Genomic DNA, 113,848 nt, shown 5'->3' on the forward strand with positions numbered 1-113,848 from the left:
TAATCTCTCGCTTTTACCCTATTGTTAGCTACTCCTATATAAGAAGGAAACCAGCAATGCTAGTGTAAGAAACTTCACTACTCTACAGGAAGCTCAACTAAACACAATGCAAGCAAATGTGAAGAAAGATAATACATGCATTCGGTTTGAAGCAACTAAGCTTATAACCAAAGTCAGCGCAGGACTTGAAGTACAATAGGTACGGTTGAAGAAAACAGTGGTTGACTTAACTACAAACTATTGAAGGAACAGCATGAGCTTATTAGCTTAGTTAATGGTCTACTGGCAGGCCCAAGTCACCTTCCTCTGGTTGGCTTGGTAAGCCTAGGCGCCGCAATTTGTCAGTCACAAGCTAAGCCACTCCATCACTGTTCACACCTCGGTTAATTCTCTACGACATTGACTCCTTACGACATTGACTCCTTGAGTGGAAGAAGCCATGGGTTAGTTGTTCTCTTGTGAATGCGTATTCATTTTGTAAAATGCAAAATCCAACGGCGACTAGAGCAGCATCAGATTCGGGACTCATATATGCACAAACAGCTTTTAACTAATCTTTTCTTCTGAGCGCTCGCCCCTCGCCCGCGAGTACCGCCGACCACCTTGTGAACTGTGATCTGTATCTGTTCTCGGGTTTCGAACACCTGCGGGTTTCGGGGGTGGATGCACATTGTCACCCGAAATGAGGTTCGAGTTCAGGTCAGGTTTTATTCTCAGGTTTTGGAAGCGGATCCGCGGAAGCTCCACCCAACCCCAACCCATTCCGTTGCCATCCCTACGTGAGGATGGCCGAAGCCGCTGCCGCGGCAAGGTCGATGGAGGCATGAAAACGAAGAAGAAGGCCAGGATGCCGGATGCCCTGGAGACGCAGAACTAGATTCCTCACTGAAAGCGAGCAGAAGGAGGTGACAAAGACGCCAGGAAGAGGTGAGGAAACAGCGAGGGAATCGTCAGGGTTTCCCATCCAGAAGTTCAGGAAATCAGAAACAATGCTGCAGTTTGGCGGGATGGGGTCTGCAGAGATCCAGATGGAGGGGGGAGGAGGGGATGGAGAAGAGGGGCAGGGGAGGGAAGGGGCAACGGAGGAGAAGAAGTTGGCAAGAACGAAGTCAGTGGCTTGGAACAATTTATCAGTCCGATCATTAGTTTTGAGAAATTGTATCGACCCAAGTCGAACTATTCACTGAAAAGCTAGGATCCAGGAGCCCAGATGTGAAACAGGATAACTTGACGTCTGCATTTCCATGCATGTGCCTCTGCGCGCTCATTTCTCATGGGTACGGATATAAAAACACAGAGCTTGAGTTCGTCTGGACTCGAGGCAGGCATTCAGGCATGTACAAAACTTGCTATGGTAATCTTATCTCAAACATGCCAAAAGCTGCATCTCACTCAAACCTGTTTCGTTTGGGTACCAGATTCATCCTCCGGTAGCCGGCGCCGTGCAATCATTGTGCGTGGATCGTCCAAGCTCTACATTGCTTAGACAGCGGGCTTGCATGCACTGGGAACCCTTGCTGTCTTGACACTGAACTTGTGTGATCTCAAGTCAAATTTCACTAGTGCAGTGAAGTCAATCACAAAAGCCTCAGCTCCACTCGACCCAAAGTTCTACTTCGTGAATGAATTAAAGCAAGGAAGAAAACGGGTCTCTTGTATTTTAAAACGTTTTCGGCAAATGGCCAAGCTCGTGTCAGTAAAGAAATACTGAAGTAGTATGACTGAAGTGACTCAACTGCCAACAAGCAGCCTTCAGTCCAACTGAAAGTCTGAACCAACCATGCCTATTTGATCATCTCTTCTTCTGCGTGCGGATCGGAGGACATTTCTTCATGCATGTCAACAGAAAAAGAAGAAAAAGAATTGAAATGGTAAGAGTAGTGAATGCGATCCCCAACCGACTGATCTTGTTTGGAGCTTGTCGAATTGCGGTGGCGGCAGAGGCGCGGAGCTCCGGATAGGGGTCCATTCCATGTGCGCCGCTCCGTGGTCACTCGGTCAGGGTCACGCCTATCTCTCTCGCTCGTCTCCTCTCGGATTGGCCATGTGCTTTGGCCATTCCATGCTGCTGCTGCACGTACGAGTAGTCTCTAGTGCTTCGTGGCAGATGCAGAGCGGTGGCTGCGAACCCCAGCCTGAAGACGATCAGGATCACGATCACGCCAGAGCACAGAGCAGTAAAGGGCCTGGCATGGTCGCTGCAGCGGAAGCGATGGCTTTTCCGAGGGGCTAGCTGCGAAAACACCTCACGGACGGATCCCCTGTTCTCCGGCGAGCAGAACATGGGAGGGGCCGCCGGAGGCGGCGTCCATCGCCCCCTTATCGTCACCCTTGGCCTCTTGGGTCCTGGGTCTTGGCATGACATGAGAGTACGATACGACGACGACGCAGGGGCACGTGCCGTCGCTTCCTCCACACACGCTGTCGTGCTCTGCCGAGCTTCGCCGCTGCGCAAGTCACGGTGCGGCACCTCACGCAGCAGCAGCAGCTCATGTCACATGCACGTGCCGCCCATGTCGCATGAGCGCCTCGTGCCACCATATATACGCGGCGGCCAGCCTTCAATTGGCAGAGCCGCATGCTCATCAGCAGCTGCAATTGCACCGGCCATCACCGTAGCTTAGCTTCCATCATCGCCGGCCGAAGGCGCCTCCGTGCACTGCCGGCGTACAGCACAGAGTAGCACGGGAAAACGATGGCCCGCGGCTTCAAGCACCACCTCGCGGCCACGGCCGTGCTGGTCATCGCCTGCGCGCTCGCCGCCGCCCCGACGGCCGGAGCGTTCGCGCCGTCCGGCTGGAGCAAGGGCAGCGCCACCTTCTACGGCGGCAGCGACGCCTCCGGCACCATGGGTACGTTCTTGTCGTGAGTTGTGTCCATCTCTTCCTCCTCCGAATCGCGAACTGAACGCCGACGCCACCGTGCGCTCCTCGATCGTGCAGGCGGCGCGTGCGGGTACGGCAACCTGTACACGCAGGGCTACGGGACGCGGACGGCGGCGCTGAGCACGGCGCTCTTCAACGACGGCGCCTCCTGTGGCCGCTGCTACAAGCTCACCTGCGACGCCCGGTCCGACCCCCGCTGGTGCCGCCGGGGCGCCTCCGTCACCGTCACCGCCACCAACTTCTGCCCGCCCAACTACGCGCTGCCCTCCGACGACGGCGGCTGGTGCAACCCGCCGCGGCAGCACTTCGACATGGCGCAGCCGGCGTGGGAGAAGATCGGCGTCTACCGCGGCGGGATCGTCCCCGTCCTCTTCCAGCGCGTCCCCTGCAGGCGCCACGGCGGGGTGCGCTTCACCGTCGCGGGGAGGGACTACTTCGAGCTGGTCCTGCTCACCAACGTCGCCGCCGCCGGCGCCGTGCGCGCCATGGAGGTGAGGGGAACGCGCACGGCCGGGTGGATGACCATGTCGAGGAACTGGGGCGCCAACTGGCAGTCGCTGGCGTACCTCAACGGGCAGGGGCTCTCGTTCCGGGTCACCACCGACGATGGACAGACCATCGAGTTCGCCGACGTCGTGCCGCCGTCGTGGAACTTCGGGCAGACGTACGCCAGCAGGCTGCAGTTCAAGTAGTAAATTTACATTGCAAGCTGCCCGGGCCGAGCTTCTTTACTGGTCGGCAGTGGCGTGCTTTGCTGGTCTTCTTCTTCGTCGTTCAGTAGTTTAGCTGCCCGCCCACGCGTGCTCGGCCCAGCCACCAGCATCTCGCTGCTGCTGCTTGTAATGTCAGCGTTGCCGGCCTTTTCTCTTCTTCAACATGCCGCTTTCGCCTTCTTTCTTGTGTGTACTGATGCGTATCGTTGGTAATGAACTCGAGAGTATATATTTATTCATATACGCACGAGAGAAGTTCTGAAGAAAAATGTTATCCCCAAGCAAAGAGGTCCTTGATGAATCATGGGATGGAGGAGCAACAGAGGTACGACAAACGCTAAATAATTAAGTTAATAACTATTATTATCAAAGGGGATGTAGCTCAGATGGTAGAGCGCTCGCTTAGCATGCGAGAGGTACGGGGATCGATACCCCGCATCTCCAATATGGACTTTTTTTTTCTTTTCTTCTTCTTGGCTCCCTGTTCTTTTTTTTTTTTCTTTTACTTCTTCTTGGCTCCCTGTTCTTTTGGGCAAACTGCAGTATCACACCACTATCTTCAGTTTGGAGATCATGGAGCTAGTAGCATCACACTTGAAATTTCAAAAAACTGTTCAACTGCAATTGAGATTTGTCATTTTCTTTTTAGAATTCGAGCGACTTTTGCCGCGCATTGCAGCACCTGAACTCCCAAAAAACAGGACTCACTGATTCCTCCATGAAACAGAGCTACTGGAGGTCTTTCACATCAGAAAACACATGCAAGGGCTTTCTGAAAAACAACATATCGTGTGTGTATTAGAGCCCCAGAGGGTGACTTTTGCCTTTCCCAGCGCTTGTTCATGTTCCCTTTCAGGGCTTGTTGGATAGAAGAGTATTGGAGTGGAACGAAGGGGATTGAGTTTAAAATGAACTAATTTTCCTTCCAATCCCTCCTATTCCACTTTAATTCACTACTATCCAAGGTCTTATGTTCCGGGCAAATTGTATGTCTCTACTATCAAATGCTTTGCTATGCCGTCAGAACAGTGCCAAAAAGCAAAACAAGGACAGTTTCTAATCCAAATGCTTTGCTGTGCCATCAGAGCAAGTTCAGAAACCAAACACAAGGAAAAAAAAAATACACTACACATGTATATGATCGTGGTAGCTGCTTCTTGTAGCTCAGTCCTCTCTATATACACACCTGCCGAAAAAACTTGTGCATTGCTGTACATACAAAAGAATCTCTCGCTCTGATGAATTATATTATTCACATCTCTACTCTACAAATCATATGAACAATGAATCGATAGTTAATAGATCAATCAGCGACCAAATGGGGTCTCTCAACGGCAGGTTAGTTCTGGGACGGCGTCGCCTCCAGCGGCGGCAAGCCTCCGGTCATCTGGTGCGCCACCATCCTCCTGCTCCGGTTGATGGTGATGAGGCAGAGGCAGACGTGCTCCTCCAGCTCCTCCAGCTGCGCCCTCAGGTCCTCCTCGCACTCCGCCTCCTCCCTCGCCACCTCCTGCATCAGCGGCCGCTCGCCGCGCCCGCGCACCGCGATGCGCGCCACGTCGCGCCCGTGCTCCAGCTCGTCGTGCGCGCGCCGCACCATGCGGCTCACCGTGTCCAGGTCCCTCCCCACGATGTACGCGCCGCGCGCCGCCGCGTCCACCGCCGCCCCCGCCCGCGCGTACCGCCGCTCGCTCACCCGCTCCGCCGCCCACCGCACGGCCGTGGCGGGGCTCGCGCCGCCGACGGCCGCCGCCGCCGCGCCGATGCCCACCACGGCGTGCGCCGCGAACACCACCGCGGCAACGATGGCGCCCGCGCACGCCGCCACGAGCGCCGCCGCCGCCGTGCCCCGCGCCACGCGCATCGCCCGGGCGAGCCGCCGGAGCCGACGCTGCGCCGCGGCCAGGCGCGTCGCCAGTGGGCCGCACCGCCCGTGCACCTCGTGGAACCCGGAGAGGCGGCCCGCCGAGAGCGGGTTGTCGAGGCGGACGTGCTCCGCGACCGCGTCCCTCGCGGCGGCGCCGTCTCTGCCGCCGCCACCGTCTTCCAGCCGCGCGAGCAGCCGCCGGAGCGTGAGGTGGTGGCGCCGCGCCGCGCCGATGGCGGTGAGCAGCGCGGAGCAGGCCTCGCAGGCCTCCTGCGTCACGTCGAAGTACTCGATCAGCAGGGTCTCCACTCCGCGCCGCCGCCGCCGACGCCGGCGACCGCTCCGCCCCCGCGCGAGCACCTCGGGGCTCGGCTCCAGCACGAAGTCGTCAAGGACGGTGTACGAGCAGGATTGCTCCAGGGCTGCCGCCGTGTCGACATCCTCCTCGTCACCATGGCGCGAGTAGTCCTTGGCGCCGGACTTGGACGATGACTGCTTGAAGGAGGAGGAGAAGGTGTGGCTGAGGTGGCGGTGCGCGTGCGACCAGAGGTCGAGGAAGGACTTGGACTTGAAGGCGCTGTCATACTCCTCGTCGACGTCGAGCGTGCTGCGCGGCGGCAGCCTTGCCGGAGTGCTGGAAGAAGGGGTGGAGTTGCTCCTCTCCATGGCGTCACCTGCATCGATCGAGTCCGAGTTGGGAGAGGTGAGGCATGGCACGTCACAGGGAACGCAAAAAGGCAAAGCAAAGCAACGTGTTATATATGGACGGCAAGAGAAGGCGTCAAGAAATGGTTTTGAGATCTTTTTTCTGAGTAAAGAATGGCGTTGCTTTTACATGCAAGCAGGAGTAAGCAAGACAAGTGTGCAGCATTATTACATTGACATCAACTTAATTTGCAGATGGGAACTCAACAAGGAAAACATGCTTCAACTCTTTAACAAATTATACAAAATACCCATTGGTTCAACAGCATTTGATTCGATTTTTTTATATTCTTGCATGATGCTATAGCTAGCTTGACTATACGTGGACCCTGCATTTTCGTAAATCGATTGAACACACCGAGTGTTTTAACTTGAAGCATAAATAGTTGATTGCTTGATGCAAACATCATAAGACCTAGCTTATCAATAATAAGATATACTATGCATCAAGAAAAACATCCCCCAAAAGGACAAAAAGCCAGCGTTTAGCTAGACACAAACAAAACAGGGGCGAAATTTAAACACCAGCTACAGGTGTAGCCAATGTGCACATTTGCTATAATTTTGCAAACGAAAAACCAACATTGTTGAGAGAACAATCAACTTTCTAGAAGAAAAATAAAGTTAGCTAGCTAATGTATATATAAGAACATTGCAAGACATATATGATACTCATCTAGAAACTTACCAGCTTCGATCCTAAAAATGGATGTGGACGACGATGAAGGTGATGGTGGTGACGATCTCATTTTGATGTACTCTCCCTCTCTCTCAAACAGGACAAACTCCTATCAGTTTAACCTGATCTCAATCCAACATAGCTCACAGCCAGTATGGTTACCAAATCACCTAGAATAATCCCGGTGACTTTGAATATGGAACTTGAAATTTTCATATGGCATTGTGGCCTGCCTCTTATATAGATAGGGGTGGATCCATGAATGTAGTGAGAGAGATAGAGAGAGGAGCTCTTGCAAGGCAAGAAACAAAGCCCACAAGCGACCAATAGGGAGGTGGCTTCTTTCTGGCACAGACTCAAGAAAACGATAGAGCAACACGGCAAAAAGGGACACGGAAGCACACAGCATTCAACCACGTGTGGCTAATATGGCACAATGCTGATATTGTGTTATTGCTTAGCTAACTTTAGCTAGATCCATATCTCTCGAAGAATTTTAATTTGTGTATGAGTAAACTAACAAAAAAGAACACACAGTGCCCGGATGTGGATGGATAAATGAAGAGTAAGTAATATTTTTCTTTTTCCACCATTACCTCTCGTTCAAGAAAAGAAATTGGTGTATATACGTACGTACAAACTAGCGACATAGGTTGAGTAGACGCAAGCCAAGAGTCTATAATGTTGTAGCCCGTGACCTCAAAAGGGAAGAAAAAGTTACGTGGCGATGCTCATGTTTATCAAATATGTGATGACAACTTATCGATATACATTGTGCACGCATACGCAACTGTGACTAGGGAATGATTAGCTCTTGGCTATACAGAGGACATGAAGCTATATATGCAAAGTTTAGAGTGAAAACATATCAAGTAGGTGGGTACAAGCCCCCTTACCGGTAGCAATGTATTCGGACTTGCAATACTAATAAATTCTTAGTCAGCTGCACTAAGGCTGCTCCCAATAGGAGTAGCGCGAGTATGGAACCTGCTGAGTATATCTTAATTGCTGTACATAAAAATTGTTTGTCGCACCCCACTTACTAAGAACTCAAATCACTTCACACTTAGGAACGTAAGAGCACATAACATCTAGAGCAGCTAGAGCTGCGCATTAAGGTCTTGGATTGCATTGTTGGGGAACCTATGTTGAGTGGACCTACGAATAAGGCATGGGACACGTGAGATCGATGAGCTAGCCGGCGTTGCTGTCAGGTGGAGCCAGGATCCGGTCTCCCGGATCCGCCGCCTCGTAGCAGTTTCCGTTGCGGCATTGGTGGCGGGGGTCGAGATCGAGTTGCCGCGTTAGCCGCTTAATTGATGACAAGATCTTGGCCGGCCGTGTCGTCGATCTCGTCCCCGATGATCGGCAAGGCAAACTGGTGGTTCCGGCAGCATGCAGCGCCGCCATCGGACCGGAGGAACTCAAGGGAAGGCAAGCACCGCACGCCCACGCAACGCAACGCAACCGTGGCTGCCTGCGGCCTTCCTTCCTTCCTGCTAATTAAAACTTGTTTAGCTCGTTAACCCGTGGCTGGTACCACCATTACATTGAAGCAATTAATTACCACGTTGTACTACACGGTTTGCTCGTGCAAGACCATGGCTAAAGTTTTGGCGTGAGCTCACAGCTCCGCGTTGATGTTGATGTAATTAATACAATGATGCGCAGCATATTCGAGAAAGAAATGGAAAATATGATTAATTAATCCCATCAATATATGGGTTGTCGCAGAGACTATTTATTTTTCTAAAAGAAAAATTAATATTTGGGTTGATTAGGTTACGAAAAAGTTCACATTACTTAAACTATGCTATTTGATTCAATCTACGTCATAATACAATTTGATCTTTTTGTTTCTTCATACACAAGTTGAATTTTAATTTGAGATTTTGCAAAGTGGTAAAACATTTTATGGATTTTTCATCATTATCTTTTACATAATTTTGTATCTCAAGGATAAATTTTATTAAATATCCTACCCTATCAAAATAATGATAAAAAATTCATCATATATTTTTTTCTAACATGTCTTATGATGTTTGTTATCATCTCGCAAAATTTGAACTTAAGACTCCACTTGTGCTTGGAGAAATAAAAAAGACAAATTATGTTAAAGGAGTAAATTGAATTAAATGGTATAGTTTAATTAGGGGAGGTGTAAATTGAAGGGAGTAATTTGTACTTTTTTCCATTAGGTTATATATGCACCTGCAAGCTCGATTATATTGGTTGGAGTCATCCATGTGTATTATTATATATATTTTGGTACCGGAAGAACAAGATCATCGTTCAACGGACTACGTACTGTACCTCGATTAGAACACATTACGCATAGTAGTGTTCTTCTTCTTTCGATGGGTTTTTAGAATTAGCATTATTGCTGTGTCCACTTACGAGCAAGAGTCCATTAGTTCATGTACATACGTGCACTCCGTTCGTCGTCGATCCCGTATATCCTGCAGGCACATGACGCCATGCATGCAACCGAATCCTGATCAACCATCACGGAACAGGTACCTTGCCGTGCGGCCGACCCCTGCTCAGCTCAATACTGATCGAACGAATATGCGCGCCTGTGGAAGTGTGGGTAGACAGGGGCGGAACCAGGATGAACACCTAGGAGGTTTAAATAATAGAGATTAAGGGTTCGAGCTAGAGATTAACAGTGATTTGAGACTTTATCTACAATATTTTACAGGTAAAATCAGGCTCTCGGGCTGCTGCAGCCCCCTAGCCTCCCTGGATCCGCCCCTGGGTATACATGCTGCATAAACAAAATCAGCCCTGCTTCATGCTTCATCACACTGTAGTATGCATGTGAATATCCGTCCACGTCACCTGCTAATTCGAATCTAGAGAAAAAAAAACTTATCGATTTATCATTTGAACAGTGAATGGCGTTTTATTTATTCAAAATGTACTGTTTGTCGAGGATAACGGCAAGGTGTATTCTACTCACTCCTTGCGTATGCGTGTAGAGGTTAAAGAGACGCGAGGAAAAGAACGGTAGGTGATTGGGCTTCGGTCAGCCTAGGCCCACCCGAAGCGGAGCAGGCCCAGGCCGGCTCCGGCAGCTGTTCATGTTGATTCCAAGTGTCACGCAGGCAGTGAGCGCTGCTGACCTTCAGCGTCGCTTTCGGCGACCTCGACGCACGCCATCGTCGCCTCGCTGAACCAGTCAGTCAGCTTGTCCAAGCGCATCGAATCATCCGCCGGCGCCAGTGTCGTCGACCACCAACAAGACAAAAGGCAGCATACGCGGTGATGATGAGCATCAGATCGATCGAGCCCCGGCCCATTACCTTCCCAACTCGCTCGACCGCCGGCGGCATGGTGTCGCTGGCGCGTGCCTTCGCCGCCCTGCTGCTTCTGGGGCCGTGGCAGCGCGCCGGCGCAGCCGAGTTCGTCGTCGGCGACGTCGCCTTCGGCTGGGACTCCGGCGTCAACTACGCCGCCTGGGCGCGGGGCCGCGCCTTCGCCGTCGGAGATGTCCTAGGTCAGCAACCGCTCTGCTCACATATATGGACTGCATTGCATATGAACACTTGCTGCATCTGGTCTCTCATAAATGTTGATCGAATTCTTTTTATTAAGATCCAAGCCACATATAAAGGCATGCACCTGATGAATCGCGACCTGAATTGCGATGCAGTTTTCGAGTACGTGAGCTCCCAGCACAACGTGTACGAGGTGAGCGAGAGCACCTACCACTCCTGCGACACCGGCGGCGGCGGCAGCGGCGTGCGCGTCAGGTACACCAGCGGCTACGACAGGGTGGTCCTCGCGGATGCCAGGAGCTACTGGTTCATCTGCGATTTCCCCGGCCACTGCCTCGGAGGCATGAAGCTCGCCGTCAACGTCTCGGGCGCCGGTAGCCTGTCGCCGAACGGTAGTAATGCAGCGTCGCCGGCCGGTAGTAATGCAGCGTCGCCGGCCGGAGGAGGGCGCCGGAGTTGGTTGGCGTGGGGTCTGGCTCTCGGTGTTGTCGTGTCGATGTAAAGTTGTAAACCCAGCACTTGTACTCAATCCTTTCTTCTACTACTTAGCAGAGTGTACATGTTTTCAAAAACAAACCTAGTAAATAAGAATTTTATATTCATGAAAAAGTCTTCCCCCGTCCTGAAATACAAGGTAGGAGTACTTTGGTTCCCTCCGCCGCCGCCTCACTCCGATTCAAGTTCATCTCCGAGTCCGACTCCAATCTCTGAAGGCGGTGAAGCATCAATCGAACGATAAATTGCTTGGGTGATTTATCGGTGTGCAGCTCTCTCCTCTGTATCAGAAAAATTCTTACCGGCCGGAGCTCAGGAGGAGTGAGAGACGATGTCATCGTCTGGCTACGACGATGACTATGACCGGAGCCTGGTGGCGGACGCCTCCCTGCATCCGCCAATCCACTGTCCTGCTCGACTTCACGGCCTACATCGACGGGCGCCCCAACGCCACCACCGCCTGGTCCAAGACGAGTGGCGGCGACCGCATCATCGTCACGTTCTGGCCGGCCCAACCGCCACGCGTCTCCTACTTCTCCGTCTCCTGCCCCGACCTGAAGCCCGGCGACTTCGCCGAGGAGCCCGTCATCATGGCCTCGGAGGACGACGTCGTGCTCCTCTGCGTCGTCCTGGGTACTCGGGCCGCCATCGCCAAGCGTGACAGCTTCGACTACTTCGTCTACCAGGCCGCCGGCGGCTGTGGTATGCCGTCGTCGTCGCTGAAGCCGCTCAAGCACCCGGGCCCCTCCCGCATCTTCCACGACTGCAATGTCGGCCTCCTGCGCTGCCGCGGCTCCAAGCTTGACGACGGCCTGCCCACCCTGCGCTCCCACGGCTCCAAAGGCGATGGCTTCTATGTCATCGCCGCGCTCCGCTATGCGTCCATGGTGCCCGGGCGCTATGACCTCTACACCTACGATTCCAGGACCGAGGAGTGGGCCACCAAGGTGGCCTTGCTGCGCCAGGAGCAGGAGCTCGGTCACCACTCCTCCCATAAGCACACCAAGGTCATCACGGTCGGGGGGAAGGCTGGCACCATGGGCTGGGTTGATCTCTGGCGGGGCATCCTCTTCTGCGACGTCCTCCGTGAGGACCACACCGTGCCGCTCTGCTACGTCGCGTTGCCGGCTCCGCTCAATCCCGACAGGAAGCTGCAAGGCGGCCCCAGGGTAGCCCGGGACATTGCTGTCGTCAATGGTTGCATCAAGTATGTTGAGCTCCAGACACATGTCAGTAGCTGATTTCGACTTCATCGCCGATGATTGGACGGCTGCCACATGGAGCAGGAAGGCTCTGGAGAAGGGTTCCTGGCAACCCGGCTGCAAGGTCCATGCTTCCCAGATCTCTGCCAGAAAGAAGAAACCGGTGCAATTCGAGTTGCTGCCTAAGCTGGTTGACGATCAAGGCACTCCTCAGCCAACCTTGGAGAGACTCCACACTGCGCATCCCACGCTCAGCTTGCACGAAGATAATGTTGTCTACTTCGGATGGCTCGCTCTCACGCTCGCTCCTGCTCTCCGCTTCCCGGTCCTCACGACCACCCCTCGCAGGCCGCCACTCCGCACCGGCGACCACCGCCTGCAACCCACGCAGCCCACGTTGCAAGGCCGGCTCTAGGTGAGGGGCAGGCCGTGCGACCGCCCGGGGTCCATGAAGCTGGGGATCAAGACCATATAGGTAACTAGTATATATAGTTTGGTTGGTGGACATTGTTTCGGCTTTCTAAATGTCTCGCGTAACAACTGCGGCCTGCCTCCCGTCCATACCAAATTAGGCCTGCCAAATTGCTCCGTGCCTGTACCAGGCCTGCCAAATTGCTTCGCGCCTGTGCCATCCCTAACTTTGTATAAGTATACGCTCCTGACTCCGTGGCCGTGCTGCCGCCAATCCGATCAGGCGATCAGAAGCCATCGTCGTGCGGGTGCAGAAGGCAAGCGTCGAGCACCGCGTCTGGAGCGCGTTAGGGATTCAGGGGCGCGTCAGAGGACAGAGGCGAGCCGCGAGTGCTGTCAGGTCAGAGGTGAGCGCTTATTTGAAGTTCAATCTTCATTTTCTTTTTTATCAATTTCGTCAAGAAGCAATCATCTGATTAATATTATTTCTTCATGTAGTATTTCCATCCTTTGTCAATTGCGTAGAAGGAGCAGTGCCTTACGGCCTTGAGGGAGAATCTTGGCAATTCCATCCTTCATCAATTGCATATCGGATTCTCTTAACTATTCTAGTGACAGTAATATTAGCCGAAAGAAGTTTCTCCAAATTGAAACTATTGAAAAACTATTTGAGATCAACTATATCACAAGAAAGATTGAATGGCTTGGCTATATGCAGCATTGAGAAGGATGTTTTGGTTGACGTTAATCTTGATACTGTTTTTGAAAATTTTGCATCAAGAAATACCCGAAGACGGTTTTTTATAAAGCACTGAAGCATTATATTTTTATTTAAGGTAATCATAATAGTTATTATTTTTAAATTTTTTTTGACACTATTGTTATGTTTTATGAGCTATATGTATTGCAAAGTTTATATTTTAGTTTTGATATTAAAAATTAGTTCAACAAACCCTTATCTACCCTTATAGAGCCGGCCCTGCCGCGTTCCCCCCTGGCGCGCTCGCCCCCGATGCCGCACCTTTCCCTGCAGGTGCTTCGGGTGGGAGGGGCAAGCAGGTCAGGTGGTTGGACGCCGACGACTCAGACATCGACGCTGTGTCCGACTGCGCTTCACCACCGCGTCCGTCCGCGTCCGTCGTACCGAGAGGTCCTCCTCAGGAGACCCGCCTCGCCGGCGCCAGCTGCGTCTCCTACGACGATGACTATGACCGGAGCCTGGTGGCGGACGCCTCCCTGCATCCGCCAATCCACGGCGAAGGCCCGGACGCGACGCCGGCCTCGGTCCTGCTCGACTTCACGGCTTACTAAATGTCAGCTGTTTTGTTATGCGCAGCTACACGTGGTCACCTGAAACGACCAGGCCTGTGATAGTGAACAGAAGCACCAGGAATCTGAGGCCCAAGGAACCAGTGCAGAAGGAACTAGTTTCAGAGCTCTAGATCAGGACAACATGGACTTAGCTAAGTAGAAGATGGGCAGATTTGTAAAAGTCTTGTTTATTAAGGTTATGGGCCGGTCTTATGTGAGACTATTTAGACAAAGTTATAGTAATTCGGTAACGCTGTTTAACCTCTTTTGCAGTGCATTGTTTATCAGTTGTAAGTCAATCATTCAAGATATTATCATACATTTCATCCACCTGTGTGGTTTGTCAGAAAATGTTGATTTTGTTCACGGACACGGTGGACCTGTAGCATCTTCAGTTTGACAGTCGGACTTTGAAGGATGTTGATGCTGCTTTTTGAGATGTATCTGAATGGCTGGTGCATTGAAATGGTGCACAGCGTCTGTGCGGCAGGGCATCTACACCTGGCTGGGCTCCAGGTACAAAGGGTAAACCTGAAACGATCAGGGATGCCGGAAAATACAATTTGTTCAGTAGCACACAGCTTCATTTGCAGCTCAAGAAATTAAAGAAAAAAACCTTCATCTTTGCAGAGGTCTATCGTCAAGGGTACAGATCATTGCATATCCAATTATCCATCTTTCTCCCCTTCCCTAAGGCACACAACACACACTGACATGTACACACAAGCCCAATCATTCCTTCTCTTAGTTTTGTACTACCAAATAAAATGTGTTCAAGTTTTTTTATCCCTTCAGAATTGCGTCGATGAGGTTCTTCGGAGCGAACTCTTGGTAGGGAGGACCAGTGCAGCCACTTCAAGTTTCAGCTGCAAAAGAAGCACATTGATCAGGCATCGTACATGCATGGTTCAGGCGTTCAGTATGTTCTGTTACCTCTTTGCACTGCTTCTTGAGCTTCAAGTTCTCATCCACCAGCCGGCGAACCTCTTTCTCCAGATTTTCAACGTATGCCTGCACACAAACAAACTGAATCACTTAGTAAAATCTGAGCTATTAACTTGTAGAATCAGAATGCGCAGGCCTTTGATTTTTCAGGTGTCCTGATTGTGCATTGTTTTCCCCTGAAAAAGTGTGCTGATTTCGCTAAAAGGTGCACTTCAGTCGTGGTCAGATGATATACATGAATTGAGATGCTGCTTTTCATTGACTCCAGTTTTAATCAAATGATAGGTATTTTTAATAATTATTTTATTTATACTCCCTTTATAAGTCATTCCAACTTTCTTGAAGAGTCAAAGCATCTCAAGTTTGACTAAATTTATACAATAAAGTACTAACATTCATGATATCAAATAAATACTATTAGTTTCTTCATTAAATATATTTTCATAATATATCTATTTGGTGCCATAAACTTTTGTGATCATCTCTATAATTTTGATCAAACATAAAATGGTTTGACTCCAAAAAAGTTGGAATGACTTATAATTTGGAACGGAGGGAGTACTACATAAGCATTACAGTGAGAGACTGGATTCTATCTATATAATCTTATACATTCCGTAAGCCCTACGAGGAAGACGTAAAAATTGTAGCAGTGGTTAAGTTGATGTAATGTTGAAGCTTCTAACTATATTCTATACTCATGGTAAATTAACCATAGCTAGTTGGGCACTTTTAGTGTATTTTTGGTTTCAACCAATCAGACACTTCTGTATATCATATCCCAAAACGAAATACAAAGACTAATCGCAAGCTTCCAATTCGAATAGACAGGGTATGCAGATGCCATGATCAATCTTATAGAATATTTGCAGAAGTGCACTCGTGTCGTTCTCTGTGAGTCCTTGGTGCTTACATTTTCAATCTCTCTCTCTCTCTCTCTCTCTCTCTGAAGCAATATCGCTTAGACTTGGAGCAGGTATAACTGAACACTGTTAGCCTTTTTGGGGGGAGGAATTTTCTACTGAGATGATAGAGTTGCAACCGTGCAACTTGGTCTCTGAACAATATCGTTTATATTAAGTAAAATCGATTTGGCGGCACTCAAAGAGAAGAGATATACATGTTTAGTTCCATGTTGACTAAGAAATTGTTGGGAGGAGCTCAATAATGCTTGATGCAAGAGCCACCACATCCGGTTACTTAATCCTGTAAACGTTTTTAACTCACTAGTCACGGCCACCCCGAAGTTTCACTGTCGCATGCTACTTGTACACGTATTGAGAGATCGTATAAACTTGTATATCTTCGGATGAGCACGAAGCAAAGCTGTAATGCTGTATCACATTACATTACTTTATTTGTTGATGATAGGGACCGAATGCTTTAAGCTTGAAAAAGTGTTCTCCAAAACACAGAGGGTTTGCAATCGCAGTGACAGATTTTCAAGCAGGACTTATGTGGCTTATTAATTTCGTTTGGTAATATAAATTTCATCAATTCCATTTTCTAAGAAAATATAAATTTCCTCATTATATGCGCTTTATTCAGAAAACTTGATAGATTTGAACTTTTCGAAAGTATATGATGTTGTAGTGCTGAGAAACACAGAAGTGTACTATTACTATGAGAAAAAGCAACTGTGCTAAATACTTTGTATATACGCAGCGATAAGAGATATGTACATGATATATACGTAGGGATGGTTGTGTACTGACCCTCTTCCTGGCTCTGGATCGGAGCGCGGACTCCCGGTTCCTCATCATCCTGATGGTCCTCCGGTCGTCGCCGCTGCCGCCGCTGACCTGCTGCACCTCCATGTCGACCTCGTCGCCGGCGAACCCGGCGAGCGAGACGGGCGTGGAGGGCAGCGCGTGGCCGGCGATGACGACGGCGCCGTCGTCGTCGTCCTGCAGCGTGGAGATGGAGAAGAGGGAGCTGCAGCCGCTCACGAAGCTCAGCTGCGGGCTGTCCGGCTCCCTCCACGCCGCCGCCGCCGCCGCCACGGCCATCTGATAGTGGTGGTAGTTGGCCGCCATGATCGATCGAATTGGAGGAGGAGACAACACAGCACCAACAAAGCACCGACACTGCACTACGACACCAAGCTGCGTATTTGCTAGTGCTCTCTACTTTTTAGCTGCCGCTGATCTTGCTTGGATACTCTCGGGTGCAGCTCAGCTAGCTTTAGCAGCACTAGTACTGAGCTGATAACTTTGCAGCCGGTGAGATACTTCATGGCCCTGTAGGACTTATACACACACACATGCAGTCTGCAGCATGTGGTGAATGGTGATGCTGATGCAGGCTGTGTCGTATGCCTGCATGCTTAGCTGCTGGCCTGCTGCTCCCCTCCCATTGGCTACCTGATTTATTCCATCTAATCATCTTTTGGAGGCAGTTGACTAAACCCACAGCTTCGATCGGCAGATAGATATTTACATTGCCTGGTTTTTAAATTTTAATTGCATTCGACTATATGACTGATTGACCTAGCTAAATGCTCCTGAATGTACAGGGCAACCACACAATTGCAGTGGACTCCAATCTGACGGGATACACGTGTTCATCAGGTTCATTAGCTATCTACACTACCATACAATTGCTCTTTTTGTTCAGTATATGTACCCGCTCTGATGGCTGGATCCTTGCATATTGGAGAAAGAAAGCAAGAATATTGTCTGCGTCAGGTACATCGATGTTACGAGTGAACTGTAATCTAGTTAGGGAGTCCTTTTCCTTTCCTTTCTTTCCCTAAGATCCATCATATCACCTTTGCAGCACTCTGTCTTCTAGTTCGTAGTACGAGCAGTACTTGCTGTACCCCTCATATTCGTGGTTGTAAAACTAAGGGGGTGTTGACACCCCCGCTAAACTTTAGCACCTGTCACATCGGATGTTTGGATACTAATTAGAAGTATTAAATATAGTCTAATTATAAAACTAATTGCACAGATGGAGTTTAATTTGCGAGACGAATCTATTAAGCCTAATTAGTCCATGATTTGACAATATGGTGCTACAGTAACCATTTGCTAATGATGGATTAATTAGCTTTAATAGATTCGTCTCGCGAATTAGACTCCGTATGTGCAATTAGTTTTGTAATTAGCTCATGTTTAGTCCTCCTAATTAGCATCCGAACATTCAATATGATCCTACTAAAGTTTAGCACCTCGTATCCAAACACCCCCTAAGTCACTACAACTCATTTTCTGTTCTCTGAGATATGATATATAGATGAGTTAACACTATCTGCATCCAAACTTTAAGCTTGAGTTGCTGTCTGATAACCGCCCAGATGCCGACTGCAAGCAAACCATGAAGGATTTTGAAACTAGTTCACTCTGTCGACAGATCATCGCACGACAACAATAGCAATGCACTCTTAATTCGATTCCCATCTCATCATCAGCAACACATTGACCCATCCAACCAAACCGATCACAATGGCTATCTTAATCTACCCAATCCGCGGAGATATTTCTCAGAAAGTAAAGTTCTTTACAGCATGCAGCGTCGCTCTCTTCAGTGTCCAGACTTCAGAGCATGGCGTAACTGCAATGCGATGCAAATAATTGGGATACAATACACAGGACATGGTGAGTCAAAGCGTAGCTGGCACTTGAGGATTTGCGCAGGACCGGGTACGGTGTAGTGGTTGCCTTTGAGATAGAACCTGCATATTCTTATATCTCATTTCTTTAGCCCTGTGTGATGTCTGAAACTTTGGCATCATCCCTGTGCTCGGCTTGCACTAGATATTTTCACCTATCCCAGAACCTAAATTCACCTTTGTCCTGTTCCCTTCTTTCACTCATCTATCTGTTTCTGAAACAAAAACTAATGCTTGTCCTGATCCCCAATCATCTGCCAATCCAAGCCAGGCCAAACCGAGGCGAGCATTCCAGATGCGAATTGATTAACATCGTTTTCAGGAAAGTTGGATGCAAATGTCGTCACCCACCTTGAGCTTTTGACCCTGCCATGCGTTCCTTTTTAATTTGGGCTACAAGGCTACAAGAGGCCAGCATGGATTCTAAATTTCTAGTGAATAGAGGGCACGGGCAAGATATGTTTGTATTTGCCGACCTTTGGATGCCTACTTGTAAAGAAGAAGCACCAGCCACATCACTACTCTCAGTCCCTATGGAAAGTGACAAACATGCACATCATCAACTGCACAGCTGCACAACGTATTCATGATAAAAATACTGCAACTGCAGAGAAAAGTGATCCAGCGCTGCCTGTGTTTATCATTCTGAAAACATCTAGAGGGAGTAGGATCGAATGAACTGAACCTGCAGTCGTTGTCAACTGGGCCAGACCTTTCAGCAAAGCTAGCTACTTGATAATCTTCAGAGTTCAGACTTCAACAAGCTATACCAACAATTCCCAAGGTTTTTTTCCCAACAACGGAACCTGCACATGTTTCATTAAGGAATGCAATTTTCTAAGCTAATCATCATGCCTACAATACAATATAATTGCGCATCGCCTAACTAACCCCTGCTCTAAATAAATTGAGTAGCTTGCAAGCCTCACAAAATAATTGCTGTATATATATATAAACATAAGTGAAGTTGGTAGCATTGCTACCCCAGATGTATGTTGTGATGCCGTGGATGGTCATTTCTTTCTCTTTCTGATTGGACAGTGTTCATCTTTGTCATGTGCTACCGACTATACCAATTACCAGTTTTTTCTAACCATGATAGCTACCGACTAGTTTAATATATGCTGTCACTTGCTCAATCAAGAAACCAACTCCCTCTCCCCAACTGTGCAAGTTGCCTCTTTCGGCAAGCCCTCGGTGAAAGTAGGTTCTATGTACTTGGACAGGCTTTGGCTGACTGAACTCGATTCCATCCCTCATCAGCTTTGTATAGAGCTCAGAGCTTGTTTTGACTTGCAACTGCCGAGAAATTTCTAGCAAAGTTGTGTTGCCGACACTGACATTTGAATTTGAGTAGGAATTAATCCTGGTGCAACAGTGCAAGTCAATGCCAGTTGCCAAACCAAAAATGAAGAAATGAACTCCTCTCTCTCTCTCACCCAGACCAATAGTTTCATTTCTGGATTTTCTTATCGAATCTGACATAGTTGCATATGTAAGCCCACTGGCCATCCAGTTGCTGCAAATTGTGGCTGCAGTTTTCTGCGTTGCGGTTGCAGAGCAGGTGACAGAAGCATGGCAATGCGTTGTGGTTGCAGGTGCAGCTTACGTGTTGGGTGAGCAAGTGAAAACTGAAGCTTGCAGTGCTGAATTGATGATGATGATGATGATGATGATGATGGGTTGAGGGACGGAGAGCAGCAATGTGAAACCAATCCATGGATTGGTAATTTCTACTGGGGGTAATTTTACTGTAAGGCAGTCCTTTATCCAATCAATTCATCAGCTAGAAAACTGTAATTTTCAGTTGGTTAAGCTTTCTCATGCTAATCAGAAATGAGAGACAGGATCAATCAATCCTTGACCCAATCAATTCCAACCCATCATTTTCATTTCTCACTCATGAGACACAATGATTCCCACATGCACACTGGCTGGGTGCTAAAATTTTCAATTCACACCCTGCAGGCAAGTTTCTCACAAGGACAAGGCCCTTACCAGCAAATGCATCCACACCCGGGGTCCATTCCGCAAAAACGCGCCACCTCCTACCGGTCGCCGCTGGCCTCTCGCCCGTCGTCTCCTTCCTCCTCCTCCCCTTCCCCACGAGACCACCTCGCTGACCTCGCCTCCGACGCCTCCACTCCCCGATCCGTAGCCTCCTCTCGCCGGCGATGCATCCCTCCGGCGCGGGGGATTACGCCCCCTACTACCCCCCTTACCCCTCCCCCGCAGCGCCGCCTCCCGCCACCTACCCGTCGGTGTCGGCCCCGGCCTCCGCGCCCCCGTACTCGCCGTACCCCACCGACTTCGCCCCAGCGCCGTCGTACCCCGCGTACCCGCCGGCCCAGCCCGTCGACCTCCCCCACTACGCGCCCCCGGCCGCGGCGCCGCCGCCCCCGCCCCCGCAGCCGTACTACCCCTACGAGCCGCCGCCGCTCCCGCCGTCCCCGCACAACCCGGTGCCCTCGCCGTACCCGTCGCTGGATCGGGCGGGGAGTTACGGCTACGGATCCGGCTCCGGGTACGGCCAGGAGCTGTACCCGCCCAAGCCGGCAGGCGGGGGCGGGTGGTCCGACGACGGGGTGTACGCGTACGACGGCGGCGAAGCGCCGGAGCCGTACGGCGCCAGGGGGACCGCGCCGAGGTCGGGATCGGGATCCGCGCTGTTTGATGACTACGGGAGGTCGATTGGCTCGGCGACGGATAGGGGTGGGCGCGGGGGTAGTGCGGCGAGCCCCAAGGTGGTGAGGGCCGTGCCCAAGGCGGAGACGACGGAGGACGTCAGGGGTGGGGTGCAGAAGTTCCGGGTGAAGCTGCTGCCGGAGGGGGCTGGGAGCCCAATGGATGTGCTCTGCCAGGTAGTCTACTTGTTCCAATGCTGTGGAATTAGAGGACTTTTGTGAGCATTATCATGGATGAGCTTCTGAGTTCGATCATCTCTGAATGCAGAACCTTAGCTCATTCTAGTGGCTGCTAACTATACAATTGATCCTTAGAATGTGATCGCATTTCATTGTAGTGCGTGGATAAGCATCAGGTGTTGAAAGGTGGCTTCTATTTAGTTGGAAATTTTACAGTACACAGAAGGGGTGACAACTGACAAGTAGATGAATTTGGTCAAGTAACCAGTAGTGGGTGCTTTTAGGGGGGGAATTGGATATTCACCAAATTGGTACCAGGAACAGTTTCTGGACCTGATGTTGACAACATTTAGCAGAGGCTAAATATTTTTAGATTGAGGATAAAACATCCGGCCTTAACCATTCACAAGTGAATGTTTACAGCCTAAATATGAAATAAATATCCTATTGCGAAATTCTGGCTGACCGCCCAAGTGAAGCTTTTTGGTTTACTTATAGTCAGCTGCAAGATATGATGGGAAAGTTCCTGACATCGTCTTCTTGCAAAGTTTATATGTAGCTACTGCAGTATAAAAAGCAAATGCTGTTTTTTCCCTGGAATTTCATCAGCATTAATGTTGTGCCAAGATACGAATGTTGACGTTTTAAATCTGTAGTAATGTTGTCAATGAACTGGTAGATGGCTCCTGTGTATTCGAGAAAAAAGAAATATCAATTGGTTTCTGAATGCAGTTCTAAAAATTTTATAAATTATATTGATCTTGTAGCTTTGCAGTCTATCAACCTAAAAAATGAAGAAAAACGAAGAGCTCTATTATTGAAGTCTGCTGTTAAAATAGTTCAAATGAAATGATTAAAATAGGAAGTACTTTATCTTTTCATCACAAAGAGAATTATTGTAGAAGCTGACCTAAAATGCACCTGTTTAACAGTTGGTTGTGAATTTGCATGGAACTGAAAATGAACTGGCCAGAAGCCTAGAACAAGACTGTTCTTGCCAAAATATTCACATTTAAATTTACTAAATAATGGTTTCCAAAACCTGTAAACTTCTGTATTTAGCTGTCGTATGAAGGGATATTTATAATTGGCACGTCGTAATGTGGTAGGATCCAGAAGGCATTAATCAATTCTTCTCTGCTTGTGCCTTATGCAGGTTGGTTTGGATGGAATCCGGATGCTTGATCCCAACACTAGTAGGACGTTAAGAATATATCCCCTTGAAACTGTAACTAGATGGGATGTAAGTAACTTCTGTTCTTGTGGCACCTTTATAAGAAAGCAGTTTCATTGTTTTAATATTTCTTTTGTTGATCTTGTGTGACATTTGTATCAGGTATTAGATTCTTCTATCTTTGCCTTTTGGTCCAAGAGTTCAGTGGATGTTGAAGCAAAAAGAATAAGGCTGAAATCAAATAGCTATACATCCAACACCATTCTAGACACCGTAACAGCTGCGACTGTGCAGGTTTGGCATTTACCTTATTGTTATAATTTGGTTCATCTGACAGCTCTTTATAATTTGTTTTGTTGCACTATACATAGCTTTCCCAAAATGATTGATGGTCGTTGGTTTCTTTGGACCGCAGTTCAAGGAGATGGGTGAAAGCAGCATTTCAAGAAGTAGGGCAATTGCTGATGCAGCCAAGCCTGCTGAGCAGCAAAATGAGAGGAAGAAAATTTTCCCTGATTGGAGGAATTTAATGAAGCCTATGAATGAGGAGAAAGATCACTGGGTAATTAATCTATCTATCTGTGTTTCGCTGTCATTTCAAACTCATAATTCCTGCATAGTCTGCGAAGCTAGATTCAAATTTAGCTCTGTTCCTAATTTGCTAGTAGTTTGATTTATGGCTTGTTCTGCAGCTCTGCATTTTGAGTTGTTGGTTTTATGTTATTTCTGTTCAATAATATCATAGTGGAGCCTGTCTTGCATACTGCTGTCTGCATTCTACTTATGGTTTCTTACTTGTTATGTCACATGTGATATGTGTTTGCTCATTTCTTTGTATAGTTCCTTTTTCTTAATTCTTATTTTATTAATTGACTCAGTATTCTCCGCACTTTCTTTTAGGTCCCAGATGAAGCTGTCAGCAAGTGCACGGCGTGTGCAGCAGATTTCAGTGCTTTCAACCGCAGGGTAAGAACAGTTAAATATTCATCTGCTAATGATGTCACCTGAATATCTTTTAATGTGGCAAACCTATTATATTTTCAGCATCACTGTCGAAACTGTGGCGATATTTTCTGTGACAAGTGCACCCAGGGAAGGACTCCTCTAACTACAGATGCTGATGCTCAACCAGTCCGAGTTTGTGACAGATGCATGGTAGTTGTTTTTTCCAATCCTTTTTCCATTGCAGTAGCTGCTCTTATTTATGTTATGCTAGCTGTTTAACTCCTTGGTTTGGTGTTTTCTTGTGCTTAGAGGGCTCAGGGCATAAACAGTAAAATAAACAAACCTTGCCACTTTAATAATATAACATGTACTATGTAATTTATAGTTTAGGCCCAAGATATTGTATACTAGATGTTTGATTTGAGGCTTTATTGTTCATTCCTTTCTTTTCTCAACAAGAAGCTACTGTGTTATTTGTACTGCTCTGTTTTTTTTTTTTTTTTTGTGTGTGTGTGTGTGGGGGGGGGGGGGGGGGGGGAGTTAGTTTACACAAATAATGTTATTTTTCTTGTCTAAAAGATGGATTTCGTTTTAGCCAATACAAACTCTAGTTTTGTCAACAGTGTCTAATGTTTAACAGGCCTATTTGGAGTGGCCCTGTGGGCTACCTGAACTTACAGTTCCTAATGATCCATACTAATTTCATGTCATGCCTTCCTGTTTTTATAGGCTGAAGTAACACAAAGACTTGCCAATGCAAGGGAAGCAGCAAATCGACCAATTGTTCACAGCCATGAGGATCTTGCCAAAAAACTTCAGGTATGTTTGTTAGCTCCTCCATTTCTTTTGAGCCTTGCTATCTTGTACAGTTCTACTGAACCAATAGAGCTTTCTAGTTCACTTTCAATGGATAATATTTTACTTTGGTTGTGACATGCATGAGACCAGATTTACCCTGGGGTGCTAATGTATAAAAATGAAAATGCTCCACCAGCTGTGTGGAAAATTCTTTTAGCCTATTGTACCATTGTAAGTGACAAGTGGAGGCAGACATCACCCACTTGTTTGTCAAATGGTGAACAACAGTAGATACATATCTAACTTTCAAATTTGAAACAAATACGCTGACTGAGGATAATCTGTGGTTTCAACAGGAAGCCATGGATATAAATAAAAGGTCGTCTTCAGGTGAGTGGATTCATCTCTGTAAAGCATACCAGATTTGCCCTCCGTTGTGGTGATTACAGTGTATGATGTTGTATCCCTTGACAGGAACAAGGTCTTCGGATGCTTCTGGCAAGCGAATGCGGGAGGTCGCATGCCCTATCTGTACTGTCCACCTTCAGGTCTATTGTTGTGACAATTCTTTTAAGATTTGCCTAGTGCCCGTTTGAGATTCGACATCTGAACATGGCACGACAAATTTCCTTGCTTCAGGTCCAAGTTCCAACTTCTGGTTCAGAGACGATCGAGTGCGGCGTGTGTCAGCATCCTTTCCTCGTCAGCGCCCGTTGAGTTCAGCCGTCATGCGGGGGCGTCTCTCAGATTCACGAACGTAAAGTCTTGTTCAATCGCGCTTGCTGTCCAACTCAGCGATCCGCCGTGTCTACTCTTCATGGAGTCCATTGCAGAGTTCTGTATATGAATGGATTGAATCCTTTGCAAATTTAGTACAGTTATGTCGTGAAGTGAGCAAGGGATGAATAAGAGTGTTTATATCGTCGACCTCAACTTTGCTGCTGTTACTTGAGAAATCTGTGTAGTGTCAACTGGTATGCGGTCTGATAGAATGTGATTTAATTTGGTAGTACTGCTTTACGTGCAGTTTGCCGTTTACAATCCGTACGGTTGTCTTATCGGCGTTCTCGTCATTTGCAGTTTCTATACGTCAGAGTGAATTCGAATTTCATCTCGAATCTCAAGTAATTTGAATCCGTCTCAGTTTCTTCCCCTGCTGCTGCTCTCGCACTCGCATAGGCGCATCGGAAGCGAACACGGGTATTAAAGCGGATCCGACGGCTGAGAGTCCTCCGGCGGGAGGGGATTTCGAATTCCATCCAGATTCCAGGGGATTCCAGATTCCAGAGCCATCTCCGTTCTCCCCGGCTGCCGCTGCCTTTCCTCCGCCTCGAAGCATCCATCTCTTCTCTCTCTCTGCAGTGTTGCCGCGGAGCCAAGGGAAGCGTGGGATCACCCAGGGGGAAGGGGGAGAGAGGATGGAGGCGGCGTGGGCGTGCGCGGTGGATCGGGCCGCCGGCATGGCCGACTCCGCCAAGCGCTTCTTCCTCTCCTTCCGCCGCCCTCAGCAGCAGCCGCAGCAGCAGCAGCCCCCGCCGCCGCATCCGAACCCCAACCCCGTAAGCGAACGCGCCCCCTTCTCCTTACGCAGTTCAAATCGACGTCGTAGCGGTAGGGCACTGCCCCGTCTTTGCGTTGCCGGGGATGAGGATGCCGGCGGGTTTAATCACGAGTGCATCTGCAAAGGATAAGCCCAAACTTCCCCTTTTAAACTGATGTAGGGTTTTGTGGAAGCTTAGTGAGAAATTTGTGTGCTTCATGAGTCCTGTTGTTACGTTTTGGGGGCTTCTTTTGCCAGAGAAATTAGGAGCGCAATCATGGTCCATGAACTGCGCCAGCTCGGCTGTTGTGTTGTAGGCTTGCTATCTGAAAGGGATCCATACGTTGTAGGCGTAGTTTAATCGAGTTCTGGATTATAATTGCACTCCCCTTAACAATGAGGCTGCACCACTGCCCTAGGTGACCTGTGATACAAATTGTTTTTGTTGTCAACTCATGTTTTCTTCAATCTGAAGTTCTCTCAAATTTCCTCTTCATAGTCGATTTGCTCCAGTAGTTCCACAAGGACACACAATACGAGTGTTTGCTGGAATAAACAATTGTGGCATTCTAATTCCTCGAATATATTTGCAACATGAAGTGCCTCAGTTACAGTACTGTTTCGGTAAAAAGAAGGCAAGAAGCGTCCCCACTTCTCTTCCCATGCTGTCGTAGTACATGTTCTAATTCTGTCATTCATTTGCCAGCTTTAGGGTCATGGGTGAACATCGGTGTTCAATTGTGGGCTTCTGCTTTTGTTTTTGACTGGCATGTTGTTTGGAACCTCTGATTCATATGCCTTCCATTCTTCCTTTACTTCAGGTAGACATCTTGAAGCGTTTGCAGCGAGAAGCATTCCATGACATCATGCAGCTGAGGGAGAGACAGGAGAAAGTTGAAAGAGTGCTTTCCTTGTTCAAAGCTTCCAAAGTTGGTCCATTTGCAGAAGAAAGCACTCAGGTCAAGGGCGTTATCAATGTTGCTGGATCGCTGTCAAGAGATAGCTCAGAAGCAGAGTCTGGTATTAGTTCACGGTTTGTGTTTCAGACCACAGTTCGGAAGAAGGATTCCCTCTTTGCAAAGCTCGTCACTGATCATAAATACATGTCTCAAGAAAATGATCATATTGGGAGCCCTCTTGTATTGTCAAAGGTGATGTACTTGTCAAATATCAATGACTCATTGTCTGTTGCTGCTGTACCAGTTGGAGCAAGGTGTGATGACTTTTCAACCGATCCAAATCTCCGTGAGGTAATTCCTTCAGACAAGCAGTGATGCCTTCAGTGCTATCCTTTTGCCTGCTAATGTATAAGGTAACAGTTTGCTTGACAGGAACATTGGCTGGCCAGCTTGCGTTCTTCGTTGAGGCCACCTTTGCTGATTAAAAGTCACAAATATGCTGGCGGCCTAATCCTAAGATCGAAGAACTTTGCTGTTTCTCTTGCTGAGCTGATTTCAGTAGCTGGGAATCCACTAAATGCTGGTGAAGCTAGCAGATTTTTAACAGAATTTGGGCAATTTTCATATCAAATGCCTGATGACATAAAATTGACCTTGTCTGCTGCCTGGCATGGACCAAGTGTAATTCCTCGGAAGAGGAAACCAACTGCTGGAGGTTGCATTGATGTTGAGCTGAAAATCGATGAGGACTCCAGAATCGGGGCTTGGATTGAGATCAACAGGAAGTCGAACCCACGGTTACTGAGATGGGCTCTCACACTATCAGATACACCAGAGGATGACCTGGGATGGGGTTTGAGCTTGCGGAGAGGGACTGAGGCCAAACCACAACGATTTCAGGTGGAGGGTTTTCTGAATTTGCATCTGGGCAAGAAGGCTGCTGTGCAACCTGGTATCGTGTTCAATGTGGATGGGAGGAGATGCACACCTGCTCTTGTATTCCAATCAAGTTGGTCCTTGTAGGAGCTTTGGTAGATCATAGAATGCAGAAGGAATTGTTTGTATCATGAGGAAGAAAAATAATTCATTTATAAGCACATGATGCATTGCAGCGATTTTGAAGTGTTATTATTTATCTTCTAAGTGTTTTTTTTTGGTATCTCTACCTTTGCATAGAGCATTCCAGATCTGATGGACCATGATTCTTTTATTTGCAACGCAATATTTGTATTACACCCGTGTTAAATCACAATTGAAATATGAAGCAGTGATGATTGGTCGTATGATTTCATCAGAACACGAATCCCATCGGTTACATTCCACGGTTCTTTTACAAGTGTGATCGTATGATTTTGCACAGAACTGGAAGCAACAAAACTCCAAGCATTAACCTACAGTACTCCCTATTTTCAGCCGCAACAGAATCTACAGAAAATTACAGGATCTCATCTAAAATCTGTTTAAACAAGATAAAAGAAAAATCAGTGTTCTACTTTGCACAATCACAAAAGAATCAAAGACTACATTTTTTTCCAGCCTAGCCTGCCGGTGAAATTCTTTTTACAGCAGGGAGTTCCACGGAGCTGAGGTCTGCAGGATATGGAGTCCACAGCCCTAATCCTCCTCTACTCTCCTTCAGTCCCTTCTTCAAAATCTCATCGATTGTTTTGGCCCATTCAACTTTCGAGGAGTGTTCTCTTGTGTGCTTGTGCAAGATGAACAGAGAATTGTACTCACAGTTGGGAAACATAAAGAACTTAAGAGAGTCTCCAAGCCTATGCACCACGTAGCCAAAGCTGATCTGATCACGTGGTGTGAAAAGATTGACCTCGTTGAACCAGAGGCAGCTGAATAGATCGGTCATTGTCGTGTGCTCCCGGATCAGCACCGCACCCTCTGGCACATCTGCAAGTTATAAATGGTCTTATCAGCACTGAAGTGGTAGAACAACGAACCAGTTATGTCAGAAACTGCTACAATTTAGCCTAAGCAACAGGAGCCATTTCAAGGCTATCTTACAAGACAAATGTATAGAATTTTGTAGGCATGTGATTTTTCACTCACCGCTAGGCATCTTTTTCTTTGAGCTCCACGGCTCCATCCCCTCATAATAGTACATCTTCATCTGAAGATCAACCAAAGGACGAGCATATCGCTTCCGTCGTTTTATTGCATCACCCTCCTCATAGATGCTCCTATGATGCTTATGGACAGCTACCGCAAAAGTGTATTTTCCACGCCAGAGATATCTGCAAAGAATTTCCATTTCATATCATTGACCAAGCAATATGACATGTCTGAGGTTCCAGTTAGAAAGGTGACCTCTCGAGAATAAGCAGCGGATCAACTATGAGCTCCATTTTCCCATCAATCCAAATGCTATACCAAGCTTGAGGAAATAGTCTGTGTGTTAAAATCTTTGGTATTTTTCCATTTCTTCTAGGTTCATCAAATGGGAGGCGATGCACTGTTATAAGTCGCCATATACCAACCCACTTTCCTCCATTGCTGTCAATTTTGACAGTGGTGTTCTTTTCAATAAAATCAAGAGATACTTCATCTACCACCATCAGGAAGCAGAACAACTTCTGAGACCGGTGACTAATATTCGATGGCTGATGAGGAATGTCATAACCATCAAAAATACCAGAGGCAACAACAAATTTGCATTTCTGTATGTACTTGACATCAACACTATCCATATCTGCACCGCTATTTTTCATAAATCCACAGTGCACCTGAGCATACATCACAAACCAAACACATGTAGCAGAGGATTCAGAAGATGAGGAAAAAAGACAAGGTCGTAATAAGCTATCATTAAGAGGGAAACTGTGTACTATTCTTTTGAAAGAATGATGAAAATGCAGGTCATATTTTAAATTATATGCTCAAACAGGCAAGCACTTGAAAATTACACTAACTCGCCACCAAAATACCAACTTCATTGTAGATTCTACTAATGAATGACCACCAAACAGATCTTGGAAAATATTAAGTTGAAGATTGGCTCATTTAGCATTCAACAAAATCTGCAAATGCTTCAATGCCAAATGCCTTCATCTACGGAGTAAAAGGAGAATGCAGTTGATCTTTCCACTATTATGCATTTAGCCACTTATTGCCACTTAAATGAAACACTAACGCTTATAAATTAAGAACCAAGCTTACAAGGAAGCTTATACAGTGTAGACATGTAATAAAAGGCTACCTTCATAGTAGAATTCAGTTTAAAGCTTTCCTCCCTCTGTTTCCAGTTTTGACGTCCTCCAAACAGTGGTGAAGGATCTTTATCCTGTTTGTCAATAGTTATATATGATAATTTCTTTATGATTGTGTTGGGAGTCCTCTTTGGAATGGCAACAGAATTTGGATCATCTGCAACAGGTATTGGGCAGCCTGTAGATTGAAGTAAAAAGTGAGGCTATGAAGCAGTCACAGTTTAGTGTCAGAATTTTTTGAGGCACAAGACTTACGGTGGAGTGGTTTCGATGAGAGCCCCATTGAGTCCAGCACATTGAGGACTTTACTGTCCTTTTTACAAAGAGCTGCAGGGATGCAAGGCATAGGAAACCATGTCACGATAATGATGGAAGACTAGAATGTATTTAACTTGAGAGTATGTAGTCTAACAAAGATATTCAAAAGATGTAGCATTGAAACTGCATCATATTAGAGGTTTGAGTATTAGAAGAACTATAATTATGGTGTCCATGAGCAAGTAACAGTTCATGAACATTAGCTGTAACTCCCGAAGCAAAAAAAAACTTAAGACACCACTGTTCAGTGAACGTGAAAGGAACTAATTGTCGGCGGCATCACAAAAGAACATTAAAACGACCGTGTTGTCCTAAATCCTGATTACTACTCGAGTTAGTTCCAAACCAACGTAAACAAATAACGATGCTACACTGCTGTATCATCAAGCTCAAGGCATAAGTGCATTCCAAACACGAAGCTGGCAGCTACAGAGCACTGCTACCGGAACAGCTATGGGCACCGCAATGGGTCGATGGATAACTCGATGCCCTAGGAGAAGCGAGGGAAGCCGCGGGGGGACTGGCTTGGCCTTACCTGAGAGGAATGCGACCGAGGAGCTGCAGGACCAGAGGTGGAAGGCGAGGGCGAGGAGCACGAGCATGGCCCAGGCAATGGCCGACACGAGCACCAGCCGCACGGCGCCCCTGCGCCACACCAGCCGCATCGCCGCCGAGTCCGCCTTCAGCGCCGCCTCCGCGCCACCGCCGCCTGCGACCGAACCCTCAGATCCGAACAGGGGGAGCGATCGCTGCGCCAAATTGGCTGGGTCGGGTCGGTTCAGTGCCTACCTCTGCTTCGCCTCGCCATTACTCTTCTTCCTCCTCCTCCGCCGCCGCTCCCGTGCGAGGCGAAGGTGAAGGCGAGGCGGGGGAGATTTAGGGTTTGGGTGACGCCAGGATCGATCTCTTGTTCGCCAAGTGAAGGAGAAGTGAGAGCGTGCGCGCAAACCAACCCACTGGGATGGAGTGTTGTGAGTTGTGACGAGGAAGAAAGAGCAAGGTTCCTTTGAGACGGCTTGTAATCTAGAGATTTTCAAAAATCTTGATCAAATTCATCACAACCTGAAAAATTCCGACGAAATTCATCACATGTTTCAACCGAAAATATGTTGTACATTCAGTGTAAGCGGGGGTTTAGAGCATGGTAGATTCTTTTCGTAGACACCAAACAAAACCACCTCTTTTCTTTTACATGAATCTTGAAATGAACAATATTCTAAAACTTTTTGGGTGAATTTGAGTTGAGTTTGAACCTTCAAGAATTTACCCTTCAGCGTGCACAACTGCTAGACTGATGTTCCAATTCAACACAAACACCTGGAAGGCACCACTCAGTCCCCAGAAATTGCACAGGAGACAAGACCAGAGCCTGAAAACAACTGCCTCCAATAATGTACTCCACCCTTTTCAAAAAAATAAAATAAAAATAATGTACTCCACCCTTTTCAGAAAAAAATAATGCACTCCACAAACCACTGGCGTACATATCATGTTCAGACACCATAGAACATAAGGCCAAATGCATAAACTTCCGTGTCTATTCCATTATCTGCTACCTGTATAAAATTTGCAGCACAAGGTGTGCACTAAGTACAAACAATTATATACATACACCTGTATAATATCACGAGTTCAGGAAGGTACATCTGCTTATTACATACAGCTACACGAGCAAATTAGAACGGCATCATCATGCACTGAAACACAAGGGAGAAGGTTTAGAGAGGGAAGATAGTATCGCCATCCTCGTTATTGTCAAGGTAGTTGAATGGAGCATCCCCTTCGTAGCGGAAGTCTGGACTAACATAGCACTTCATCTCATGAAACAGGTTCAGATTGTCGACCAACTTATGGAATATATTGCAACCACAGCACTGCAATAACAGACCAAAATTCAGCAAATATGGATAAACATGAAAGCAAACAACCAGATAGAAAATGAAGTGCCGGGGAAGGAAACACCCAAATGTGAAAAAAAAAACTTCTTACAGAAATCACACATAGTTTGGAGATAACTATACGTGAGAAATCAAAATTCAGAGTTCATCAAGATAATAATAGAAAAACGCAAGGACAGAGATAACCACATACCAAACTGAGAACAATGACAAATCATAATCTGGGGAAGTTTGAGCTTGCAAAACAATAGAAGCAACATAGTAATACAGAGACTAAATGGCTAATAGACATCTCGGTTGATATTGGAATGGACTAAAATTATTTAAGTAAATGGATACGTCCAAAACTAAACAAATTAAAGCACACTGCAACCTAGCACGATATCTATATAGACCACAAGAAAACTTACATCAGATTATAGCAACAGAACCTCTCTTTTCTCGTAATATCAAGTATTGACTCTCTTTCCGTGAACACGGAAAAGCTTTGCATGTCAATTCTTATAAGGACCAAAATGGATCAGAACAGTAAGCGCCTTAACCTAGCAAGTGGCCTCACTTGGTTGGATTTTCACAAATGGGTCAGAACACTACATATCTAATCCAATACCAAGTGATCGACATCTCTAGGATAACCGAGTTTTTCAAATTCGAACTGTACTGATGCTCAATTTTGAGGAAGAACATATAGCCCATGGTAATACTGTACTGATTATTTCTTCAATATTCAGAAGCCTACCTAAACAATATGCTATGAACTAATAACATACCACAGGTTAGAAAATTGTACACAGAACCAGGTTACACTAATCTCAGAATTCATACCTGAACAAACACAGTTCCATCAGTGTAGGCATGAGGATTGATGGCCCTGGTTGTACGCTGCCCGCACACATTGCAGGTGAAGGCCACCCGCATCCTCCGCCGCGGCGATTTTGTGAAGAGCGACCAAGGGAGCGTCGACACCTCCGGCCTGTCCGCCCCACCGGCTCTGCTCGCCGCTGGCGGCCCCTCCATCCCTGATCCCGTCGTCCAGCCGCTCCCCGTGGCAGCGCTCACCACCAGCCCCATGGCCGCGTCCTGCAGATGCAACACGGGGACCATGTCAGCCGACATCGGCATCAATCAGCTTTGATCCGACCATCTGCGGACGGCATGGAGCCGAATCAAAGCAAGAAATTGCAGGAGATCGCGTGAATCTGGTTGTAGAAAGCAAGCCGATCCGAATGCTACAAAAGGACGAGAGAGAGAAAAATGCCCACGAAACGTCCAGAAACGGCATGAAACCGAACGAATCAGGCCAGGGTGCTATCGGATTGCTCCAAGGACCGGGGTTTTCGGGGTCAACCGGCAACCGCCGCGTAGCGTCCGTACCTTGGAGAGCGGCGAGATGGAGAGCCCCCCGTACGGCGCAAGGCTGGTGGGCTCGCGCCCGGGGCCGTTGGCAACCTCCTTGTCGTCGTCGTTGTGGCCTGTAAATGGTGCATGGATGAGGATTGCGCCACTAGAGAGGTCGAAATGAGACGACGCGCATGGAGGAGAGGGGAGGGGAGGGATCGGAAGGGGTGAGCGCTTACGCTTGGAGGCGGCGACGGGGAGGAAGACGGGACGGCACCGGCGGTGGAGCGGGGTTGAGGAGAAGGGGAGCGGGAGAGACCGGGAGGTGGTGGCGATCGCGGCGGCCGCGACGGACTCCATGGGCGGCGACGGCGAGAGGTCGAGGTGCGGTGCAGCAGGCGTCAGATTTTTTTTTTTTCCTTGTTCGGGCTGGAAGCCTCCAAGGAGAAATTCAATTTCTTTTTAAAGGAGCGGTGAGGATTAAGGGAGGTCGGCCCCCACTTGCACACTTGGTCGGTTTCAGGAATTTGGTTTTTTTTACTTTTTATTAAACATAATTCAGCCTAATCACGCAGATAGATAGAATCAATATTTTTTTGCAAAGAGATAGAATTAATTTTTTTGTTGCTTTTATTTAACTTGATGACAAGTTGTGAGTGAAGATCAAGAGAGCGGATCAAATGACCTTATTACCCTTCATAAATTATTTTAATTTCATTTTTTGAGGATGATAGCATTTATTTAGCAAGGAGAGAATGGAAGAAATGGGGAAAAAGTCTAATATTCCTATCATGACATGTACTCCTATTTTGAAAGAAAATGAGAAGGTTAAAATAAAGTATTTTGCGAGTATTTTGAATCAAAGAAACTATGTACTACCGAGCACAACACTAGTAGATAAAAAAAAAAGTTGCTTTAAACAAGGAAAATTATTTCAGGAATTGAATTGTTTTCTTAATACTACTCAGTACAATTTTTGCACGCCGTGCTGATTTCAATGTGCGCATTCTAAGGAGCCATGGAGCATCTATCAAGGGCAAACACTTCTTCACAAACTCTTTTATATGAGAGGATGGAAACTTAGGAAACCTTTGGAACAAAGGGAAAATGGAGGAATTTTGGAGGATTGGAATCCAACAGGCTACATAAAACTATATAAAGAGAGCTCCTACGGATCCTTTGAAATTCCTATAGAACAGCTTGTTCCATAGATTTTGAAGGAATTCTACCAAGAGGTACCTCATAAAAAATTTCCTTCGTATCATTCTCTCATCAAATTCCCGTGTTTTTCCATTGCTCCATCCAAACACCCATTCTTACCGTTTCTCGTGTTTCTTCGATCCATAGGATTCAAGATGTTAGCGCATTCTATCACAACTTTTTTTCCTATCCTGCGTTTTTAGAATCGTGCGTTCCAAAGGGGCTCTAATGTTACATCAAGTATCATGATGCCCAGGGCTGCCTTGTTAGCATGTGTTCTCTCACTGGATAAAGGATAATCGCTTTCACGAGACATTTACACACATTTACACCACGATGCTAGACTATCTCAATTCTGAAGAAAATATATACAGGTGAAAAATGAAAGACTAAGAGTGAAAAGGAACAACAAACAGTAGCCTAGCAGGCGAAATGCAGAGACTATTGAGAATCCTAACTAGCTCATGTTGTAAGCCTGGATTCTCCCAAGATCATCACCTACACTAAAACCAGCATCAGCAGCTCTTGAACTAATAGCTGAGTGCAATCTTCCTTGCCTGTTATGTCGTCGTCAACCATCACTCATATCTCCGGCACTGTTTTCACCATCAACACCTTCTTCGGCACTATCGTCACCATCGTCATCTTCTTCGGCACTGATGTCACCATCGTCATCTTCCTCTGATGATCCATCTTCATCTTCGTTAGATGAATGTCCATCAGCATTTCCATATAAATAGATATCATCCAAGTCCATCACATAATCAAAATCGCCGTTGTAAATTAAGCCATCAGAATCACTGCTGGTGGAGAGCCACATATCTTCCTTGACCTTCAAAAAGTAAGTTCCAAATATATCAAGATTCTAGATCACTCATAAAACAGCACAGAATTTTTGCAACTCTGTTCAAACTTGAAAGTAGGGCAGCAAACAATATCTCCAACAGTGTCAAATAATGGACCAAAAAGGAAAGCAACATTGTTTGGAGGATCATGCGATTGCTCATTGCTACAATGCCAAAATAAAAATAAGTTAAGTTTGCACGGGCAAAGAGAAATTATATTGCACACCCTTTTCATTTTTCATTGAAACAACTGTCCTATTAAAAAGCTTAAACAACAATTTGATTACTATCTTTTAGTTATATGGATGATATGTATGCAGATTTTCATAATATTTTAGATTCTGGTAGTTCGATTGTGACTTCAACAAAAAGAGACATCATTGTAAACCCAATCTACTTTCTAACGTGAAACTGGTCCTCTGTAGCCCTTTTCCTTTTACAGTGAAAATTTCCAGCTCACATTGGATACTTCAGAAGTTCAGATTCACAATGCAAATGAACTCCCCACCCACACAACACACACACACACACAAAAGGGGGTAAAGATGAAGCATGTTTGTGTCTGAGTGTGGGGACACTCCAGTTTCATTTTGAACAGATCTCGAGCAAAACTAATTTGTTATGTGAATATTTAGCCATGCCTGCCCAAGACAGTACGACATCTATGACAAGTTTTTCTTTTTTTTTCCAAACAAAGAACATACGACATTTATGACAGTTGTGCATACAAAGAATATAACAACTAACAAGGCAGGGGAACGATTAGAGATCCAAGTACAACAATGTACATACCTTGTCATCAGTAGCAATGGAGTGGGTTTCACCTTCACCAGGTTCCCAAATCTTAATATCGTTATCAATGCCACTGCTTGCAACAACAATTCCAGAAGGGTGCTGTTCGACACAGTTCACAATATGTCTATCTCCGTTCATCACTCTGATCAGCTCCCCATCCTTCTTTCTCCAAATAAATATACGGCCACAGTCTGACCCAGAGGTAACATAATCACAGTTGGGCCCAAGGAAGTTAACCCCCTTAATGGTGTGTTGGTTCGTGTGTCCCTTGAATGCCTTAGGTATAGGCAGCTTATCTCTACAAAAAGGTAAGGGGCCAGTTTCATCCATCAGGAGTCGTTCATCTACCTCAATGTTGTTGAAGTGTAAACCATGCTCTCTTGAGAAAAGGTAGATATTGTCATGACTATAGGATGCTAATAGCTCGCTGGTCTGTGAGTAAGCCAAACCAGTTATTCCATCTTTGTTTTCACCAATCAAATGTGGAGGGCAGAAGTGCTCAGTTGCGAGACCGGAATTAGAATTTCCATCAAGACCAATCTTGCGGGTATCATATATCCTTACATACTCATCTGATCCAGCAACTGCAAAACAACAGGGCTTCCTTGGGTCTATGGCAATAGCAAAGAGTTCGATGTCATCAGCAGTGAAATGGTCTGCAGTCCTACATCTAAAGAGTTCCACGGCATCTTTCCCCCTGAGGTCAAACTGGAGAGATAACAAAGTCAGCAACAGAAGAATCCAGTAGGGGTAAGAAGAAGCAAAGGGACTCAACAACATACAAGCCACACAGAGCTATCTTCACAGCAGCAGTAGAATGTGTACGGACTTCCTGGTTCAACAGCCAGCCTGTGTACCGCAAAATCTAACTCAACAAGTTTGTCTGTAGTTGCGCAACCCCCTTCCCGTATCTGTGAATGCCTGACCTGTTTCGGTTCATAAATGATGAACATAGCACAAGTGCTTTAGTGACAAAAAAAGCACGATAAACATCAAGATCGTCGAGCTTGTCATTGCCAAGGTAACATAATGTATGCATACCTCACCATCAGCAGCACACGTGACAACGCTCCGGTCATCCGAGAAGGGCATGAACTGCGCGTGGAGCACGTTGTTGCTGTGTCCAGAGTGGAACGAGAAGGTCGGTGCCGCCTCCACCCAATTCCACAGCACGACGTTCCGATCATCCGCCCCGGAGAGGAGGAATCTCCCATCTGAGTTGAAGCTTATCGTGTTGACACAGCCCCTGTGCTTCCGTAGCCTCTTTTGTATGCTGAGAGATTGCACAAAGTCCTGCACACAGCCAAACTGGTCACAAACCTGCTCTCATCCTCTCTGAAATTCAGCAAGCGCATAGATGCAGGGACGGAGGCAATGGGGGTGCCATGGTTCCCCCCCATGCCTGTGCCATTCTACTAATTAGCCTTTTATGTTTCTAGTAGCTAAAAAGGACAAAAACCATTACTTAGCACCATTTATTATTTACTTTAGCTCTTTGGACCCTCTCAAGTAAAATTAGTGGCTTCGTCCCTGCTTACAGTATAGATGCAGCAACGCGAAGCCGAATCAAATGCACTAATTTCTCATCCCTATGCCCTAATATTTTTCGAATCCACGGATCAAAGGTTGGTACAAACAGAATTGCGGGCTAATAATCAGAGTACGTGATAAGAGAGGAGGGAGAGGGGGAAAAACCTTGGAGGCCATGACGGCGTTGGCGAAGTGCCTGGGAGGGAGGCCGCCTACCTCGCGCTCCCACAGCCCGGCCATCCTCTTCCTATCCGGCGGCATCGCCGCCGCCGCCGCCGCCGTTCACGAGGGTTTCCGTCCTCGGCTCCTGCGTCCTTCCCCGTCGATCTGCCGACTTTGCTAGGCAGGGGGAGGAGCAGCAGGCCACTTGTGGAGTGACAGATCCTGGCCGTCCATCGCAAAGCGAACGGTTCAAACTGCCGCGTCCCTTTCCTCGCGCGCATCGGTGTTAACTGGGCTGGGCCTCGTTGACCTGGAAGCCCACCACCACCTCTTTCTTGCGGTCTTTGCCCGACAAATACCACGCGGAACCATTTCGAGCGCACGCCGGAAAGGGGGAGAGGAGGGGGAGAAGCGAACGCGCATCCAAACCCTAGCCCCAGCGCGCGACGGCCGGGAGCTCCACCGCCGCCGCCTGCGGCGCCATCCCCGCTTCGCATCATGGTGATTCTCTCCTCCTCCTCCTCGCCGTCGTTGTCCCATTCGTGTTTGCGATTTTTTTTCTCCCCCTGGATTCCATTGATCTCCGCACTGACGCTTCGGGTGTTGCTTCCCCTTTGTCTTTGCAGGCCGATTCCCCGCGCAGGAGGTAACTACGCCGGCTTTGCTTCTCGTATATATGCTTCCTTTGTAATCCTCGCGCGTTGGTCACCCCTGATCTGGCTCTAGTGTTATGGTTTTTCCGATTAGAATCTAAATAGTTTCGTGGCTGCCCTTTGGCTTCATTGGGGGCACCACTGGCAAACTCAGGATCTGTAAAGTATGTAGGAGTACACGCCAGAGGGATGGCGTTGTTGTGATTTCTGTAGTTTGTTTGTCACCTTTGAGTTAAATATTGAGATTGGTTGCATCTTGCTTCTTATGTTTTTTGAGGGCTATGCTAGTTTAGATTGTTGTTCACCTTTTACTAAGGTTAGCTCAGTGTATTTGAATCTGTGGTGTGCATGTTTACCTCCTAAACCTTTAACCAGAAATGATGGTGTTTGTTTGAATCTGGTAGAACTTACTTATTACTATCCAAAGTGTGCATTGTCTAATACTAACTTTGAACAGATTGTTAATACATTTCATTGGTGTTTTTTTTTGGGGGTCTATCTAGATGTGTCTCAATGTATTTATGAGCTCAGGTTATTTTTGGCGATCCATTCCATGAGCACACTTAAAAGTGCTAAGATTCTCCTTGTATACCTTATCTTATACTTTTATTCTACCTGTTTCTTGTAAGCGCACTCGACCAATTGCAATTCCTAGCAGGCTTGCACATAGCAGTTCCCCAAAGAAGTTGTTGGTTTATGGCATTGCACACAATTGAGGACAAAGTGACAAACCTCTTCCTCAAAGAGACTGCCATCTAAGCTATATGCATTGTACTCACTCATTGTTTAGAGGAATTCTAGCAACACCACATGGTGGGTTTACAGTTATGGTAAACCACTATGGGAATATACTTCTTCTGTGTTTTTAGTTGAAAGTAACCAATATGGTGTTGTGTCACTGCCATGCTTAGAGAGTTTATTGCCAGAGTTAAATTCAGTTCTGAAATGTATCTACTGTGTTTTGCATGCTAATTTCGAGTTTCAAACTGGTTATTCCTAGCCATCTTACCAGAACTCCTTATCGCAACTACAAGAAGTTTAATATGTGCTAGTGGCAATTTCTTACTTTCAGGTACTCGAGGTCCCCTTCTCCTTACAGCAGGGGACACCCAAAAGCAAGGTCAAGATCACGGTCGCCAGCTCGGTCTCAGTCTAGGTCGCCCGTGCCTGATCCTAGATCTCAGGCGAGGTCAAGATCTAGAAGCCATGAAAGGTGCTCAGTATTCTTCTTTTTGTGTGCTTTAAAATGTTTTCTATACATTATTTTCTTTTTGCTTAATGGAACCTGTGCTCCATCAGTTTTGTATGATTTTCCTTTGTCACTAGAATATTTGAAAACTGGCATGTGTCAATGTGCTCCATCAAGATCTAGAATGTTTGTGCACCATAATTGGTAATTGTATTGCTAGAAGCTAAGTGAGATTCATAAAGTAATAGCATGTTTCAATGTGGTGAGAATAAACAAATTCTAAAGTATGCTTTCTATTATTATAGTTGTTCCGTATAGTGAGTTATTTAAAGTATAGAGTGTTCAAATGAACCAAATAGATTTGTCATGAAAGTCATATACAATATATGTGGCATGACAACTACATAATGAATGTAAAGAAATGCATTGCTTTGGTAAGTATGTTCTTGTAACAACCAATGTGTCTCATCTGTAATGATTATTTTTTTTTTGTATGAAGAAATGGGATCCTATTGTATAACAAAAATGCAATGTCATATGGTAGTAGTTGTTGAAATCAGACAAGGAAACTTTTCATTGATAATGATGTACGCAACAGATTTTGCTAATCGAATTATGTTTTAGTAGTTTGGATGGCATTTAATTTTAATGTTTTAGACTAATGAACTAGTACGAAGAGATGCAGTGGGAAAAAAGAGAAGGGGGAAACAGTGTTTTTACTCAATGAGCTACCTTAAGTTTCCATGCCCTTTAGTTAATGTTAGCTAACAATTTTGCATCTGCTATCTCCACATTCTTAATTATTTCCTGTTTTGCAGGGAGGAGGAGGCTGTTAACCGTGGAAATACTCTATATGTGACTGGACTCTCTTCTAGGGTGACTGAAAGGGAGATTAAAGATTATTTCTCGAAGGAAGGACGGGTTAGTTGACTTCATACAAAGTTTAGCCAAATTTCTCTCAGAAGTATCACATCATAACATCTCTTGTGGACTAGGTGGTTGGTTGCCATGTTGTTCTTGAACCCCATACACGTGTTTCCCGTGGATTCGCCTTTGTCACCATGGACACTGTTGAAGAAGCTGAGCGTTGCATCAAGTATCTTAACAATTCTGTAATGGAAGGTCGAAACATTACAGTTGAAAAGGTAATTGCATCTACCTTCACTAGGGTTGTTGATACTAATAGTGAGACCACATATGTGCTGCGTGTTGACCTGGAAGTTTTTTTTGGCTATTATTCAGAAGATACTGTGCAAGCTATGTGCAGCAATCAAGATTCTGAGTTCATCAATTTCAACTTTAGCAAATACAGCTCCATCAGTGGACAGCCCAAAGAGTTATTATGCACCACAAGATTCACAACATCTAAACGTAGCAATTTTTCAACTAAACCTGAGTGTTCACCTTCAACTAATCAATGGGCATTGCCAACTCATTAGTCAAGCATGTGCGGTGCCATGTGCATAGCAACGTTGGATGTCTGCTAGTTGGAGTTTGGGCTCTTCGTTATTATTTCCTCCCTTGGTCCGTTATTGCAGGGCGTATATCCATGGATTGTAAGAGAAACTTGTAATTACCTACATGATCCAAGAATGATACTTTTATTCTTATTGTTGCTTGCTTGTAATCTGACTAACTTTGCTCTTTCTGTTGTTTCAGTCGCGCCGTGGTCGGCCAAGGACACCGACTCCTGGAAGCTATCTTGGTAACATCCTTTTAAATCCTTCTGAGAATATTCCTTTTGTCCGTTTCCCTTTCACTTTTGTGATGCCATGTCTTATCACTTAGTGGCCGCTCAGTTGAAATGTTTTTTTCTTGCTTTTAGGATAAAACATATCCTGCATTACCTACTACTTATGCTACATCTTGGTGGCAGGTCACCGGTATGAGCGTAGAGACCGTGGGAGAGGATACCGCCGAGGCTATGGTGGCGGTCGTGATGAGGATTACCGCAATGGCTATGGGTACCGCAGGTCTCCACCTCCCATGTATTCCTACAGGGAGAGTCGGGACTACCCTTCCTACAGGGATACTCGAGACTACCCTCCCTACAGGGACTACTCCCCGCACAGGGGGGACCCGCGAGACTACTATGAGAGCAGGGGTGGGCGCGGGTACTCCCCGCCTCCTTATGGTGGGGGCAGGTCAAGAAGGGAGCGATCAATTTCGCCGTATCGGATGCCAGAGAGAGGCTACGGTGGTGGCCGCCGTGCGGGTGGAGGCGGCTATGATAGGTAAAATGTTTTTGGCACTCCATATTACAATGGAGACCGTATGTCAAAGATGGATGGCCATGGCTTGCTGTTGTGATGGTGGTGGCCCTGCCTCCCGTGACTCTGGGTAGATTGTTGTAGCTGTACTTGCGGACTGTTTGCTGTCTCTCTGGATTTTTTTTAAAAAAAATTGTTTGAGGACATGTTTGTAGGTTTGCAATGATAACTTCTAAAGAATGACTGGGGACTTGTTCCATTGGGCATCTTTGTACTGTTTGGGATGATGGGGCACAGCAGCTCCTACGTGGGCGGGCAGGCTATTATTTGACGCGGCCATAATTCGAATCCTTGAAAGGCGAGAAGGCCCGGAATATTCACCTTAGGACTGGTAGACTGGACTGGTGGTTCGGTGAAGTGGTGAAATGTGAAGGTGAAGGTGAAGGATTGGATTCCATGAGAAGACAAAAGGGCTGCCTGTGGTGGTATGATTGTGTCTGGTGATGGTACTGCAAGTCTGGAGCTCAGCCGAGGCCTGAGGAGGGGTCCTGAATCCTGATGAGCAGCAGAAGCATGTGTTGTAAAAGGCTGCAGCCCAGCAGCAGCAGCACTGGGAAGGGGTGATGATCTTGAGATCTTGTGATTGCACTCTCATCTCATCACCTGGCCCTGGCCTGTGTGGTTTTGTGCTGTTGGACGGATGGATGCTGTGAATTCGCTCGCTATTGGCTCTGCCAGGCGCAGGTGCGGCAAAGGCTAGTAGTGTCCCCCCGCTCCGCCCCGCGGGGATTCTGGCTGGGCAAAAGGAGATGGTGGTGGGTGATTGAGCTGAGGGCTGAGAGAGAGAGGCCGTGTTGAGTTGTTGGTTTGCTCCGTAGGTATCTCATCATTAAGTGACGCCACTTTACCTTTTGGTGAGGTGATTGGATTCGATGCGATGCAATGCAATGCAAAGAAAAGGTTGCCGTACGTACCACTGACTATAGCAGCAGCTGCTGTCAAAAATATTTTGCTTTTGCGTAAAGGGGCGTGCAGATTTGAGAAAGCAGGCGAAAGAGAGGAGGCAGATTCTTCTGTGAGGCTTCCTTGTACCCAGTGTATCATATGATGCATCGCGTTACATGCTTGTGCAGGTGGCGAGTGGTGAAGAATGGCGGTGTCCCGTTAGGCCCCTGTCGCGCTACTTGCATGTATTCTGTCGAGGGAGGCCGTACGTGGCATTCTGGCTGCTGGCTTGGCTACCGAGAGCTCTCGAGCTGAGCTGAGGTCTCACAAGGCAAAGGCAGGCGCTCCTTTGAGGTTCCTTGTTGTGCTGCTATATGTGTTATTGCTATGGTTTGAGCTTCAGATGTGGAGGGAGATAGATCTCGGCTCCGGAGCGGCTAGCCGATCTCGGCTCCGCTCCTCTTCTCCATTATTGAACTGCTGCTGCTGGTGGTTGCTTGCAGTGACCACCAGTGGTACTGAAGGCGGATCGATGGAGCAGGGAGATGTGTGTCACGGGACTTCGCTGCGACCGACGATAACTAGCAGTTCCACGAGGAACGCTTGACACCACTGCATGATCTGGGGCCGTCGTTCAGACCACGAGCTTACTATCGCATCGCATGGCATCTCTGCCGTGCGCCTGCCTCCATTCGGACGGGCATCCATCTCATCATCATCTCAGCCTGCTGCATATTCGCCCTGGGACGACGGACGGACGGACGGACGCGAGACTGAAGAATAATTATGGCATGCAGTTCAGTTCGCAGGTAGAGCTATCACTGATTAATGACGAGTTATTGTTGGGAACCCAAGCTTCTTCTTTTTTTCAGGCGTGCTACTGGCTGATGATAATGCATGCATGCCCGGGCATCCGGATCTTGCTTATCATTAGCAATAGTTATCGGCTCGCCCATCGTCAGTTGTTGTTATGTCACCTGCATGATGACAAATTAACCACGTGATTAGCTAAACCGTGTGATCGATCACGCTGGTAATATATAATCAGCTCACGTTTTGCTGGTTTATTGCCGTGTGACGGCCAGAGACATGCACGTTGTGCATCAATCATCAGCGGCAGGCTTTGCACTGGGACGCACGCACTGCTGCAACATATCTTGTGTATCATTCACCACCGGCCGGCCCTATACAGGTGCGTGGTAGCCGCAGTGTAGTTGTTCATATAGCATGCGTGTACACACAGCTAGATGCTCTCCTCCTCTCCCATGCGAACGAATATGCAATGCATCCATCGTCCTCTCGATGATGCCAGTGGTTCTAGCGTCACGGGGTGTGCAGGTAAATTCTGCATGTAGTCGATGCATGCTCTGTTCATCCAGTGGGGTCGATCAATCGGGAAATGGATGGATGCATATGGCACGCAGCTGCCGCATGCATGTTGCTCTTTTTCATTTCTTGCTGGCCGCCGCTTTGCTTTGCTTTGGTCCCGGGCCAGGCAGATGTCTCTATAGCTCTCTCACCTCCTCTTGTGCATATGCAGGATTATTGCATAAGCACCGGTGGTAGAGCACAAAGACCCACCGGCGACATTCCTAAAGAACCACAACCCTACGTCCGGTACGGTGCCACCTGTAGTGCCTGCAGCCATCATCATCATCTGTAATCTGTACGTGACGATGTTGATTATTCCATGCATTTTAGCCAACGTGCTCCACTCAAACCATTCATTTGTGAGGAGTACTAATAATGGATTACTAGTACTGTTATACCTGTATTCTATACGTAGTTACGTACCACGGCACGAGCTGGTCTATACAATGTACGCATGCATATGGCACGGCAATACATACGGTCGTCACGGCTAGCTTTTAGCTTGTCATCAGTGAAGAAATGACGAAATGGATCGCCTGCTCTCCTCCTCTCGATAATCTGTTTCGAGAGGATGTGTGCCGGCCGGCCCGTGCTCGAGACTGTGCTGTGGGCCCCCACGTGCTAGGGGACGCGAAGGCTATCGATCGACCTCACCTCTGTCTGGGCCGGCCTCGTGCAGGATAGAGCAGTGGCATCACCAGGAGGGGAGCACTTCCCGAGGCTCGCCGTGGCGCCATGCGCTTGTCCTTCCCGGCCGCTACCCTTCTCTCTCTCTCTCTCTCTATCCTCTCATGCATCTCTATTCTCATGCATGTGTAGTGATCGTCGGAAATGGCGCTAGATGTTTCCTTACTACGACACGAGCAAGAGTACCCGTTTGCACTTTTTCCTACCCGTCATGGTTGGATGATGGATGGATCGCATGCAGTGCAAGATGCAACAGGACGGCCGATGACCACGTCACGGGCGTACGTACCTGCATTGCAATGCAGCTAGCCAACCCCTGCATCGTCTACATTGCATCCTACCTCTAGCTATCAACATTATTCTAATTAGCATCTCTGTACGTAACGCTCTACTAAAAATGAGACAAGAGACGACTGCTACCAATCATATAATTGCATTGCATGCTCTCTTTAATTTACAGGAAGGATCGATATCGTTCATGTATACATGTATATGTGCATGTGCATATGCGTTGCTGACGATACGCGACGGCAGCAATACGACAGCACAGAGAAAGATACCAATCTATATAGCTGGACAGAGCATGTTGAAGCCTAAACCTGCTGCAACTGCACAGCGAGTAGAGCTAGTAGGGCTCTGTACCCTGCCACGTATCGACCGGACCATTCGAATGAAAATGTCGGTACGTACCGAGTAGTAGGATATGGTGTAGACGTATCTTTCACATGCTACCTTACCTTGTAGTGAATGGAAATATCAACAGTTGAACACGCATACGTATGCAATGCATGATCGTCTTTAGCAAAACCATCTGCCTATTGAATGGATCCATTGCATATTGTGTTTGCATCATGTCGATAACAGGATCTCCTTGACAAGAGAGCTGCGTGTGTTGCCTCCCTCTGTCCCTCATCTTGCTTATAGCGAAAAAGCTGCAGCGGGGATCTGGGCTGTGAATCTGTGATAGCGGGCGCTGCTCCCGACGCGACACCACGAAAAAGTACTCGGCCCGCCCGGCCCTCCTCCTCATGCTCTTCTACTAGCTCCTCCACTGCTCATCTACTAGACTTCTAGTCCGTGCGTGTGTGCTGTGAGGAAAGGAGAGCAAAGCAAAGCAAATATTGTAGCATAAGACAAGCCAAAAACCAGCGGCCGGTCCAAAACCATGGCGGTTTTCCGTTTCCTGCCGGCCGGTCGCCGCCTTCCTTCAGTAGTCTGCTCACGCTGAGGCCCCCCCTGCTGCTTCTTGGACGCTTGCAACCAGCAACCTAGCGGAGGATTTTTTTTTTTTGTGGCTGCCAAACCCCGTCTCAACCAACTCCACACTACAAGCCAGAGAGAGAGAGAGAGAGAGAGAGATGAGGAGGAGAGAGAAAGAAAGCAAAGGCTAGCAAAGAAGAGGGAAGATGAAGAAGCATCGATCGCTCGGTGCTGCCCATGCACTCATGCCGTTCATCCATCTCGTTAACAGGTTGCAAAGACGTACGGGTACGAGCGCTAGCAATAGAATTCACGGTGGGTGGTGAAGTCCAGCCGGCCATGTGCATATACTACATCTCTGCTTTTTCTTTTTCCATTCCCATCGTTGTCGTCGCTTTGCATTGCATAGTTCCATCCATCAACATACAGTCAATGGTTACGACCACGATCAATTGTTTGTACGTACGTAGCTGGTACGCGCTACACGATTTTGAGGAGCACGGGACAATCAAATGCCTCTCAACCCAACCGATTTCCATTAGGGTCTGTTTGGACGTAGATATTGAAGATCTTGGCATTGAATTGGACTTAATACCAAAGCAGATAAGTATTGAAAATGAGTTCAATACCAAATCTGTTGTTTTGGATGTAGATGAAATTGCTAGTTGGAATGATTCATGTTTGGATGCACATGTACATGCACGATCGATTATGCTTTCACGTCTCTACTACGACGATCGGATCGACAGGCAGTACGTACGTGATCGAACACGAAACATGCACATGGCCGCACACTACTCTATCTTGCTTTCCCCATGCAAACTCTGACAGGGTCGATCGTCCTCTTACTATTGCTCGGAATTGACATGTATAATGCAGCCGTTGTTGACGCACATACAGATCATAGGAGCGCAGCCATGCCAACTTGATTGACGCGTCAATATATACATATATATAGAGGGGGCAGAGTATACTTTATAGTCAGGTATATAATAGCTTATTCTGTGACCAACGCATCCAACTATTACAATAATTTGAATGATTTCAGACAATAATGTAGTTAACTTACTAGAATTAATTTGTCCATTCTTATATGTCGTAATTTACTATAAATCGATTGTACCATAATTTGGACTAGGAGTTACCACAATAGTAATTTGAATAGTTTCAGACAATAATGTAGTTAACTTACTAGAATTAATTTTTCCATTCTTATATGTCGTAATTTACCATAAATCGATTGTACCATAATTTGGACTAGGAGTTACCACAATCATTTAGCGTCAAGATATTCATTTTGGTAAATTATGGTACAATCAGTACTGATGATCGTCATATCGTATCTGAATATCTGATCCAAAACGACTGGCAGATGGATCGATCAACATGCAGATCGATGCAGGAGCCACCTACCAAATACTATACTCGCCACATGCATGTACATTAATGTGACGTACAAGAAGCACTCTGCATGCTGTACGTGTGAAGATCGGAGAGCCGTACAGCTGGCACTTGGTATTAAGCATGCTACCGTATCCCCCGTCCCATGATCTCTGATCCTGAGCTTAGCTACCTTAATTCATGATGAGCCTGTTTTCAGGGGTTCTGAAGCCGCTACGAGCCATAGGAATGAACCACATGCATGCATGATTATACGAGTAATTAACCAGCACAGATGATTACGACCTTTTTGGCTGCTCAGACCTTTTCATATCTCGATCGACACCCTGACTGAAATCTGGTGATGAATCTCGGCATGCAGGTACCACACCAGACCACTACCGCAGAAAGAATGCACCTATGCCATGAAACTGCAGAGTACATATTGTTGTGCCGCATCACCCTATTCTTCTTTCATGTGCTCGTCTATATTCTCCTTATACCTGCATGCAGTTCGTGATGAACTGAAGCTACATATACAAACAATCTCACACAACAAGAGTCACTACTAGATTTCCAAGTGTTATAAGATCATGTGTTACTGCACATACAAGCTCTGTTCAAGACTTGAACCATCAACAGTTCGCTCAGCAAGCAAAGAGGTGGAGGGCCATGCAGTATTGCAGTCCCAGCTCGCAACACATGAGCACAGTCAGCAGCATCAGAATCACAGGTGTACCCCCAAACTCCCTCAAAGAGGCCCACCCCCCCACGTGGCCCTCCCGTGTGGGCCACCCCCTGCAGGCCAGGGCCAAGGCCCAAGGCCAATGCAGGCGGAAGCTGACACGGCCGCTGCTGCCCGGGGCCACCAAAGCCGTTTTCTTTCGATTCAGACGCATTTGTGTGGGTCAAACCTCGCCGCAGCCTCCGGGGCCCACCAACCCCGAACGCTGCTGCTCCGATCGGACGGATCTTCTGCGCCGGATTTGATATGATTCCAGCAAGCAACCTCCTAATCATTCATTCATCCATCTGAAGCTGAAGCGTTTCTGAACTTGCATTTTCTCAGAAATTAAAAACAGTCTGCAGCAAAGTTCTGTTACAGCCAAACGGCCAAAACTTTCCTCAGAAGCAAAGCATCCTGTTATGCCGTAAACGTTTAGAACTTCAGAAAACATTTTGCATCCAAGCATGGCCCAAACACTTTCTAGCACACCCACAGAGAATCTGGCCCCACATGCAATGTAGTAGACTAGTAGTAACATGTACCGTACGAGTATAATATACAGAGTACATAGTACAACTAGTACTGCCAGGCCAGGGTGCCAGACTATCAATCAGCAATAGTTAACAAATGGGTCACAGAATTTCATTTCCATTCTTTTTTGTGATGAACTTGATTTCATTCAACTGGCATGACAGTGAGGAGGAGGAGGCAAGAGTTTCTGTGTGGAGGCTGCCTGACGAGTCTTGATGAGTGTTGATCCTTTCAAAGTCTGTGCCCGTGGCGTCCAGAAAGATGGTTTTGGATCCTTGCCACTACTGCTTCCTTTCTCCTAGTTTTGCTAAACTTAACCCTTTCTTTCAGAATGGCAGAGGTAAACTGGCAAATTTGGTACTGCTACTGTAGTGCTCAAGCCTTGGCTTGGACTTCGTTGGACTACCATTTCTACGCTCATGATGCTAGTTAACAAAAGTGTCGTTATCTATCTGGACGTATCAGCAGGTTGTTAACGAGAACTTCAGCTCCAATCGGGGCTGCTCAGTTTCATTGGCCATGACTTTCAGAGCTAACGCATTTCCACATTGGCAATGGAGAACAGGAGACACATTCCCATTCACTACGCAATGGTTCATAACGAAAATCACATAGTATAAGCTACACATCTATACCATTACTCTCTCTTTTTCTTCAAGAACAAAACAACAGACAAGGTGGTGCGTGTGTATTCTTTTTGGTGGCTGCTAGCAACAATGCAACAACAACACGCTTTCATGTCCCATCACCCATACCTCCTGTATTACCCACGGATGACAAAAAAGATCACTAGATTAATTACATTACACACAAGGGAGATGATGGATGGGGATGGGATCAACAGACAGAGCTGTACTCAAACAGGAGGAATCCTGGACCCTATCACTGTGTTATATTTGCCCTAGGGTTCACAAGTCACAATACAACAAAACCAGATTGGGAGCCTCTCTACATTCTACCCATGCTGCTGCTGGTACAAACCAAAGTCCACAAATAATTAAGAGCAAAGTCCAGAGATTACTTAAAGAAATGGATGGGTGAATGGGATAATGCTAACTGCTAAGCATACGAAGCAGTGAGTGAGAAGGCAGCATGATTCCTTTCCAATCCCATCCCATCACATCCCTAGGCCCCTCCCTCCCTCTCACTTCCTCTCTAATGACATGAAGCCCTCAGCCCTCAACCTACCTTAATGCCACTGTTCACCATTTATCACAGGGAATAATTGTCCCCCATCGTTCCATTCTCCTCCTCATATATTAATCCCCCTCCCCTCCCCCTCACCGTGGCATTTCCATTGCCATTGGCATCCTCCCCTCTCCCTCTCTAGTCAGTCTCGCTCTCCACAAGCCAACATAGCCTTCTTCTTCTTGGCTTCTTGGAGAGAGAGAGAGAGAGAGAGAGAGAGAGAGAGAGAGAGAGAGAGAGAGCGAGGGAGGGAGGGAGAGAGAGCCAGAAGAAGGCCATGGAGCTGGACGAGCAGGCCTTCTTGGAGGAGATCCTCTCCCTGCGGAGGGACGCCTGGGACTGCAATGCCATGAGCGACTTCTTCTCCCCGGCGGCCGCCTGCACCGCCGCCATGGACTGCTCCTTCCAGGACCGCCACCAGCCGCCACCCACCGTCAGCGTCCTCCCCACCTTCACGGCCTCCTACGACCAGCCGCAGCCGCAGCCGCAGCCGCATCCGCATCCGGCGGCGCCTGGGTTCGACTGCCTCAGCGAGGTCTACGGCGCCGCCGCCGCGTTCGGGGGCAATAATGTCGCCGACTACGGCGCCGAGATGGGGTTTCTTGACGTCATCGAGCCCAAGGCGGCGCTGACGGAGGGCGGCCTCGGGGTCTGCAAGGTGGAGCCCGGCCTCGCGGAGGGCGGCGGCGCGTTCGGCGCCGGCGCCGCGCCGCCAGCCCCGCCGGCGTCCAAGAAGAAGCGGGTGGAGGGCATGCCGTCCAAGAACCTCATGGCCGAGCGCCGCCGCCGCAAGCGCCTCAACGACCGCCTCTCCATGCTGCGCTCCGTCGTGCCCAAGATCAGCAAGGTAAGAAGGAATCCAAATCCAAATCTTTTCTTCCAGTTTGTTTGAAGATGAGATGAAATGTGCCTCCTTTGTTTGGAACAGATGGACAGGACATCGATCCTGGGCGACACGATCGACTACATGAAGGAGCTGCTGGAGAGGATCAAGCTGCTGCAGGAGGAGATCGACGAGCAGCAGCAGGAGACGCCGGGCGTGCTGAGCGTGTTCCGGGAGCTCAACCCCAACGAGATGGTGGCGCGGAACACCCCCAAGTTCGACGTGGAGCGCAAGGAGGGCGGCGAGACCCGGGTGGAGATCTACTGCGCCGCCAAGCCCGGGCTGCTGCTCTCCACGGTGAGCACCCTCGAGAACCTGGGGCTCGACATCCAGCAGTGCGTCGTCAGCTGCTTCAACGACTTCGGCATGCACGCCTCCTGCTCTGAGGTAGGACTACTCCATAGTCCATAGGGATAGTCCATACTAGAAGCAGCATCACACCCTTGTTTTTTCGTTTCTTTCTTGAGATGTAAATTGTACTCCATACAACAAGATTGCTTCTTGATTGATTCATAGCCCATACTAGAAGCCTGACGATGATTTTGGATGATGAAAAAAAAAGCAGATGCAGAGGGAAAGGATCAGCGCGGACGCGATAAAGCAGGAGCTGTTCAAGAACGCCGGCTACGGCGGAGGCTGCTTGTAGAGGGCTGGGCCGGAGGAGGAAGACGAAGAACCGAAGAAGAGCTCGAGCAGCAGGCAGCAATAAATTTAAATTAAGCTTAAGCAGCAGTGTAGTGGTGGTAGCAGCAGTAATTGCAGTGAAGAGTAGTGGAAAAGGCAGGCAGGCAGAGGCAAAGATTTGGGAGGCCTTTTTGCAATCCAATCTCCCCATGATAACCAACCCATGTTGTGTAGTAGCATGTCCTACTAGCATCATATGCAGATGCAAAGTGCTGTGGTGAATCTTCTCCTACTATCTTAACAAGAGCAAAGCTCGCTGCCTTTCCTTTCTAATGATTGATCGTAATCAGCTGGTTGCGCTTTTCTCAGCACTTCCTTTAATTTGGTGTTTTTAATAATGGGCCTGTTATCAGCTTCCTCTGTTCATGGTTGTTGGTTGCATTGTGGTATCATCAAAGGATGGGAATGTGCGTGTTACTGAAATGTTTGGGTTCAGCTGCTGATTTGATTGGGCTCTGTAACTCTAATTCTGTATGCACTGAAATGTTTGGGTTCAGCTGCTGATTTGATTGGGCTCTGTAACTCTAATTCTGTATGCATTCGCCACAAGATCATGGATCCTCTCTTTTTGCTTCCTGTCACATACGGCGGCTACTGGAATATAATGGCTGAAGCTGGAGGAGCTGTCCAATTTGACCTGGGCTGATTCCGGGCGCCTGATAAACCAACAGTGTCAAGTGAAGAGGAAGTGAGCCCAGCTTCCTCCTCCCATCCGCTTCATCATCTATTCATCTCTACTGAGTACTCCTACTGATCAGTGATCACCATCACAGGGCACCGATGTGGGCACTGATAGGGACTTGCACAGGCAGGCTCCTAGCCTTGTTTCTTCTCCATCAAACCCCGCTCTGTTTCCCTCCCTCTCCAAGGTCCAAGCAAAGGAAAGCAATGGTCACTTTCGGTCCATCTCCTCTTGCTCTCTTGCTGAGTTGCTCCTCCCATGACATGAATGAAATGAAAAGAAAAGAAAAGAAAAGAAAAGAGAGAAGGAATCCCTTTTTCTAAGGCGGGTAAAAGATTTCACCACGGAGGCAGATCAGTGGCCCTTGTCGTATCTCTTGGCACCCCGCACGGCGAGAGGGGTTGGGCGGGGGGACCAACAAGACCAGCCACTGGCACTGGCTTGCAGGAGACGAGGGGGGAGGTATCATCTTTAGGAAAAAAAAATAGCACGTCGGTATCCTGAATTTCTAATGGCCCTGCCCTAATTCCTCCTAAAGCAGCCAGCCGCATGTTCAGCTAACCACCACTGCATCATCTGGATCAATCCTCCACTCGCTATTAGCTTTGTACTCTTGTTGTAAAGGTGGTCAATCTAGACTCCAAAGTTCGTAATCTTCTTGTCGACTCCCCCGGGCCAGAACGACAAAGCAACCGTCGTCGTGCCTTTTCGTAATGCAAAGGATTGGAAGATGGTGGCGGATGCCGCTAATCCAGGGTTGCAACTGACAGAGCGCGGTGTTGAGGAATCTGGTGGGGACTGGGGAACTGGGAATGGGATGCAATGCAACAGCTGACGGGTGCTACTGTTCCGTTCCATCTCTTGGTTGAGGACGGTGTCAGTTGCTGCTAGCCACAGCACCAACCTGCACGTTTGTCATCAACAAAACAAAACAAAAAAAACCTGCACGTTCTAGCGCTGGGCACGGCGTGCGTGGCTGCCGGCGGCGCCGCACTGTACGGTGCCCGCGCGACGCGGGTGCTCTCCATGGGATGGGATCACTGGGCGTGCCGAGGAGGAATGGGGTCCGAAGCGCACGGCAGATCCGCGGCACGCTTCGTGCAATCATTGTCATGACCGTGTCTGCCGCCCAACATCGCATCGCAACGCAAAGCGAAGCCTCCCCACGCGTGCGTTGATCAGCAGGCCATGGCCGCTGACCCGTGCAGGGGCTCCGACATTGGGGTCGCACACCTACGCATGTTGTTGCGCAGCTCACCCCGCACAGCCACGACCCGCCTCAGGAGTTGCCGGTCGTCCATTCAGCCCGAGACTTGACTTGAGGCCAAACAGCAAGCATTGTTTAGGGCGATAAGCCAGGTTTAGGGCTACAACAAAACGCCACTTTCTTGCGAGTTTCATGCTTATATACATACCTAATACTTAGCAAGGGGGAAGGAAGGGCCCGTTACTGTTAGAACCACGGCATCCACCAGATGTACATTTTGCCGAGGTTGCTGAGGGAGACTGCTTCAGCGATCAGGCGGCGTGCCTGGCCTTCCACGGAAAGCGGCAGGGACGGAGTGGCTTTCACACCCACCACAACTCCCTGGAGCCTCGCTTTGATGTTAGTAATGGCCCTCTGGATGAATCGGTGGACAGAAACACATCAGAATATGCGTGTGGTTTGTTTCGAGACATGTAAAAGACACCCACAATGCATCGGTTCATATTCATACCTGTGCGTGTGGGTTCTGGACCTCGCCTCCACTGGATTTCTGAGTTTTGGTCCACTCCACTAGCGGATCATGGATGAAGGTCTCAAGAACGGTCATGAGGGTCTCCTTGTGAGTTCTGAGAACCGACAGAGTGATCTCACAGACCTTAAGAAATATGCCTTCATATCCAGTGATGCCCAAGCCATCAATCATGTTCTGCAGTTGCAGGTTCACAAAAGAAAAGAAAAAAAAAGAGATTACAGGCCAAATACGTGCAAAACTTGAAATACAAGGAACTAAGGATACAGAGGCTTTCAGTACTTACTTGTGTAAGCCTAAATGGCACCACCTCAGGCTTGTCCAGTAGCAAGCCCCTATCAAACAAGCAGCTGAAATCCACATGAACGCAGTCCCCGGTTGTTGAGTCGAAAAGGATGTTCTCACCGTGTCTGTCGCCAAGCCCAACAATGTGGCCAACCATTGACCACACTGCGGTGGTATGCGCATATGCCACTCTAGCACGAAACCATGCAGCTGGTTCCGAGAATGTTGTCAGGAACCATTTGTGGAAAACTGGGGGAAACATTGGAAGGATTTTTTTCTTCAGCATTTCATCGTCAGGCATTTTTCCATGGAATGTGTCATATATCTTCTTGATTTGTGGATTTGTTTTCATCCTATCAAACTTTCCATGAGTTATGTAGATGTCCTGAAGAATATGACGAAGACCGCGAGTATTGGGCACCCATTCTACCATTCCACAATCTTCGGTAAGGGGTACCACTGCAAAGGTTCTGATATAAAGCTTTCTCCTGCGGCTCTCAGGGACCTTGGAGAGGAGACGGTTGATCATGGCATTGAACTCCATCATGCGTGAGTCTTTCCTAAGATCATCCTTTGGTTTGCATAGAAATGGGCGAGCAACTCCGTCGCTTCCAACGAAAACAACCTGAAGATTGAAATGATGTGCCTATGAGTTGCTGAAGTATAGCTATAGGTCTATAGCTAACTCTGATACTTTTAAAATAATGCCGAATGAACGCACATCACACTAATAAACTTGTAGTAAAAGTACTAAACAACATTGTAGCTCCATTATCAAATTCAACAATAACCTGTACAAACATTCCTGAAATATTCACCATCCAACAAAAGTTAGAATGACTTTTGATGTGGAATTTAGTTTGCCTAGACAGTTGCTGCTCTTACAAATGTACTCCCTCCATCCCTTCTTTGAAACCCTAAACCCTTCTTTGGTTTCTAGAAAAGCCAAAACGACCTATAATTTGAAACAGAGGGAGTAGTAACTAAACAAGCCAATATCCGACGTACCTTCTTTGGTTTCTGAAGGGAGGTAAGAATTTCTGCTTCATCAGCTATTCCAGCTATCGTAGGATGCTCAGAAACTGAAAAGGGGTGAAAACCAGATTGATCCGACATATCTGAATCATATGATGGCAGAGTCACCGTTAAAGCCTGCTGGACAGGTAAGATAATTCCTAGTGGCATCATTCTTTTCAAGGAACTGAACTCAGTTGAGATGTTTATTGTTTTCGCCTTTGGCTGCCCCGGATGAAAGCAGAGCTTAATGAGATGGTCTATGAGAGTAGGAAATTGATTGAACAGTGCACTATTTTGACTCCCACGTCGACATCCTTTCTTTGCTGATTGTAATATTTCTGCAGCAGCATCCCGTCTTGCAGGAACTGTTGACTTCGACACTGCAGCCATCATCCACAGAGCTTGTTGAGGGTATTCCCGTAAAACAGACGTGATGATATATTTGACAATTCTGACAACATCATCATTTTGGTGACAGATGCGAGAGATCAACTGAGACAGCACAGTAAGCCACTGATATGTTGGTAGATCCTTCAAGCACCCACGGATGAGGCCTAACACCTGCAACGGGCAGATTAGGTTTCTTAAACAGAATGGAAAGACGAATTTGAAAAAGGGTATGCAAGCAAATATACCCTTCCGTGAATCTCTTTCATGCGTTGATCAGATGAAGATACATCTCGGGTGTGCATGCTTCCAAATTCGAACCAAAGAGTAAGCATTCGAGGTAGTGCTTGAAAAAGATTCTTATGCCCTTTGTGAAGTGCTCTTGCATAACATAGTAGCACTACAGGAAGCGATTCCCACCAAGGCTTCTCTTTCTCTTCAGTTGCCCTGCTTACAGAGTTAGAAGAGCTAGAAGGGACTGGTCCAACTTTACAAGCAATCTTCTCATCTTCTTGCCGTTTCCTAGCATCAACAAGCAAATCATCAACAAACTTTGCCATGCAGAAAAAACCCTTTTCCCACTTGGGCTGCAATTCTGTTACTCTAGAATAGAGAGATTTGATATCCGCACTCTGTTTTTGTCCTGTATAGTGGATCCATCTAGTATAGAGAAGAAGGGCTTTAGACACATCTGGATTCTCTTTTGATGCTTGTGTTGCAGAGATCGGTGCATTTGGCAAAGCAAGAGAGAGGCTACAAAGAGATGAAAGGACAGCACTTCCCAAAATTTCTGCAGGCATGTTGAGAAGTGTTTGCTGAAGTTCAGCTATAGCGCTATCAAACTTCCGTATATTCCAGAGATACTTTGCCTTCTCCATGTGAGCATTGGGGGAACCTGAAGCATCTGCTTCCAGTATTGCAAGGTGAGCTGTCTCATAATGACCAGCCAAACGGCAGAGCTTAGCATACTGAAGCCAGCAGTTCCCAACTTGAGTGTTCATATGACTCTGACTAAAAACCATCCTTCGGAGAGCGAGTAAAGGCTCCCTTGTCCACAGAGACGGTTGTGTACATCTCAGACGATTTTCCCAGTCCTTCGTTAACTTCAGAAAATCCGGATCTTCTGCACTGAATGACTTATCAACAAATGACTCATCTCCCAACAAGGAATTGAAGTCTTCCAACTCACGCAACATATGGAGCTTTACAACATAAGGATACGCACGCATATATGAGTCCATGCCTGCTGCAGCCAGAGGTACAAGCAACGCTTGCTTGGACTGGGCAATTTTTTCATCAACCAGAAACTGATCTTTCATCATCATAGCCTTGAATATCTTAGCAAGATCCATGTCAAAAGAAGCATTGTTCTCAGAACTGCTGAACACCAGACCCTTGTCTGCCCCAGTCAGATATTCATCCATTAGATCCCATCTCCCTAATCGCCATGCTGCTTGCACTCCATGCATGCACCAAGTTTTCTTATACTCGGGTATGCTGCAAACCAAACCATCCACATGGGCAATCATGGCTTGAAGATGGCACATGTTTAGCAAACAATTAAGAACATCGGATTGTCTATGAACAGACGTAGGTTCCATTTGCAAGGCCTGTTCACATAAGGTTAGGACTTCGGCCCAGTTTCCAGCTTTCTCATTAATGATAAGCTGATCTTGCAGGCTTGATGATTTCCTCAGATTAGCTAAACCTAGGAGGCCATCAGGCTCATCCAATCCTCCATATATTTCCATAAGAAAAGATATGTCGTCATCTGAAAAGGTGCCACTACACTGTGCAGCTGGATTGGAGGAGCCCGAATTCTCCTGGACATGAGATTCAAAGTACATTAGAGCACGAGCATGAGCTTGACATCTAAGAGAGGCCCTTGCTAGAGTAACTTTGGGTATAGCAGCCAGCAACCCAGCAACATAGCTACACTGCACCAGCATTTGATCCTGCTCATAACCAGAATATGTTCCATCTTTCAATTTACCTCCATGCTTTCCAGCCGTGGCATGACTAGGCTGGGATAAAGCAATTTCCTGTTTGAGGTCATCAACCCACTGCCCAAGGTTATCAAGCAAAGTGAAGATGGCTTGAATACAGACCTCACTCTGCCCCCCTGCATTTCCATGAACAGCAGCTCCACTACTTTCAGAAGCAGCAGCATTGAGAACGCACAGGATTTCCTCAGTAATGCTTTGACGAGCCTCTGGTGTACCATAGCAGACAACATTTAAGACCAAGTATGGTAAGAGATAGAGTGCAGTTGGCATGTCATGCCGAAGAATTCCACGGCATGCACTAAAAATACCAGAACGGGATCCAGTTGCATGTGATGTCAACTTTCTAATCCAATAGTATATCCACTTTCTCAAAGACATTGCTGGGCGGTATATTGGGCCGACTACAGCAGAATCAGTTGGGTTAGGAAGATGAAATCTTGATGTTAAGCACGGGGCAATTATTTCCTTGACATAGTTTGAAAAACGGCCCCACAACTTCTGGCCTCTCAGATTGTTGTCACTAGATGAAGATTGGCAACCTGCCAATTTTAGTAGCTCCTGGATAGCCAAGGCAGCAGCATCTTGGACTGTTGTGTCAGCAGCAGCTCTGAATGCCCTTGCAAGATGCTTGTGAATCAACTCAAATATAAGATCATCATCTGAACATTCTATCTTAAAGCGCTCGCAAGAAATTACCTTTATCTTAGCAGGATCAACAGCACCCAGTGCACCAAGACAGTCAGCACAAACCATTTTCAGTTTCTGGCCAACATTAGTCCTTGATTGCTCTGCACATCCTTTAAGTAAAGCCATAATTAAAGAGCTTATTACATCCAAATCAGCAATATCTTCACCAATGATGAGAGCAGTCATATCCTCCCTTCTGGCATTAAATAATTTACTCAGCTCACAAGCTACCATGTACCTCACATTTAAGCTTTCATGGTTAAGACCATTGACAGCATCCTTCAGATGATCCTGCAGTGTCATTAACCCTCTAGCTTCCTGTATTACCTTGTTTACCTCTGATAAAGATGGTAGACTAGGCAACAGTGGTAGTTCACGTATATGTTGCTTTAGCAAGCTGTTGTTTTTCACAACAAGTTCTTCAAGGATTTCAACAGTTTTACTCAGGTGAGCAGGACATCCTTTGTACCTTTCCAGAGATGGAATGAAAGCAGCTACAACTTGGGACATAACATACTTGATACTATTTGGTGATACTTCAGCTAACTGCTTTACGAAAAAATGTAAGACATCAAGACCATCCATCTGAAGGCCTTCCTTATCAATGGCAAAAATCAACAGAACCATAATCTTTGGCGTATGTGTACTCAAATAAGGGCCCATCATCTCAACCAATTTCCTTATTCGTTGGAGAGCTTGTTTTTGAAGCTTCATGTCATCAGAACGAAGCATCTTCTTGTCAATGCTATTGAGAAGGCGAACAAAATCATTCTTCAAAAACTCAGGAAGAGTTTCATTGCCTGTCAGAATTCTAGCAATATTCTGAATTGTTGGTGAAATTTTTGCTGTCCTGAAAATTAATATATCATTAGATAATTGTTCCTAGTTACCCAAGTTTATAATGAATTGCATGTCTAATGGAAAGAAGAGTCACCTTATATCAGTCTCACTCTGATCAGATTCCACAGCAAAACATACAATTTCATCAAGCAGTGATGGCAAAGCAGCTGCAAATATCTCTTTGCTATCAGTTCCTGTCTCATTCTTATAAAATTGTAGAACTGATGGTAAATGCTGCCCATCTTCATAAAAAAGAGCAAAGCAGAGAACTTTAGGCAACCAATTTACAATCAGATCTACTAGCTCAGTGTTTAGATGGCTTGCCAGTTCACGAAGAGTAATAAGGGCGTGGTCATTGTTTGGGTGCGACACGATGAGCTTTGGTATAACTGATGGAACCATTCTATCAATCAGCTCTTCGGTCTTAATACCTAGAACATTCTCAGCGAATTCCTTAATCATTATGGGATGAGTCACAAGTCTAGATGACAGATAGTTATATAAATTATCTCTAGCATGCGAGTACTTCAAGAGGAAGAGATCGAGTCCTCCTTTGAAACAGTAAGTGCAGCATCTGTGAATTAATCTCAATGTAGTCATCCTTATGATGGAATTATGATTACCAAGCTGACCAATAAGTAACACAAATGAGCAGAAGAAAACTTCTCCATGAATATCGCTAACTTTCATAATTGTACCAATGGATTCCAGAAGTGTCAGATGAATCTGAAAATCTTCAGCTTCAGTGAAAGCACATTTTATTTTATCCATGAATTGACGTTCTATAGTCCCTCCATCCATTCCCAGTCCATCAGAAAACAAAATGTCCATAACATTGCTTTCCAAGAAGCAGCAGACTACACCAGAAAATGCTTCCCTGACAGCTTTCATTTCATGAAGTAGTAGAAACTCAAAACATTGAACCCACTGAGTTCTCATCTCAAGCAGAACACTCTTACTCGAATGCCTCAATATCCGTGGCAAAACTTCAACCGAAGAAATTATAGATTCCTCAAAAGTATCTGCATAGAGAAGCTTGAAAAAGAGAGTATGGGCCTTGGAGATGTTAACATTGAAGTCCACATTCTCAACTTGCAATAGTGCGCTGTCCAAGATAGAAATTTGCTCTTCATTGCAAACAATTCTACTCCTGATATCACATTGAGGACACCAGAAACCTCTCAAGAGAAGATCTAATGTTGACGTGTGTTGTTCAGAGTGCTTGTCCAAGAAAAGCTTGCAATGGTTCCCCACGTTTTTGGTGTAATCAGTGGTTCCATTTAAGCAAGATAGAAAACCAAGTGAAACGGCAATACTTTTCCCCACTTTCTCAAGTCCTAAAGCAACCATTGAACTGTAGCAAGAAAACAGGATAAGGCATAGTAAAATATCAGCATAAAATCATGATCTTCATGTATTTGAGAACACAATTTGAAGGCTAGAATTTCATTGTACTGTGTAACAAATAAAGTATGTCTCAACATGGCATTTTCCTCTTGCTTTTATTACAAATCTTAAACCGGAAAAGTACGCCTAATCTAAAATCATGAAAGGGGAGGCATGTCCACTCACTCAAGTTTCTTAAACATTGCTCCAAGCATCGTAGGGCCAGAGTACAACACAATTATGGGTAGTGACATAATTGCCTCATTTTGAATCTCAGCAATTCCATTATGGATAGCCAAATCAAGGACTTCAAGATCACATCCAGCATTCAGTCTATTGCCAAGCTTAGCAATGACTTGCATCAAAAGGCATTTTATCTTGTAGTCTGAAGTAGTTTGAGTGACAGCATGACCATCGTCCCACATCAGTTTCAACATGCTGATGAGGTCAGCATATACTTGATGAACAAAATGTGTATCATCATCAATCAATTGAGATTCATCTTCAGACAGTTTAGCGTGTCCAGGAAGATTGACTGCACCAACATTAAGACAAAAAGGTAAAAGCTACTGAAATTGAAATAAAGACAGGCACAACTTTGATTAACATACACAGGAATGTCAAGCCTAGCACAAGCTCAAGCTTATGAAACTTGTAAGCTTGTGCCAGGGTAAAAGATCCCTTATATATACCATCTTTAACAAGCCTAGCTATCCTACTATGTTGCACTCTTGTTGATGCTATTCAGGGGAGGGTGGTGAAAGCTTGCAAGGGTATATAATCTGGAAAGGCACAAACAGCTCACTGTGCATGTTAAGTAAGCTAGCTTATCTGGTCATTCAGCTTACCTGCTTAGGGAGTTTGGGTTCATCTGTGGGTGCTTTGCAGAGCAGTACAGTGCTTATTTTTAAATGCTTTTGTGGAAAAACAGCACAGGCTAGTCTGGTGTTCGGTTTGGCAGAAAAGATTAAGTCTTACTGTTTTCTGCTGATCCTTAGCTCATGTTCCACAACAGTATCTCTGCCTACAAGATCTTTGGTTTTGAAAAAAAAAAACAACCAAAGAATTTAAAAAACCCAAAAGGGGTCATGCCGAACGGAACCATCACAACCTACCGCAATGTCAAATGGAGCAGTATATGATTAGACTAAGCTACATAACAAGGTCCTAAACACCAGGAAGTATTACCAAAGTTTAAAGGAAAATTATGCAAGTAGTAGGACATATTTAAAGCTCTTCCTACACAAATGAACCTGATATGTCAAAGACAGCTCATAAGAAAATAACAGCACACAACAAGCCATGCACAAAGTGCACAATGCTGATAAATTATGGACATGAAGAAGTGGAAGGCTCACATTGGAGAAGCATTACAGTATGAAGAGCTTCAAAATACAGTGGCACATCAAAGGAAAACAAGTTTCTCTGGGTTATCTGCATGATTTAACAATTTTTAAGTCACACAGTTCAAAGAAAAATTACAACCTAAATAAATTAAGACACAGGTCTCTGGTGATGTTTGCCTAACCTGTTTGTGAATCCAGGAAATCCAGGAAAGGACTTGCTTAGAAACTCTGGTAAACAGACTTGTCCTTGGATAAACACTTAACGATATACACAACAGACTAATCACCTCTATAGCAGTCTCAGGGTCTAATGGATAAGTCTCATGATTCTCTGGCGATAGGCACTTAATCAGTGAATTTAAAGATTGTCGAAGAGCATAGCCTTCTTTTAGTTCAAACCCAATGCCAGCAGAAAATCTTGATTCGGTCATTTTTTGACGTTTGGCACAACTGCTTTGCTCATTCTGTGATGTTCTTTTCTGGCCAACTTTTGGCAAGTCATTTTTTTCTGATCTTGCCTGAGGACTGCTTTGACCTTTACCATCATCCAGAGTAAAAAAGTTTTGACCAAATTTGCTTATGACCACTCGAATGCAGTCAATCAGTTTGCTGCAAGGTTTTGGCAAGCAGAGCAACTTCAGAAGGATTTCTGGTTTCCATACTTGTGCAGAGCAGAGTTCAATTATTCTCTTGTATGCAATGTACATTGCAACCTGAAAAGGAGTAGCGGTTAGCACATGGAACTATGGAAGTATGCATAGAACCTGGGTAAGTCAAGTTGGTCCTTGAACCTGAAGTTCTGCACTTCTGCTGGTCTTTATTGCTCTTTGGAGCACATTAACAATATCAGCAGCTGTAGATTCAACAATATAACCAGGGCATGAAGAATGCAGTACACGAAGACATGCTCCCATTGAAAAGTCATAATCTGCATCTCTGCATAAACAAAGATAAAGCATATCGGTACATGATGATGTCTGGATTCCAATAAGCAAGGGGAAACGACCTATGTTATAAGTTACTACTTCTATTTCATATACAAGTCACTCTAGAATTGTTCAGAAGTTAGGAATTACAGTAACAGTGTAGCATACATGTTGCCGTTCAAGAACTTGTTCATTGCAATTTGCAATATAGTTCTGTTCCCTCTGAAGGAAACTAATTCTGGATTCTCTCCCCAAGAGGAAGACATGGGGGAACGAATCAGATGGAGTATTGATTTTCACACATGGCAGGGTGAAGTGGTATGTCTCATTGCAATTTCCATTGACCTCAAACACCAATAAAGTTATAGGAATCATCTGTCTGGATTTAGTTTGAATTTGAATATTGCATTCAATGATCAAATACCGCATCACTTATACAAATTTGTTTAATCGTTGCATAGGTGTAGTATAGTTAGCTGGTTAGCATTCGACATGCATGTAGGTTGGCAACACATTCTTCACTTAAGTCAGTGCAAGGCTTGATAAAATAATAAACTTAACTGAACATGTAGAGCCATGGAGTCAAACAGCTGATATGCTGCATACCTTTGTTGAAGGAAAAAAAATGTTTGTCTCCTTATCTAGCTTTTACTTGCTTTATTTTTTTCCCAGTTGGTCATTACAGCAAAACAATACTGATGTTGAAGCTGTTGGCCAGTTCTTATCAAGAAAATGGTTAATAGATAGATTCAACTTTGAAATTTGGAAAATTGTGAAACATGCAATAATATTCTTTTCCCAGCGTGAACTACATACACAATGGACCAAAAAAAAAACTAACTAAGAAACTTCACAATGACAGCTAACTGTTTCAGGCAGCTGAACAGGTGCATCTCTGGATCTTGGCAGGAGCAAAGGCTCTAGGCAGCCTGCAGCGTTAGGCCGGCTAACAGGGTAGTACTAGTTGATTCAAGGGTGAGAACGTGTAAGAAAAACTAACCCCAGACATGGAGTCAGCATGTAATTGGACCGTTTCGAATCTATTTAATCTATTAATACAATGACACGCCTGCGTGTTCGGGAGAAAAAAAAAGACAGCTAACTGTTTCATTTACAATTTTATGGAGATAAGTTCCCAGCAGTGCGATACAATACACAAAGCAAAGAGCATCACCAAAGGGCAGTCTCTAACATTATCGTGACAATAAAGAGAGATAGTATGTAAATCCATTACCAAAAGCAAATGCAAAGCAGCTAAAGAAAAAGATGCAAAGTATAATTTAGCATAACAATTTTGGGACCAAATATTTCATCCAAGATCCAACCAATCTCTCCCGAATACGTGCAGTAGTTTCAATAACTGGAAGCAATGTGTAGGAACATAATAATACCTGATATCAGAAAGTTCAGTGGCATCTTGGCTCAAAATGCATGTGATTGAACGAATTATATTTTCTATAGGAAGAATCTCAGCAGTCATCACTGTTGCCACAATACGCGCGAAATCAAAACAAACCTGTTGCAGCAGATTGGCCATCAGCAAGTTGAAGATACACAGGGAGAACCAAAAGTTAAAATTATTCGTAAAGGCTGATACCAACCTTGTGCAGAGAACCATCCCCATAGCAGAGGATAGAACAAGCAGCAGAAACAAATGACATGTTAACAAGCCCATCAACATACAAGGTCCCATCTGTAAGACACTTGTTGACTAGTTTAATCAGCGAAGTGGCAAATGGACGCCATCTTGCATCGCCTGTCAGATCAACCACCACGCCAGGTCCATTCTTAGGTCGGCAACTGTCTGGGAGCTCACTATAAGGCCCAGGTGAACCTAATATATCTGTGAAGGATCCACAGAGGCATTTAACTAAACATCTTCCAGGAGGCACACCACCAGGACTCTCATCATGTATTGATGCCACATATAGTACATCTGTTGGATTGGACAAGGTCAAGTTTCAGCCTTTCTGCATGACCTAACTAATTGTACTCCGGCGGATACAATTAATGATTAAGAGGAACAAAGCAAAACACATACCTTCTACTGCAACCATAGCATCCAGGAAGAACTGTCTGTAGGCTTCTCGGTCACCTGTGCGGAGAATGGAGAGAAGATTCCAAACTGCAGTGAATATAAGCTCATGGCTCACCCTGCAACAGTGAAGAAACAGCATACATGTAAACGACAGGTGGGACATCTAACAAGTGAAATCCACTGGCACACTTAGATAACACTACCGTACCAAATTACTGACAAAGACCGCAAGGATAACAGTTACACAAATGTGGTGAAGATTTGACAGATGCCATACCTACACAGCATCCTTAGCCTACTATGCCATTTCTTTTCACCCCCAGCAAGAAAACTAGCGGCAAATTTTATGTCCAGTTGCAGGTAGCTTGCTACTCTGGTAATTAACACACTAGTGAGTATAGTTTAGTTAGTGTCCGCACATTTGGCCTCTGAAGCACACGCATTATCAGAGAAATCCAACACACGCCTGGATGGGAGACGAACGGCTATCGAATCAAATGGACAATATATGCAAGTTGCAACACCACTGCACACTGGAACGGGATAAATCTAACTGCATTTTAGCAAAACTATATACAAGCCACGCGGCCCCAATCAAATGGCACATTCATACCACAATCTCATTCGCAAATGTATCCCCGGATCAAAGCAAACTCAAATACGAGGAACAATTGGACTAGGGTTTTGTGGAGGGAAAAGAGGGGAAGAAGGCAGGTACCTGAAATCGGGCTCGGCGAGGAAGAGGAGGATGCGGGCGATGACGCTAATGACGTCGGCGGCGCGGCCGTTGTAGAAGACCCCGGGGAACTTGAGCGCCGTGTAGGCAACCAGGTTCAGCAACGCGATGACCTCCCGGAGCTCCCTCTCGGATGCTGCGCCTCGCGGAAGCGCGACCATGGCAACTTGTCAGCTCAATCGACACCCGCGAGAGACGAATGGGGGAGCGAGGGAGGGGTGGGCACGAACCTTTGCGGGAAGGGATGACGTAGTCGCGGAGGAGGTTGGGGAGGACCTCGCGGAGCTTGACCTCGAGGTGCGCGGAGCCGGGGGCGGAGCCGGCGGAGGTGGTGGTGGAGGAGGCGATGAGCTTGCGAAGCTCGTGGATGTAGGTGGAGTGGCTGGCCATGGCCGGTGATCCCCGCCGCCGCCGCCGCCGCCGGAGCGGGGGCGGGAACGGAAGGGTACGTCGCTGCCGCCGCCCCCTTTTTTTCCCTCCTTAATTTCGAACGGAACTGAAGGGGACGCACTCACCTGAGCGCGTTCGCTGACATCGCTGTCACGTGTGCGGACGGTTAATAGAGCCTCTCACAGAAAAAAAAAAGAAAGGTTTTAGTGTTCCCGCGAGTGGGCTCATCTGGGCCGCCAAGTAGGCCCAATACGAAATGCAGGCGTACAGAGAGAGGAGCAAAGTGGGCTTTCTTAAGGCAAGCATGGGCATTGGGCCGTCGTCAATTTTCCTCTTGGACTCTTTCTTGGTTATCGTCGTCTGAAAGTTGACGTTGAGGTTTAGTGGCAGCAAGTGACGATTTCATCGCTACCTGATGCCTGATCAGTCACCGAGTTTTTGTGAAAGAGAGTGATGAGTGATCCTGTGTGATATAGGTGAGCCTGAAAATTCCGGATTTCAGATAGAGACGCAACGATGCTATCCCTGCAGGCTGCAGCGCCAGGACATGGGTTCATGAACCTGGGGTGGCTTGCATCAGCAACAAAACCAAGGGAAACGCTTTCCTGACCTTCTGAACAAGCAAGTTGTTGATTTGTTGACAGAATACAGAGGCGAAACCGGATCTGTTGACATGCATGCGCTCAATCTCCTGTTCTCTACTGCCATCTGGCTCTAAAAAACATGCGCTTCGCTTGAGTTTTGCCTGGAAATGGAGAGAGAGCTTCACTTGAGTTTTGCAGTGCTGGAAGGGCCAAGTTCGTATCGTTGGACATTATTCTGAACTCTCGTTTCATGATACAGTAATCACGAGCTGACGTGATGTTGATCGTCTCAAGCGCCATGCGAAACAAAACTCAACTACGAACAAATCTTGGACGAGAAGGGAATGCCAAATTCTATATCTAGCGCATGCCGTCGTCGCTGTTACTGCACAACAGTTTGGCTTGGCCAATCAGACGCTAGTCAACGGCCCGCCGGATATCCCGTCGGGATGCCGCGCGCGCGAAACGCCGGGTGTCGTGCGGCCGTACGCCGTTGGGATCATCGATGTGGCGAGAGGCCGGCGACGATTCCCACGGCGACCGAGCGAGTCGTTGCGCGCATTTCACCGAACACCTCGCGGGGGCGTGCTTTCAGCGATGGAGGGAGGCCGGGTCCACGCGCAGCCGCAGCTGCGCCCAGGGAGCGAGTGCACCAGGCTGGGCGTCTACCACGACGTGCTGCGCCGGCTCAGGGACGCCGGCGCGACCGAGGCGCTCGCGCCGGACTTCGCCGACAGGCTCTGGGCGCACTTCCACCGCTTCAGCGTCAGGTACGCGTTGGATGTGAACGCCGAGAGGGCGGAGGATGTTCTGGTGCACATGCAGCTGCTCGACAGGGCTAAGCGCTCGGAGAATCAGCCTGCCTTCTCACTCAGAGTTGTTCAGGTGCGATCACGCCATGTGACTGAACAAAATCACTTCTTTTTAATCAAATTCGCACTCTGCAGCAGCAGTTGCGATTTGTTTCTGAGCCAACTGCCTTCTCTGCAGGTGCCTCCAGAGGTTGATGCCAGTGAGCCCGATTCTTCTGAACCCAATTCAACTGAAGAGGGCGCCTGTGCAACCCCAATTTCCCACGCTAATGTCAGCAATAACCTCATGTGAAAGGGATAACTCTGCTAACTCATGCTTTGCTCATTTTATTTTAAGATGGCTCAACTCGTATGGTCTACTCGTTTCAGTTTCCAACCGTCTGAATGGAGATATGCATGCAACAATATGTAATAAGATCGCGCGATTGGTGGACTGCGCGATCAGTCACGGCTTAACGCACTCCTTTCTACGTACATAGCTTTTGCTACTTATCTAGATATAATATATATCTAGATACATAGTAAAAGTTAAGTATCTAGAAAAGCTAGAACGGATAGTAATTTTGAAATGAAGGGAGGATATATCTGGTGCATAGAAAAGTCTGTAAATCTAGAAAAGCTAAAATGATTAATAATTTGAGGTGGATGGAGTAAGTGCCAGCGAATGAATCATTCATCATATCCACAATTGTTTATGTACTCCTCACATGACGTGTCCAGTGAACGTGTTTTTGCTATTTTCCAAAAAAAAAGAATGTGTTCTAGCTGAGAGGTGCTAGTGTTTCAAGTTGAAAATAAAGTGGGAGATCATTTCGTCGACATAACTACGCAACGGTAAGAAACGTTGGTCGAAACAAGCAAGAATTGCACACGTGTTTGAGAATGTAGTATGCACATTCGGCAGGGAAACGCTCTGGCTCAATCCGACATAAAATCGAGATCTACATGATCAGAATCTCCATGAATTTACAACTCTGATCTCCATGAATTTACAACAGTCTGCAGTAAATAAGACGGAATACTCTGCAGTACTGTTGACGCTCGTTATTGACACACTTTTAGTACCATTTAATTAATGTTTTCATGCATATTGTTATACTAACCCGCCATTTGGCACCTGAAGTAACTCTATTTTCATATATGCAAGATATTTTGAAGGATATTCTATTTTCGTAGGAAATTAGGCTAAATATGTATTTTTTTATGATAAAGCCTTGAACGAGTAGTGGACTAGAGGAAGACGAAGACTAGGAGGAACAAAAAGGACCCAGGCCGATCGACCTAGGGTCTTTTTACCCCCTCCCGTGCTAGTTTTTGGCGAGCAATTCTCCAAGATAACTTAAGAGTTAAGTTTGTGAAGATATGACAAGGATCACTTCGGAATCAAAGAGGATCGAGCGGAGATTTGAAAAGTTACTGAAGATCAATCTCATCCCGAAGCTACTGATGTGTCAGGCCCACATGCATACAAAAATAACGTTCCAGAACATTAAAGAAGACTTGGCAATGAAGCTGGACGCGAGGGGGTAAAAGAAAGGGCCAGGCCGATCGGCCTGGACCCCTCCAGGCTGATCGGCCCACCCCTTTCCTTTGCCCATTTGCCTTTCAATTTAAACCACGGGTCCTCCAAATTATAAATATGTCCAAAATTCATCGACACACGAGATCAATCCACCAGAACGTGACGAAACCAAAGGCATACACCAGAGGGAGCTCAGGGGCGCTGCAAGTCTTCGAAGTTGTCTAGAAGATGGCTTAGGCCGACCTTAGCCACCATGGCCTCCCTGCGTGGCTATGCCATGGTGGAGATCAGGAGCAGGAGTAGATCATCGATGAAGGTGATGATCTAAATACATCTATAATATAAGCAATGTTCTTCTTGTCATCCGATCTGTTAGCGACTCAATGCCTTCTTCTATCATTTATGTCTATTATGGATATGCTTGTTACTAGTGTAGTTCCGGATTAGACTATCTAGCATGCTTGGTGTAATCATGGTGGTTAGATTTAGTATGTCGATTCTTCATAATATTTAGACATGTTCATCTATATTTGTGCCCTTAAACTGCCTGCGCCGATAGGGGGGATCGTGATGGGGTCCGCTTACATGTAGGGTAGGGGTTTTCGGGAGGTTGATCGGAGGTAGTAGTTTAAAGATTGCTTTGGATGAGATGCATGATGTGCTTGCTTATTAGTTAGATCTACAATTAGAAGATAACATGCTCTTATTACCTTTGGTTATGCTATCTCATATGTATCTGTGGATGTGATCAACCTATGCTCTATCATTCATATATATCAAGTTTACCTTTATATGCAATTGATCCACGGATTGACAAACCTAGTCAGTTCGCTGCCAATCCATGGATTGACAAACCTTGAATGAATACTTTGAGGGAAAAGGTACAACTGACTTGTGCGCTTGCGGTTCACAATTTGACGTGCTAACTGCCGTCAACAAGTACCAATGAGCACGACAAAAATAACTAATTTACACAGATGCAGCATCAGCATTCAGCAAGTTAAATGATGAGAACTGACTCATACCAACATAAAAATATCTCGTAAAAACCACTCTACCGGCCAACTTTCACAACTACTTTGGATTTTGCTCTTCCGTACCTTGCACATTTTGTATCAGATTCGGATGGAACCACAAAGGCAAAGACGGCCAACCATAAAAACAGAGGAACCTTCTCTTCTTGCCCATTTCAGTAACATGCAAATGCCAAAAGCAGATGATCTCCAAAGTTAAGGAATATTGCGAGTGAAAATTGTCAAACAACTAAGCACAATCCAATTTACATGACCACTGATGCCCGAGAGGATCGTTGCCATCACTCAATTCAAATACCAGGTGGCGATGGAGAAAAACACATGTGCAACATATTCTGTACTAGTAAAAACAATCTCAGTCAGTTAAAACAAACACTTAGCCCGTAACTGAACACTTGAGGTGTCATAGAACACCCATTTATTCGGAATCAAGTAGGTGGAAAGCAACCGAAATCCAGAATTCACTAATGATGGTCATGACCCCTTATACTGGAGAGCCAAACAATGCATGTCGATCATGGCAAGTGACGATTAACCACCGACTAGTGCTATCCTATACTGCTGCTACCGGATTGCTCGGGGAACCGAATTGAACACAAGCATTCCATTAGTTACATTAGCTCGCGAGGCGATAAAAAATTGTGACTCACGTAGAACCCAACGTGCGAGCCGTAGCGTGCGACCCGTACGGAGCGACAGCCTACCCAGCTACGGCCTGTGCTGGCCCAAATTTCGTACGCACGCAGGATTGTTGGTAGCCGCACCCGAGTATTCTATGTATGTAGAACAATCGTGTCTGCTTGTCTACTAATTAGTTCATGCACTTACCCTTTTTTAAGAACACATTCTAGTCTAGTAAGAAGAGGATAAAAATTATCATAAATCCTATATACGGTATTCGTTTTTTTAATTCCGTTTGCACCACTACGTTTTTTAAGATGAGATCTACAAAATACGACCATGACCTATATGTTTCGGAAGAGTTTTATGTACCAGCAACTTATATTTAATGAGTGGTAGCTATTTATAAATTACTTGTGTAGCAATTTATGTGTAAGTCTACCAACAAATTATTTACGTAAATTGCTACAATAATAATTTTTAACTGATATGAAGTATTTATATAAATTGTCACATTGTCTTTACACAAATTGTTACTAGACATACTATGAAACTATATAAATTGTTATACTGCCTGTGTAAGTTGGTACATGCTCTTTTATTTAAGTTGATACATTTGTATTCTCTATATAAATTTGCTAATATACAAGTAAACATATAATGTAAATTGCTTCACCAAAGGTTAACACATTTTCTCTTTATAAAGTTATTACACTATGTCTACAATATCTCTCAGTGTATTCATATATCTTGAAACATAAATTGCTATGCACTTATACATAACTTACTACTGATAGTCATGTAAAATGGCTTCAAAACATATGCAACATAGCTTGTTTTGTAGGTCTATCACAATGGTGCAATTGGATTTGAAAATGGATGATTGATGAGAGAGTAATGATCGATTAAGGAAAATAGACTCATTTTTCTCAATGCCCGTGATTGCATCATCGTGAAAGCGATGTCTCTATCTAACTGCACAGTAACAACAGTTTGCACCCCGCACGTACAGGCCATGCAACGAGTGTGGTGTCTACTGATCCTGCAATAATTATGACACCACAAGGCATGAAAGAGAGTCGCGTCGTATTGTGTTAGGCTGTTAGCATGGAATAGGGGGGCGCGATCCGTGTCTGCGCGATAGGTCGCGCGATAACGTGGTCCAAATTTTATGCTCTTCAAATGATCCCAACTCCTCTCCAATCGGTTCGAGCGCACGAGACCGAAACGAAACGATGGTGTACGCCAAGGCCCTCGTCGTCCTTGACGGCTTGGCATACTCAGAATCTTCATAAATTTACAACAGTCTGCATCAAACAAGGCAGAATACTCTCGAGAAATTTGGATTTTTTTACACTCCCTTCGTGTGGCAACATTGGCTTGCAAAATTGACCCTCTCGTCATGAACTCCTTGATTTGCTTGCCATTTTCCATGTTTCAATGATTTTTATTTCCTTTTTCAAAAATCCAAATTTCTTGAATACTCGTATTCACCTACAGCACCAATGAGCACAACAAAAACCAGTTCACACTTTACACAGATGCTGCGGCATCAGCAAGTTAAGTGAGAATTGACTCATACCAACATAAAATTATTTCACAAAAATCACTCTACCATACAACTTTCACAATTACTTCGGATTTTGCTCCTCCGTGCCATCTGGCCTTGCGCATTTCAGTATCATCAGATTCAGATGGAACCATAAAGACAAGACTGCCAACCATATACGCATGTGCCAAAAACAGAGGAACCTTCTGTTCTTGCCCATTTCAGTAACATGCAAATGCCAAAAAAAAACATTGGATCTCGAAAGTTGATTCTGGTAATTACATCCCCATTGGCTGCCATCCAACAAAGGGTGCTACAGAAGAACAAACCGTGTCCAGCAAAAATGATGGTTTCTTCCACGGATTAAACATCTCATGCACATTCAATTAACAAAAAATGGCAACTGTGTCTTTGTCTCCAAGGAACTAAAGGCGGGATCATTTGGTAGCAACGCCAGCCTGTCTAGCCTTGGTATCATTTTCACTGGATGCCGTTGCAGATGGCGGAACATACATCTTAGCTCTGCGAAGAATTTCAGCAACAACCCAGTGCTTATGTCTGCTCAAGGGCCTAGAAGGATCCAGCCTAACCTGAATTGAAATAATCTAGCCGTCATAAAAAAATCTTGGAAGAAAAAACTAATTTCTTGCAGGTACAAAGGATCAAGCCTAACATAAGCTAATATACAGAACAATAGTGCAAAGGAAAACTAATCCCCAGCAAGCAGATGAACAGAATGCCAAAAAGGAATCTCCGATGTAAAGCAAATAGTTAAGCTCAATGTCATTGATATATCAAGAAATAAGGAGCTACCAAACTTCTTTTTTTCTGTATCCCAATCAGTATAATGTAAAGAAAATATAGCATTTCAAGGATCCAAGAGTAACCGCCAGACAAGCTTTGTTCAAGTCTGGTGTTAGGGGTAGTGCATAAATAAAATAAAATAAAATATGGACTGGTTGAATATGTTATAGCACTACTACTTAACATTATCAAAGAATTTGCATTGAGCGAAAAAATAGGACAAATCACACTATAAACGATGTCCTTTGCCCAAAGTTGGCAGACATTCAAAACATTCACATCTAAGTTTTGTGGGTCAAAACACATGAAAATTGTCTAACAGACGATCAGAACATTCACATCTCAGGGTTAAAACATATCGATCCTAGTTTTAAATTGAATATCCACAGTTCTGTACACTCTCCTGGGGTAAATTGTTTAAATTTCTTTTACCCTAGATTAGATTTTCCTTTTCTCCGGTAAGATAACTAGCTTATTCAAACTTCAGCTCATCAGCCTCAAAAGCATGGCCAGCTTCATCGTATTTGGAGCCCCTAGTTATGAAAAGGTTTAGTTAGTAAGCCAAGATTGGTCAAACGACCTCATCACCATGTGAAGCATCAAACACAAGGTATTTGGTGACTGCAGTTCAGGATCAAAGTAAAAAATGTGCAGGTTTGAATAGGCCAAGAAAAGCCTCAAACAAAGGAGTAAGTCCTCGAGCTTTTGGCAGATCCTCACATTTATAAACTAGGTGAGCAAGTGTACAAAAGATTCACCTAAATATGAATTGGAATGACATTAACAAAAGGTATCACCATTGGAACAGAAAAAAGATAGAAGCATAACTAAAAGAGTGGCAGTAGTATCAACATCACAGACAGTAGTATTTGCACTCTGTCATTACTAGATTACCAGTACATTAGTGCTAATGTAAGTCAGCCCTCAGCTGGCGCCTAGTGACTGAAAACCTTCCTAACCCATTTAAGTGGTGATTCGGTACTGCTCACCACCCACATGGCGCTTTTGAAAACACTAAGTGTGTAATCCTATTGACCATTTAGCTGCTGTCTCCCGTCAGACCTCATTCAACTAGTCAAGCCTACCAGCACATGTATTACTGATACAAAAATAGGCAATAAAACCACACACATCAATCAACACATCTAAGTGGCCCTAATGTTTGGCTATATTGACACCAATTGCCAGATACATAATGAACATAGATAAATAACATGGGGGCGTCCAACCAACCTAGAAAAGGGCCTAAAGGGTATTCTATGACTTACTAAGCAGCTAGCCGAAATGGAAATTTGCCAAAAGCCTGTAACAGTACATCATACAGGAATGGTAACATGGCAGTCATTTCTATCTCCTTTTGATGTATCAGAATCAGACACAGATTCAGCAAAACGAGCTTAATGTAACTTGAGCTAAATCAATTAGCCTAACTATAACTCACATCCCAGCTACCGGAGCGCAACAGTAGAATACAATAACGGACCCGCACCAGTCTGTCTAATCGAAACAATTCGCAGGCACACGAGACGAAATCAGAAGGGAGGGGAGGGATGGATGGGGTTACCGACCCGGTCGCCGATGTTGCAGGCGTCTTCTTCGTCGTGCGCCATGAACTTGGAGGTGCGCTTGACGTAGCGGTTGTACATCTTGTGGTGGAAGAGGTGGTCCACCGCCACCACCACCGACTTCTGCATCTTGTTCGACACCACAACGCCCACCACGGGCTTCATATCCGCTCCTAAGCGAGATCAACGCCGGATAAGTGCACGGACGGGGAACTGCAGCGGGCGGCGGCGGCGGCGGGGAAACCCTACTCGGCGGAGGTGAAATGGACGGGGGTTTGCGAGTGGGGAATGGAGGCCGTCGGATTGGGAACGCTTTTGCACAAGGGTCCTATTTCTTATCTAGAAATTGCACGTTTTCATAGAGGAGGCTTTGACACGTGTTAAGTCTACTTTGTACAAGCTCAAAATTCCAATTCTTTTTCATGTACAAACTCTTACATGTAGATCACCGTTGAGATGAGATTGGTAACAAGTAAGCTTCCAATTCAAGATGCATATGTACTTACGATCCAAATAGCTTTTTCTATTCAATCCTACATATTAAGAATTAGGACGTGAGGCAATATAGCACACCGACATAATTCTTTTGCACCTCCAACCTTTCAGTTTAACGGATGTAGTGTACATACATCAGTACTTTTAGGGTTAGCAAAATTTGTAGTGAAATAGCGCAATTTGTGTACTTGTGCAGGTTAGGAAAAATTTTAAAACAAATATAATTTGAAATAGAGGGGAGCACTACCACTGTGGCACTGTCCATGAAAGTAAATTGGACTTTGAAGTCATCCAAATAACCGCACGTTATGTTTTTTCCTCTTTTCAGACATCAATTTTTGTTTATTCATTATCTAAAGAACGTAAAAACCCATGGTGATTTGACATGATACATGGAGAAAATGAAGAAAAAGGGTAGGATTTCAGAGGAAGATGAGAACTCTTAATTACCCTTTTATGAGCCTTTCATCTATGTTACTGCATAGTGAGGATGCAACACAGATTCTAATGTTATGCTGGTTGGGACACCTATGGTCCACCCATGGCCTACACATCTAACAACTAGCAAACAATTTCTTGCTTAAATTGCTACTCCCTCCTTTTTACAAGGCGTGTTTATTCAATGGCAGATCTAGCGAGCTAGGAGGGGCTCCTCTTCCTCCTCTCCTTTCTTCCCTTCCCCTTTTCTTCTTCATTCACTCTCTTTTCTTCTTCCTCTCCTTCGTCCATGGCTAAAACTGTAGGAAGGGCTCATCGGGGTGGGGGTGGGGGTTGGGAGGGGAGGCTTCATTGCGTCCGGAGCTGTAGGAGAGAAAACAAATACTATTTTGGGACGGAGGGAGTATAATCATAATAAAGTACTCAATATAATGACATCAACCTTATAATCAGAGTCAATACCATGTTGGTCTAAGAATTGTCCTAACGAAACAAAGAAGCCTCGACACATTGATGATGCAAATGAACAATGGAAAAGCTAGTACAAGAAAACTAGAAAAGTAATAATAGCTTTACTCGCAAAAATAAAAGTAATAGCATTAGGGCCATTTAAGCGCATCATCAGGTGTCATATGTTCAGTGAACAAGTTGCTTGATTTTCGGTATCTGACCCAATAACTCAACGTTGTGCCATACAATCTGCCGTAGTGTTGGTATTGCTGATGGATGCATTTGTTTTTTCTTGCAAAATTTAAGTATGCTGAGCTTGTTTTGATACTAATCATTCTCTGTAGTCCAGTTCCATTTGGCAGTAACATCAATGTGCTACACATGCATTCAGTCTGCTTATTATTGGCTAATAAAAGGTGATGATGAGATACTAAAGGGAGCAAGTGAAATGAGACATAAACCCCTAATCTGCTATCCTTCCTTCTGTTCAATTTTCCAGTCTCCATTTTATTCTGTATACTATTAATTAAAAAGTCCACCGAGAAGATTGCAATGTGTATCCCCAAGGAGAGCAGCCTTGGCAGATCGTTAGGCAATGTTGGGGAGCTAACATCACTGATTAATAGGCAGTCCGTTCTCCCTCCACGAAGAGAATCCACCGGCGATGTCGGTCACAGCAGTGAAACCCTGGAAGTGGTTGTGTTCAGAGAAATCACCATGACTAACGGAGGTCCAGGAACTGATTAGCAACATAGTATATAGAGGGTAAGATGATCAAGCTTACGGCAGAGTAGAGCTCAGTTGCTGCCATGAGAGATCTCCTGCCACTTTGACATCCCTGCAAATAACAGGTGTTTTTTTAGTAATATAATGAAAATTATGAATGACAACAACAGGAACTGATTTGAGCTCATGATGTCAGCAGACGAACCACGATGATATCATCATCCTTCCCAAAGATCCTTGCCACTTGCTCAAGGAAGTGTGAGTTTTTCATCATTCCTATGATTGATAGCAAGTACAGAAATTTTCAGATGTGAATCAGAATGTAATCAATGTACACAAAGTAAAACTGGGGGAATTTAGGGTTTTCATCAGTTTGTGTTAGAAAAGAAATCGTGAACAGTAGGTGTCATACAGCCGAAAGGACACGTTGGTGTACAGTAAGGAGCCACTAACATAAAGCGGTGTGTGTCGTGATGAGTCTACGACATTTATAAGATGGATTCAGTCTAGTTGGCAACCTTATAAAACTACACATTTTCCCACATTCATCTTTGTGTGCTGGTGCCTAGGACCACACCAAATCACAGAAGTAACCAGGCCATAATCATAAAGCTTTTAAATTATCTATGCCCATTCGAAGAGCCAAAACGCCGCTTGAGTTTGCTGCTTTGCCTTTAAGGTTGCAACTTGACAGCATAATGCGTTCATGAAAGCAAAGGGTTACTTTGCCTTCAGTTTGTATATCAGTATCAGAAAGAAATACTAGCGCGTGCGCGTCACCACTTGACCAGATTATGCCTATCCTGATTCTCGAATGGAATTCTGTTTACTGAAAGCACATGATAATTGTCAAAATGCACTCCATCTTGATAAGTCCCTGTTTGCTTAAGCACATGCCGTTTGCATGGATCAGTACTTTAGTATTCATCAGCATGAATGGATCATTCAGGCTCTGAGATTCGACACTGATATATAGGTTACCCTCGTGGGGCTGATCACAAACTGAACTGATCAATAAACAAATTAAACAGTAACTAGAACGATGTGCTTGGATGTTGGCAAGCATTACCTGAGCCGGTCTTGAACATGTAGGGGATATTTACAGCTCTTTCGGGATGGCCATCACGGAACTCAGACTCGGTTCTGCGCAAGCAGCAAACAAAAAAGGCAAAATGATACTGAACCATGACAGATTCCCACGACACTGCTATTTCAGATAGCTGTAAGGAATATAAGAAAAATTGTGTTCCATTCAATCTATGTTGCTCAGTGATAGATGCTAATATATGCTGTTTGATCAGTACTATTTTTTGTGCTCAGTGAGAAGTGAGAACTCTACTGCTGCTGCTAATTGTCACAGGCTCACAGCACAGAGAGCAGGGTTCTGCTGACCGGAAAGGGAATACTGAACATTACCCAGTAGCGTGCCGTGGCTTACCTGACGTCGAGGTAGCGGTGGCCGGCCTGCTGAAGCTCGTATGCGATGTGCACTGGCACTGACCGCGGCACCACAACCTCCGGCTCCGCCTGCAACGCCCCGTCAGCGCCATTGCCTGTGCACCTGCAGAAAAAAAGCACCTGAGTACTCCATTTTTCTCCTCTCCTCACACCTGTTTTTGGATCCTTAATACTTTATTATTGACATAGATCAAGGCCACCCGTCTCTAACAGTTGGCGCTGTCGGATCAACATTCCCCAGAGATGCAAGCGGATTCATCCCTAAACCTCGTACGTAGTCCCTAAAATCCCGAACCCTAACTCCAAAGTTCCTTAACCCCTGCCCCTAGCCCTCATCCATCGAAGAAGAATGTCGATCTCTGAGTCTTTATAGAGATGGCACGTAAGGGTGCGAATGCGATCAAATCAGATGACACATGGATGAGAAATACGGAGGCATCGACATCGTATAGCTTTCCCCTAAAAATCAAGAAGCTACCGCCTACCATGCAGCGCTTGATGAATGATTCCGATCCGCAAGAAACAGAGTGACAACGCACCTGACACTAATAAGGAAGCCGCCGGGCGTGCTCTTGGCGTTCGCTGCAGCGCTATGCCTGGCAAGGGCTCGGAGGGGCGCAGGGAGGAAGACGCGGCCCAAGGTCGCTGCCATTGCTCGATCTCTTCAATTCGGCAGACCGATTGCGGATGCAAGAGGCGTCTCTTCAGTTTTCAAATGCCGTCCGTCCTCTTCCTCGTCTGCTGACTGCCGTGCCATTTTTATTTTGCGAAAAAGGGGATCTAAAAAGAAACGTACCGTTTCTATATGGCTGCTCCAAGTTACTGCACTACACTTGTGCCAAAATTATGGATTGTTTTACAAGTCTAGCGGGTAATCGATTGAATTCAAGTTGGAGACTATTCCAATTATTTACCTGGCAGAAAGTCTTTTTTGTTTGAATTTTTTAACGTGTAAACATTTGCACCGCTCATCTAGTAAACTCCAACTTGTAAATGTACTAAAATATTTCTAAAATTTGGTTTTAAGTTCTGATATTTCAACCCTGAAGAGATATGTCTGGTTTACTCTATGTTTTTACGAGAACCATAGAACTAATTCGTATATTTGAACCATATATATTTGAGACTCCATGTTATAATGTTTGCTTCAAGTTCAAAATTCTTTTCCGTTCATTTAAATTGTTCCGCACGATGAATTTGTGATTCGTTCAATTCATAATACAAGTGACCCCGCTTAAGGATTAAGAATCTTCATTAGTACTTTCATGTTTTGGTGCTGTCTGAGTAGTATATTTGGGAACCAATACGTTGTTTAATACTATATAAAAAATAAATCCCATGGAACCTTCCTTGTGTTTCTGGAACTTCATTTTATTTAACATTAACACAAGTCCTTCCTTTGGACGTCTTGGGCTCTCGGCAGTGTACTTCATGAACTCTGATTGTCATAATCTTAAAATCTGGCTTTAGCTTTTATGTGCTTTATGTTGCAAAAAAGGTGGAAGTATGTTGATCTTGTTTTAGTATTATAATTCTGTAACACAACACTGCTCGATCAGGGTTTGCCTTTTACATTTATGTGCTACACGCGCATCAGAGTCTGCTAAAAAATGGCTGAAAAGGTGGAAATGCAACACCCAAGGGAGTACATAAACCCTAATCAGTTTTGTACTATTCTGCTTTGCACCTTTATTCAGTATTATTACTTCGCAAGCCCGAAAGAACGTACAATCCTTGTGCTAGGCCGCCCTGACAGAATGTGGGGCTTCAGAAATATGATGCTGGCAAGCTCAGATCACTGGATGATAGGCAGCCCATTCTCCCTCCAAGAAGAAAATCCGCCAGCGACCTCGATCACAGCGGTGAAACCCTGAAAATAGTTGGCATGGGTGAAATGGACAAAAAGCACAGAAATCCATGAGGCTGTTGTTGGTGGTAGAATAGAGATCATGGGGTGATCAGGCTTACAGCAGAGCAGAGTTCAGTTGCTGCCATGAGAGATCTCCTGCCACTTTGGCGCCCCTGGAAATCGGCCGTTGCATCAATTCGACTAATGCTTCAGGGTCGCGCCGTGAATTCCGCTGGAAGTTTCAACTCTTCGTTGTCAGGGCTGCTCAAAATTACACTAAACTTGTGCTAAATTATTATGGATTTTTAGAAGTCTGGCGAGCAACTGATTGAGTTCGAGTTGGAAACTCGACCTATATATAAACTCCGATTACCTCGTAGAAAGTCCTTTTGGTTGAATTTTTAATGTTTAAACATTTGCACCACTCATCATCTAGTAAACTCCAACTTGTAAGTATAATATTTAAATTTGGTTCAAGTTCTGATATTTCAACCCTAAAGAGGTATGCCTGTTTTACTCTATATTTATACGATAAATTCAGAACTAATTCGGATATTTGAACCATGTTACAATGTTTGCTTCAGGTACAGAATCCTTTTCCATCCATTTAAATTGTTCTGGACGATGAATGCGTGATTCGATTCATAGGTACAGTATGTATGGTATCAAGCTCTAATATCGTCCTAAGTGATCCCGCTTGCATTAAGAATCTTCATTAGTACTTTCATGTTTATTTGGTGTTATCTGAGTTGTATATTTGGAAGGAGCCAATGCATAGTTTATTAGTAAAAAATAGATCCTATGGTCCTTTCCTTGTGTTTCTTTTTTTAGACAAAGGATAAAATTCAGCCTACTTTATCCACATGGTGTTTCTGGAACTTCACTTTATTTATCATTAACATGTTTTTTTTTCTTTGGATGTCTCGGCAGAGTACTTGATGAACTCTGATTGTCATAGTCTTAAAATCTGGCTTTAGCTTTGATGTGCTTTCTTTAGTTTCCCAAAATAGACGGATGTATGCTGAACTTATTTGTTATTATACTTCTGTAACACAATACTGCTCAGGTTTGCCTTTTACATTTATGTGCTGCGCGCGCATCACAGTCTGCTAAAAAATGGCTGAAAGAGTGGAACTGCAACATCCAAGGGATTACATAAACCCTAAGTAGTCCTGCTACCATTCTGCTTTGCAGGCTCCATTTATTCAGCAATAAGTGTTACTTCGAAAGCCGGGAAATGTTATGTACAATCCTTGAGCTAGGCTGCCTTGACAGATGTTGGACTTCAGAGATCACTGGGTGATAGGCAGCTCATTCTCCCTCCAAGAAGAAAATCCACCAGCGATGTCGGTCACAGCGGTGAAGCCCTGAAAAATGGTTGCAAGAGAGAAAACAGCACAAACCACGTAAATCTATGGGCCGGTTGTTGGTTGTGCTAGAATAGATACGATGGGCCGGGGGAGATCATGCTTACAGCAGAGCAGAGCTCAGTCGCTGCCATGAGAGATCTCTTGCCACTTTGGCATCCCTGGAAATAAAGACTCGAAAGTTTCAGATACATATAGATAAAACAACTGAAAAAAACAAGAAGTTAATTATTTGGACACCGTAATGTATTCAGTAAGACGTACAACGATGATCTCATCATCCTTGCCGAATATCCTTGACACTTGCTCAAGAAAGTGCGTATTTTTCGTCATTCCTTTGAGTGCCAGGAAGAAGAAAAAAAATTCAGATGCGCAACTTAACCACAGTTAAACATTGGTCAACTGAAACTGTCAGTATGCTCATCGGTTGATCGTAGAAAAGAAATAATAAAAGGAATTGCCACACAACCGAAAAGGGAAAAGTGATGTACATCAGTAGTGACTAGTGAGTCAGTAATTTTAAAGGTGTGTCCTGATGACTCCAATTCTGAAATGGACTCGATCTATAGTTGGCAAACACGAGTCCACGACTATACTAGACTGTATCTGCTTGATGAAGCAAGATGTCTCCATGCACAAAGTTATCGGTAGCAGTAAGGATTACAGCATACCCAGCTAGTTTTGAGAATCAACGACGACAGATCATGGAGATGATCACTGTCACAATCTCAACTAAAACAGGACACACAAACACAAGACAAAACAGCGGGCATTACCTGAGCCGGTCTTGTTCATGTAGGGGATATTTACAGCTCCTTCGGGATGCCCAGCGCTGAACTCACCCTCGGTTCTGCAGAAATCGGCAAGCAAAGAAAGTTCACTTGCTGCTGTTGGTAAAGAAAAAAGTTCAGTCGAGTTACTTCAATGTTTGCCTGAATAACGATATGTTTTTTTTTATAGGGAAATTATAACAACAAGTGAATAACACAGAGTCGCAGAATTAGTCTAGCTCTGAAAAGCTGTTCCCCTCGACCTCTCTCTGCCGCGCCGTGGCCCCGTCCGGCGTCCGGCGGCGACATGGACTTTGCCGTTGGCGGAAGCGGACCTGCAGCCGTAGCTGCCATGCGTCCCCTAGTCTGGCTGGCCCGGCCATGGAAACAGGGCCGGATAATATAATGTGTGGTTGTAAGCTGCGTGCGTACCTGACGTCGAGGTATCGGTGTCCGGCCTGCTGCAGCTCGTACGCGACGCGCACCGGCACGGACCGCGGCGGCACCTCGACGTCGGATCCGGAGCGCAGCGCCTCGGCGCCGTCGACGCCGCACCTGGATCGTATCGGTGCGGGAGGAGATCGAGCAAGTTAAGATGGTGGCAACGGCGGGCATCATCAGCTGGGCAGGAAGCCGAGGAATAGCAGCTGCAGGTAGCGGCGACTAATTAACCTGACGCCGGCGACGCGGAGCGACGTCCTCCTGGTGGCCGCCACGGAGCGAGGCGGAGCAGCTCGTGCGGCGCCACCACCGTGCCGCCGCAGGGGCCTGCGAATGGAAGCGTTCAGAGGCGACGCGGTGAGTCGAAGTGGGTGGATGGGATGGAGCGGAGGCGCACCTGGTGGCGTGGGACGGGAGCTGGGCGAGGAGGGGCGCTGCCGGGAGGGAGGTCGCCATTGCTTTCTTGCTCTTCCTCTGCAACTGCAATGGGTAGCTGTTGTAGTGTTGTTGGATGCAGGGCAGCAGAGTACACCCCCACACTAGTAATCTGTAAGCTGTTGTGCTGGCGGTGTGATCGGCATGGGAGATGCACGCTTTTGAATCATGGGTTATTTTTGGTTGGAAGTTCGGAAGGTTTCGCTCACCTGTCAACCGACTCTTCCCTCACCTGACGACCACTGAGACACACTACTCGTAGGTGTTCCGTTTCTACGGGCATCGGGACTGCATGGCTCGATCGATCGGTGGAATTTGCACTGACAGTACAGATCGACATCGGATTACTGGATGAGAGATACGTTGCAGGTGTGATACGTGCCATGCAGAATGCCGGGAAAGTGGTGGCGGATGAGGACCAGACTCAGCATCGTGTGTGAAGCTGGGCGGCATGGGGGAGTGGGGCCGGCCTGGTAGCTGATGACGAAGCGACAGCAAAGCAGGCATCAACATGCATGCACGGATGGATAGAGGCTGTCTCTCCGGATAAGAAGGACAGGACATTTGATCCTGCCACGTATGTTTTCTGGCGGTCTTGATGTGGGACGCTCTCGGGATGCGGAGGGTCATAACTATTTTTTCGTTATATCTTAGTTATTGTCAATAAAATAAACTGCGTATGTCCGGATCTAGAAAAAAAAATGTTTAGGTAAATCCAAAGCTAAATTTTCGGAAGACAGTGTTTAGGTATCTAAATAATAATAACACCCGATGTCAAATTTAAAGACCCGATGTCAAATTTAAAGAGGCAGATTTGTGATTTGTCAGACCAACTCACTCTGTAATAAAGTTACCATAAAGATTTCTCTTTATATTAAGTTGCTCATCCCAACAAATTATCCATTTCTCACTTTTCAAATTCCAATAGTTAAATTTCTCTCTAAAAATATATACTCTCTCTCCACTCCAACAGCCTTTCCATTTCACACTAGACTCATCATTTTGCACTCTCCATTTTTGACATGGGACCCACATTTAGCAAGCCAAACCCACTTGCCAAGTTTGGAGAATCTGGGTGAGTATTTTGTAAGCCGGATGGAATAACCATCCAGATAGAAACTCTGTTGGAGCACACTTTTCCAATAGACATGCTAAATTTTAACTTAGAAAATGGGATAGCCATTCTCTTGAGAGCTCTGGCTCTGTTTATGGGATTAACTGACACCGAACAAGTTCAATAATCGTCAATACACCTTACTCTATAATTAGGCTAATAGGCTTCCTCCATCGTTGAAAAAAACAAAGAGCACATAAAATTGATTTTAATTTGCTTTGTAGAGCAACTCTTATTAAGTTCCATCATTTCCTAACAGTGAATAACATTCACTGTCAGGAATGAGTAGTTTCATATGCATGGTTGGCCTAATCACCCACCATGTTCTTTGGCGGACCAGCTGCTTCAAGTTGACCGGTGCGGCAAACTTGGGCGGGCCATCGTAGAAGGCCGACGCGATGAGCTTCGCGGCCCGCTGGGTCGGATGGCCCGCCGAGTCGCAGAACAGGTAGCGCCTGCCTGCGGTCCACGCACAGCGTCGAGTTGGGCCGGCATCCGCTCTGGCCCCCCAGCCGCCCGCCGCCGCAGCACGCTGCGGCGTCCACATTCTTGAGATGTCCGGATAAAGATAAGTACACTGGTGTCGTCTAATAGACGGTCTCATGCATTAACATATAATCCTGAGATGACTCAACAGACAACCCGTATAATGGATTGTATTATAAGTTGTCTAGTAGAGCTATATAATTCGTTAATTTGTGCATATGAAAAAAGAAAATATTATGAGTTGCATGACAACAATAACTCGTACAATGGTTGTTGAGTTGTCTCGTAGTCCTACTATTTAGCTCATAAGGTCGTTGTTTCGCGAAACAACGACATATTTTTCTCTCCTCCACATCATCAAAAATCCTACGTGGCACTGCATGAGACGACCTATAATACTGCTGACTTATAGCAATGTACTTACTCTAAGATCTCGTTTTCCCTACTACTCTCCGAATAAGGAAGGACAAGGCCACGTGCCCATATATTCGTATGTTTTAGCAGCGACGGCCAAGCAGCACTACTACGATTAATCAAGACCACTGCTGCACTACTGATTTATTATCATTCGGTTGATCTGATTAGCATAACATAACAAGCAAATCTATTTAATCAAAGCAACTAATAATATGCAGGAGAGTTGCATATCTTTTTGACGATTTGAAATTTTCATTACAACACGAGCTGTCCTAAGACGCTCGCAGTGACCAAATCAGCTCAGTACATACTTGTAAGTTGGAAAAACTAGGAACGAAACGAACAGATATAATAGTATAAACAGCTAATTAACATATGTACAGTAATATATACTCCCGTCATGGAGTTTCAACTGAAGCAGCTACCTCCAATTCCCCGATAGGCCCCGTTACTACTTGTTCCCCTCCAACAAGCTATTGCTTCATCATGGCGCAGCTCACCACTTCAGGTTTCTTCAGTTTTGTAAGGGCCGGATCGATCTTGCACTCTTCCAATTCACTGAGCTCACGGAGTAAAAGGTCCGTCAGGTTGCCAAACCCACTTCCTCCATGGGAGAAAACAAGCTCTCTCCCTTGAAATGCTTCGTTCGACAACACTAGCTCCGCAAGGCGCGGGAGCGTGCCTAACTTGTCGATGAAGTCTTGGTCCACCAATGAAGACTTGAGAAGCAACCAGCTAAGGTTTTCCAGCGCAAACGGAGCTTCTGCCCCTTCAGCTAACATGTCGATCCTTCCGTGTAGCTCTAGGAGTTGTAGATGCCGCAGGCTAGATCTCGTGAATAGAGTGATTGGGATGGTGTCACCCCTACTGGCCTTGAGGTGCAAGCGAATGAGCGACTCCAACCTCTCGAACGCATCCAAAAGGATGACCCAGTGGTGATCCTTCAACCCCGAGATCTCCAAGCGTCGAAGATTAACCATTTTGTGCAACGGGCTCTTATTTTTGTGCCATGGATGAGCACAGACGACCACGCCCCGGAGTGTTTGCATGTTCTTGAGCAACCCAACTGAGTTGGGTAGTGTTAGCTTTTCTGCTAGAACATGTCGTAGCGTTGGTATCAACCAGAATGCTTGTGGAACTTTCTGCACCCTGCCAGTTTCCTGTATGTCCAACGTCTGTAGGTTAGATAGTTTTGCAATTGTTGATGGCAGCTCTACCAGGCTGCTACTCCGGATGCACAGGTACCTTAGATGGACCAAGTCACCGATTGCGCGAGGTAGCTTTTTTAGTTGCAATCCTCGTAGCTCGATCACTCGCAGTAGCTTGGATCTTAATAGATGTTTGAGAGAATGGTAGTGGTTTGGTTGATCAACATTGATAGCGGTAGCATCCCCACCACCTGCTGCCGAATCACACCTCAAGTACTCAGGAGAGTTGCATCTTACAATCTTCCAATACTCAGAGAAGTGGTATCGGACAGGCTCCGGATTGGAGAAGTGACACCTTAAGGACCGTAGCTTAGGAAAAGGAGCATCCTTATGGATGTCGGCAACATTCCTGAAGTTCTTGATGAAGAGGTGGCGAACAACTGCCGATGATGGGATGTCAGTACTGTCATAGATATCAAGGAAACTACCCTTTTGTGTTTCTAACCGTGCCATGGAATGAAGCCGCCGATGGATAAACACACTTCGGATCAACCCTTTAGAGGTTAAGGGTCCCTTCCAACTTATATTCAGCATACCTCTTGAAATAAGCTCTTTCAGATAATTGTACCCAACATCCTCCATGCTTTCTCCCTTATTTGGCTTGAGGAATCCCTCGGCAGCCCATCGCCTCACCAACACCGCTGCAGTGTAGTTTATGTTCAGTGGCATCATGGAAAAATACAAGAAACACAACTTCAAAGAATGTGGAAGATCATCAAAGCTTAGTGCCAATATGCGCTCGAGACGACTAGACCGCTCCATGTCGTTGAGATGGTTGAGCACATTTATCCACTGGTCGGGGAACTCCTTTCGCCGAAGGAGCCGACCTAAAAGTTGGATTGCCAAAGGAAAGCCGGTTGTTATCTTAAGCACCTTGTCCATTATTTTCTTGTTGAATTCTCTGTTTGACAAGTCTTTACTGCCAAAAGACTTGCTGAGGTGCTTGTTACCACTCCCAAGAGCATGACGACAGAACAGGTAGTGGCTCTCTTCGTTATTGAGATGGGGTACTCTGAGTACACGAACCCCTGTAATTGTAGCTTCATTGCCACAGAGGGCATCCATGATAACCACCCTGCTTCCAAGGTCATCGTCAGGCAGGACGCTCAGCACAGAACTCCAATTAAAGAGCTTATCCATACCATCCAACACAATCACATAACGTTTGCCCTCAAGATACTCTTTGAGGGCACCACGAATTTTTTCCTCGGTCACGGGGGAACGAGCAGAAGGGCACACGCGCTTGTAAATCAGGCATAGTGCATCGGCCTTTGTAGTGCGTGGTGGGAGATTCAGCCAATAAGCACGAGCATCGAAGTGCTTCTTGACCACATCTCTGTCCAACACCATCCGTAAAAGAGTGGACTTGCCAATGCCACTCTCCCCGACGATCGACACGATCGATCTCTTCGTATCACCGCTGATAAGCATGTGCTCCAGCGATGAACTTTCCTCGGTGAAGCCAGTTCTCGGCTCGTCATCCCTACATGGAGTCACGCATGAATTAAGCTTGGGAATATTTATAGTTAGCTAGGATTAATTAATAAAATTCTTGGCAAAGCTTTTGGCGTCCCTTGTGGGGCAGTAGGAAAGGAGTTCGTGTATTAGTATTATATAAGCTAATATAAGGTAATGGGTTTATGTCGAGCTTAGTCACATGGTCTCATCCTCAAAAGGATTTGAGGCTCTTGTGGTTCAGCCCTTTACATCCTCGTCGAGCCAACTCACCTATACAAACCATACAACCACAACTGCCTCTCTGTTGGACATGTAACATGTTGTGTGCCCCGTAGGGATCGGAGCATGCACGCGCACCATGTATATGTCAGCATACCATTAGTAATTAACAAAGCGGTTGTGAGCAACTCGATCATATGTTAGATAGATAACAAATACATTCACCTAGCTAACAGTACCGCTTATGTATTTGCACCGCTTCTCGTAAAATTGCCAACGAAATTAAGTTACTCTGTACGTGTTGGAATGTGATGGGTATTAATTTAGCTCATCATTTTGTAAGGTGTGAATAAATTGTGAGTTTTGCGGTCGTCCCTACTAAAAATTGTATTTATTTTTTAGGGTTCCATGTTAGTGGCGGAGCCAAGGCCCGGCCACCCAAGCTCCCCGGCTACTTGCGCTTTAGCCCAAAGGCTAAGTATAGAGCAAAAGGAGGCATGCTTTTTCCATATTCTTCATGTAAGGAGGCCTATATTATTCATGTAAGGAGGTATACTGCCTTTGCTAATTGCAAAGATATTGCAAGTTTGTCCCAGAAAATGGTTGAAACTGAAAAATATTTTCTTTTTCCATTGGTCTACAAGCTCATTGAATTGGCATTGTTGGTGCCAGTGTTAACAGCAACTGTTGAAAGGGCTTTCTCAGCTATGAAGACTATCAAGTCTAAATCCCACAATAAGATTGCTGATGATTGGTTCAACAACTTGATGGTGACACATTGAGAGACAACTATTCAATTCACTTGATGAAGCTACTATTCTTCGACGGTTTCAAAACTTGAAAAGTCGCCTGCTCGTGTGCAGCCGTAGTTATCAATAGCATTTAGGTTTATCTTTTGTGTTTCATTATCTAAGTCTTGAAATTGTGTATTGAAAAATGATTTTAATATCTTAATTTGAATCTATCATGGTTTCCTAATATTATATGTATGTTATATAATATACTCATGTGCATTGCTTGTCATTGTTAGCTCGGCGTATTGTCTCGCCCAGGCTCTCTAAAATTTCTGGCTCCGTCACTGTTCCATGTTACCTATGTGGGTACATGATGGCGACCACCACGACCACCTCCCTATTTTCTCCCGAGGAATCATCAATTTCATAGGGAATACTGAGGCTTTCCTATGTATGGTTTTTCTGACTCATTATTATTTTAGGGAACTAAATCTTCTCTAGAGTACTCAAAACTTTTCTACCTACGGAAAGAGAAAAACGGTAGGCAAATCGGAGGATTCCAGTAGTGGCTACCTATCTGTTTTTGACTGACTGATCGAATTGAGGTGTAAATGTGTAATTGATCGATGTAAGGAGAGTATACCATACCAGCCATCCGTTGTGGTTATGGACGGAGACGGCGCCGCCTTTGCAGCTGGGGGAGACTGCTCGTCTGGGATGTAGTCTTTTCTGTGCTGGGAGATCTGCTCCAGCCTTGCTCTGATCATGGAGATCCTCCTTGACAAGGCATGGCGGACGGATATCTGGGTGCCGCAGGTGGAGAGGATCTTGAGCAACTTGTTCCAGAGGGGCAGCGCGTGCTCTATGTCGACGCGGAGCATGAACTCGTCCAGCACGTCCTCCACCTCCAGCGCCACCTCCCGCGTCTGCTGCACCCACACGTCCTTGTAGGCGCCGCCGCCCGCCTGCCGGCGCTCGTGGTCCGCCATCTGGACGAACATCTGCAGCCATTGGAGCTTGTCTTTGAGCAGCATCACGTCGTTGCCCACCTCTTGGAGCAACGCAGCCTCCTTCACCACGAACTCTCCCAGTCGGCCCACCACGAAGTTCACGGCCGAGTCAGCCATAATGCTTCTGTTGTGACGATGTTTGTGTGGGTTTTGTGAGAAAGATTATTGGAAGCTCGATCAGAAGGTGTACGTGTGTTGTCCGCGAGAACGCAAGAGGGAGGTGAGTTGTCTACGAGCAACCTGTGCTTGCCTCTCACGTCTTTCCCGTGTTTATATAGGCCATCAACCCATTGCTTTCACATATTTATATTTTATTTACTTTACTCGCACCTTCATATGTGTTGGTATCTGTTTAAGTTAAATTGAACTCTTAGCTTAAGCTATGTGTTTAACATGAAAATCATTATTCTTATCGCCTCCTCCATACATGTATACCAGTCTAAATGACGATGCATATCATGCATATATATTTTAAGTTAGTATTTTCTATATTAAATATAAACAAGTAATTTAGAATAGTGTACTTAGCTTTAGGATATCATGTATATTTTTTATAATTACAAGTTTGTTTTAGACTATTTTAATGGCAGCCTATATGAGTAATTTGGATACAATTTTAGGGGATGTTTTAAGTTACTTTTCATAATAGCGTAGGGTATATTAGATGTTACTTTACGTTATTTTTTATAATTATAGAGTTGGGTAATTTAAATATAGATTTTTTTTCAAAACAATAGATGGATAATTTAAATATAGATTTAGGGATTACTTTATACTGTTTTTATGATGACAGATGTGTGTAATTTTTTTTAAAAGAAATATAATAGATCTAATTGCTATAGCTTACCAGATTGATGGCAGGAATCGTAGGATATTTATGATTTTTATAAGAATTTTTTCTTTTGGCAGGAATCGTAGGATATTTATGATTTTTATAAGAATTTTTTCTTTAATAGTGAGGATTAACATGAAGACTCGAAATGAACCTACAATTAATTAGTAATAGTAACATATATATCCACGTCCGTAGTACAGTGCAGAACTCCCGGCGGTGTAGGGAGTACTATACGTAGCTTCTCCATCCAGTTTTATTTGTCTGGAGTATTATTCCACCAAACTAATCATTGCTCTCGTTGGGTCGATTTGACCATTGGATGCGTTTGTTTTGCGATGGGTGTTTCTAATTTGCTAGCAGGCCTTTCTATGCTCATCGAACAGCGACTGGAACTTTTATTTGATACTCAGTTGTCTTGGTCAATTTGTTTTGCTGGGAGAATTAGGTGGCACCAAATGCAATGGGATGGCACCAGATGCAATGAGGTGTCGCCCGGCCAGCCGGGCCAAACTTAACAAGAGTTGAAATCGTAAAAAAGACCACTGACATCTTAAACCGTTGATGTATACTGAGTTCCATGTAGACTATACATTATATATTGGTTTCTGAGTATCAATTAGCTAAGGGAGTGACGCGACATTATATTAATTTGTACAAATATATACTAGTCGAGAAGATAATAATAACTAGCCTCATCATCAAAAGTCAGACACCACTCGAAAATAAAAGAGGTTGCTATCTATATGACACACCTTGGTGTCACAAACGGTCGAATTTTGCTATTTTTCTCTTGTTGAGTAGCATAGCATATGCATGGAAGGGAAGGAAATAAATTGGGATGCTTCAAAGGACTTTGGCACCCAATGCAAATTAATTTCTAGTTATAACCAATTTTCACTGATGGGTTTATTCTTAAACTGCCCCAGAGTTAATGCAGTTTCCAGGTGCAATATTTACGCTAGAAACAATTTATGCTAGCACCTCGATTTTCAGGTGCAGAGAAGTGGCTAAAAATGGTGCATCCGGCTCTCGTGGAGGAACGGCGGCGAGGAGCTATGGCGTCACACATTGCGGTCAGCGGAGCTATCGGCTACTCTCAGCAGTGGAGGGACGGACGGTGCAGCCAGCTGCAGTCGAGTATAATTTGTTTTTGTGCCGTGCACCTGCAACGCTGCTGTCGGCGGCTGTGGCCGCTGGTGGCGCTTTTTTTTTTTGCCGTGGAAAAGCAACGTTGATGGGTGATACAAGCACCCGCCAGCGCAAGATGTATTTATGTTGGTGGTTGAGCACCCGTCAGCACATATTACCATTTCTACTGACTCAAGCTTGTTGGCGGGTGCTCAAACTGTCGTCACAAACACGTTTTGACCGTCAGCAGAAAACTTCGGCATAGTGAATTTTACTATAGAATTAGGTTAAGTAAAAATTCGGACACTACAACATTGTCTTTAATATGGATGTTGAACGCTAAAATGTGTTCAGGTATAAAATGTTACATACAACACATCTTCTTTATTTCCGAGCAAATTGCTTGTATAAACTATAATCCAAGTAACTTAACAGGGTATTGATTGGGATGGACGAACCGAATTAATGGCACAAGCGCAACTCTCTTCCTGGCATGAAATGAATTCCCGAGTTGCTTGCCAATACATGCAACCGAATAAGTTGAAATAATAATGTTCACAACATACTATACTGTATTCGGTCAAAAAAACATACTATATGCTGTATGTATAGCATCATCTGCAACCACCCAAAAAATAGACTCAAACAGAGGTGAGCTAATGCTGGCATGAGCACGGTTGGCGTAACCACATGGCTCTTTTTGGTTTTTGTTGGGTGACCATTGACCCAACCAGCGGCTTCAAGTTGTTGGTGATTTAATGAAGACGTAAAAGATACAAATTAAAATTATACTACCACTACCAGCGACCCATGTATTTGTACCGGCACGAGCTCTTATGTCGCGCATGTTTTTCTTACCATCTTACTATACCTACATAGCATACACCAGCCATCTTACTATACCTACATAGCATATACCACATCTCGTAAGAAGGGTGACATCTAGTACTTAATCCTCTAGATTCAAAAGTCAGAAGCAGGAGGTATAGAAAACAAATACTCCGTATTTATAGTTTATGACTAGTAGCAGGACCAGAGCTGTAGTCGTCACGCGTGACGTTACCTTGGATCACTTAGTTAAATTATCAGACCCGATGAGGCTTTTTTCAGATAATTGAAAAAGAGACGAGGCGAGTCTTGAGTCATTATTATTATTAGTGCTATTGTTATTATTTTCTTCCTGAATCCCGAAGGAGCCTTCAAATTACTCCATCTATTGTTTTTATAAAGCGCGAGCGTAAGCAGCCATTACAAAATTCTAACCTTATATTTTCAACTAATAATTAGTCTTATAAATGTAAGTTTTATTATATAAAAGTAATGCCATCAGATTTATATTTAAAAGTACTGTCTTATCGTTATATTTTTTTGGTTACGGATAGAAATACATGTCAAATTATAAGCTGAGCTACTGTACCGCCATGTCTTATAATTTTAAATGGAGAGGAGCATTGATATCAATTAACACTATACGAGAAACAATAGAACCCTCTCCATTTTAGAGAAAGAGAAGAAGAAAAGAAGGAAAAAAGAGGAAGAAAAGTGCTCCATAATTAAGTTTGGAGCCTCCATCCACTATGCCAGAAAACCTTTTTACTGGCGGGTAAAACCCCACTGTACTAGTAGGTTCCGCATCCACCAGCAATTTTGAGCCAGCACATATGGCGGTCTGTGCTGGCGGATGCTCGCTCGCCAGCACAAAGAACTACTGTGCTGGCGGGTGACATAACCACCCGCTAGCATAGTGGATACCTGTGCTAGCGGGTGACATAACCAACCGCCAGCACAGTGGATCTAGATGACAAGCTAACGAAGGTTGGAATGGCACAAACTCACCTTATATAACCACCTCCTCCAAGGAAATCAAGAGCAAAACCTCCCCCTTAGATTTAGTGTTTTTGGGCTTTTCCCGAGCTCCTCTTGGGCAAGCGCCAAAATGGAAGGTTGCCTAGGGAGGAAGATGAACAAGAGCTTTTATACCGTGCTCTGTGCTGGCTGGCGACATAAGCCAATCGCCAGCACAGTAGCTCTCTGTGCTGGCGGGCGACATAAGCCAACCCTAAATATAATTAGCTTATATTTGGTTTTCCTAATTAGTCTCCGAATATTTAATATGACATGGACTATCCTTTAGCTCAAGTATTCAAACACTCCTAAATTCCACCATTTCCTGACAGTGAACAATGGTCACATCCATGAGTATGGCTGCCAAGCCTGCCATCATCAATGGTCGAGTAGTTTCGTATGCTTTGCAAACAACAGTGTGTTAACGTAGTTCACTCGGATCGACTCTGAAATCTCTCTCTCTAAAAAGAACTCTCCAGTGAGGAAGATCAATGGCCTAATCACCGTGTTCTTTGGTTGTTGGTGACCCGGACAGGCCGACCAGCTGCTTCAAGTTGAACGGTGTGCGGCAAACTTTGGCGGGCCATCGTAGAAGGCCGACGCGATGAGCTTCGCGGCCCGCTGGGTGAGATGGCCCGCCGAGTCCCAGAACAGGTAGCGCACAGCATCGAGTTGGGCCGGCATCCGCTCTGGGCCCCCCAGCCGCCCGCCGCCGCAGCACGCGGCGTCCACGTTCCACAGCCCAGCTGCTGCCCGTATAAGGAAGGACAAGGCCACGTGCCCATATATTCGTATGTTTTAGCAGCGACGACCAAGCAGCGCTACTAACGGTGAAGCTGCTTTTGATTTCCTAAGCTAATACGATTAATCAAGACCACTGCTGCACTACTGATTTATTTTCATAGCAAGGGCATACATGCATGCTCGAGGAAATCTATTTAATCAAAGTAACCAATATGTAGGAGAGTTGCGTGTTTTTTTTATTAAGATGATTTGAATTTTTCATTACAACACGAGTTGTCCTAAGACGCTCACAGTGATCGAAGCAGCTCAGTACCTACTTGTAAGTTGAAAAAACTAGGAATGAAACAAACAGATATAATGGTATAAACAGCTAATTAACACATGTACAATAATATATGCTCCCGTCATGGAGTTTCAACTGAAGCAACTACCTCCAATTCCCCGAGAGGACCCGTTACTACTTGTTCCCCTCCAGCAAGCTATCGCTTCATCTTGACGCAGTTCACCACTTTAGGTTTCTTCAGTTTTGTAAGGGTCGGATCGATCTTTCACTCTTCCAATTCACGGATCTGCAGTTATTCAATATGCAGATGATACCTTACTGGTCATGGAAGCCGATCCTGCTCAGCTGCTACACCTCAAGCATTTGCTTAATCAATTTCGCAGATTTAACCAGCCTTAAAGTCAACTATAACAAGTATGTAATGGTACCTCTAAATACCCCCTGAGGATAAACTTCAGCAGCTTTCGTCAGTCTTCAACTGCCAGGTTGGAAGTCTGCCTTTCACCTACCTGGGGCTCCCACTTGGCACAACAAAACCTAAAATTGAGGAATTCCTCCCTCTAATTCAGAAAGTGGAGAGAAGATTGGGAGGTATCTCTAATATGTTATCTCAGGGAGGCAAACTCGAATGGGTTAATTTAGTTTTTTCGTCCTCACCAATGTTTCACATGGCTACTTTGAAACTCCACAACGGGATCATCACTCAATTAAATAAGTATATGAAGCACTGCCTTTGGAGAGGATCTGATTTGTCATCTAGAAAACCCTCCAAGGCGGCTTGGCCTATGGTATGCCTACCGAAACAGCAAGGAGGACTTGGAGTCATTAACCTGAACAGTCAAAATGAGGCCCTTCTACTCAAGTTCTTACACAAGTTCTTCACAAGAGCTGACATCCCCTGGGTTCATTTAGTCTGGGATAACTATTATAATAATGGGAAGCTGCCTGGTCAGAACAAAGAGGGCTCATTCTGGTGGAAAAATGTAGTCAAACTTCTGGACAAATATAAAGGCATAGCTTCGGCTTGGGTCTCAGATGGTTCTACTGTTTTGTTCTGGATGGACACATGGAATGAGCAGGTCTTATTCCTAGAATTTCCTCAGCTTTTTTCTTTTGCTAGAAATAAACTGATATCATAAAAAGAGGCCACAAGCAGACCATCATTATCTCAAAACTTCCATCTGCCACTTTCAGAAGAAGCTCATCAGCAGCTGCTAATCCTGCAAAATAGATTGGGAAATACTGTGACACACCAAGACAGAGATCAGTGGACTTACATCTAGGGCAGTCCCCTTTTCTCAGTTGCGAAAACTTACAAAGCCTTAACAGGCACAAGAAGCGTACACCCAATTCACAGGTGGTTATGGAAATCTAAATGTCAAAAGAAGCACAAGATTTTTTTCTAGCTGCTAATTAAGATAGACTCAGTACCAAGGATATTCTAGGCAGGAAAACAATGCATTTGGATTCTTATACTTGTGAGCTTTGCATTCTTCAAAAAAAGGGAGACAGTGGCGCATCTTTTCTTAAGATGCAACTTTTCAAAAGCCTGCTAGGCCTCTATTGGGATAGTGGTGGTTACCTCCAGGCCACCCCTTCGGATTCTTAACTTGATCAAGACTAAACTAAATGTTCCCTTCTACATAGAGATCATCATCCTGATGACCTGAAGCATTTGGTCTGTGAGGAACGATTGGACCTTCAACAATGTTCCCCCCTCGGTACACAGCTGCAAAAGGAAATTCATGGAAGAAATGAATATCGTCTGCCTGCATAGAGCGAGATCATCTCTAGCGCCGGCCATGATGGAATGGCTGAGTTCTTTGTAATTTTTTTTTCTCTGTTGTTGCTCTTGTTTTCTCTGGTTTTCCTGTTTCTGTCTTGTTGGTTTTGTACTATCTTTCCATTCTCTTAATTTAATCCAGTAGGGGCTCGCCCCTGCTGTTCCTTAAAAAAATCTTGCTTGCTGGTTCCGTCGCGTTAAACAAACGAAGCACGGAGCACGGAGAAGCAATCACTACATATCTGATGAGTACATAATCACTGTGTGTATATAGTTTCATTTCACCTGGATGAAGGACTTGTGGTGGGACATAAAACAAATAAACAAATGAGAAACGATCACTATCTGATGAGTGCATGCATTATTGTCAACTCATCATGCTCTGGCCAGCTGCTGGAAGTTGATGGGCGTGGTGTAGCGCGCCGGGCCATCGTAGTAGGCCTTGGCGCCCAGCATGGCGGAGCGCTGCGACGGGTGCACCGAGTCCCAGAAGATGTAGCGGTCGCGGTCGGGGCAGAGCGTGGCAGTGGGCGTGCACTCGCCCTGCGCGCCCAGCCGCCCGCTCCCGCAGCACGCGCTGTCCGAGCTCACGAACCCTAATCCCATGTCAGAAACAGAAATGATCGATCACTACCGGCCGGCCTCCATGAAACTAATCCATGATCGAGTCATCGTCGTCGTCGATCTTACCGAGTGCGAGCGGGTTGGCGAAGGTGTCCTGCGTGAGGCCGAAGGAGTCGGCGAGGGAGTAGGTGAAGCCCGGCAGCTTGGGGGCGAGCCCGGCCAGCAGCGACTTGAGCGCGGCGTCGAAGCCGGCGGCGAGCTGGTTCATGCCGTCGGCGCACGCGCCGGTGGCGTTGAGGACGCGGACACGGGGCACGCAGCCCACCGGCCCCACGTTGATGATGCCAAACTTCCTCGCGCCCAGCTTGTACAACTCCTGCAAGTTATGTAATTTCAAAAGAATATGTATTTAGAGGGTTTCATTTTTGTGGGGTGAACTCTGTAGTTTCATGTATAGTATACTAGTGGAATTTTCGTGGTTCTCCGCTACAATGTAAAGTGTGTACAGTTTTGTACTCGGCTCGTCAGGCATTCATTTTTTTCAATATAGCAGCAGCTCTCCTGCTGGCTCGTTTAAAAAAATTGTATTATATTACCATCAGGATGATTAATTTTTGTGTATTAAGTTAACTCCAGGACCCCCTAATTAACCAATTCAAGCTGGATGCATGTCAACGACAGGTACAGCTATTAGCTATAGCAGCTTGAGGATCACCTTGGGTAGGCTGCTCTATACGCATCACTTGGATGACGTCGTTATGATGTCATACATACGTGTGGCTGCTTTCTGATTGAGACTTGTTATTTTACTACACAATACCGTGATGGTGGCGGAGTAGTTGGAGAGCAGGCTGCCGTAGAACGCGGCGACGTCGCTCTGCGTCGCCGTCTTGTTCCGCTTGGCCTGCGCCGTCGCGAAGGCGAAGAAATCGTTGCTGCCGGCGCCGAGCAGGAAGAAGGACCTGGAGAGCAGGTTGCTCGCTACTCGTGGACCCATCTCGGCCTTGGTCGAGTTGAACAACCGCACCTGCTGAGACAGCGGGATGTTCTTCCCGGCGTTCTGCACCCACCATATGCATGCAGATCATATGATGCAGAATATGCATGCGTGACCTAGAATTTTTCAGGATCATTAAGAGTTGAGTTTGGTGACTTACAGTGGAGTCCAGAATCCCAGCTCCTGCTGATGCATAGCTTACTCCTCTATTGATTGCGCTGGGGATCAGCTTATTGCGCGCTTTTAGAACAAAATATGCCATAGGGCTCTTGTCGAATCCTAGTTTCTTTGCTGCGTATGCGTATAGTAACATATAAGAACCACTAATTAAGTTGTACAAGAACATACACAACAGTATAATCTTGACAACGATATGATGCATACCGACGAAGTCGGCGGTGTTGTAACCATTGCTGAACCTTCCAGTGGGCTTGCCGGATCCCGGCAAGTCGATGCCGTAGTAGGGCTTGTCAGCTCTGGGGACGTCTTTCCCCGGTAGGTAGTTGTTGTTGCCGACGTCTAGCGTAGAGTCCCCAAACACGTAGATCGCCGGCACCTGGCGGCGCACCAGCTTGCTTGGCCGGATGCCGGCGACGGCGCCGAGCACAAGGCTGAGAACAAGAGCCTTCATGGCCACCTCGTACGCCATGATGGTCGATCGACGATCTTCTCTAAAGTGCTATGATTGCTTGTGATGCTATGATCTTAGCTAAAGTGCTTGTGATTAGAGTTGATGTGTAGCTCTTTATATAGACACTCTCTCAAAGGTTTTAACTAACTCATCGGCCAAGTCCGGGTCTTAATCATAACATATTTAATCTATACATTTGTTTAACCTGTCAATAATGAAATGGCTGCTATAGTAGTGGACATGCATGTGATCAGCGATGCCGATAATAGAAATTTTCTTTGGTCAACATAGATCGGTCTGTTAGCGTGTCTGCTCTCTTTGTCAACCGTATATAATGTTATCTACCCTCCTTTTCAGCTGTATATTTTCCTTATTAGTCTATGTATCTATGTATATATATATGTCACATTCTTGCTTGTTGTAACCTCACTTTATAATTTACGATGACAAATAAATAAGCAAAAGCTAGTAATGTGTGGCTTTTAAAATGAAACTGGTATAAGCATGCGTATATGTTTAATTACATGAAAGCGATGCGAAGATCAAATGGATCACGCTAAATAAATAAATATATATATATATATATATATATCAAGTTTTATGTACTAATTGTTGTGCGCATTCTACAAGAAGAGATGCATATACATGCTGTCTTTGTGTCTTTTAGTTGTATGCTATGCTTGGAAGAGTCTTACTCTTCTCGAGCTTGATATTTACGACAGATGATTCAATCGATTTAGTGATATATGAAGTTGCAGGGCCAATATACTTATTAATATGAAGTTCAATTATTTATCGCTCAAACCCGGCCATAACCTTTGTTTAATCGTAAAGCCCATGTTAAAACTGGACACCAAGTTGATGATGCCCAACTTCCTCGCGCCCAGGATCGGATCCTGCAACCACATCTCTTGGATATATGTTAGTCTCCAACTTGCTGGCGTAGCTCACAAACAAAGCTCGCTCAGCCTTTACTCTTTCGGCGTGCATGGAAGAAGCACAAGAAAGATGCGCCAGATAAAAGAATGGTTACAATTAGCTACGCACCGTGATGGCGGCCGAGTAGTTGGAGATGATCGAGGCGCCAGACTTGAATGCATTACACATATACTGTATACTTGTATAGTATAGTGCTTTTTAATTTTTAACTAATCATTAACTTTAACTAATTCGCCGTACATAGTTTCCTCTCTCTCTTTTTTTAATTTTTTTCCGGCTGCGTTGAAAAGTTTGAAATTTGAACTCCGATCCGATTTCTAGGTTTTGGAGCGCAGTTATCTCAACTGTCTCCACGAGGTCAACTCCAGTAGATATGCACCGACAGTAGACAGCAATTCAGCACATGGGTCACGTGGAGTAAAAATTAAGGTTGATTAAAAATATGTAAAAACGACGGTGCAGGAGTAATTTCACGTCCTGGACTGCTAATACCCGATCTTTTACTCAAAATTGAGACTTGGATAATTTAATTTTCAGACGCTTAATTGTGCAAAGTTTAATTCCAGAAATCATCAGGCCGTGAGATAGAGTTGATGATCACTTTCAGTGGAATCCAGGATCCAGCTCCTGCCGAAGCATAGCTTACTCCTCTGGTTCTATGTTTCTTGCGCATAGGAGCGGGGTCACAGTGTATGGAACCGGGTCCGAGGAGGGTATAGAACCAGGACTCAACGCTCAAAGGCTTCAAGCTAAGATGATGCTAGGAACGTTCTGATGTTCCAAAAGTGAATGGGAATGTGCACGTTGTTGCCTTTACTTTACCCTAGTCAAATACGCGAAATGAAACGGTAGGTGGGCATGCCGCGTGTGTTGTGTTGTGTTGTGTTCTGCCATGAGACCGGCCAGCTTGTTTGGTCAGCATCGATGATGGATCATCCGTTAACGGGCCTGCTGTCTCCTTGTCAACTATGATATATCCTAGCCACTTTCCAGCGGTAGCTTTTCCTTACTTTATATGTGTACACCATCAGATTCCTCATGTAACCTCACTTTATTTGTGATCACCTAGTAGCTAATGACAATGTGTCATGACACACGGACAAGGTAGTAGGTGCATGCGGGCTTTCTAGATATCCTTTTTTTAAAAAAAATAACTGTGCCTTTTCAGTTTTTTTTTCATAGAATAAATAGAGCATGATAGCAACGTGATTACATGATAGCAATGCAGATAAGATGAACTGGATCAGGTTATCATGGGCTAATTTTTGGAGAAAAGGGTTCATGTTACGTAATAATTGTGCCCATTTTATAATGGCATTCACATATATGCTTTTATTGTAGCCTAAAGATCAGTCTCATCCTCTTCTTTTGAATGATAAACGAGAGAATTTATGGAGTGATTTCTATACAACTAACTCAAGTGATTGAATGTTTATTTGGTCGCATATATATGCCGTGAAAAAATGTGTGTCGTAAGTGTTGTTTTAAGGCAAGAGAGTTCTGATGAACATGCAGAATCACAACAATACCTCTTAACATTCCCCAACAGTTTTTTTTTCCCGATCGTCTGACCAACATTTTTTTAGTATAAGTCTGAATAATAATTAGCTAACAAACTACGGGGAACGAGTATGTTGGAAATTATAGTTTTTGGTGATTGACAAAACTGTTGGAAAACATGCAAATGATACTAGAAAAATTGTCCTACTATACGCTCGAGAAACAATAATAAAAGGCACTAAAGCTTTTGACCACTCAGGTAAAATTGCATATATTGTGGAATAATTTGTCCAGGTAGCTTGCTGCTTCATCCAATTGAGGAAAAAATGTCTTGGAAACAGAAACATTTCTTGTAACGTTTCGAAGTTCTCCTATAAATATGTACATGTAAAGACACCATCAAGCAAGTTGAAAATCACGTCGTTTGCATTATTAATTCCTGAATAAATAAAGAACAACAACAGGTGGGAAATTGAAGTAAACAGTACATCTTAGTGATTCCATGCGTGGACCAAGTTAACCTTACAGTGTGTTTATATACTTTTATATGTAAAATACAATTACTCATTTATTTATTCCTGTAGCTAGCTAGTCTTGGACCTTGGTTGACTTATTAGTACCACCTCCAACCAGCTTTATATGAAGTTTCAGACAGCAAATTTGATCTGCTTGCAGCTTCTTTTTCCTGTCTGAAATGTCATACAAAGTTGAGCGGAGGGAGCAGTAAATTTTATTCTTGATTACATTTATATGTTTTTCTCAATTATTACATATATGTATGTATATACGTGAGCACAATCTAGCCCATTAGGTGGACTGGGCCAGCTGCATGAAATTTATGGGCTCAGTGTACTTGGGCGGCCCGTCGTAGAATGCCTGGGCCGTGAGAAGGGACGCCCGCTGGGAAGGGTGGTAGCGGTCCCAGAAGACGTGCTGGTCGCGGTCGGCGGCGCAGAGCGTAGAGTTGGGCATGCAGTCCGCCTCGGCTAGCAGCCGCCCGCTGCCGCAGCACGCGCCGGCGATGTCGGTGTACCCCGACGCCTCCGGGTCCGCGAAGGTGTCCTGCGTGAGGCCGAAGGAGTCGGCGAGGGAGTAGACCATGCCCGGCAGCCTGGGGGCGAGGCCGGCGAGCAGTGACCGGAGCGCGTCGTCGAAGCCTGCGGCGAGCTGGTTTAGGCCGGCGGAGCACGATTCCGCCGCGTCGAGCACCCGCACCGCCGGCACGCACCCGAGTACTCCCAAGTTGATGATGGCAAATTTCCTGGCGCCCATCGCGTACAGCTCCTGCACCCATGCGTGCAGTAGCAATTCCCTTTAATTAGTGGCGCGTGAGCGAGCGTGACTGGCCGGTATACTTGTGTGTACTTCTTCTGGAGGTTGGTACCGTGATGGCGGCCGAGTATTTTGAGAATAGGTCGGCGAAGAGCGTGGCGGCGTCGCTCTGCTGTTCGGCCTCCGACCTGTTGCTTGCCTGCTCCGCGGCCGCGAACACGAACAGGTCGTTGCTGCCGAAGGTGACGAGGAAGATGGACTTGGAGAGCAGGGCGGTCACCGCCGGGGAGCCCGCCGCGGCGAGCATCTTAGCCCTGGTGGCGTTGAAGTACTCCAGCTGCCTGGATAACGGGATGCACTTGCCCGAATTCTGCATGCACATGCGTTAGTGGTTGGAATGATCCGTCCATTATATTTACAAGATGGATAAAGACTTACCGTGGAGTCGAGGATGCCAGCACCTGCGGAAGCATAGCTGACACCAGCGGTGAGAGCGGCCAGAACAAGGCTCAAGTTGTTGGGTGCCAGCGAGAGGTAAGGAGGAGGGCCACGCACCAACCCCATGCTCTCTGCTGCATGCACATACGACGACGGACAATCAGTAAACGCATGCATGCATGAACCAAAAATCAAATGCAGACATGACGGTGTATGTATACGATACCCACCGATGTAGTCAGCGGTGTTGAAGCCATTGCTGAACCTCCCGGTAGGAATCCTGCCGGGGAAGTCGATGCCGTAGTAGGGCCTGTTGGCTCTGAAAACGTCCGCCCCCGGCAGGTAGTTGTTGTTGCCGACATCCAGGATCGAGTCCCCGAGCACGTACATCGCCGGCGGCCCGCGGAGGAGGCCGGCGGCCTCGGCAACTAGCACTTGCACGGATAGCGCAAGGCACACCACAAGACCCTGCATGATCGAGTTGATGATCGAACAGGTACAGCTTGGAGCACGATGACTTTATCTTGTGAACTGATGGCAAGTAGACGGCCGGGTGGATATATATACATGCATATAAGCACACATGCGGCCACACGTAGGGTTTCGATCAACTGGACCAAAGCAAAGCAAGGATAGTATATATTAATTGGGCCATACCTAATAGTTGACTACTATAGAATGCGGAAAATCAAGACCCGGGGTTCCGCCGCGACCTCCGGCCGGGCCACGTCGTCCCATATTGGCGGCCGTTCGATGGCGCCGATCCGGCCGCCCACAAGCAGGCGGGCAAGCACTTGAAATTTTGCAAAAAAGTCCTCCTATTCTTCCCGAATCGACTACGGATCTAGGGAAGTCCCCGTCTATAGTAGACGCGTTCATTTTTCTTCTGAGACACCTCTGGGTTCCAAAATATTTCAACACCAAACAATAGAAAATTCGGAATTCGCGACAACTTTGCAGAAAACCGCCCGCCGCTACTTTTGTCAAGAACCCCCCGCTCGATACGCGTTGCCGTCTCCGGCCTGCCCCTCCTCGTGCATAGAAAGTAGTCATCATAATACCATCCATGCAAGGGGAGTGCAGATAGAATAATCCATTGCTTGTACGCATGCATAAAGAACTACTAGTCTGTCCTGAAAAAACGAACTACTAGTCGTTAGTTTCAGGTTCATTCGGTCGTCGTTCGCGTGGCTGCTATCTCGATCGTGTTCAATTCATCAGCTGCTAGTAGTACTTTGTATCATGCAGCGCATTGATTTCTGCATACTTTATCTACATGCACATCACATCACGTACATTCTTTCAATCCAGGACGCTTAGAATACTTCGGTTTCCATGCATATTTTCAATCCATGACTCCGTGCTATATTTTAATAAATTATTAATACTATAAGCGTACCTGCAAAATAAATACGGTATTGTCTTTTTAGTTAATTAATTACACATGTATTTGATGGATCGCAAAGCAATCACGCAAGGAAAAATAGGAATTATTGGATGATCAAACTGCATCAGAGAGCTGACGGCCGTGGCATTGACCGTTTCCATTTCCTTACTTTATATGTAATGTACATCATCACATTCCTCCTGTAACCTCGATCACTTTATTTTTGATCAGCTAGTAGCTAATGAAAATGTATGATGACACACGAACAAGGTACTAGGTGCATGCGGGCTTTCTAAATATTTTTTTAAAATAATTGTGCCTTTTCAGTTTTTCATATAATAAATAAAGCATGATAGCAACGTGATTACATGATACCAATGCCGATAAGATGAACTGGATCAGGTCGTGGGCTCATTTTTAGAGTAAAGGGTTCAGGTTACATAATAAATTGTGCCCATTTTATAGTGGTATTCATATATCTGGTATATTTAACTATGCCAGAAATAATGTTTATAGATGCCTGGTTTTTTTGGGTGGCACTTTAGAACTGGCCTTGAAAATAACCTGGTGGGTCTAGGCATCTGGACCGGCCCTACAAATCTATTTCCAAGGCTAGTCGACCAAACCCAACAGGCCTTGAAAATCACTGGTGGAAAAAGTGAGCATTAGTCCTAGTTGGAGAGAGTCATATCTCTCGAATATCCAACCAGGACTAATCTTTCAGGACTAAATGTCCCCTTCTTTAGTACCGGGTCACTCACCCGGGACTAAAGACTAGTCCCTGTTGGTATTCCAACCGGAACTAAAGGGGCCACCATGCAGGCGCATGCACGTGGCCTCTATATTACCAACCAGAACTAAAGACTTTTTTTTTCTTTTTACCCCAAATTCTTTTCCATATTAATGTTAATTGTTGCTTCACTTATATATATATACACCTATACGTATACATCCTTAGTGTATACTACTTACATGTATATGCTTGTATTGTATGCATGATGATAGTATATGCATAATATTAATTTTAACTACTATATATACAATTCTTATTATATTATACACATCAAACTAGTATTAATACAATTACTATATATACAATAATTTATCCTCGTAATTTTTAGGATCCTCCCGTCATGGTGTTGCTCGGTTCGGCTACCGAATGTACATCGTAATAAAATTCTCCTTTATGATTTATCACCTCGTCCACCAGAAATCCTATGAGTGCTTCTTGGATTGCCAAAGCCTTTCCTTCTCCAAGAGTTCTTCGCGAATCTGCCACATCTGTAATTTGGAAATATGTGAATGTTACACCAACAATTAAATAAAAGGAGCTAGAAAATGATTAATAATTAATAGGTTTATTTTGCATACAGTTATATGGTCCGATAGCACCTTGTGCCTCACGAAATGGCGTATGTGCTCACAGACGTAGTATCCACATAAATTATTCCCTTGTTCCTATCTCAAGCACTTTAGTGGAAAAAAATATGTTATGAAATATTCGTGTTATAGAATATACAAAATGTGCAAACTTCATGCATACCGAAAAAGTTGTACTGAATGTAAGTTTTTCTTTGAAATCACCACGGTGATACTTACGGAATCATTTCCATGCGCTGCGAATTAAAATAATAAATATGTTACAGTGTTAGGTGAAAATTTAGGAAACAAACTTGAATGTCTTGGTACTTGACCTTTGGTTTCCTCAGCGAATCAAACACAATAACATTGCTTTGATCAATCATAATTATAAGGAGAATCGAGTGGTAACTGTATACATAAATATTCATATTAGAACTAACTCTTTTGGAAGTTGTGCTTAAAGGATCTGCGGTCGTCTTCGTCAAAATCCTATTCTCTTGTCGCGGTTGCTTCAACACCATCATTTAGGATTTTCTACGAGATTTATCTACGTTGTTCTTGATACGGTGCAAGCTCGTGTCGTACTCGCAATATCCTTTCTAGATCCGGGAGCTGCTGCGCGTAATGAGGGATATCAGATTCTAACACTCTGTCCTAATAATAATTAAATGTACTCAATGACACTCCTCTCTGTCTTCATCGGAAATAATGAAATCAAACGGTTGATGCATTTCAGTCATTTGTTGATTTATTTTTAGCATCCATGCATTTGTTCGTGCTTTATTACATTTTTACGTAGGTAGAATCAATAGGAGCAACAAACACTAGGTCCCAGAAGCAAGAAGAATCAGTAAGGTCATGTGGACCAGACCAGCTGCTTGAAGTTGATGGGCGTGGTGTACTTGGCCGGGCCGTCGTAGAAGGCCTCAGCTCTTTGCTTGGCGGCCTCCTGGGAAATGTGCACCGCGTCCCAGAAGTAGTAGTGGTCGCGGTTGGCGCAGACGGTGGAGTTAGGCGAGCAGTCCACCCGCTGATCGCCGCCGCAGCACTCGCCAGCGACGTCCGTGAACCCTGACGCCGGTGGGTCGGCGAAGGTGTCCACCATGAGGCCCGAGGCATCGCCCAGGGAGTAGCGGAATCCCGGCAGCCTGGCGGCGAGGTCGGCGAGCATGTTCCGGACGGCGTCGTTGAAGCCGGCGCCGAGCTGGTTCCGCAAGTCTGAGCACGCGCCCGCCGTGTCGAGCACCCCGTTAACCGGCAGGCACCCGACTAGCCCCAAGTTGGTGATGGCGAACTTGCGCGCGCCCAGCGTGTACAGATCCTGCAACATGATTTATTTGATCCGTGCAGCTAGCTAGCCAAATTATTCTGTAATCAAAGGCAATAATTCTGCAAGATTATTGTTCCTGCAGTGTATTCAGTACCGTGATGGCGGCCGAGTAGTTGGACATGAGGCTGCCGTAGAACGTGGCGACGTCGCTCTGCTGCTCCGGAGGTGACCTGTAGAACGTGCCCAGGTCGTTGCCGCCAGCGCCGATGAGCACGACGGACCTGGAGAGCAGAGTGTTCACCGCACCGGAACCCACCGCGGCGATCATCTTCGACCTGGTGGCGTTGAAGTACTGCACCTGCTTCGACAACGGGATGTTGTTGCCCGCGTTCTGCGTACGTCATCGGATCATGCGTGCATGCTTGCTTTGTTAATTGTTGGAAGTTTGTTGCATTGATCAACCTGTATAGGATCGGAGATGCATGGAGTGCACTTACAGTGGAGTCGAGGATGCCAGCTCCGCCGGAAGCGTAGCTCACACCACCAATGGTGAGTGCAGTGGAGACCACAAGGCTGGAGCTCCATGCCAGCGCCAGATAAGGCGGAGGGCTACCGGCGAGTCCTATCTTCTTTGCTGCGCGGCGTAACCACACCAATCAAACTAAACATCATTATTCCATATATATACACATGTCCATAAATACGGATATGAACTATGAAGTAGTTTAAAAACATATTATATTCCAGGTACGAATCCCCGAACACGTACATCGGCGGCGGCAGGAGGACACCGGCAGCGGCGCCGAGAACTTCCATGGATATCACAAGGAACAGCACAAAACCCTCCATGGCCAACTTGTAGCCCATGATCATATACCTCTGCAGGTACCTGCTAGATGAGATGAAGCAGCACCTACTTATAGGCCCAAAACTAATAAGCTTCTCTTTCTCTAGGTCACATCAACTGAACTATTATTCCGGATCTCAAAACAAGAAATTTTGCATGATTATATTTGAGATCGCTTCATACCTAGTATATAGTTTTATAAAGTTCTGACTGATACTCGCAACGGAAATTAATTAATGAAATGTGGAAACTATGGCTGGGTTGTACTGCATGAATGCGTGTTGGTGTCCAGCAACTGGTTGTGCTACCTCAATTTCAGTTCAAGCACTATATACCCACACATAACGAAATTGGTTGGCGTGTCGGCGTGCCTTCTATCTCAAATCTCGTTTTCAATTCAACTATTCACCCCAAACGAACTCATGGTTAACTAACAAAAATTCGGTTCTTGCTTAGGTCACCATCGTAGAGATCCTGGGCATGGGCGTGGTTTCCCAAGAAATTTTTCAATTTTATGTCAACTACTTTACCCAATATATAAATATATGTGTGTAGCAGTGGGTACAGTACTCGAGTTGAAATTGAGATTCTTTGTAGTGGCATGTCTTTGCTTACTTTATTTATAGCCCATCTGTTATCCACTTTTATACGCATCATGCATGGCCCCCACACATTTTTGTTGAAGTCAAAATTCACAAATAGTTGAGCAAGTACTTCGCTATATTTTAGTCCCGGCTCCATTCCATTTTTTTTAAATCAATATAAGCATGTGCATATTTTGCCTCAGATACAATTCAACCCAAAAATTAGCCTTAAGTTATGTTCCCCATCTTATATGTTGTACTTCCTTATTATTAATTTTCAACGTGGGACTAAAACCTAACACAAATGATGCCGGCCCACTTTTCTATCACAGTACTGCTTTATTAAGGATTCAAGGGCGGAGACGCATGGGATAAGGGAGGTAGGAATGTAGAAGACGATGGGCGCTGGCTGCGTCCGGAGAAGGCTGCGGCGCGATCTGCGGATCTTATCCGCACAAGGGTGATCCTGTGAGATTGAGAGAGATTCGGTACTCGTATATACTCGGAGTGAATTCATGAGAACAGAGGGTTACACTGTATCCCAATTATTTGTTGGTGACACCAAGCAGTACTGGTACAACATCGCCGCAGAAATTAAAGGGCAGTTACGGAGAATGCAAATGTACTGAATGCCACTCCTCTCGGTCTTCAATTCATCAGAAATGAAATCAAACGGTTGATGATTTTCAATCGTCGCAGTTCAAAATAAGAACTACCGACATAGATATGTAGCGGTAGCGGCCATGCATTTGTTGCCGGCATATTTATACGTAGGTAGAAGCACTAGTAGGTCCCTGAAGCAAGAATCATCAGCTCGATCATGCAGCGGTCATCTGGACGAGCTGCTTGAAGTTGATGGGCGTGGTGTACTTGGCCGGGCCGTCGTAGAAGGCCTGAGCTCTTTGCTTGGCAGCCTGCTGGGTAATGTGCACGTTGTCCCAGAAGTAGTGCTGGTCGCGGTTGGCGCAGATGGTGGAGTTGAGCGAGCATTCCGCCTCCGCGCCCAGCCGCCCGCCGCCGTAGCACGCGCTGGCGACGTCCGTGAACCCCGACGACGCCTGTGGGTCGTAGAAGGTGTCCACCATGAGGGCGAAGGAGTCGGCGAGAGAGTAGAGGAAGCCCGGCAGCCTGGCGGCGAGGTCGGCGAGCAGGGACCGGAGGGCGTCGTGGAAGCGGTCGGCGAGATAGTTCCGGTAGTCTGAGCACGAGCCCGCAGCGTCGAGGACCCGTGCAACCGGCAGACACCCGGCTAGCGCGACGTTGGTGATGGCAAAGTTGCGCGCCCCCAGCGTGTACAGATCCTGCAATAATGTGATTTTTGATCGGTGACCCTGCAACATTGTTAGATCAGGCTGCTGTCTACCGTGATGGCGGCCGAGTAGTTGGACATGAGGCTGCCGTAGAACGCGGCGGCGTCGCTCTGCTGCTGCGCGTTGGCGAACGCGGACAGGTCGTTGCCGCCAGCGCCGATGAGGACGACGGACCTGGAGAGCAGGGTGTCCACCGCGCCGGAGCCCACAGCGGCGACCATCTTCGACCTGGTGGCGTTGAAGTACTGCACCTGCTTCGACAACGGGATGTTGTCGCCCGCGTTCTGCATGTTGTCATCAGATTAATTGTTACAAAATTTGTTGCATTGATCAACCTGTATAGTTAATTATAGGATAGGAGATGCGTGGAGTGCACTTACAGTGGAGTCGAGGATGCCAGCTCCGCCGGAAGCGTAGCTCATACCAATGGTGAGGGCGGTGGAGACCACAAGGCTGGAGCTCCATGCCACCGACAGATAAGGCGGAGGGCTACCGGCGGCGAGTCCTATCTTCTTCGCTGCGGCGTAACCACATGGAGAGACCAATCAAACTAAACATTATTGTTCCACATGCATACACATTATTACAATATCTACACATGTTGCTCTGTTACAAATTATGTCATTTTAACTTATCTAGATACACAGATATTATTATGTATCTAGACATATGGTATATTTAAGTACATAGCAAACTCTATGAATTAAAAAAGCTAAAACGACTTATGGAGGGGAGTAGTTAAAAGATGGAGCATATACATACGTACAGTATATAATATCAAACCTACCGATGTAGTCAGCGGTGTTGTACCCATTGCTGAACCTTCCGGTGGGAAAGCCCGGGAAGTCGATGCCGTAGTAGGGCCTGTTGACCCTAGGAACATTCGGCCCCGACAGGTAGTTGTTGTTCCCGACGTCGAGGTACGAGTCCCCGAACACATACATCGGCGGCGGCGGCTGGAGGACGGCGGCAGCAGCAGCACCGAGAACTTCCCTGGATATCACAAGGCACACCACAAAACCCTCCATGGCCATCAACGTATTAGAGCCCATGATCATATATCTCTGCTGGTGCCTGGTAGATGAGATGAGTTAAAACCTACTGTATTTATAGGCCCAAGACTTATTATAAGCTTCTCTTTCTTTAGGTCACATCAACGGATCTCAAAATAAGAAATTCTGCCTCATATACATAATATAATATTGGGATTGCCCCATACCTAATAATATATAGTACATAGTTTTAGAAAGTTCTTAGTGATCGCAAAGAAAATTAATGAAAATGAGGAAAATATGGCTACGCTGTACTGCATATGAATGCGTGTGGTGTCAACTGGTTGTGCTATCTCAACTTTCAGTTCAAATGTACGACTGTACCCACTATATAGCCACACATAACGAAATCGGTTGCCGTGTGAGCGTGCCTTCTATCTCAAATCTCCATTTCAATTCAACTATTTCTATCCATGCATCCCAAACGAACTCATGGTTGACCAACAAAAATTCGGATCTTGTTAGGTCACCATCATATCGATCCCGGGCATTATTTGTTTCCGGAGAAGATTCTCAAGTTTATGTCAACTACTTTACCCAATATATAGATATATTATTTGTAGCAGCAAGTACAGTACTAGAGTTGAAATTGGGATTCTTGAGCATTGATCCTACCCATTAGTACCGGTTATTTTTTGACCCGGTACTAATGTGAGCATGAGTACCGAATCTAACGGCTAATTCCCTAGGAGCCCCCCGTGACCCTCTTTAGTACCGGTTGGAGGCTCCGATCGGTACTAAAGGTCACCCATTGGTAGCGGGTGGAGCCTCCACCAGGTACTAAAGGCCCTTAGGCACATTAGCTCCACCTGGTACTAATGGCTGACATTTAGTAACAGTTGGAGATCCCAACCGGTACTAACTTTCCTCCTATAAATCAGGAATCTTCTACCTCCTGCCCGAGCCATTTCCTCCAGCTCGAGCTTCATCCATTCATGGCGAAATAGGGGAGGTGCTGCCGGATTTTTGACCATTTCGTGAGGATTTCACTCATTCAAATGTTCTAAAGGTTAGAAACTTCATCCTCCCTTGATACACGATTAGTATACTAAGTTTTATGCTTTAAAGCTAGAGTAGTTTGTGATTTTTAGAATAAGGTACAATGGAGAAATTTTTCATTTATATGCATGTGTTATTTAGAGCTCATATTTGTGATTTTTAGAATAAGCTACAATTTTTTTGATGCTATGTTTCGTATTAGTCAAAGAAATTGGTATGAGGTTAGAGGAATAATTTCATAGTTTAGTCATTTACAAATATGAGCTAAATAAATTATGAAAAAATATAATTTGTTCATATTTTAGTCATTTGCAAATATGAGCGATATAAATTGTGGTACATAGAGATAATAAGATGAAATAGAGGTGTGTAATTAGTCATTTTTAGAATAAACTACAATGAAGAAAATTTTCATTTATATGAGCTAAAACCGTTGATTTGTGGGCCGGTTCATGACTTTATTGGAGTATATTGCTTTTTCAAGTACCCACAAAACCGTTGATTTTGGGCCGGTTCAGAAGCACAAGCAAGCGATGGAGGGAACAGTGGCCGAGCTTCAGCATCAACTTACTCCCACCGTTTCAAATTGTAGGTCATTTTAATATTTGTAAATTTATAGTTTTTCTATGCATCTATAGATAAATAATAAAAGTAATGAAATTAGAAATATCAAAACGCCTATATAATTTGGAACGGAGGGAGCAGCAGGGAAAATGCAAACCCAGGGGGACAAGCCCAACGGAGGCTTTATTGAGCAAATCCGGAAATGGCAAAATGTAAGTTGCCACCGCCGCCCTTACTATGTCTTCCTTACTTCATTACAGTACTCATATGGAAAATAAGACCAAACCATAAGTACTACAAAAACAAACAAAGCACGGCCACGTTGATGACGGCGAACCTCCTGGCGCCCAGCTTGTAGAGCTCCTGAATGGTGGCCGAGTAGCTGGAGACGACGCTGGCGTAGAACGCGGCGACGTCGTCGCTCTGCCGCTCCGCGGCCGACCTGTTCTGCTGCGCGGCCGCGAACACGAAGAGGTCGTTGCTGCCGACGCCGACGAGGAAGATGGACCTGGAGAGCATGGCGTTCACCGCGCGGGAGCCCAGCGTGGAGGCCATCTTGGACTTGGTAGCATTGAAGTAGTGCACCTGCCTCGACAACGAGATGGTTTTGCCGGGGTTCTGCATGGCATTATTGATTAGTACAGTAGGAGTTTTTAGTGCTAATTAAGAGAAGTAGCTTGCACGAGACCATGGATCGGAGTGCACTATGATTATACTTACAGTGGAGTCGAGGATGCCAGCGTCTCCGGAAGCGTAGCTGACGCCAGCGGTGAGAGCGGTGAGGACAAGAAGGCTGGAGCTCTTTGCCAGCGACAGGTAAGGCGGAGGGCTACTCACAAAACCTATGCTCCTTGCTGCAGCATTCGCAGATCGATCTTGTTGAGTTCGTCGAAATCTATTGCCAAATACGTACAAGAAATAGGTGTACGTACGCACCAACGTAGTCAGCTGTGTTATAGCCGTTGCTGAACCTTCCGGTGGGAACTCCGGGGAAGTCGACGCCGTAGGGAGACCGGTTGGCCCTGGCGACGTCCTTCCCCGGCAGGTAGTTGTTGTTGCCCACGTCCAGCGTCGAGTCCCCGAACACGTAGATCGCCGGCGGCCGTCGGCTGCCGACGACGACGGGAACCAGCACTTGCATCGATACCACAAGCAGGCAGAGCACAAGACCATCGCCCATGGCCAACTTGCAGAGCTTATTAGCTAGCAAAATTGTTGATGCAGTGGCTGTACGAGTGCCCGATCGATCGGTTGCTCTTTATTTGTTGGTGAGCTAGCTGCTGTATGTGATAAACATGTTAAATGCATAGTAGCTGCGTGTAGTTACTGTTTGCTGAGAGCAATATATGACCATACTACTTTGGCATATATAGGTCGGCGGCAAGGAAAACTCCAGTCCATTTCCCTATGCTTCTATTCGCGTGCATATGCAGATAACTGGATCTGTCGGCCGGCCGGTTTATATTATTCATCCGTCAGAATCCAAGAATGCAGTGCCGGGGCAGAGCATGATGTTCACAACAGGCCCAACACCTATATGATCGAGATCGAGAGTGATCGATACTCACCATACACGTTCCATCTAATCATCTATCATATGGTGTGTGTGTGTGTGTGTGTGTGTGTGTGTGTGTGTGTGAAAAGGGAAGAAATCGTGGGGGGTACAGTTAGCTCTATGGACTATGGGTTCCGTTTTCAAAAAAAAAAAAGAATTTAGCTCTATGGGCTTTATTAACACTATGGGCTTATTGCAACGGGTCCAATGTATACTGGGACAGAAGCGGCCCATATAGCTTGGATCACACGTGCTGCTGCTGCAGTGTGCTAACCTCATGGACCTAATTAATTCGTCGCCACCACTCTGTCCAGTGTATGATTGAGAAACGAAACCGAATCAAATGAAAATATGAAATGGCCGATGAGATTTATTCGTAAACTTGATCCGCAACCACGTACGCTTGCAGTAAGCAAGTGTATATCTCTAG

General features: G+C 45.6%; 21 protein-coding genes and 1 non-coding gene across 30 annotated transcripts; 7 read left to right on the forward strand and 15 right to left on the reverse strand.

The window, feature by feature from the left end:
• The first annotated feature begins 2,302 nt into the window (after nt 1-2,302).
• Nucleotides 2,303-3,884, forward strand: LOC117853292 (expansin-A29). The gene is made up of 2 exons (XM_034735684.2): nt 2,303-2,852; nt 2,943-3,884. The coding sequence occupies exons 1-2, from the start codon at nt 2,696-2,698 to the stop codon at nt 3,575-3,577; spliced, it is 792 nt and encodes a 263-aa protein (XP_034591575.1). The 5' UTR covers nt 2,303-2,695; the 3' UTR covers nt 3,578-3,884.
• An 85-nt stretch (nt 3,885-3,969) lies between these two features.
• On the forward strand, nt 3,970-4,042 carry TRNAA-AGC (transfer RNA alanine (anticodon AGC)). The gene has a single exon. It is a non-coding gene; the product is annotated as a tRNA-Ala (tRNA).
• Nucleotides 4,043-4,495: 453 nt separating this feature from the next.
• Nucleotides 4,496-7,057, reverse strand: LOC117853717 (putative UPF0496 protein 2). Its single transcript, XM_034736003.2, has 2 exons — nt 6,859-7,057; nt 4,496-6,139 (listed from the first exon to the last, which is right to left on the reverse strand). Exons 1-2 carry the CDS (start codon nt 6,917-6,919, stop codon nt 4,938-4,940), a joined length of 1,263 nt encoding a protein of 420 aa, XP_034591894.1. The 5' UTR covers nt 6,920-7,057; the 3' UTR covers nt 4,496-4,937.
• Nucleotides 7,058-10,182: 3,125 nt separating this feature from the next.
• Nucleotides 10,183-10,972, forward strand: LOC117853718 (basic blue protein). Its single transcript, XM_034736004.2, has 2 exons — nt 10,183-10,348; nt 10,505-10,972. The coding sequence occupies exons 1-2, from the start codon at nt 10,183-10,185 to the stop codon at nt 10,849-10,851; spliced, it is 513 nt and encodes a 170-aa protein (XP_034591895.1). The 3' UTR covers nt 10,852-10,972.
• Nucleotides 10,973-14,008: 3,036 nt separating this feature from the next.
• LOC117854180 (protein FD) lies at nt 14,009-17,076 on the reverse strand. Of its 3 annotated transcripts, XR_004640192.2 has the most exons (4): nt 16,429-17,076; nt 14,702-14,794; nt 14,385-14,634; nt 14,009-14,299 (listed from the first exon to the last, which is right to left on the reverse strand). XR_004640192.2 is itself a non-coding variant. In XM_034736481.2 (3 exons), the coding sequence occupies exons 1-3, from the start codon at nt 16,747-16,749 to the stop codon at nt 14,560-14,562; spliced, it is 489 nt and encodes a 162-aa protein (XP_034592372.1). In that variant the 5' UTR covers nt 16,750-17,076; the 3' UTR covers nt 14,355-14,559. The 3 variants fall into 3 exon arrangements, 2 of the variants coding, with proteins under 2 accessions (XP_034592372.1, XP_034592374.1); XM_034736481.2 differs by lacking the exon at nt 14,009-14,299 and having other exon boundaries at nt 14,355-14,634; XM_034736483.2 differs by lacking the exon at nt 14,009-14,299 and having other exon boundaries at nt 14,355-14,634; nt 14,702-14,779; nt 16,429-17,072.
• A 3,291-nt stretch (nt 17,077-20,367) lies between these two features.
• LOC117854176 (protein FREE1) lies at nt 20,368-27,661 on the forward strand. 2 transcript variants are annotated; one of them, XM_034736478.2, is made up of 11 exons: nt 20,368-21,187; nt 22,347-22,433; nt 22,527-22,658; nt 22,780-22,926; nt 23,265-23,330; nt 23,409-23,519; nt 24,039-24,128; nt 24,464-24,497; nt 24,582-24,655; nt 26,469-26,897; nt 26,979-27,661. In XM_034736478.2, exons 1-11 carry the CDS (start codon nt 20,501-20,503, stop codon nt 27,567-27,569), a joined length of 2,448 nt encoding a protein of 815 aa, XP_034592369.1. In that variant the 5' UTR covers nt 20,368-20,500; the 3' UTR covers nt 27,570-27,661. The 2 variants fall into 2 exon arrangements, with proteins under 2 accessions (XP_034592369.1, XP_034592368.1); XM_034736477.2 differs by lacking the exons at nt 26,469-26,897; nt 26,979-27,661 and adding an exon at nt 24,747-25,148 and having other exon boundaries at nt 20,387-21,187.
• Nucleotides 27,662-27,798: 137 nt separating this feature from the next.
• Nucleotides 27,799-31,076, reverse strand: LOC117854178 (probable hexosyltransferase MUCI70). The gene is made up of 7 exons (XM_034736479.2): nt 30,875-31,076; nt 30,621-30,794; nt 30,023-30,094; nt 29,758-29,945; nt 28,869-29,284; nt 28,611-28,795; nt 27,799-28,451 (listed from the first exon to the last, which is right to left on the reverse strand). The coding sequence occupies exons 1-7, from the start codon at nt 30,891-30,893 to the stop codon at nt 28,084-28,086; spliced, it is 1,422 nt and encodes a 473-aa protein (XP_034592370.1). The 5' UTR covers nt 30,894-31,076; the 3' UTR covers nt 27,799-28,083.
• A 529-nt stretch (nt 31,077-31,605) lies between these two features.
• LOC117854179 (uncharacterized) lies at nt 31,606-33,759 on the reverse strand. The gene is made up of 4 exons (XM_034736480.2): nt 33,561-33,759; nt 33,358-33,455; nt 32,809-33,063; nt 31,606-31,959 (listed from the first exon to the last, which is right to left on the reverse strand). The coding sequence occupies exons 1-4, from the start codon at nt 33,679-33,681 to the stop codon at nt 31,804-31,806; spliced, it is 630 nt and encodes a 209-aa protein (XP_034592371.1). The 5' UTR covers nt 33,682-33,759; the 3' UTR covers nt 31,606-31,803.
• A 1,047-nt stretch (nt 33,760-34,806) lies between these two features.
• On the reverse strand, nt 34,807-38,033 carry LOC117852460 (uncharacterized). Its single transcript, XM_034734568.2, has 5 exons — nt 37,857-38,033; nt 37,203-37,454; nt 36,944-37,087; nt 36,159-36,869; nt 34,807-35,353 (listed from the first exon to the last, which is right to left on the reverse strand). The coding sequence occupies exons 1-5, from the start codon at nt 37,950-37,952 to the stop codon at nt 35,093-35,095; spliced, it is 1,464 nt and encodes a 487-aa protein (XP_034590459.1). The 5' UTR covers nt 37,953-38,033; the 3' UTR covers nt 34,807-35,092.
• A 186-nt stretch (nt 38,034-38,219) lies between these two features.
• Nucleotides 38,220-42,164, forward strand: LOC117852462 (uncharacterized). Its single transcript, XM_034734569.2, has 7 exons — nt 38,220-38,354; nt 38,480-38,499; nt 39,579-39,719; nt 40,514-40,616; nt 40,691-40,840; nt 41,355-41,400; nt 41,572-42,164. Exons 1-7 carry the CDS (start codon nt 38,352-38,354, stop codon nt 41,931-41,933), a joined length of 825 nt encoding a protein of 274 aa, XP_034590460.1. The 5' UTR covers nt 38,220-38,351; the 3' UTR covers nt 41,934-42,164.
• A 7,729-nt stretch (nt 42,165-49,893) lies between these two features.
• Nucleotides 49,894-51,774, forward strand: LOC117852246 (transcription factor bHLH93). 2 transcript variants are annotated; one of them, XM_034734259.2, is made up of 3 exons: nt 49,894-50,781; nt 50,863-51,204; nt 51,380-51,774. In XM_034734259.2, exons 1-3 carry the CDS (start codon nt 50,212-50,214, stop codon nt 51,461-51,463), a joined length of 996 nt encoding a protein of 331 aa, XP_034590150.1. In that variant the 5' UTR covers nt 49,894-50,211; the 3' UTR covers nt 51,464-51,774. The 2 variants fall into 2 exon arrangements, with proteins under 2 accessions (XP_034590150.1, XP_034590151.1); XM_034734260.2 differs by having other exon boundaries at nt 49,909-50,781; nt 51,383-51,774.
• Nucleotides 51,775-53,033: 1,259 nt separating this feature from the next.
• LOC117852245 (serine/threonine-protein kinase ATR) lies at nt 53,034-66,091 on the reverse strand. 2 transcript variants are annotated; one of them, XM_034734256.2, is made up of 16 exons: nt 65,804-66,091; nt 65,556-65,709; nt 64,841-64,953; nt 64,401-64,735; nt 64,191-64,315; nt 62,665-62,809; nt 62,056-62,586; nt 61,886-61,961; nt 60,714-61,062; nt 59,236-60,495; nt 55,857-59,151; nt 55,213-55,782; nt 54,206-54,829; nt 53,902-54,096; nt 53,599-53,804; nt 53,034-53,500 (listed from the first exon to the last, which is right to left on the reverse strand). In XM_034734256.2, exons 1-15 carry the CDS (start codon nt 65,961-65,963, stop codon nt 53,637-53,639), a joined length of 8,100 nt encoding a protein of 2,699 aa, XP_034590147.1. In that variant the 5' UTR covers nt 65,964-66,091; the 3' UTR covers nt 53,034-53,500; nt 53,599-53,636. The 2 variants fall into 2 exon arrangements, with proteins under 2 accessions (XP_034590147.1, XP_034590146.1); XM_034734255.2 differs by lacking the exon at nt 53,034-53,500 and having other exon boundaries at nt 53,502-53,804.
• An 843-nt stretch (nt 66,092-66,934) lies between these two features.
• Nucleotides 66,935-68,028, forward strand: LOC117852247 (serine/threonine-protein kinase STY8). The gene is made up of 2 exons (XM_034734261.1): nt 66,935-67,432; nt 67,538-68,028. The coding sequence occupies exons 1-2, from the start codon at nt 67,145-67,147 to the stop codon at nt 67,649-67,651; spliced, it is 402 nt and encodes a 133-aa protein (XP_034590152.1). The 5' UTR covers nt 66,935-67,144; the 3' UTR covers nt 67,652-68,028.
• Nucleotides 68,029-72,270: 4,242 nt separating this feature from the next.
• On the reverse strand, nt 72,271-74,767 carry LOC117852248 (uncharacterized). Its single transcript, XM_034734262.2, has 2 exons — nt 74,458-74,767; nt 72,271-72,675 (listed from the first exon to the last, which is right to left on the reverse strand). Exons 1-2 carry the CDS (start codon nt 74,617-74,619, stop codon nt 72,523-72,525), a joined length of 315 nt encoding a protein of 104 aa, XP_034590153.1. The 5' UTR covers nt 74,620-74,767; the 3' UTR covers nt 72,271-72,522.
• A 1,191-nt stretch (nt 74,768-75,958) lies between these two features.
• Nucleotides 75,959-78,776, reverse strand: LOC117853855 (thiosulfate sulfurtransferase 16, chloroplastic). The gene is made up of 6 exons (XM_034736137.2): nt 78,561-78,776; nt 78,002-78,124; nt 77,633-77,706; nt 76,769-76,839; nt 76,622-76,675; nt 75,959-76,524 (listed from the first exon to the last, which is right to left on the reverse strand). The coding sequence occupies exons 1-6, from the start codon at nt 78,671-78,673 to the stop codon at nt 76,450-76,452; spliced, it is 510 nt and encodes a 169-aa protein (XP_034592028.1). The 5' UTR covers nt 78,674-78,776; the 3' UTR covers nt 75,959-76,449.
• A 2,111-nt stretch (nt 78,777-80,887) lies between these two features.
• Nucleotides 80,888-83,297, reverse strand: LOC117851234 (thiosulfate sulfurtransferase 16, chloroplastic). Its single transcript, XM_034733012.2, has 7 exons — nt 82,846-83,297; nt 82,680-82,775; nt 82,440-82,562; nt 82,014-82,087; nt 81,502-81,572; nt 81,345-81,398; nt 80,888-81,237 (listed from the first exon to the last, which is right to left on the reverse strand). Exons 1-7 carry the CDS (start codon nt 82,902-82,904, stop codon nt 81,163-81,165), a joined length of 552 nt encoding a protein of 183 aa, XP_034588903.1. The 5' UTR covers nt 82,905-83,297; the 3' UTR covers nt 80,888-81,162.
• A 1,773-nt stretch (nt 83,298-85,070) lies between these two features.
• Nucleotides 85,071-89,759, reverse strand: LOC117852012 (disease resistance protein RPM1). Of its 3 annotated transcripts, none has more exons than XM_034733927.2 (3): nt 89,168-89,759; nt 86,146-87,591; nt 85,868-86,060 (listed from the first exon to the last, which is right to left on the reverse strand). In XM_034733927.2, the coding sequence occupies exons 1-3, from the start codon at nt 89,644-89,646 to the stop codon at nt 86,018-86,020; spliced, it is 1,968 nt and encodes a 655-aa protein (XP_034589818.1). In that variant the 5' UTR covers nt 89,647-89,759; the 3' UTR covers nt 85,868-86,017. The 3 variants fall into 3 exon arrangements, with proteins under 3 accessions (XP_034589817.1, XP_034589818.1, XP_034589819.1); XM_034733928.2 differs by lacking the exon at nt 85,868-86,060 and having other exon boundaries at nt 86,241-86,488; nt 86,554-87,591; XM_034733926.2 differs by having other exon boundaries at nt 85,071-87,591.
• A 6,603-nt stretch (nt 89,760-96,362) lies between these two features.
• Nucleotides 96,363-98,452, reverse strand: LOC117851980 (GDSL esterase/lipase At1g71691). Its single transcript, XM_034733898.2, has 5 exons — nt 98,093-98,452; nt 97,869-97,999; nt 97,532-97,771; nt 96,838-97,087; nt 96,363-96,743 (listed from the first exon to the last, which is right to left on the reverse strand). Exons 1-5 carry the CDS (start codon nt 98,355-98,357, stop codon nt 96,523-96,525), a joined length of 1,107 nt encoding a protein of 368 aa, XP_034589789.1. The 5' UTR covers nt 98,358-98,452; the 3' UTR covers nt 96,363-96,522.
• A 2,798-nt stretch (nt 98,453-101,250) lies between these two features.
• LOC117853231 (GDSL esterase/lipase At5g55050) lies at nt 101,251-103,006 on the reverse strand. 2 transcript variants are annotated; one of them, XM_034735608.2, is made up of 4 exons: nt 102,719-103,006; nt 102,489-102,619; nt 102,163-102,420; nt 101,251-102,062 (listed from the first exon to the last, which is right to left on the reverse strand). In XM_034735608.2, the coding sequence occupies exons 1-4, from the start codon at nt 102,960-102,962 to the stop codon at nt 101,586-101,588; spliced, it is 1,110 nt and encodes a 369-aa protein (XP_034591499.1). In that variant the 5' UTR covers nt 102,963-103,006; the 3' UTR covers nt 101,251-101,585. The 2 variants fall into 2 exon arrangements, with proteins under 2 accessions (XP_034591499.1, XP_034591498.1); XM_034735607.2 differs by having other exon boundaries at nt 102,489-102,622.
• A 3,087-nt stretch (nt 103,007-106,093) lies between these two features.
• On the reverse strand, nt 106,094-107,356 carry LOC117853719 (GDSL esterase/lipase At5g37690). Its single transcript, XM_072293501.1, has 4 exons — nt 107,259-107,356; nt 107,005-107,164; nt 106,662-106,898; nt 106,094-106,558 (listed from the first exon to the last, which is right to left on the reverse strand). The coding sequence occupies exons 1-4, from the start codon at nt 107,354-107,356 to the stop codon at nt 106,094-106,096; spliced, it is 960 nt and encodes a 319-aa protein (XP_072149602.1).
• Nucleotides 107,357-108,450: 1,094 nt separating this feature from the next.
• LOC117852043 (GDSL esterase/lipase At5g55050) lies at nt 108,451-110,315 on the reverse strand. The gene is made up of 4 exons (XM_034733964.2): nt 110,036-110,315; nt 109,629-109,765; nt 109,302-109,532; nt 108,451-109,239 (listed from the first exon to the last, which is right to left on the reverse strand). Exons 1-4 carry the CDS (start codon nt 110,304-110,306, stop codon nt 108,757-108,759), a joined length of 1,122 nt encoding a protein of 373 aa, XP_034589855.1. The 5' UTR covers nt 110,307-110,315; the 3' UTR covers nt 108,451-108,756.
• A 1,695-nt stretch (nt 110,316-112,010) lies between these two features.
• Nucleotides 112,011-113,114, reverse strand: LOC117852044 (GDSL esterase/lipase At4g16230). Its single transcript, XM_034733965.2, has 3 exons — nt 112,800-113,114; nt 112,584-112,717; nt 112,011-112,481 (listed from the first exon to the last, which is right to left on the reverse strand). The coding sequence occupies exons 1-3, from the start codon at nt 113,041-113,043 to the stop codon at nt 112,158-112,160; spliced, it is 702 nt and encodes a 233-aa protein (XP_034589856.1). The 5' UTR covers nt 113,044-113,114; the 3' UTR covers nt 112,011-112,157.
• Nucleotides 113,115-113,848: the final 734 nt, after the last annotated feature.

Source organism: Setaria viridis, chromosome 4 (genome assembly GCF_005286985.2).
Source record: "Setaria viridis chromosome 4, Setaria_viridis_v4.0, whole genome shotgun sequence".
In the NCBI taxonomy this organism is placed as follows: Eukaryota; Viridiplantae; Streptophyta; class Magnoliopsida; order Poales; family Poaceae; genus Setaria; species Setaria viridis.

Bases quoted from the DNA above. Each gene is read 5' to 3' on its own strand.
- LOC117852044 (XM_034733965.2), bottom strand. From the start codon at position 113,043: ATGGGCGATGGTCTTGTGCTCTGCCTGCTTGTGGTATCGATGCAAGTG. The intron at 112,718-112,799 runs GTGCGTACGTAC...CGAATGCTGCAG, and splicing joins TAACACAGCTGACTACGTTG to CAAGGAGCATAGGTTTTGTG. The intron at 112,482-112,583 runs GTAAGTATAATC...AATGCCATGCAG, and splicing joins CTGGCATCCTCGACTCCACT to AACCCCGGCAAAACCATCTC.
- LOC117853292 (XM_034735684.2), top strand. From the start codon at position 2,696: ATGGCCCGCGGCTTCAAGCACCACCTCGCGGCCACGGCCGTGCTGGTC. The intron at 2,853-2,942 runs GTACGTTCTTGT...TCGATCGTGCAG, and splicing joins CGACGCCTCCGGCACCATGG to GCGGCGCGTGCGGGTACGGC.
- LOC117851980 (XM_034733898.2), bottom strand. From the start codon at position 98,357: ATGGCGTACGAGGTGGCCATGAAGGCTCTTGTTCTCAGCCTTGTGCTC. The intron at 98,000-98,092 runs GTATGCATCATA...ACGCATACGCAG, and splicing joins CAACACCGCCGACTTCGTCG to CAAAGAAACTAGGATTCGAC. The intron at 96,744-96,837 runs GTAAGATCGACG...ACATGGGATTAG, and splicing joins CGCCAACCCGCTCGCACTCG to GGTTCGTGAGCTCGGACAGC.
- LOC117853231 (XM_034735607.2), bottom strand. From the start codon at position 102,962: ATGCAGGGTCTTGTGGTGTGCCTTGCGCTATCCGTGCAAGTGCTAGTT. The intron at 102,623-102,718 runs GTGGGTATCGTA...ATGTGCATGCAG, and splicing joins CAACACCGCTGACTACATCG to CAGAGAGCATGGGGTTGGTG. The intron at 102,063-102,162 runs GTACCAACCTCC...GCATGGGTGCAG, and splicing joins AATACTCGGCCGCCATCACG to GAGCTGTACGCGATGGGCGC.
- LOC117854176 (XM_034736478.2), top strand. From the start codon at position 20,501: ATGCATCCCTCCGGCGCGGGGGATTACGCCCCCTACTACCCCCCTTAC. The intron at 23,331-23,408 runs GTAAGAACAGTT...TTATATTTTCAG, and splicing joins TCAGTGCTTTCAACCGCAGG to CATCACTGTCGAAACTGTGG. The intron at 24,656-26,468 runs GTCTATTGTTGT...CCTTTACTTCAG, and splicing joins TCTGTACTGTCCACCTTCAG to GTAGACATCTTGAAGCGTTT.
- LOC117852043 (XM_034733964.2), bottom strand. From the start codon at position 110,306: ATGATCATGGGCTCTAATACGTTGATGGCCATGGAGGGTTTTGTGGTG. The intron at 109,766-110,035 runs GTAGGTTTGATA...GTTACGCCGCAG, and splicing joins CAACACCGCTGACTACATCG to CGAAGAAGATAGGACTCGCC. The intron at 109,533-109,628 runs GTAAGTGCACTC...GACAACATGCAG, and splicing joins CTGGCATCCTCGACTCCACT to AACGCGGGCGACAACATCCC.
- LOC117854179 (XM_034736480.2), bottom strand. From the start codon at position 33,681: ATGGAGTCCGTCGCGGCCGCCGCGATCGCCACCACCTCCCGGTCTCTC. The intron at 33,064-33,357 runs GTACGGACGCTA...TTGCATCTGCAG, and splicing joins CCATCTCGCCGCTCTCCAAG to GACGCGGCCATGGGGCTGGT. The intron at 31,960-32,808 runs GTATGAATTCTG...CTGTTATTGCAG, and splicing joins ATGGAACTGTGTTTGTTCAG to TGCTGTGGTTGCAATATATT.
- LOC117852246 (XM_034734259.2), top strand. From the start codon at position 50,212: ATGGAGCTGGACGAGCAGGCCTTCTTGGAGGAGATCCTCTCCCTGCGG. The intron at 50,782-50,862 runs GTAAGAAGGAAT...TGTTTGGAACAG, and splicing joins TCGTGCCCAAGATCAGCAAG to ATGGACAGGACATCGATCCT. The intron at 51,205-51,379 runs GTAGGACTACTC...TGAAAAAAAAAG, and splicing joins TGCACGCCTCCTGCTCTGAG to CAGATGCAGAGGGAAAGGAT.
- LOC117852248 (XM_034734262.2), bottom strand. From the start codon at position 74,619: ATGAAGCCCGTGGTGGGCGTTGTGGTGTCGAACAAGATGCAGAAGTCG. The intron at 72,676-74,457 runs GTCGGTAACCCC...ATTTCAATTCAG, and splicing joins CCTGCAACATCGGCGACCGG to GTTAGGCTGGATCCTTCTAG.
- LOC117852462 (XM_034734569.2), top strand. The intron at 40,617-40,690 runs GTTAGTTGACTT...CTTGTGGACTAG, and splicing joins ATTTCTCGAAGGAAGGACGG to GTGGTTGGTTGCCATGTTGT. The intron at 40,841-41,354 runs GTAATTGCATCT...CTGTTGTTTCAG, and splicing joins GAAACATTACAGTTGAAAAG to TCGCGCCGTGGTCGGCCAAG.
- LOC117852460 (XM_034734568.2), bottom strand. From the start codon at position 37,952: ATGCCGCCGGATAGGAAGAGGATGGCCGGGCTGTGGGAGCGCGAGGTA. The intron at 37,455-37,856 runs GTTTTTCCCCCT...GGCTGTGTGCAG, and splicing joins ACGCCGTCATGGCCTCCAAG to GACTTTGTGCAATCTCTCAG. The intron at 35,354-36,158 runs GTATGTACATTG...TACTTTTTGAAG, and splicing joins CCATTGCTACTGATGACAAG to GTCAAGGAAGATATGTGGCT.
- LOC117854180 (XM_034736481.2), bottom strand. From the start codon at position 16,749: ATGGCGGCCAACTACCACCACTATCAGATGGCCGTGGCGGCGGCGGCG. The intron at 14,795-16,428 runs GTCAGTACACAA...TAAGTGATTCAG, and splicing joins GATCCAGAGCCAGGAAGAGG to TTTGTTTGTGTGCAGGCATA. The intron at 14,635-14,701 runs GTAACAGAACAT...CTTCTTTTGCAG, and splicing joins TCAAGAAGCAGTGCAAAGAG to CTGAAACTTGAAGTGGCTGC.
- LOC117853718 (XM_034736004.2), top strand. From the start codon at position 10,183: ATGGTGTCGCTGGCGCGTGCCTTCGCCGCCCTGCTGCTTCTGGGGCCG. The intron at 10,349-10,504 runs GTCAGCAACCGC...ATTGCGATGCAG, and splicing joins CGCCGTCGGAGATGTCCTAG to TTTTCGAGTACGTGAGCTCC.
- LOC117852247 (XM_034734261.1), top strand. From the start codon at position 67,145: ATGGAGGGAGGCCGGGTCCACGCGCAGCCGCAGCTGCGCCCAGGGAGC. The intron at 67,433-67,537 runs GTGCGATCACGC...CCTTCTCTGCAG, and splicing joins TCTCACTCAGAGTTGTTCAG to GTGCCTCCAGAGGTTGATGC.
- LOC117851234 (XM_034733012.2), bottom strand. From the start codon at position 82,904: ATGGCGACCTCCCTCCCGGCAGCGCCCCTCCTCGCCCAGCTCCCGTCC. The intron at 81,573-82,013 runs GTAATGCCCGCT...TGGCACTCAAAG, and splicing joins CATGAACAAGACCGGCTCAG to GAATGACGAAAAATACGCAC. The intron at 81,399-81,501 runs GTACGTCTTACT...CTTTATTTCCAG, and splicing joins AGGATGATGAGATCATCGTT to GGATGCCAAAGTGGCAAGAG.
- LOC117853717 (XM_034736003.2), bottom strand. From the start codon at position 6,919: ATGAGATCGTCACCACCATCACCTTCATCGTCGTCCACATCCATTTTT. The intron at 6,140-6,858 runs GTAAGTTTCTAG...CGATCGATGCAG, and splicing joins CATTTTTAGGATCGAAGCTG to GTGACGCCATGGAGAGGAGC.
- LOC117852245 (XM_034734256.2), bottom strand. From the start codon at position 65,963: ATGGCCAGCCACTCCACCTACATCCACGAGCTTCGCAAGCTCATCGCC. The intron at 61,962-62,055 runs GTTAGGCAAACA...TAAATCATGCAG, and splicing joins TTTCCTGGATTCACAAACAG to ATAACCCAGAGAAACTTGTT. The intron at 53,805-53,901 runs GTATGAATATGA...CGATTCATCCAG, and splicing joins TCCAGAACCCACACGCACAG to AGGGCCATTACTAACATCAA.
- LOC117852012 (XM_034733926.2), bottom strand. From the start codon at position 89,646: ATGGCTGACTCGGCCGTGAACTTCGTGGTGGGCCGACTGGGAGAGTTC. The intron at 87,592-89,167 runs GTATGGTATACT...GACTCCATGTAG, and splicing joins ATAACCACAACGGATGGCTG to GGATGACGAGCCGAGAACTG.
- LOC117853855 (XM_034736137.2), bottom strand. From the start codon at position 78,673: ATGGCAGCGACCTTGGGCCGCGTCTTCCTCCCTGCGCCCCTCCGAGCC. The intron at 78,125-78,560 runs GTGCGTTGTCAC...TTTTTTCTGCAG, and splicing joins GGCTTCCTTATTAGTGTCAG to GTGCACAGGCAATGGCGCTG. The intron at 77,707-78,001 runs GTAAGCCACGGC...CTGCTTGCGCAG, and splicing joins CACCGCTACCTCGACGTCAG to AACCGAGTCTGAGTTCCGTG.
- LOC117853719 (XM_072293501.1), bottom strand. From the start codon at position 107,356: ATGGAGGGTTTTGTGCTGTTCCTTGTGATATCCATGGAAGTTCTCGGC. The intron at 107,165-107,258 runs GTACCTGGAATA...ATGTTTAGTTTG, and splicing joins ATGTACGTGTTCGGGGATTC to ATTGGTGTGGTTACGCCGCG. The intron at 106,899-107,004 runs GTAAGTGCACTC...TGACGTACGCAG, and splicing joins CTGGCATCCTCGACTCCACT to AACGCGGGCAACAACATCCC.
- LOC117854178 (XM_034736479.2), bottom strand. The intron at 29,946-30,022 runs GTAAGTCTTGTG...TTCAATCTACAG, and splicing joins CTCATCGAAACCACTCCACC to GCTGCCCAATACCTGTTGCA. The intron at 28,796-28,868 runs GTCACCTTTCTA...AATTCTTTGCAG, and splicing joins CCGCTGCTTATTCTCGAGAG to ATATCTCTGGCGTGGAAAAT.